Raw genomic sequence first — 144179 nt, 5'->3', positions numbered from 1 at the left:
GGGACGTAATGAAGGAAACGTGAGTCATACTGTAAAAGAAAACACATTCACTAAGAAAAATGACGAGTTTGACTATAAGCATTTTCTCACAGTTAGGAAATTTAAAATTTTTCGGAATGCTAGTCAGGAAATCCACCCTCGAGAGTGGTTACAACAATTTGACAATTCTTTACCACCAACATGGCCAATTGGCCACAAACTGGAATTCATTTGCAGTTATCTTGAAGGAGAGCCTGCAACAAGAATGCGCTCAATAGTACGTGAATGTCACACATATGGTGATTTTTATCACGCATTCTTATCTGCTTACTGGTCAGGGACTACACAAGACCGTGTAAAACATTACACCCTTATGATGCAAAGTTATGTGCAGTCGAAATTTTCAACTCCAGTGCAATGTTTTGAAAACATGATGCGCATGAACAGATATTAACGAATCCGTGCAGTCAGTCGGAATTAATTCGCATCTGTTTGACAAAACTGCCGATCAGATAACGCCACATAATTTTGGCAGGTAGGTGCAAAGATGACTTGGAGGCATTCCAAGCTCTTTTGCAAGAATTAGAATTTGACAACTATGAAAACACACAAAGAGATAATAGTAATCAATATTGGGAAAATAATAATCCGCGGTGTGACCGTAAACGCGTATGGAACTCGGACGAACCTCACGCGTACAGGGCGGAAGAAGATAGGCGCAATATGCGGCATCAACCGTATAACACAGATCATAGACGCCAGAGAAATTATTTTTGTGATCAGAGGAACTCTCAGTACAGTAATAGAGATCGCGGACCGCGAGAGCAAAGGCGTTATGGAAAATGAAAATTTTTTAGAAGGAATGGTCGCGGTAGGGCCAACCGAAATTGGCGCAGACACGCAAATTACAATTCGGAACGCGGTGCTCATGCAGAATACAGAGCATCGAGCCCACGTGATAATTATGTTCATAACAATTATGAGAACCAAAACAGTTATGATGAGGGAGGGGACAAATCAAAATTGGCAGGATCGCAGAAATTCCAATTTAGAGCGTGGGGACAATGTAGAAATCAAACCACCCAACCCAAGCAATAATTCGCGGCAATACGAGCCGGCACAACAATGACTAGCAACAAGGACTACAAACGAACCGTTTGTAGCGGCGGAAAGCCGACACACAAATTATGTTAACTTTGTTGCACTGGAGGACATTAGAGACACATTATTACAAGATAATGATAACAGCGAAATTATGTATGCTCATCCAGTTATAAAAATCTCGGTAGGAAATATTCTACTTTCAGCTGTACTTGATTCTGGCAGCCCTGTGAATGTAATTAGCGAGACAATGTTTAAGAAGTGTGAACAGGCATCTGTTTGTCCAACCTTGCCACTTATTAAAGACCAAATTAAAGGGAGTCATTCAAGGAAAGGGTGTAGATGTACGCAATCAGACTTCTTTAGTTTTCAGGTGTCAAGGACACGAGTTTTCTGCAAATTTCTTAGTAGTCCCTCTTTTATCAACAAAAATGATTTTGGGTGTGGAATTCCTACGTTAATATAAAGCAATGTTAAACTTTTGCAATGCTGAAGTCATGTTACGAGTAAATCAAATGCTAGTCACGCTTAAATTTCAAGGATGGCTAACAAAGGAGAATGAGGAAATGAATTATCTGCGTTTTCTCTTTCCGCTTGAGGCACAACAATCACTGAATTTGTCTAATAGTTGCACAGATAACATCACTACGTTTTACTGTAAAACAGAACAACCCATTAGTACAGAACAATTAATTAAAAGGAAAGTTTACCGAGACGAAGTAGATTCTAATGCAGGCACTGATGAGTTATTTGATACATTACAAACAAATTGTGAAGTTTTTTCTCAAAAGACAGGAACAATACGTAACTTTCTTTATGAATTCAAGGTCAAGGAACATAATAATTTTTTTTATCACCTTACGTCATCCCATTGACATAGAGAGACAAAGTCAAACAGGAAATACAATCCATGTTAGAGCAGGGAATCATCGAACCTGCTGTGAGTTCATATAACAGAAAAGGGATAATTCCATTAGACTGGTTCTTGATTCCAGACAAATTAACATAGTAATCCAACCTGAAACCGATAGACCACAGACACTAGATGAATTATTGCAAAAATTCCATGGAGTGAAGGTGAAGTCATCTTTGGATTTACTGAGTAGTTTTTGGCAAATAGAATTAAATCCGAGGTGTAGGAAATACATAGCTTTCCTCTATTTTGGAAACTGTTACCAATTTCGAAAATTGCCATTTGGTCTCAACGTTTCGTCAGCTGCATTTATCCGTGGTTTGAATACAATATTACCGACACACTTAAAAGACAGGATCACCACTTATGTTGACGACATTTTGATCGCAGAAAATTCACGGACAAAACACAACCAAGTATTAAGTGAATTATTAAAAACATTTCAGGAACATGGCATTACAGTCAATTTAGAAAAATCGGACTTCCGTAGAACACAAATCAGTTTTCTTGGCCACATTGTTACAACAAAAGGCATTCTACCTGATCCAGAAAAATTAAATGCAATCAAAGAAATGCCCCTACCAACAAACAAGCGACAATTAAGAGGATTTTTGGGACTAATAAATTTTTATCGTCGTTTTATTAGCCTACAAAGCTTGTCAACACCTAGATTATGTCAACTAACAGATAAGAACACAGTCTGGGACTGGGATCATGTTGCTCAAACAGAGTACCACGATTTGAAAATTGCACTACTGAATGCACCTATATTGTCACATCCTGATTTATCCCTTGATTTTTGCCTTTCGACAGATGGCTCAAGATCTGGGCTTGGTGTCCATTTGTTCCAAGAAGTTGTTGAAAATGGAATTCTTACTCAGAAAAGTATAGCTTTTTCCAGTCGAGTATTAACAAAATCAGAGTGCAACTATTCAGTCACAGAGCTGGAAGCATTAGCCATAGTATGGCCGTTTGATATATTTCGTTACTATCTGCAAGGGGAGCACACAAAAGTATACACCGACCATCGGGCGTTACAATTTTTCATGTCAGCCAAATTAAATCACGACCGTTTAAAACGTTGGGCTTTGTTTCTTCAGGAATTTAACTATATATTCCATTCACAAAACATCATTGCTGATGCGCTTTCACGAGCACCTGTTGGTTTAGCTCAAAGTAACGAGGAACATTGCCTAGAAAATAATTACAGCTTACTCTACATGCAGAAGGTTGCTTTTGAAAACTTCATTTCATCCTCATTAAGTGACATTGCTCGTGAACAAGAAAAGGATTAGATTTGGAAGGATATAAAAAGGAAGTGGGAGAGTAAGTCACATCCTGCTATAAGACAGTTTTATATCATACGTGATAACATCTTATTCAGACGCAGACGTCCTGACAGTCCTTCTTGGCTTTTATGCATACCAGACGAACTTGTAAATTAACTCATTTGGTACACACATCTCAGTTGTGCCCATTTTGGTGCGAAGAAATGTTTTCAAAAATTACGAGACATGTTATTTTTACAATATGGAAAAGAGAATCCGTAAATTCCTGGCAATATGCAAGTTATGTCATAAAGAAAAACCACCAACAGTGACACACAGAACACCACTATTTCCAATCATCCCAGTCAAATTAAAAGAGATGGCTGCCGTGGACATCTTCGCACCAGTAATAAGATCTAGACAAGGCCATTCATATGATTTCGTAGCTGTTGAGCTTACTTCGAAATTTGTCTCATTCACACCCTTACGAAAAGCTACAGCAAAATCAGTTTCCACAGCATTCGTCAAGAGTTTCTTGACGGAAGTAGGGCACGTTGACAAGGAGATTTCTGGCAATGGCCCACAATTCCGTTCCCACAGTTGGCTGAAAACCTTGCGACGCAGGAAAATTAAACCAGTATTTATATCACGTTTTATGCCATCATGTAAACCACCATGAAGTGGTAAGTATAGCATTACAGAACATCAAGAAAGCTGCAGACAGAAGAAAGAAGCTGCATAATCCACGAGTCAACGTCATGAATTTACAGGTAGGTCAAAAAGTATTGCTTAGATCACATCGACTATCTCATAAGGGAAAATATTTGAGTAGGACGTTTTTCTTGGTGTATGAAGGACCCTTCCGTATACGACGCATTGCACACACAAACGCTGTGGAACTTGAGACAATACGAACACATAAATCGCGAGGTCTTCATCACTTATTACACATTAAAATTTTCAAGGAATAAGGCCCTAGGGGGTTTACTGATCTTTAGTAAATATATGTTTGGCGAGCATAGGTGCCCCAGCCGTTACAGTATATTCTTCCGATTTTAGTTTTCAGTACTGTTTCATAATCTTTGACTAACCTGTTTATCTATTATTCTTTTACTATCAATCTATCCTGTGTGAAAGACCAAGAATGAATGATTATGAATGATTTGTATTGTTTGAGAGAATAAGAACTTTGCAAAGGACATTTCTGACGATAGGATTATACCAGCTGTTGACATCTTGCGATTGTTCACTGAAACAATGAAATTTTCGTGACTTATTTGAAGGAAAATGCAAGAAATAACTATGTACGTTTTTAAGAGAGAAATTAGATGAAATAACAGAAACTGTTGACATTATCTTCAGGTAAAATATAATGTATAAGTGGCTCTGAATTGAGAAGGTATATTTGATGGGCAGTAGTATAATTAGGAAACCTTCGAATTGACACTTGTTCTGATTTATGAGGTAGTTTGAAGAGTGATGATTTATGTGGATTTTTCGTGTTTATTAGTTAGCCAGGTAAGGCGTATTAGGATTTATGGACCACTCATGATTAGTGTGACACTATGAGGGAGCACTTTGCAGACATTTATAGAACAAGAGAAGGTAAGAAAGATACACTTCTAAACGAAGAAACCCACAACGGTATTCTATGAAGGAAGATACAGCTTATACACATTTGCGTAAAATTTAAGTCACAGTAATGTTAAGGTAGAGTACACATTTACTTAAAATCTAAGTCACAGTAAAGTTAAGACATAGCTATGAGTCACGAAAGGGGTTCTGATACAAATATACACCAAAGTGTTCAATTATGTGATGAATGAGTGCCAAGAATTTTTTTTTTTTTTCTCTGTGAAATTGTGGAATGGTAAGAATGATAGTGTTGTTTCTCTTCTTATTGTTGTTAAGGTTGACTTTATTGCATTTCTTACAGGAAACATGATCGCAACGGAAGTTCTCTCCATTGCAGAAACGAAAGCACTTAACGTGACGTAATTTTGTGTAGTAGACGATATTTTCAGATCGGAGAGTAGCGCGCTTACCGTTAAGGGTCACGAGAAGAAAGACGTTCCAGAAACAGTCGGCTGTGATAAAAACATCGAGCTATGACCTAGATAATAATGTCGTGCATTAAACGATTTCTTTTCTCTTTCCAGAGCGAAATGACTCTTACGCCAAGAGGCGGAGTATCTGCCATATTTTATGAATGTGAAAATAGTAGTGTAACGTAAGTCAATTTAATATTTATCTTGTGTTTTTCTATTTCATGATTGTAATTTAGTGACGCAGTGCCGATTCCAACACGAGGTTAATTGGAAGGTGATTTTCTTGTCACCTTGATGAATAAACCATTTCTTTCAGTGAGACCTTTCAGTTTCTACTGGACAGATGGACGGGTTTTGTGTGTTGTATTTTGTAAATATTTTTTTTATTATGTACTTTGTAGGTTGTTTCTTATCCTTGTTCTTTGTGACCGTCCAAGGTATGGCCACACAGATTCATACAAAGACTAGGGAGGCCTCCAAACAGAGACAATGAGGACTCCATATAAAAACGATTGAGATGCTATACCACAGACATTGACGTTTGACATCAGAAATATTGACAGTCATTACAGACTAACAATAATAAATTTGGTATAACTTAGTAATTAGAGTGTAAAGATTCTGACGCAAAGTCACATAATTATTCACTAAATTTTGTACATATTCATGAACTGATTTGGCGAGCCGTTGGCTAGACTTTTTCTAAATGATTCTGTAACTTTTATTATATATAATAGCATCACTATGGAGTTACTTCTCTATTTGTAGGATTATTTAAATATTTTATAACCAAAATGCACTTAACAATTATTGTAACAAATATTGTAACATTCTTTTTCAGCATCACTACTAATGTTAAAAATAGTAGATAATTAGAGTTCGATGGCACAGTATTTATGCCTTGATATTAAAATGATATTTTTTTTGTGTGTGTCACATTTGTAATGATCCATGGTCACAATTAAAACTTTGCCACTGTTATTGGCCAAACTAATCGTAAGAAAATTAACTTGCCACCGTGTGATGAGCCTCATATTATGACTGAATTGAAAAATACGTGCCACAAATCAGTGATTTCTGTGGCGAGATATTTAAAGAAAATTGACTTTGCCACCGTGTGGTGAGTCTCACATTATTCATGACTTGAGATATATGCCCCAAACCTGTAATTGCTGCGGCAATAGAGTTAAAGAAAACATTTAAATGAGCTCAGAGCTCACATGCCTGTTTATATGATATAATATTATTCCTTGCTTCATTTCTGTAATTAGGTTAGAGATATAGTATTTTAAAGGGAGAATCTATTTTCTAAAAAATATGAAGTTTTCAGTATACAGAAATACTCGACCGAGACTTGTACTACATATGTTTGAGGAGGTACTTATGTAATAACGCAGTGACGTGTGGTTGTCAGTGGACACGAGGTCCCTGAGTCTGCCAACACTGTCAAACTGTGTCATCCTGGGAGAATGGACGTTACGTATGGTTGTAAGTGGACACAAGGTCCCTGAGTCTTCCTACGTTGTCAAACTGTCTCACCAGACGAAAATTTGACTTCAGGTGTGGTTGTCAGTGGATATGAATTCCCTGAGTCGGCCTACCCCTTAAATTAACTGGTCATTGAATATAAATTGTAACATTTTTTCTCATTGCCTAATTTTACGTCGTTTTGTAAAAAAATTTTACTGTTTGTTCCTTGCCGATATGTTAGGCAAGAATTACCCCGCAAAATTTTCAAAAATGAGGTTGGGGGTCATGAGAGTTGGCAATACTGTATTAGGATGTAAAGGTTGGCTACAGCGCGCATACACAAGCTCTGGAATCTAAGATATTGTTGTCGCGCTTCGCAGCGCACGGATTAACGAGTAGCAATTTGGAGGCCAGTGTAGGAACCTGCCTGCTCTGGTGCGCACGTGTGTTGGGCGAGGGGTCGTCGCCGAGTTGCCGTACTGCCATGTCTGTCAGCAGCGACACAGGATTTGGTATTTAGTTGATATTTTTTATAATTTGCAGCACGCTTATTAATTTAAAGAAAAGGGTTTGTGTATATGCGTAGCAGCAGACGGTAATTTTGATAATGATAGGAGTTGAATTCTTAAAGGAAACCGTTGTTAGATTAAGTATTGATTTTTGTCATTGATTTCTTTTGTAATTGTCAGGGAATTGTTTCACTATGTATTCAATTGAGAAGTATTTCAGTCTGTCTCAAGAGTTTGATTAATTTGTAATATTGCTTTAATGCCACTGGAGGCAGATTTACAAACGAAGCGGATGTTCAAAGAGCTTCTAGCGTTTTGTTAATTGAATGAGAAAGAATCGCTTTCAGAATATAGTTTTTTGTTTGGGTTATCATTTATCGAGTTCAGATTTAGCCAAACCCTTTCTCTTGAATTATATGTAGTTGTAGTAAGCAGCAGCAGCCGCAGAAACAGCAGGAGCCGCCATACAGAACATACCAAGTAAGTTATTTGTTACGCACAGGACCAATAAAAAAAATTTGGCGATCTCTGTAATAGTAAAGTTAACAAGAGTTCAAGCATGAGATTTTCAATAGAAAACACGAAATAAGAAGAAAGAGCTCGCAACTTTCAATAACAGTATCTGCCATAAAATATCTGAGAATAACTTTCCAGAGCGACCTGAAGTGAAATGACCACATAAAACAAACTGTGCGAAAAGTAGATGCCCGACACAGGTTCATAGAAAGAATCTCAAGGAAATGTAAGTCATCCACGAAGGAAGTGGCTTATAAGTCGCTTGTTCGACCGATTATTGAGTATTGTTCATCTATCTGGGACCCCTACTAGATAGGACTGATAGGAGAAATAGAAAAGATTCAACGAAGAGCGGCACGTCTCGTCAAGGGAAGTATAGTCGGCGTTACGGAGATACTCAACAAACTCCACTGGCAGATGTTACAAGAGAGGCGTTGTGCACCATGGAGATTTACTATTGAAATTTCGAGAAAGCACTTCTGAGGAGGGTCGGACAATATATTACTTCCCCTCCATATACGTCCCGCGTAGTGACCATGAGGAGAAAATTCGAGAAATTAGAGCCAATACAGGTGCTTACCGACAATCATTCTCCCCACGCACTGTTCGTGAGTGAAACAGGGTTGAAGTGCTCAGTTACTAGTACAAAAAGTATCCTCTGCCAAACAACGTTAGGTGGCTTTTGAAGTATGATATGGTTTGTAACAACTATTCATAAATTACGTGATCCTACAATAGCAGAACAAATATTTACAAGTTATTTTAACGAATTTACGTTACGGATATACATATTTTAATTAACAAATTTCTGTAAAATAATTATAAATAATTATAATCTACCTATTGTAGGTATGTTAAAGACATCGACCTTATATATAAGACTTTGCAACAATTGCTCAAAAATAACATGCACCTAAAATAACGAACAACACTTTCTAGTTAAGATTGTGACAGTTACATGCAGTCGCAGGAACAAGGACGTACCGTACATGGCATAACAACGTACGTGGCATAACACACAATTAAACAACCGTGGCCGAGCGGTTCTAGGAGCTACAGTGTGGAACCGCACGACCGCTACGGTCGCAGGTTCGAATCCAGCCTCGGGTATGGATATGTGTGATGTCCTTAGGTTAGTTAGGTTTAAGTAGTTCTAAGTTCTAGGGGACTGATGACCTCAGAAGCTAAGTCCCATAGTGCTCAGAGCCATTTGAACCATTTTTATAGTTTGAAGCACGCATTGCACAACGCGTTGCTAGTAGTCTGAAGTTTAATTTTTTTACTACCATAGCAGCAGCACCAGCCGCAGTAGTCTGGAAATGGCAATAGCACAGCATTTATTCATTGAGCAAACTGGTAGGCCATTTGTAATTTCCGTGTGATACAATTAACATTTCAACAGTGACATACTTTTCAGACAGGGTAGTTTTTAAAGTTCTTTATATTTCTCTCAGTCAGATTGCTTGTATTATTCCCAACAGGGCAGTTTTCTTAAATTTAACAGAACAGATTGTACACTCGCCACGAGCGTTTCAGTACACAGTTTAACATTGCATTTCTGATTAACTTCCGCATTGCTGATCCTTGTCAAGAATTACGAGATTCCTTTCAAACTTAAATACGAGCTTAACTGTTTCTCTAATCACGAATTCAACTTCGCATTACCACACAGACAAAGTACCAGTAAATATAATTAGACGTTACCATACAACGAAAACAAATTAATCACTTTCACTTGGCAACAGCTCTGTAGTAGGAACTCTGAGTAATTTTCTGAGATTTTCTCGGTAGACAGTTTTCTCCAGTATTGTAGTTTCTTTTTGTTTATTGCGATTGCATCTGCGCATTTCATTTACTATCCATTTGTGTATATTTCTTTCAGCATTTCATTTGCTATTCACTATGATTTATTTTCTCTTTGAAAATTTTTTGTCTTTGCTACAATAATAATCAGAACCCGTTCTGCCACCAATAGTAAGTCACGAAGCTTTAGTGCTACAAGAACTATTTCTGAACAAAAATCGGTTACCGACAATAATCTCATTTCCGAAATTTCTACTTGCAATTTAGCCACGAACACTGACTCAACGGTGCAGCAACCACCTGCATCAGTTCCTAACAGTCAGATAATTTCCAGTACAGTCATGCAACCGATTACAGATTCCAAACATTTTTACCTATGACGATACAACTTTGCCTCAGAATACCAAAGTTGATTTCCAGAATTCCGCACAGCCTAACGATTTACAAAATTGGCCTCAGTCTACTAATAATGCCACGAACAGTACGTAGATTTTACCAGACAACACAGCATGTAATGCAGACACGATAAACCGTCAGTTTCGTAACCAGAAATTCATTGTGCAAATATTAAAATCGTGTTTCAACCAATTATGCAGCAAAATATCCGACAAACCCTACAACACAGACAGAACAACCAACAAAATACGAAACGACACAAACGCAAGTGCAGCAAATCGAACAAAATGTAAAGCAACTCGAACAGAATTTAGACAAAAAAATGCACGAAAAAAGTGACAAACGACTGGACCACACTTTTATCACAGGATTACACGCCGTTAATTTGTAAATCGAAGAGATAGCGAATGGACAGTCAGATCAACAATTTACAGAACGACAGACGGTAGTTGACAAAAAATTACTAAATATTACAGACGTTGACGAACAGAACAAAGTTTTATTGATTACCATGATGAAAAGAAGATTCCAAAAATGGTTCAAATGGCTCTGAGCACTATGGGACTTAACATCTATGGTCATCAGTCCCCTAGAACTTAGAACTACTTAACCCTAAATAACCTAAGGACATCACACAACACCCAGTCATCACGAGGCAGAGGAAGATTCCAAACGTTTCGGTCACTAATATCACAAACAGACTCAGTTGCAGTTCCGGCAGATCAAACACATTCAAGCCGACGTGAATAATCTTAAAGAGCAATTGCTCACGGCACAATCAGAAATTCAGGATCTTGTCGATAATGTTGCACAAATTTAGCAACATACTGACGACAATTCCGACTCAACACAACCGGCAAATTTTACGGAATCGAAAGAATTTCAATCTGTCCAACGAGCTATCGAAAAACAATCAATTGTGAACGACAGACGTAAGTAGGACATATGCAGCATAAATTCTGAAATTGCAAACATTAACAGGAAGCTTGCTTTGTCTAATTTTATGTACAACCAGCCTCCAAATTTTTTCGAACAATGAACACGCCTCACCGCAACATCAACGATTAGGCCCACTTAGACATGAGAGGGACTTTTCTTTTGACAACGGCTTCTCTCGTTACGATTTTAATAGACCAAACTTCGGTAATCCCGAAGATACGACGGCTTTGATTTGAAACACTTCCTCTCAATTCACAATTTCGAAGTTTATCGAAATAGTGCAGATGATTTACATCCATACTATTGGCCCGACCAATTTACTTATTCTTTACCACCTCAGTGTGATCGCACAAGACTCCATATTTTCTCAGGATATGACTGAAAGTTTTATTTCGTTTCAAGACGTTAGGGACTTTCTGTCACAGTAAAAGGACGAACTTCAAAGTCCTATTTTTCATCCAGTTGTTAGCATCCAGATAGGCAACAATATGTTAAACACAATTCTTGATTCCGGCTTTCCTGTGTCAGTGATCAGCTATTCCGCCTTCAATAAACGTAATTCTGATGACAATTTTCCAACACTGCCGTTACATAAAACAAAGATTAGAGGTGCTGTTTCTGACAAAGGTGTGGATGTCAAACTGCAAACTCACTTGGAATTTTCTGTTCAGGGACATTCATTTTTCGCCAGCTTTTTAATTGTTCCCCTTCTTAATACCGAAATAATCCTAGGCATAGATTTCTTAAACAGCCATAAAGCAATCCTAGACTGCAACAATTCCTGCAATTCCCTTGAGAAGGATGACATTCCAATCACTTTGCATTTTGAACATAAAGTGTCTATGGAAGAATAGGATATCGATCGAATTCACATCCTACTTTACTTCAGCAGATCCCTCTTTTTATTCATCAGACGACCAGTAGCAGACTGACATCTTACAAATAATACAAGCCAAAGTTAGCACCAGTGAGGAAACATCCGATGAAGACAAAACCCAATTACAGTAAATTTTAACTAAACACTCTCACGCTTTTGACAACATTCCTTGTATCATTCGTGGATTCCTACACGCATGTCAACCCCATGATCATATGCCAGTCTTGATGTATTAGCGGTAAGTTTATAACACAATATATCATTTTTAAGTAAGTTTTCAACAATAAGAGCAACTATGTTTCTTTTATACTACTTCTTGCACTCACTTGATGCGACTTTAATGTTTCAGATTACCATACGTTTTTAATAACCCACTGAATTTAGTTCTTCCTTTGCAGCACTACAATACAGAATTAACAGATAACAATCATATACAAGGATATAAGAAAATGAATAATTTGCTCCAACTGTGTGCACCATAAAGAAGAAAGGATTGGCTGCATGCTGGTTTTTAACTACGCTGACGATGAGTTACAGTGGAATTTAGGCCATTTTGTATTGATGTATAATGAAATTTATGTAAAAGTGTCTTTATTTTCTGGTAATTAATTGAACTGGGTTGATGACATTACATGATTATTTGCAGATGGTCGCAAGATATTTTTCTTCTTCAGATATTAGTACACAAGAGATAAGTAAATGATTATAGAGGTCAGATCAGTGCATTGGGAAAACACATCAGACAAATTAAAAATCAAACCTACCTTTATTTCTAAATACAAACCAAGTGGGAATCCTGCTGACCATACCATGAAAGATTTGGAAACACTTTGTAGACTATTTTGTAGAAAGAACCCTTGTACTTGGGACCTATATCTATGAGACTTTCAAGATGTAATTAATGAGACACCATGTAGTACCACAACTTATCCACCAATTACAGTATTAAAAATATAGATCCACCAGAAAAAATAAAAGAAATCATTAAATTTCCAATGATTCCCCAAAAGCAACACAGACAAATCGTCGCTTCTGCCTTACGCAACATTCTCTCAGCAGCAAGGAGATGTAAGATCACTCAAGACAAGTCTGCCACAAAGAACCACTTCGCTTTGGGACAGATTTTTTTTTGTTTTTGTAAAGACTCATTACCTTTCACACAAGAGCCAAAATAAATGCCATAAATTTTTTTCAGTCTATAAAGGGTCAATGATAATTTCCAGAATCGCTCACAAAAATGCCATAGAGCTAACAAACTCAAAAACAGGTAAGTGTATTGGCACCTATCACATGAGTAATTTGAAAGCATGCGAATGAAAAGAACAGTAAAAGAAAAGAAAAGAAAAGACACAAAGGGGCAGAAGAAATATCATATCTTATACTAATCACTAAATAAAAGATGATTAAATAATCATCAAATTAACATTAATTAAAAGAAAGAAAGAGAGATACAAAACAGATTAACAACTTTTTTGTATCATTGAGTACGCTGCAACATGCACACAAACAATAAATGATACACGACTAATAAAAGAATGAAGGAGTGGTAGGCTATAAAAAAATACGTATATATATATATACTTTAATTAGATTATCTTTTTGCAACTGTCAAAAAAATTTTGCATTGTGTAGAGTCATAATTTGTTGCAAACATCAATAATAAACGTCTGTAAAACAAGAAAAAAAATCTATGCATCAGAGGGACATTGCCACCAACATCAATCTCCAGCTCCCTCAACACCAGATGCTTTGAGATAGCGATGGGGATGGTACAGAATGTTGAGAAAGCACTTAGGGCAATGATAACAATGTGAAGACCAATGCGATACTGGAAATACAGGGCAACCAGGTTGGGCTTCAGGAGGACAATGTGCAGCCCAGACATTTCATATGTCACGACACTGCTACTCAATGGACGAGCGTGAGGAGAATCATAATATGACAAGACTACAATGAAGGTACAAGAAATGCTAAGCTCTACAAACTCACCAAATAATATTTGGGTAAGGCAGTCAGATCCTACAAAATCCTATACCTCTCCTACATTAAAATTGACATATTCCTAGCCCAAGAAGAACAGAATAATGCAAGAGAGAACAGAAGACCAGAAGATTCAAGACGAAGAAGGGCAGAAGAGAGCAAGATACCTTTCTCTCCTATCCTAAAAATTATTACAAACGTCTTTCCATGAACTTCGAGGCATGGTAACCATTACAGCCATCTCTCAAAACATAAATCTTGCATAGCCAAAAGAACGCGAATGAATGTCAGACAGCATATTAATCTTGTACCAACAAACATTACCAAGAAATGGATTAAGCTAAATGAATATCATTCTCCAAACCACATCACCGAACTGCCATACTGAACCAGGTGTGGAGTACCAAAACATCACTGCACATATAATGGTTGACAGTCGTCAGCAATCATCAACTTACTACAATCATCAAACTGCCATACCACACCAGGTCTGACAGTAAAGGAGTACAAGGACATCACTGTATATTCAGTAAACCACACTCATCAACAACCATCGGTTAGAAGTACCACTTCATGATGACAACATCAATCAATAAGACCTGGCATCGCATGCTATAGTGCTTCTCACATGATTTGTGACACCCATATAAATAAGTCGACACATTCCCGTACTTCAATGGGGATCGTTGAGCACAAAAATTGACAAAGCACCACAAAATAGTAAATTAATTAATATTAATCAATATAATAAAAAATATTTTAACCATATTTCGAAAATAAATAAATTCTCTCTATAGTAAAACAAGTATTGATTTATGAAAATTGTATACATTTGGAATATGATTTTTTTTTTCTCTTTCTTTGTAAAAGTAATTATTTGTATTATATATGTAAAGTCCATAATTTATAGATACCTTAAAATCCTCAGTAAGGAAGCTTAGAATAGTTATATAATCTCACAAACACATGGAAAGTTTATTCATTTCTTTTATATGTAAAATTAGAAAAGGATTTATGCAGGATTTTTCTTCTTTACATAACATTCAAAAACACCTTCCTGGGGTAATAATATTAATACTAAGGATAGAATTAAGAGGAAACGCTTCTTCATTCTTACATTAAAAAACAGTGACGCATAAAAGAAAAGATAATGCCTAAATAAATAAGACAAAGTAACACAACAGAGCTTTTGCGAACATTTACGCAAAGTCTAACTAAAGAAAAGAGATAACCACACCAATACATATACACTGTACACTAATGAGTTTAAATAAAGAAAGGATTGTAAAACAACTTTTGAAAATGAAGAAGAAAAACAGAGACACGTAATGGCAACAGCAAAGAAAACTAATTTTTGTATAGTCCATTTCTGCCTATCAACAAAACACAAATTGCATAATTAGAAAATAGAAACAATAGCTATAAAGAAATAACTACAAAAATTGTTAAGAATAGCTGAAAAAGTTAATTGGAAAATCCAAAAAAACAATTTTTGCCTGACTTTGTCAATGTTTTCCTCGGCATTGACAAACCCCAGACAAAAATTTTGTCAGAAGGGGGGGGGGGGGGGGATATGTAAGATAGCGTGGTCTCCTGACCTTCAATTCTTACATATTCCGACCTCACCATCATATTCTGCATATCAATACGTTTCATTAGAGCCCAAACTCGATAGGTTAGAGTCAATTTTACATGTTTCCATTTAACCAATATGTAAATCTAATAAATAAATTGCAAGTGTGCACTGAGATTAAGCCGGCCGGTGTGGCCGAGCGGTTCTGGGTGCCTCACTCTGGAACCGCGCGTCTGTTACGGTCGCAGGTTCAAATCCTGCCTCGGGCATGGATGTGTGTGATGCCCTTAGGTTAGTTAGGTTTAAGTGGTTCTAAGTTCTAGGGGACTGATGATCTCACATGTTAAGTCCCATAGCGCTCAGAGCCATTTGAACCGAGATTAAAAAGTCGAAGCTGGCATACACAAACATTCAAGACACGGCGGCCACAGGAGTTTTCGTTCGGTGGAAGCAACCAGCCCGCTGGAAAGTCCGTAGGAGGGTGGGTTAGCACGCAGCTGCGCTGGCCGGCTGACTGCCCATGGAACAAAACAGTTTTTGTCAGAGAAAAGGGATAAAGCCCTGCGTGTTCACCTTAAAATCAAAACCCACTGTATTGTTGGGAGAGCCGCAGCATATGCATTTTTTTGACGGACATAGTGCACAGTTTCAGAGTTCTCACAAGTGGGCAGTAAACGCTTAATAAAGATGCTACATATTTCCAGATTGATTGGCTTAGCCATTCTCCAGTTTGCAAGAGTATCGCTGATTGGTGGACTATTTCTGATGCAATGAGCCGGAGGAGTGAGGAGAAGACAGCGGATGATATACCCTTTCACATTTTGTGTGGAGGGAAGACGTTCTGGTGACTTCTTGTAGCGGGAACACGTAGTGGGAGTGAGTGCACTTGTGTGTGTATGCAGAGCACGAGGAACAAAGTCTCTACTCAGTACTACACTGAGACAGCACCTCTGTCACTGTGAATCGAAGTGATACTCTATATTGAGTCGCTTGCAATTAAGCGATGGTTCATTGTGTTGGCCGTGACACTTAATCTGCAATGTGAACACAGAGTATTAGTTAGTGTCTGCAAGCGAACATTGAGTGGCATCACGGTGGACTGGTTATCTGACCAGTGTACCACGCCAATAGTTAGACTAGGTGCAGACAGGAGTACTTGACTTCATCAAGGTATAGTGAGAGTTCGATAGAAAGAGATAGTTTTGTTATTTTTCAGTGGCAAACGACACAGGCATCAGTCATCCCAGCTCACGGTATTGTGCACTATAGCGTAGGTGAACCCCATCTTTCCTCCATTAGAAATAACATATTCCATTCACGTCACTCCATTACATTTCTCACGCGAAAGCCTTGACCATACTTAAAAAAATTCTATTGGATAATTATTCAAGTTGAGTAGGTGCGGCTCTCAGCCATTCTGCCGAGTAAATAACATTCTTAAAGAAAAGGGATAAAAAAGCTTTCCCACACTTTGTATAAAAATGTCATTAACAGGATTCCTATCCATAAGACGTAACCTATTCCGAAAAGAGCCCGGATATTTGTGTATCAGTTTATAAATAAAAGTTTCATTTGATTTTTCTTAAATTTTGCAATAAATAATATTTTCCGTTCGTTTAATGTTTTTCTTACACTAACTAGCAACACTCCAGTACCCAAGTATCCCAAGTTACGTAAGAAAATAGAATATTTCGTGTCTTTTCCTTACAATGGACGACTCCAGAAGATATTTATTGCTAAAAGTTTTTCAGGCATTTCTTTTTGCTACATTAGGACCGTCTGTCTGACTTCTGTAGTAGTGTGGGGTGGAAATTGCTTCTTGCAGGAGCCAAAGGGTATTTGTCAGATCAATCCATTGCGCAACTCGTCAACATAACACCCAAACACTGCACACACTGACAATTGCTAAATTCATAGCGTCATTTTATATTTTGTTGTTGTGAATACATAATTTTATCTATGAATTGACACATTTTCATAATACTTGAGTATGATGCAGGACCTGAAGTAAATACAGACCTCTTTGAAGTAAAAAGTCGATAATATTAAACTATTTCGTGTTAAAATAGGCACAACCGTCTTACAGACACTTAATGCCTTATTAAGATAGACTGCCGTCGTGATGTTTCTGTAGCAAGTTGAATTTTATTTGTACTAGTACAGTGGATATTTTAATTACGTTTTCCATTAATTTATCGAACACAACAGCAACCATCAAAGAGAAATTAATTATCAGCAGTATATTCCTTCACAATATCTAAAACAATCTGACAATGCTCAAGTAGTTTACAAATTCTACGCCTATAGAAACCTACTGGTTCTAACGATGTCACGAAACCAGTGTAGTATGAAGAGCATTTTCGCCTAGAAATGAATTGCCTTGATGGTTGATGGATCTAGAGTGGGAAAGGTAAAGTCTTACGAGTATAAGATCAGAGGGATAAGTGCCTGAGAGATACCTTCCCTATCAATACAAGTGCCTCAGAGATGGCTTCCCTACAAATCTCCTGGATAGTTTTGTTTCTCAAATCATCAGAGTGCGTTATCATTCAGTAGCACACGTGATGAAGTTTTGTCAGTCGATTTTCTTACACTACGACCGAAAGGTGTCTCAGTTGTTGGCATGAAATTCCAGCTGTGATGGACACATCCTTGGGAAAGAATTCGTAGTGCAAAACACACTTTTGAAGTTATCATATGGAAAATATTATGTGCACTACTCTTTGCTTGAGTTTACGTCTTTTGGTGTGGCTCATCCATTCATTTCTTGTTAGGAAGTTAACGATAAAGGCATCATAACTCGTCACCAGTAACAGTACTGTATAGGAATGCTCAATGAGCGACCTGATGACGTTCAAGCAAAACTGCAACAATAGTCACTCTTTTGATTTTTGTGTTTCGAATTGGAGCATGCAGTTCTCCTACACCAGACTTCTGAACCTTGCCTGTTGAATGCAAATGATGGTTAAATGGTAATCCATCAATTATATCAGTAGTCGACAATTTCCTAACGCGGAAAATCTTTCATGCCAGAACGATCTTTGTTGAAACGAGATTGTATTTTTCTGGCGTGTTTTCCCAAAAACACTAACTGTACAGACAGTTCAAATCTTTCGAGCTGCCTCCTCGGCATACACCCCTTTATTATACCAAAAGTAAATTTTGTGATGCAGATATTATACCTTTTACCACTTGCAACCCAATTTTACAGTTCTTAACCACAGCTCGTGTTTTTCAAGTATGCAAGATCCAATGCTTAACTGCAAGATGAGAACTAGAACTTCAAATTCGAAAATGACAGCTGATACACACACTGACAGCGTCGTGCGGCTTTCACCTGGGCGGCGCCCGATTTCAGGCGGCGGGTGGCGTCTGGCCGGTGGCCGGTAGCCGCTGCAGCGCGAGGAAACGCTCGAGCGTAAGCTGTTATGATCGCGACGCAGCCACAAGCTGTCCTGCGGAATTATTTCTCGAAGTACTTGTTATTACTCGTGGGTAGAATGTGAAGCGAATTATCTTCGATGTTCAATCACACTCATAACTTTAGACGAGGGCTGAAATGTGGTATTTATAAAAAAATTAAAAAGAGAGATGCAGCTGGACGAGAACACGCGACTATACGTTTGGAATGCACGACGATTACCATTTTTTTTAATCTCATTTTGTTCGATATTGTTCGTTGCATTTGTTCGGTATGGATGCCCCATGACACACGTTCAAGTTCAGTGTTCAGCCATTGACTCAGTTTTTTTTTAAATTTTTTATTACGGTGGGCAGCTAACCCTGTGACCGAAAACGCTGAGCTACCAGTCGACGCACTAGACCACGGGCTCACACAACACAACATCTCGGAAGTAGCTATCATCTCCTCTGATACTTCCGCATTTACAGTGTTAGGAGATTGTGCAGATGGCCGGATTAGCGTTGTCATGGGTGGTCTGTTTTATTGGCCACCTTAAGTGAACGACTCGGACTTAGTCTCTGTGCCGGCCGGGCAGCGGTCAGTTTTTATGTCTAAGACTGTATGTGGTACAAACCCGAAATTATAATTTTATGGTTTTCCTTTAATATTAAGTGTGATTACTTTTTTGGGTGTGTTTTTCCTTTCTTATGAGTAGTGTGGAAGTTTGCAGTCAAATTTATGTAACCTACAGAAATCCTTCTGCAAATTTTTGCCAGAGAAGTCGAGAGATAACGTAAGGGTTTTGTTTTATACAGAAAATTGTAATTTTGGCGATTTTTGGAAATCATAGGGGCATGTGAAGCTTCAATAGCATCTGAGTAATAGCGGGCAACATCTCTGCCAAAGAGGTTGCACTGTGAGAGACTGTTAGTAGAACCTTTGCTTCTGAGTGGAGTGCATTCTTGGGGAGAGAGGAGCCAACTTCCACCGTGTTACAAGTAAGATGTGTTGAGCCCATGCTGTATGCGAGCAATAATTTTCATATATTATTTTTCATTTATGGAGAGATATTTTGTAAATTCATTCAAAAGTCTTCAAAAGGTACTGTAGTAGAGAATTTTCCGAGACATCCAAGCACAGTCATTAATTTGGACAGGGATTTAGAATTGGAGATTTTTATGATAACATATCAATGTGTGAATTACTGATTTTTCTTCAAAAATGGATAGCATACATGTTTGTAAGGAAGTAAAGAGAATTTGTTCAGGTTCTTCCACTCTTAATGTAAAGTTAAATGCCGGCCGGTGTGGCCGAGCGGTTCTAAGCGCTTCAGTCTGGAACCGTGCGACCGCTACGGTCGCAGGTTCGAATCCTGCCTCGGGCATGGATGTGTGTGGTGTCCTTATGTTAGTTACGTTTAAGTAGTTCTAAGTTCTAGGGGGCTGATGACCTCAGAAGTTAAGTCCCATAGTGCTCAGAGCCATTTGAACCATTTGTAAAGTGAATTTTTAAGTGTTAAAATATTTTGTGTCAGTAATGCAAATTTTTTAACACAGTTCTTTTATTATTTTTCCATCAATCAGCCTTTGTCTCTTTATTTCATGTTTCGCATATATAATTTTGCTTTCCCAAGTTTCTCAGTAACAGTTCTTTAATTGACGGGCTTCTCAGAGAAACATCATCAGTCCAAAATCGCGTAAATTGAGTTAGTGCTGCCACCATATAGTGTGTATATGAATGCATCTGATGATAATATTGTGTTGGCTAAAAGTGCATTAGTCCCACAGAAAACGATGGTTATAATATAGGAGGTCCTGGAAAAACACCATATGTCCAACGTGATTCCGGGTAAAACAGCCCTAGTCATGGACAACTGCTGCTTTTGCATGAAAGAGCGGCGCAAGGTGCTGCATTACAGTGGCAGGCCCTGAAACTAATATTGTCAACAGAGACGTTGTGTTTTCGAGAAAGATATGCTGCCCTTCGAAGTTGCATTGCTTGTGAGAAGGTGTGTAATCATAAATGCAGATGGAGAAGCTGAAGGTTTTGACTAGTCTTTGCGTGAGGGGGGAAGTATACATACTAGAGAGCTGTTACATCAGAAGAAAGTGACTGGGACAGAACATACAAAGTACAAACCACGTGGGCCACATTGTACCAAACCGAGTAATAGGAGCTGACTGCAGGTAAGATCGATTTCGCAGACGTTTATTGTGAATTTGCATCCTATTGTCTGTGTTTACATACTGACTGTTTTGGAAAACGTTTATGGTTCAAATGGCTCTAAGCACTATGGGACTTAACATCTGAGATCATCAGTCCCCTAGACTTAGAGCTACTTAAACCTAACTAACCTAAGGACATCACACACATCCATGCCCGAGGCAGGATTCGAATCGTCGACCGTAGCAGCAGTGCGGTTCCGGACAAACGTTTATCGTGTGTTGCACTTTGCAGTGATATTAGTATCACATGACCTGACACTGAATGTGGTTTCATTTTCAGGTGTGTGTGCTTTCACTGCTTTCAGAAGATATTACATGAAGGAAGTGAGCACATCCTTCAAACGTTTCATGCACTGGAAAACATAGGTGATCAAGATTCTCAATTTGTTGGCCTGATTAATGTGCATCAAGTATTTCGAAGACGTCCCCATGCTGCTGAATCCAGTGGCATAGATCATTGTGCTGCTTATATAAACGAAGTAAGGTTGGATGGTAAGGATATGCCAATTTGCCTGAAAGCATTTATAAGGCTTCATGGCATAACTCATGCGCATGTATGCAGAATTCAGATGTCTTTGGTAGTTCATGGCACATCCCCCCAAAAGATATGCATGGCAAGGATGACAACCGGCCTAATGTATACCCGTCAGTAGAGTCAGATCTTATCTTCTCCCACATCAAATCATTTCCTCTCCGGCAGTCTCATTATTTGCTCTGACACAACCCCAACGTGAAATGTCTACCGGAAGATATGTCAGTGAAAAGGTCGCAGGGAATGTTTCTAGCACAATATCAACTGGATATTCCTTAACAACTATCGGCCCATCTTCTCCAATTACAACATCAAGTTCGGCTTTGCACGGTAGGGCACATGCACGTTTTGTGGTTCGCTGATGTTGAACAATGCAGAGCCCGGAAGACAAAGGGAAGTTGAGAACAGAGAACGAGCTTCACTTTCGCAGAGCAGAAGCATTCATACAACAAAACAGAATGTTCAAGGAAAAGCGCAAACCAATGAGGTGACATGCATTAGCACTGATTATACATAAAATCTTCCGCTGCCACACATTACATCCAGGCAGCTTTGGTATCATGTTTTTGGTGTGCACTCCCTAGCTAAAGACCGAGTTACTATATTTACTTATCATGAAGTCGACGGGAAAAAGGGAGCCAATGATGTTACATCAGTGCTATTTACCTACCTAAAACCATCAAATTACGATGCTGAACATTTAGTTCTAATAAGTGATGGTGCACCTAGACAGTACAAAAACCATGTAATGGTGTATTTCTTCTATTTTCTAGTGCATGACGAAAATGTTTCGTACCATGACGTACTTATTTCCAATTTGGGGACACAGCTATCTTCCAAATCATGAATACCTTGCCCTCATCGAAAAACAGAAAAGAAAGCTCAGTGCAGCAGAATCTCCTAGTGACTGGATGTAATATCAAGATCACAAAAAATCCGTCACCATTTAATGTGCAGGGAATGCAATATAGCGATTTTATTCAGTTCAGAGCAACTTTGGCCCCATATTTTCTGAATCGTCACAAATATCCATTACAAATTAAAACGGTGAAAATGCTCAAGACAGAGCAGGGACATCCAGCTATAAAACTTAGGGATACATATTCAGGCCCGTGGAGGACCAACGTCAATTGCTATAGCGAGTGTGCGGTCTCTTTGTGTCACAGAAGCTTACATACACTCCTGGAAATTGAAATAAGAACACCGTGAATTCATTGTCCCAGGAAGGGGAAACTTTATTGACACATTCCTGGGGTCAGATACATCACATGATCACACTGACAGAACCACAGGCACATAGACACAGGCAACAGAGCATGCACAATGTCGGCACTAGTACAGTGTATATCCACCTTTCGCAGCAATGCAGCCTGCTATTCTCCCATGGAGACGATCGTAGAGATGCTGGATGTAGTCCTGTGGAACGGCTTGCCATGCCATTTCCACCTGGCGCCTCAGTTGGACCAGCGTTCGTGCTGGACGTGCAGACCGCGTGAGACGACGCTTCATCCAGTCCCAAACATGCTCAATGGGGGACAGATCCGGAGATCTTGCTGGCCAGGGTAGTTGACTTACACCTTCTAGAGCACGTTGGGTGGCACGGGATACATGCTGACATGCATTGTCCTGTTGGAACAGCAAGTTCCCTTGCCGGTCTAGGAATGGTAGAACGATGGGTTCGATGACGGTTTGGATGTACCGTGCACTATTCAGTGTCCCCTCGACGATCACCAGTGGTGTACGGCCAGTGTAGGAGATCGCTCCCCACACCATGATGCCGGGTGTTGGCCCTGTGTGCCTCGGTCGTATGCAGTCCTGATTGTGGCGCTCACCTGCACGGCGCCAAACACGCATACGACCATCATTGGCACCAAGGCAGAAGCGACTCTCATCGCTGAAGACGACACGTCTCCATTCGTCCCTCCATTCACGCCTGTCGCGACACCACTGGAGGCGGGCTGCACGATGTTGGGTCGTGAGCGGAATACGGCCTAACGGTGTGCGGGACCGTAGCCCAGCTTCATGGAGACGGTTGCGAATGGTCCTCGCCGATACCCCAGGACCAACAGTGTCCCTAATTTGCTGGGAAATGGCGGTGCGGTCCCCTACGGCACTGCGCAGGATCCTACGGTCTTGGCGTGCATCCGTGCGTCGCTGCGGTCCGGTCCCAGGTCGACGGGCACGTGCACCTTCCGCCGACCACTGGCGACAACATCGATGTACTGTGGAGACCTCACGCCCCACGTGTTGAGCAATTCGGCGGTACGTCCACCCGGCCTCCCGCATGCCCACTATACGCCCTCGCTCAAAGTCCGTCAACTGCACATACGGTTCACGTCCACGCTGTCGCGGCATGCTACCAGTGTTAAAGACTGCGATGGAGCTCCGTATGCCACGGCAAACTGGCTGACACTGACGGCGGCGGTGCACAAATGCTGCGCAGCTAGCGCCATTCGACGGCCAACACCGCGGTTCCTGGTGTGTCCGCTGTGCCGTGCGTGTGATCATTGCTTGTACAGCCCTCTCGCAGTGTCCGGAGCAAGTATGGTGGGTCTGACACACCGGTGTCAATGTGTTCTTTTTTCCATTTCCAGGAGTGTATAATAAGCACTCGAAATGAAACATCATTTTTGTGTGTTTGTGGTACATTTTTATACTTTTAATGCATTGTAGCAGAAAAAATGTATTTATGATATCTAAATTTTTTTTGTTTGGTGCGAAATATAACATTTTATGTATTTGCAAATGCATACTATTTTCTTATTGTGTAGACATATCCGTAAGCAACACCAAATTTTATATATATCGCTGCATTATAATGGGGGACAGTTTCGTCTCGTTTCCCAAAAACTTGATTTTTGGAGTAATGCTGTTTTCTCCAGAAGCTCTTTAATTGAGAATGATCATTGCAGTAATAAGATTTATTAGCACTGAAGTTTTGTCTATGTCTCTATAGTTTAAAGCAGACATTGCACATTGCGCTACTAGTTGTTTGAATTTTTATTTTTTAACTAGCATAGCAACAGCAACAGCAGTAGTTTTTAGACAGCAATAGCCGAGCATTAATTCATTGCTCGAACAAGTAGTCCATTTATAAATAATATGTGATACAATTAACATTTCAACGCCGACGTACTTTTCAGACAGTGCATTTTTGGTAGTTCTTTATATTCCATATTTTTCTAGCAGTCAGATTGCTTGTTTTATTGCTAACAGAACAGTTTTCTTAAATTTAACAGACCAGACCGTACTTTCGCCAGGAGCGTTGTATACACAGTTTAACGTTGAATTTCTGATTAACTTTTTCATTGGTCATCACTTTTCAAGCATTACGTGATTACTTACGACCTTATATACGAACTTAACTGTTTCTCTAATCACGAGGTCAACTACACATTACCACACAGACAAAATACCAATCAATATTACTATACACTGCCATACAACAGAAACAAATTAGCCACTTTCAACGTGAAAGTGAGTGAGACAGGGTTGCAACGTAACCCCGCTGTTACCAGATCTGTAAAATGACGCAGAAGTAGAGAGGACATACAATACAGACAAACAAAAGCAAGAAAAACATTTCTAAAGAAGAGATATTTGTTAACAATGAACCAGAAAATGCTGATGATTATTTGGGTAGATCGATTAACCAATGTAGAGATACTGAATCGAATTGCGGAAAAGATAAATTTTTGGTACAACCTGACTAGAAGAAAGGATTTGTTGCTAGGACACATCATGAGGCTCCAAAGAATGATCAGTTTAATATTGTAAGGAACTGCTCAGAGGCGGAGATAGAAGAGGACGGGGGTGGAGGGACAAGGGGTCCAAAAACCCCGTGTCCCCTCCCCCTCCCATCAGAACCATGAATTTTTCTTTAGTCGGTTTAAAGCCGTCCATGCTAAAAGATGGCAATTATAAATGTAATGAATACGAGATTAAATTTTGCTGGTCGAACACTTACAGTGACCGTTACATCGCAAAGTTTTACACCAGTGAGAAGTATCACGCCGTCTATAAGTTGTCCAGGCTATTGATTATCATACAGGTCCAATCACTTTGCCATGAACGCAATACTTTAGCCATGGTAGTACACGAAGCAGCTCACAGGCTTAACCGTTTCGGAAATGCTTCCACCCTTGGCTCGAAAATCAATGATCATGCCCTTCTGATCGTCAGATACATCGCTTCCTATCCGCGTTACGACAACCGCTGCACTGTTTCTGTGTCTCCCGACACACTTTATATACCCTCCACTGCTAGTGCTGCCACATAGGCGGTTGTCACATTAATCTGACTGGGCCATATATATAGTACCGCACTTTTACTATTTTACTTTGAAAAAAAATAATTCATTAGTGCTTTCAAAGGTCTTTTTTGATCTGCTGACTATAAACAGTTCCTCAAACGAGACAATATAAAGGTGAAATGTTCAGAGTTGAAATATTGTGACGTTGTAGGGCCAAAATAATTATAAATACCGTGTATTAAATAGTCTAGCCAACGAAGGAAAGTTAGGAGAAAAAATTCGCATAATAGCAGATTTTTGTAGAGTGGTAGGGGGAGTGTCATGAACAACATACTAAAACATCCTGACTGGTGGGCTGTGAGGGTTCAGGTGAGGGGATGGGAATACATCACTACGGAAATAAATAATCCAATCTGGAAAGGAACCCACATCGCGCAGCAGTACTCAAAAAGAGGTCGGACAAGCGTAGTGTTGGCAGTATCGTTAATAGATCTGTTACATTTTCTAAGTGTTCTGCCAATAAAACGCAGTCTTTGGTTTGCCGCGTCCACAACATTTTCTATATGTTTTTTTCCAATTTAAATTGTTCGTACTTGTAATTCCTATGTATTTAGTTGAATTTATGGCACTTAAATTAAACTCATCTATCATATAAACGAAGTTTAATGGATTCCTTTTAGCGCTCGTGACGATGACAGCACACTTTTCATTATTTAGGGCCAACTGCCAATTTTTACACGGTTTAGATATCGTTTCTAAATCGTTTTGCAATTTGTTTTGATCTTCTGATGAATATACTAGACGATAAACGACAGCATCATCTGCAAACGTCCCAAGATGGCTGTTCATATTGTCTCCTAAATCGCTTATATCGATGCGGAACAGCAGAGGAGCTGTAACACTACCTTAGGGAATGCCAGGAATCACTTCTGTTTTACCACATTGTATGAAGGAAAATATCGTAAAACTAGGGATGGATAGAACGAAGGCAAGTAGACTTTCGGTAGAAACAAAAAACTTTTATCAGGTTTAAAAGTGCTCTATATTTGATACATCTTTAATTTTGTAAGGATGAAAGTATTCTCAAATTGGTAATATTTTTGTTAGTATTTTGACTGACGGCATTCTTGATTCTCAAATATTTGAATTAACACTGAACGAAGCTACTAAGTGGAGATTTTAAAACAAATGTTATTGTTACATTTGCCATACATTTAGGACTATTTTCTCGCTGATACCCATATTGACATAAGTTGAATCTAACTAACTGGCCCCATAAAATTATTTAATGCAAAAACATTGACGTAAATGAAAACCTATATTTTCACTCTGATATATTGTCAACATTTATATGACACAGATGAATTATCACAATGTCTTTGTTTTACAACATTTTACCACTCCTAAATCGCACAGTACCATTCACTGAACTTTATTGAGTATGGCTACAGTCGTTTGAATATCTGGTTTAGAGAAAAGTTCAGGCGTTTTAACAGGTGTTGATATGGCTCCACACTTTTCCGCTGTTTGCTCCGCAGTGAACTACATTCGACGTTCCATATACTCATCCTTTAACGTAAATGAGGTAGTCTGAATTATAACTTAGATAACAGGTAAGCCTGATCAATCCGTATTCAAAAGATAAATAGATTATTTGTGTTGACTGATCCATCGGTGTTGATAACAAAAGATATCTGTGTGCTCACGTCTGGAATTGCAACACAACCTACTTATTGCTGCATTTTAGAAAACATTTGTTAGGTGAGGGGGTCTTGTGCCGGTCTCGCCATGCAGCAGCTGCTGCTGTGGGTGCTACTCGTCTCAGCAGCGGTCGCTCAGGTGGGTTGACCCAACCAGAAGCAAACACTATCTCTAGCTGCTTCACTTCTTTATTGTGCTTACGAAGCGAAAGTTGGAAGAGAAGTAATAATCGTAACCATATCTAAGTATAGTAGTCTACATTAGTTATATAATGATAACAGTAGCGAAACATGGAACTTATAACTGTTTTGACTCTGTGAGAAGCTACTGTCATGATTTGGGTTTCTCTAGTTATAATCATCGTCGCTATATGCTTAGCGTACACAGAAGGATATTAGGATATTACAACTGCGACTTCAGACAACTCAACATAGCAATTAGGTGTTCTGAAAACAGATACAGCAATGCAAGGAATAGTAATAGCTTTCTGTGATCTGGCAAACGCACTTGCATATCTTCAGTTACAGACGTTCTGCTTATATGAAACTTCAACCCCACAAATGTCGGCCACAGTTTTATCACTTCTTGGTACAATTCTAATCACTGACATCTTCCACATAAAAAGCAATTTTTCCCTTGGGCACTGATGCGAACTTCGTGGTACCAAGCATTACATTTTTGGCAGCCAATCCAGTCACCTTTTGCCAACTATTCCGCACTATAATAATTCAAGAAACAAACTCCACTATATTCTCGTTGTTTGCTGGCCATTTGAAGTTTTTAATATTTCTTTCATCATTACTCATAAACCTAAATTCTGTTTATTGTTCTTGCTGCATTTGTTTATTTCTTTCTTTGTTCTCTGTTGAAAAAGATTTCTCTTGCTGCGGAAATTCTCCAGGTTTTCATAAGAAGTGAGTCAAACAGGTGGATGTGTTTTCCTTTTCCGAGACGATAATACTCTGGAGTTGGCAAAATATAGGCCTACTTGACAGCATCACGCTGAGAAATGGTACAGGATACTGGTGTTACAGATTTGCTGTGCTCTTCCGTTACATCTTTTAAAGATATGCAAGTAGTAGCTTTATTGGTGGAGGTTGAAGGAACAGGAGCCTCAAATAATGTTGAAGGTGCAAATTTCTCCTCAGGAACAATGTTTTGTAGAAGGGCATCATTCCTGTGCAGTGGAAGGCCTAGAGTGCAGTTTTGCTCTAGGTATCACATAAAATAATACAGAATCTTTGTTTTGTAACGTTTTCATTGGGGTTACAATGAATCCACTCAGTTGCATTTCTGTGATATTGAACCTGTAGAAACCTGAAGAAAGTTCTATCTAAGATCAGAAGCTCATTTGTATTGTGTGGAGGCTATCCCTCTCACATTTTCCCGACAGTACTCTACTGCATCCAAGCTGCCATGGCTGCCATGGTTGTCAATAATAAGAACTGAAATACTATCCACTGTTTTCTATTTCTTGAAGTGTCGAAGCCAGATCATAAACAGTTCTTCATTCATGTACCCCTATTCATTCATATCAATAATGGAACCAGGAGGTAAACAGTCTTGAAATTCAGGGCGTTCCCTGACTCCTCTGAAAATTACATTGCTGATAAATACGTTAACAGCTGCATATTTTGTCCTCTTTCCATGTTCGTTAAAGAAACAACTTGTCACTTACCTTTACAAGTAACTATTTTTGGGGGTCTATTGTTAAGAGGAAATCTGGACTCATCCATATTATAAATACACTCTGGTTTATCAATCAAATCATATTCGTTTAAGATTTCTTCCAAATTCTGGAAATATTTACTTGCTTCCGATTTATTTAAGCATTCAGCTCTGGCTCGTGAAAGACCCTGGGTTTTCATGGGCTAAGGCTAGTATGTGTCTTAATAAATTCCGTAAACCAATCGATTCCAGCAAGCTTGCTTTTTAAGTTTCATGGATGTTTCAAATTATTTTCCTCTGCCAGCCGAAATACAGTTTTTCTTAACTGGAGTGGTGACAGACCCAATCCTCGCTGTTCTAGAAATAAAGCTTTCTGGACCAAAGCATCTTCCATTTCAGAACTGAGTGCCATTGGATGATCAATTCTATTTTCTATAGTTGGAGGTAATCCAGCTTGCATTACCTTTTTAATTTATACTTTATCGTGCAAAGTGCTGAAAGGAATGTCGTATAATCCTGATGCAGCTCGAAGGTTCAAATGTCCATCTGCCACACTTTTTACTGCCTCATGCAATGCAGTTGGACTCCATTTATTGCAGATTTTCTTTCCCGGTCATTTTCGGGGCATCTAAGAGAAAAAAAATAAGGGTCTGCTTTAAAAAATTGTGAGAAAAATAATATACAGTGAAACGTCCCCTTAGAAAAATTATACATGACTGTGCTTAAACTGACACACAATATTTTTTAGCGCAACGCAATCTGACTTTCAATAATCCCTACAAAAGAATGGCCCTGACTAACATTAACCTATACCTTTCACAAATCACGTACCTCACAAAAATCTTCGTTACTCGAACTACTGCAATACAGCGAGCGCCACTACTGCCAGCTAAATAAAACATTCAAACTACTGAAGGCACTAACTACTGATAGGCATAGTTAGCAAATGAAAGATTTTGATAGAGAACAAACAACGTATTTACCTTAATAGAGTTCAAAAGCCATAATATATATAGTAGTTCATGACATCCATTCTTACAAATGTACTGTTCCTGATGGACACACGTCCAGATCATCCGCTCTCAAAAATCCGCCATCTACCTTCCCCAGATCCACCACTTCTGCGCGGCTCACCTCCAACTGCGCAACGCTATGGGCTGTTAACATCCAGCTGCCCAACACTACAATAACGAACAACAATGCAAACCAGCCACAGACTGCACACAGCATAGCCAGTGATTTTCATACAGAGCGCTATGTGGCGTTACCAATAAAAAAACCTACACAGCCTACTTACATAGCCCCCATGCTCCCCACAAAAAATTTTACAAATTGTTTTGGGCAGTGGCCAATAACGATTTGATAAAAATTTTCATAATTACAATAACAAAGATATCAAATGCACACACTTATTGATACAATGTTGGTCAAAAGCTAAAATTTTCTCACAGTCCATAAAGACAGTCCTGATCATTCATCACAGTAAAATTGCAGTGTTTTTCTTCTTTTTTTCTCTCAAAGTGTGAGCAGTAAAAGAGAATGCACATGGAAGTAGTGGATTTCCATGCAGTCTTGAAGAAGTAGTGTTGTCCTTCCAACGGAAAGACAGTGCTGACTCTTGACATGCAGACAGGTAATGGGCCACAACAGAGCAAACCCACAGCAGAGTAAGTCGAAGTTTTGAAGAATATTGATAGGTAGGTCATCACAGAGCCGACCCACTGTAGCCCTGGTACAGAGTATGGTATTGGTGGGCCACCAGAGGTGCAGACCCACTGCAGTCCTTGCAGAAATAAGGGTATTGGTGGGTCATCAAAGGTGCAGACCCAATGCAGTCCTTGTAGAAATAATGGTATTGGTGCATCATCAAAGGTGCAGACCCACTGTAGTCCTTGTAGAAACGGCCAGCAGCCATCTGTTGCGACTGTGCAGGTGCACAATCACCATCGAAGAGTCTTGCGGAGAATATAGCAAGTCGATAAACCACCACTTGTCCACTCACAAAAAATTTGTTTGAAATGTCCTTAGAATCAGCAATGCTGTTACCCAGTCCCTTGCTGAATTATTAACACATGTGCAAACACTTCTCACATATTGTCAATAGACTATGACCAACAGAAACGTGTGCAGTGAAATGTAACTTACAAGTTACTTAATTTGATGAACTGGTGTCAATTACAATTTTATAACATAAGAATACAATAACAAAGGTACAAAATACATCATTAAAGAACATAACAATACAGATAACATTTGTAGTAATAGGGGCTTTACAAAACAATAGAAATAAACATATACATTAGTGTTACAGGAATTATGACATAAGTAAATACATAAAAGATCAGAATAACTTTTGAAACATCAACTTCACACATGAGCATTAAAACAAAACAGAATAAATAATGTCTAAACATCTTTACAAAGTAAATAACGTATTATCAGAAAAATTCTACAACGTAACTCTCATCAGATATACACATAAAGACAGGAAGAACACAAATACCCAAGGGTACACAAACACATAGTGGGATAACACAAGGAAAGGACAGGGTTTGTTTTACTGCAGTATTTTGCAAACAAAACTTTCTTTACTTCTCGGAGAACTCCCTTCGTTCTTCATTATTTCCAAAAAGACCTATCCATACCTGTTTGCTGTACTTTTTTCGTATAACTTCTCAATGCATTTCTTCCAATTCATCGCAACTCATTCTCTTATATAGTATACCCCCTCTTAAGCTAACTTAAATCTACTGAGCTCAGAGATATATATATATATATATATATATATATATATATATATATATATATATATATATATTAAGGGATGAGACAATGCAGCAGCACATAAATTAACACAAACAGCAATGATAAAAAAATGCAAATTGGCAAAGCAAGCAGCAAATAATATAAATTAGCAAAACAAACGCAACATTACAACTAACATAAGGCAATGTGCAGCAAACAAGAAAAATAAATCAGTAGTAAAACTGGCTGAACAGAGTAATACAAAGTGAAATTCAGTAGCACTATGCCTGGCAAACAGCAGCAGGAAATGCAATAACTTATATCTAAACATGACAAACCCACAAGCAGAAAAAAATAGTACACTAAAGACAACAATGCAGATAAGGGAAATGTCTACTCACATTTTAATCTCTATGTCATTAAAGTGGTGCACCACAACTTATTCTACCAAAAAATTACCAAGTAGTTGAAAAGAAAATTATGTATGCAGTTACTGTTATTAGTCCCTTCTTATTGTTCTTTCCAAGTGCTCCTTTCTCAAAGAATGTGGATCATAAGATTATTATTTAGCAGATCTGTTGACAGAAAGTTTTCACATTAGCAAATGCATTTAATTTTATTTTATAAAACCAATGCTGCAACACAACTGGAAACCAGATATCAAATGAAATAAGCAATTACGCAAACCAAAGCATAAAAACATCATTCAATAGCTATGTGGCATTTCGTAAGTCAGTAGCTCTCAACTCTCGTAGAAAGACACTTGTCATAATCAGGTTTTCAGATGTAAGAATATTTCCCATCAATTCATAAGCATTTCAGTAAGTAGCACAAAGTACGATGTGTTTCCAAGTAATGAGCGTGTCGTATTTGCGATGCTTTCTACAATGGAATGTCAATATTGAGGTTAATGGTCTTTTTTTTCAGATGACTCTCTCTCAGCTGGGCGCCCAAAACGCATTACTTCAAGGTCACTAACTTTTCTTAACGAAATATTTACGACAGCAGTTTCCGCTACAGTGACAGTCTCATATAAAAATTTCACAGGTCGTGAATTTGCGTTACAAATGTGTAGAAACAATATCCTGTAAATATAAGTGTCCAAAAAATTTTCGCTGGCATTGTGATACATCCACGCATTTACACACATTTCATAGCTCTTAAAGTACGATTCTTGGTTTCCAACATCCTTTTTCACAAATCAGAGTCCCTAACCACTACTCATTATGCCTTACCTTATTACACATATACATATTCGTCGACATTCTTCAATATTTAATCATCATAAATATGTAGCATAATCAAATTCCTCATATAGCATCAGCTTATTGATCAGAAACATACCTCAACATCCTCGTCATAAAAATAACATCATAACACCACAGTCAAATCTCAAAAACGTCGTAAGTTTCTGCAATAATTTCAAAACATAAAAAAAATTCTCTGCTCATTTCAATAGTGTCATCTACCTCAAACGTACTTTAAAATCATGATCCCATACCAAATACATCATTCAGAGCTCTCATAGTATCACAATGGTTCCGAAAAGTACAGATGAAATACAGTTTCCTAAGTGTGAAGTTATCCAACTGTGTAATTGCGTAAACATCTGTCACTGACGTAGTAAAAAAGATGTTTGTTTCTCTGTTAAATAATCAGATAGCTTTGTAATTCTGTGTTAGAGGAATATGGTACCGATGTGTAAAGTTGTATAAACAAATACCATATTAGCTAGGGCTCCTTGTGCTTGCCAAACACATGGTACACAAAGTAAGTGTGTACCCCCATGAAGATTAATGTAATTATACCCTCAGGTTTCTGAAGAAGAGAAATTTGTTAACATCGAGTATAGATTTAAGTGTCAGGAAGTTATTTCTGAAAGTATTTGTATGGAGTGTAGCCATGTATGGAAGTGAAACATGGACGGTAAATAGTTTGGACAAGAAGAGAATAGAAGCTTTTGAAATGTGGTGCTACAGAAGAATGCTGAAGATTAGATGGGTAGATCACATAACTAATGAGGAAGTATTGAATAGGATTGGGGAGAAGAGAAGTTTGTGGCACAACTTGACCAGAAGAGGGGATCGGTTGGTAGGACATGTTCTGAGGCATCAAGGGATCACCAATTTAGTATTGGAGGGCAGCGTGGAGGGTAAAAATCATAGGGGGAGACCAAGAGATGAATACACTAAGCAGATTCAGAAGGATGTAGGTTGCAGTAGGTACTGGGAGATAAAGAAGCTTGCACAGGATAGAGTAGCATGGAGAGCTGCATCAAACCAGTCTCAGGACTGAAGACCACAACAACAACAACACCCTCAGGTGTTACAGATTACAGCAATAGAATGGAATGTATCATGTAAAACTTCCTTTGTAATTCAAAAATCTTTAAAAATAAATGTTTTAAGTACAAAATTAATCACTCAAATGCGTGTTCTGTAGCCCTAAATGTGCGTCTTGCTGTAAGATAATTCTGTGGAAGTGTTGTAGTTATCATCCTCTGTAAGCAAAGTTCTGCTGAAGTCAATGTACTCACCTCATCATAAACAAAAGAGAAATGCTTTGCGTATAGATATCGTAGTTATTATGCTTATTGCCATGATGAAGAAAGTACTGCACTGTAACGTATTGTTGTGCTATGGAAAAGGCTGTCTCATTGTATCTATACCACAAAAGTTACTACTAAAACATGTTTTACTTTCCAGAATAATACATAAAAACTGTGCAGATATGAAACAAATACACCGCAAAAGCAACAATGTAAATTGTGTCACACATTAGTAGCGTCGTGATATAATCATGTAGCTGTCAAAGAAACCAAATACTAAGTCATCTTTAATCTCGCAGAAAGAACTTCAAGTAAAGAATGTCTTTTCAACTAAACCAAAATGTTGCATTAAAATCTCATTAACAGTATATGTTCTAAGTATGTAAGCCTTATATTTGTTACGTAATCGTGCAATTAACAAGCAAGAATGAACACACACAATAATACAGTGTCCTCTGTTCACTACAACAATGCATTCGTAATTTCTGTTTAAATAAGTTCTCTTGGCTCTTGACTGGATGTTTAACTTCAAACATTGTTGCATGTTAACAGTTTCTAAGTCTGACAAAGCATACTAGTAACGTGAAGTGATAAGGTGTATGGCAAAGACAAAGTTAAAAAGCAGATTATCTCTCAATAAACGGTTTTACATGCGAAATGTGGTGCAATCCTTTACTCTTCCTAGTACGCAGAGTTTCAACTTCAATGCAATTATCATGTGGTATACGTCGGATTCTGTAAGGTCCATTGTAAATCAGAAAGAATTTGTGACTGAAGTGTTTCTTCTTATGTGACAATGAATGAGCTTTAATGAGAACTTTCTGACCAATATATAATTTCTTTGCATTTGCTTTACCGTGTAGTTTTCTCCTTTTGTCTGCTGCAGAATTTATATTTTTAATAACCAAATCAATTATGTCTTTGTGTCGAAGTTTACGTGTATTCGGAAAAGGTACAAGTTCTCTGATTCTGTTCGGTGGTTCTTCATTCTTCAGTACAAGAATAGGTGGCAAAGCAGTGGAGTCATGAGGCATTTCATACAGCACGTTTTGAAAGAAGTGTAAATATCTGTCCCAATGCTGGTGCTTACTGTGACAGTAAAGTCTGCAAAGCTTATTGATTTCTTTCATAATCCGTTCAGACGAGTTACAATATGGTGAGTACAATGAAATAAAAACAGGTTTGATTTTAGGGTTCCGAAGCATGTGTGACCAAACAGCAGATCTGAATTGCGGTCCGTTATCTGAAATTACTTTACTAACGTGTCCAACTTCACGCAAGAAATTTTTAACAAAGGCGTTGGATAAAGACCGTCCAGTGGCTTTACGTAATGGAGTGAAAGAAACAAATTTTGAATTAAGTTCAACAGCGACTAGAACGTACGAAAATCCATTCGATGTTCTGACAAGGGGTCCCAAGAGATCAACAGCAGCAAATTCTTTTAATTTAAAGGGAATGATAAGAAGCAACGGAGCACGATGTGAGATAGTAGATGGTTTCGCCTTTTGACAAAGTTTCCAAATAGACAAGACTCTTCGAATTCTCTTTTACATATTGTTAAAATAACAAGTCTTTCGAAGAATATGATAACATTTTCGTGGACCAAAGTGTGCGTAGCTGAAAGGAATGTACCAAATGAGCTTATTAACAAAATCGTCTGGAATGCAAAGTACCCATAGCTTGTCATAAACAGTGCAGCGTTTGAAGAGTATGTTGTTTCTAACCAGATAATAATGCCGAATCTGAGTGTGCGTCTTTTCATGCCATTTACTTGTGATGTTTTTCCAAATCGGATCTTTATCTCGTTCATGAGCAATATCCTTTAAAGATGTGGTGATAAAGTTTTCAAAGGCGACTTTCTGAATGTAAAGAATACTGAAATTTTTCTCGAGGTTGCCTTCTGTGTTACTTTTCTCAAGCCCAGCCGGTGCGCGTGACAGTGCGTCCGCAACAATGTTCTCCTTGCCGGGAATGTAGACTATTGTGAAGTGGAGTTCTTGCAGAAACAATGCCCAACGTTTTAACCTGTCATGATTTAATTTTGAAGACATAAGAAATTGTAATGCACGATGATCATTGTATACTTTTACGTGCTTGCCAGAAAGAAAGAAACGGAATTTGTTAAATGCCCAAACGATAGCTAAAGCTTCTAATTCAGTAACGGAATAATTTTTTTCAGATTTTGTTAGCACTCGGCTAGCAAATGAATGGTTTTCTGAACAGTAGTGTCATTTTCTATGGCTTCTTTAAATAAATGGGCACCAAGACCGACTTTAGAAGAATCCGTGCTAAGGTAGAAATCTTATGACACATCTGGATGAGCTAGTATTGGCGCGTTAAGTAGCGATTTTTTCAAAGAATTGAATTCCAACTGTGCTTGTTCGTCCCAGTTCCAAATAGTATTTTTTACAGTGAGAGAACAAAGTTTTGGTGTAACTAGAATTTGCATATTCAGAAAACTACGGTAAAAATTTACGAGACCTAGAAAACTGCGGACTTGTTTTTTTGTGGATGGAACTGGAATGGCTCTGATTGCTTCTAACTTTTCAGGATCTGGCTGAATGCCTTCAGAAGAAATAATATCTCCCAAAAATTTCACCTTTGACCTACCGAATTCAGACTTTTCCAAGTTAACCATAATTCCAGATTCTGCAAAAATACGTAACAAACTGTTGAAGATGTGATTATGTTGTTCCCATGAGGCTTCTGCTATTAGGATATCATCCACATATAAGGTGATGTGACGTTTTAAGAAATCAGGTAATATGGAATTTAGTCCGCGAATGAACGCTGCCGAAGAAATGTTCAAACCAAAAGGAAGTTTCCGAAATTGATAACAAACGCCGAAACAAAGAAAAGCTGCGTATTTTCAACATTCTGGATGAAGTTCGATCTGATAAAAGCTGGATCTGAGATTAATAGAAGGCAACACTTTTACACCATTAAAATTTTGAAGAAGTTCTTCCATCGTTTGCGGCCTGTCTGTTTCAGGAATAATGATAGTATTGATTTGTCTCGAATCTAAGACAAGTCTGATCGATCCATTTTTCTTCTCAACAACATGTAATGGATTGTTGTATGAGCTTACTGCAGGCTCAATAATGCCCTCATCAAGCATAGATTGTATTTCTGTTCTAACACAGTCCCTATAATGTGCTGGAATTACGTATGGTCTAACACAAAATTTAGTATGCTCACGAACACGAAATTGGTATTGAAATCCCTTGATTGTTCCTGTTTTGCGAGTAAAAACTGTGGAATGTACTTGTAAAATCCCAAAAAGGTCCTGCCTGTCAGTGTCATTACAAGTCTCAATTGTTTGGATTTTATTCTGAATTAACTCATTAGTTTCAAATATATCGTCGATATCATCCCAGTCAGTACTTGCAGAGTGATTGTTAGTGTCTAGTTCCATAGAAAATTCCGAACTGTTGTCTAACAGAAGGTAAAGCCGATTAATTTCCTCGTCATGGTTTGAGAGCCAATCTTGAAATTTCAAAGCTATTGACTTACCTTCTTTCTCTAAACTTATTTCAGCATCGTGGAGGTTTAAGATTGCTTTGTGTTCATTCAAAAAGTCTACTCCCAATATAATTTCCGTCGACGATAATGGAACAATAAGAAAGTTCACAGAGAAGCTGTGGCTTTGAAAAAAGAATTCTAAGTTGGTTTGTTGGCGTACATCTAAACTTTTTCCAATGATTGCACCTTGTAATTTAATCTTACGTAACAGAAGTGTGGGGCAATCGTTCAATTTGTTGCATTTGCTAAAGGCTGGTTCACTAATTACTGAAATGTGACTGCCACTGTCAAGTACTGCCGTAAATTTTACGTCATTTACTGTAATGTGAATCACAGGATATGCAATGTTGTTATGTTTTACGTCGTGTTCCTGGAGTAAGATGTCCCTAATGTCTTCCATTTTTATGTAATTACTAGCGACGGCAGCTGCGTCGTCAGTTTCATAACTACGTTTTGTGGCTGCCAGCGGTATGAGTCATTGCCTATTGTCTCTTTGTTGGCGCGCGTCGTTATTGGGATTTGGAGACCTAACTTCTACAAATTCACCTTGTCGAGAGAGCCCTGCCCTGTTTGAATCCCGCCAGTTCTGATGCAATTCAGGTGTGTCGTTACGATCATATCGTCTGTCGTCATGTCGGTAGATTCCATAGTTTCTTTGTCGGTCACGTGGTGGAGAATTTCTCCCTGAATTGTAACTGCGCGCTGGACCGTTGCATCTGGAGTTATTCTGTCTCCCTTGATAATAATTGTTTTGGTTCCCATATTGTCTGTTTCTCTGATTGTCTCTGTGATAGTCATTACCGCAGAGAGGTGATGTTTTCCTGTAATTATTACTACTCTGCCAACCGTTGTCATACGGGTGGTGTCTGTTTTGGTCACGATTTATGTTGTAAGAATAGCCTTATCGTGTCCATTTACTATTTCTGTCATCGCGGAATTGTGACGGATGTGACCTGTAATTGTTGTGCTCCTGTTTTCGCGTTCTGCGATTGTCAGTGTCAATTTCCAATTCTTGTAACAATCCCTGAAAAGCTTCAATGTCGTCTTTACAACGTCCTGCCAAAATAATGTGTCGTAAATGTTCAGGCAATTTGATTAAGCAAATGCGGATGAGTTCTGAGGGGCTGTATGGGTTTGACAGGTACTGATTCTTGTGCAACATGTCTTCAAAATATTTCACAAGACTGGAAAATTATGATTGTTCCAAATGTTTCATCATTATGATGCTATGTATTACTCGGTCTTGTGTAACTTGAGACCAATATGCTGAGAGGAAGGCTTGATAAAATTCTCCTTCACTGTGGCAATTGTGAATGACCGATCGCATTCTTACAGCTGGTTCATTCTCTAAATAGCCACACATAAATTCTAATCTGTGCTCTAATGACCAGTTGGGAGGAAAACAATGAGAGAATTGATGAAGCCATGCTTGTGGATGAATGTCGTTGCCAGAATTCTTAAATGTATTGAATTTACGTGTAGTAATGAACAGCTTATAGTCAAAATCATCGTGTCGGCGAGTCGCATGTCGGTCATTGTTACGTCTTTTCGGCGGTTCCATTTCAAAATTCGGTGCACCTTGCCAATTTCTTTCATAATTTCCGAAATGCGCTGTGTTATTATTTTGTGGCTGTTCATATTTCTATGTCCCTCTTCCAGTATTGGAGAGCGAGTGTCCTCTGAAATATGTAATTCTTGTATTACTTGTGCCAACTGATCTTGTACTTCCCGGATTTCTCTTTTGTGTTGCGTATTAATTTGATTCTGATTTTGTTTGAATTTCATAATTTGTTCATTCTCTTCTGTGTCAGTGAAGGCTACAGGTCTTGTGTCACTCAGACCATCATCCACCTTTGTAGATAAGTTAGTGAACTGATCCGAAAGTTCGGCTACTTTCTCCGATAGTGAACTTATTTCCTCAGTGTGTTTTTCTGAACCAAGTTTCAGAGTGTCCATTTTTGTTGAAATCGTATCTACTGTGTCCTTTAAGTTTTCCTGAGTTTTTGCAAGCTGCATAACGGAATCGGTAGATGCAGCTGAGTCAATTTTAGCTTGCAAGATGTCGTGATTTTCATGAACAATAGTTTGCAGTTCCTTTATGGCTGCTTCGTGATTCTGTAATGCACTTTCATGACGCGAAAAAATAGGTTGGAAATGCTCACAAATTTGTGTTTTTACGTCATTACAGACTTTTTGACATTTCGATTCGATTTTATGTAACTCAGTAGTTAAATCTTCAAGTGTTTGTTCAAGCGCGGTGTCTAACTTTTGAAGATATTCTTCTATTGCGTCTAACTGTTGCTGTGTTTGTCTCTGGTGTTGTTCCATTGTGTCCAACTTTTGAAGATTTTGTTCCATTGTGTCTAACTTTTGAAGATTTCGTTCCATTGTGTCTAACTGTTGCTGTGTTTGTCTCTGATTTTGTTTCATTTGTTGCATTAATTGCAATAATAATGTATTAGTGTCTGGAATCTGTTCCTCTATGCTTTTTGGCAGTGCATTTGCACCGGCAACATTCACATTTTGACGAGCATATAATGTGTCTTGACTTATTTGAGAAAACGGTGAAGACGCAAAACCTGAATCTACAGTATTTGCAAGATTGTGTCCTATCATTTCGGTTTCCTGAGGCGAACTGTTGCCGACCGATCGATCGATAATGCTTCCCTGTTCACTAATTGTTTCACTGTCTACACCATTATTTGCAGCCCGCTCCATTTCCCTATGCACAATTACCAAATTAATAGTTTGAACATTAGTTAATTCATTACACGGTGGCGCTAACACAGTGCTTTCGTCTTCACTGTCTTTTCTCAGTTTACTTTGGAGCCTAGTATTACGTTTTTCACACGCCATTATTGTCACAATATTTCACACAACACAGGAAAGCATAATTTGAAGAGCAAAATAAGAAAACACATTAACATAGCATTGAACATAATATCTCCTTAATTGCAAGCGCAGCTGCGAAATACTTGGTGCAAATCTACATGCTTGCCACAACTGTTTTACTGTACAACAATGAAAAACTACAACTACAAAGGAAATTCACTCTATAATTACGGGCTAGCAATAAACAATAGCTACACTAATTACACAAACTACAAGAAAAAATCAGAAGATTCCGGTGGGGTATCCTCGGCGAAGGGTCGACATATGAAACGTCCCCTTAGAAAAATTATACATGACTGTGCTTAAATTGACACACAATATTTTTTCGCGCAACGCAATCCGACTTCCAATAATCCCTACAAAAGAATGGCCCTGACTAACACTAACCTATACCTTTCACAAATCACTTACCTCACAAAAATCTTCGTTACTCGAACTACCGAGCGAGGTGGCGCAGTGGTTAGCACACTGGACTCGCATTCGTGAGGATGACGGTTCAATCCTGTCTCCAGCCATCCTGATTTAGGTTTTCTGTGATTTCCCTAAATCGTTTCAGGCAAATGCCGGGATGGTTCCTTTTAAAGGGCACGGCCGATTTCCTTCCCAATCCTTCCCTAACCCGAGCTTGCGCTCCGTCTCCAATGACCTCGTTGTCGACGGGACGTTAAACACTACCCACCACCCACTCGAACTACTGCAATACAGCGAGCGCCACTACTGCCAGCTAAATAAAACTACTGAAGGCACTAACTACTGATAGGCATAGTTAGCAAATGAAAGATTTTGATAGAGAACAAACAATGTATTTACCTTAATAGTGTTCAAAAGTCATAATATATATAGCAGTTCATGACATCCATTCTTAAAAATGTACTGTTTCTGATGGACACACGTCCAGATCATCCGCTCTCAAAAATCCGCCATCTCACTTCCCCACATCCGCCACTGCTGGCGGCTCACCTCCAACTGCGCAACGCTACGGGCTGTTAACATACAGCTGCCCAACACTACAATAGCCAACAACAATGCAAACCAGCCACAGACTGCACACAGCACAGCCAGTGATTTTCATACAGAGCGCTACGTGGCGTTACCAATAAAAAAACCTACACAGCCTACTTACAACAGAACTTATTTATAATAATTGTGTGTTAACATATCTGCAATAACCAATCGTCACACGCTAAACAGAAAAAAAAGAACCGCATTCATCGAAATTGTACTAGGGTATCGAATTTCTAGGTTTTTTATGATCGGAAATGTACTACTGGCGAAAGTGAAATCGTGAGTAAATAGTACTGAATTGTGCCTATAGTTGGCTGCACATGTCACACGGTCTTACTCTTTAGATGCCTCAAAAACACGTCAGAACAGAAAACATGTCTCTAACCTCACTAACATAGAATTTACAAGCACGTGGAAACCAGTTTATAAGAGTACATAAAATTAATTAACATCACTTATCTCTCAACAAGAAAAAATTTATATCTCTGCAGCAGAAGTTTATGTATTCAGGGAAAAGAGAGGAGCTGTAGAAACCGTCCGCACTGCAACGCCACACAAAGACAGCTGCTACCAACACTGCGAAACTAAAAATGGAGCGAAACCTTATGTTGACTGGAAATGTACCAGCTTACCCTACCTCAAAAAGACTTTTTTTCCTCGCTTTCATCCTAAAGTAGTCCTCTGTCACATCCTGGCAGTCCAGAAAACTAGTCATCTCATGCACAATTCATAAAAAGGCACAGATTATCTCTCAACAAGAAAAAATTTATATCTCTGCAGCAGAAGTTTATGTATTCAGGGAAAAGAGAGGAGCTGTAGAAACCGTCCGCACTGCAATGCCACACAAAGACAGCTGCTACCAACACTGCGAAACTAAAAATGGAGCGAAACCTTATGTTGACTGGAAATGTACCAGCTTACCCTACCTCAAAAAGACTTTTTTTTCCTCGCTTTCATCCTAAAGTAGTCCTCTGTCACATCCTGGCAGTCCAGAAAACTAGTCATCTCATGCACAATTCATAAAAAGGCGACAGCAGAAATGCGTTCTTGTTCAAATGAGTGTGAATTCCGAAGGGACCAAACTGCTGAGGTCATCGGTCCCTAGACTTACACACTACTTAAACTAACTTATGCTAAGAACAACAAACACACCCATGCCCGAAGAACTCGAACCTCCAGCGGAGGAGGCCGCGCAGTCCGTGACATGCGCCTTAAACCGCGCGGCCACTCCGAGTGGCAAAGCGTTCTTCTTGCATTGTAGCATGTGATTTGTTTTTTTGTAAGTGATAGTTTGAAGAACCCTCTCTAAGCTTCAGACTTTCCAGTTGATATTCAGAGGAAAGTTCGGTAACGAATCATCATATTTCAAAAAATATCACCAAGATCATATTCAACCATTACTTCATATAATTAGACTGGCGAAATGTTTAGCAGCTTCTTCTTTGAGGGAACACTTCAGATATTCGCTAAAATGATAAAATTTCACAGCCAAAACTTTTTCATCGAGATCACTTCGGTTTTTGGAAAAATGTTTTTACGTTTCTTTTAAGAGTTCTTAGCTTCTTGCGCTATTATATTGTGCGTTAAATGTAGGAAAAGATCGAACACATCGTATTTTTTTCTTCTAGCTTTCCAGTTCTGCTCGTTGTTTATTAACAGTTGCAATAAGTGTCACACGAAATTAATCACGTGAACTCAATTAATCCGATTTTCTTCCAACAGGGAATCTTCTTATTTTACGTTCCCTTTCGTCGCTATATTCTTAATACACATGACAGCCTATGCTCCTAGCTTGGTTTTCATATTCATCATACGTTTCCCTAGCTCTGCTGAAAACTGGAGACAATTATCATAACGCTTGACCCCTTGATTAATTCCAGTCCAAGCTTTTGCAAATATTTGTTAGTTTTGTCCATTCGAGACAACGCGTCATCCCACAAAACAACCAATATTGCGGTCTCCAGGTTTTTTTTAAGTTTTTGCGAAAGCGATTCTGCCTCATTTCTTGTCACTTGTTCTCGACAATTTCTTTAAGTGACTCCTAAATGCATCGAAATTCTGTCTAACAGCTGATATGGCTTCCTCATAGGACGACCGCTAATATCGAACAATGTCTTCAGTCGCTCATTATTCTCCACAAGACTGTGCCAACGATGAGCAGAAGTTGCAAAAAAAAGTCATATAACTGTTTCAAAACTTTAAAAAACCAACTGACTCTAATGATTACTCTGTAATGTTTTGAACCACGAAGCTTAACAAGTGCGTAAACTAGGGCATATAAAAAGATAATTAATTCAATTCTTTTATCTTACCTAAATTTTTCCTCAACTTTTTCCCTCTCATGTCACTGGCATTGTCATACCCTATGATGATGACTGTATCTTGAATGATTCTTATTAGACAACCAGTTGAGCAGTCGATCAGAGTGGAGGTCCCCCGTCCACGTGGAGGCCTGGGTCTACAGTCCGATGAGCCCCCCTCTTCCCCCGCCCTCCCTGCCCACCCATAATACGGCCCTGCAAACCTTCAATGACTGTCATTCAACACACTATGAAAGTCAAATACAATGTTAATAACAAGTTCCTCTGAACACATAAATCACTCAGACGTTCATAACGGGTGGCAGGGACAAAGAATCCAGTGAAATTTTTTTAAGTGCTTTATCTGAAACCTACCTTGAGCAGTTAAACAGAGAACCGACTCGTGGCGATAACATATTAGACCTTCTGGTGACAAACAGACCCGAACTATTTGAAAAAGTTAATGCAGAACAGGGAATCAGCGATCATAAAGCGGTTACGGCATCGATGATTTCAGCCGTAAATAGGAATATTAAAAAGGGTAGGAAGATTTTTCTGTTTAGAAAAAGTGACAAAAAGCAGATTTCAGAGTACCTGTTGGCTCAACACAAAAGTTTTGTCTCAAGTACAGATAGTGTTGAGGATCAGTGGACAAAGTTCAAAACCGTCGTACATAATGCGTTAGATGAGTATGTGCCAAGCAAGATCGTAAGAGATGGAAAAGAGCCACCGTGGTACAACAACCGAGTTAGAAAACTGCTGCGGAAGCAAAGGGAACTTCACAGCAAACATAAACATAGCCAAAGCCTTGCAAACAAACAAAAATTAAACGAAGCGAAATGTAGTGTGAGGAGGGCTATGCGAGAGGCGTTCAATGAATTCGAAAGTAAAGTTCTATGTACTGACTTGGCAGAAAATCCTAAGAAATTTTGGTCTTATGTCAAAGCGGTAGGTGGATCAAAACAAAATGTCCAGACACTCTGTGACCAAAATGGTACTGAAACAGAGGATGACAGACTAAAGGCCGAAATACTAAATGTCTTTTTCCAAAGTTGTTTCACAGAGGAAGATTGCACTGTAGTTCCTTCTCTAGATTGTCGCACAGATGACAAAATGGTAGATATCGAAATAGACGACAGAGGGACAGAGAAACAATTAAAATCGCTCAAAAGAGGAAAGGCCTCGGGACCTGATGTGATACCAGTTCAATTTTACACAGAGTACGCGAAGGAACTTGCCCCCCTTCTTGCAGCGGTGTACCGTAGGTCTCTAGAAGAGCGTAGCGTTCCAAAGGATTGGAAAAGGGCACAGGTCATCCCCGTTTTCAAGAAGGGACGTCGAGAAGATGTGCAGAACTATAGACCTATATCTCTAACGTCGATCAGTTGTAGAATTTTGGAACACGTATTGTGTTCGAGTATAATGACTTTTCTGGAGACTAGAAATCTACTCTGGAGGAATCAGCATGGGTTTCGAAAAAGACGGTCATGTGAAGCCCAGCTCGCGCTATTCGTCCACGAGACTCAGAGGGCCATAGATACGGGTTCACAGGTAGATGCCGTGTTTCTTGACTTCCGCAAGGCGTTCGATACAGTTCCCCACAGTCGTTTAATGAACAAAGTAAGAGCATATGGACTATCAGACCAATTGTGTGATTGGATTGACGAGTTCCTAGATAACAGGACGCAGCATGTCATTCTCAATGGAGAGAAGTCTTCCGAAGTAAGAGTGATTTCAGGTGTGCCGCAGGGGAGTGTCATAGGACCGTTGCTATTCACAATATACATAAATGACCTTGTGGATGACACCGGAAGTTCACTGAGGCTTTTTGCGGATGATGCTGTGGTGTATCGAGAGGTTGTAACAATGGAAAATTGTACTGAAATGCAGGAGGATCTGCAGCGAATTGACGCTTGGTGCAGGGAATGGCAATTGAATCTCAATGTAGACAAGTGTAATGTGCTGCGAATACACAGAAAGATAGATCCTTTATCATTTAGCTACAAAATAGCAGGTCAGCAACTGGAAGCAGTTAATACCATAAATTATCTGGGAGTACGCATTAGGAGTGATTTAAAATGGAATGATCATATAATGTTGATCGTCGGTAAAGCAGATGCCAGACTGAGATTCATTGGAAGAATCCTAAGGAAATGCAATCCGAAAACAAAGGAAGTAGGTTACAGTACGCTTGTTCGCCCACTGCTTGAATACTGCTCAGCAGTGTGGGATCCGTACCAGATAGGGTTGATAGAAGATATAGAGAAGATCCAACGGAGAGCAGCGCGCTTCGTTACTGGATCATTTGGTAATCGCGAAAGCGTTACGGAGATGATAGATAAACAGCAGTGGAAGACTCTGCAGGAGAGACGCTCAGTAGCTCGGTACGGGCTTTTGTTGAAGTATCGAGAACATACCTTCACCGAGGAGTCAAGCAGTATATTGCTCTCTCCTACGTATATCTCGCGAAGAGACCATGAGGATAAAATCAGAGAGATTAGAGCCCACACAGAGGCATACCGACAATCCTTCTTTGCACGAACAATACGAGAATGGAATAGAAGGGAGAACCGATAGAGGTACTCAAGGTACCCTCCGCCACACACCGTCAGGTGGCTTGCGGAGTATGGATGTAGATGTAGATGTAGATACCAGATTTGCAAACTACTTCATGTAACAGAATCTTCACTCTACTGACATAATAACACCAGTAAGCAGCAACGATAATAACTTGTAGGCAGCTAACGGCCGCCTACCACAGCCCAAAAGGATTCACTACAGTAACTTTAAGCAAATTTTGAGCCATCCTTTTCACTTGAACAAATTGTTTTTCGAAGTTATAATTTGCACGAACTATAACCCTAGTTTGATACTTTTCATCTTCACGATGCCATAAAATCCTTTGACTAAACTTATCACTATTTCACTTTCCAAATTTCGCATCGTGTCGGCAGGTAAGAGCAAGAAAACAAACTGATTTGAACTTCACCGATTGTCGTCCGAAGTATTTACGTTTGGCCGATTGAGATTGGCTTTTGTGTGACCGCGCGCATAGCAGAATCACACGTCTTCGGCCGATGTTGGCCGTCGGCGGACTTCACCGGTATCGGTGCCGCTGTGATTGCAGCCTGCAGCGGTCTGATGACGTCACGAATCGATTTGCGTGGAGACGTATAAACAGTTCGACTTTCTGAGCTTGTTTGAGACTGTAACTGCTTTCTTTGTCATTAAGGGCTCTGATTATGTCTCCAGCATCGGAAGACGAAGGGTTAGGCCGGGAATTATGCCTTGAACCACTGCCTAATGCCAATAAAACATATATTATCAAGATTAAAACTGCCTACCGCACCAATAGCCGGACCAGGAGCTTTGCAGTTTACTTTCTTATTCAGCCACTTTCCATTTCGGTACGTCTTCTCAGTTTTCGCAAATTTCACAGAATCTCTCCTGCATGAACGTTTTGCTGCGTTGACGCTCATAAAAGGAATGCTGTGCATAAAATGCCTTAGCTACGGTACCCCTGTTGCATCCGCCACGACCGCGTTACCTACCGCCATCTCAAACACTGACCTCCCTCCTTCCTCGCAGTCCTTGCCGCCCTCTACACCGTAATCCTTGCCACAGGCTTCTACCCTGACCTGTGAAAAACCTCCTGTATCCTGATGTTCTCCAAACCCAACAAGCCTCCATCTGATGCCTCTTCCTATCGCCCTACATGCCTCACCTCAGTGCTGAGCAAGCTCTTGGAATCCATCCTTAACAGGTGCATTCATCACCTCCTCCACCGACACCACCTCCACCCCAACACCAAATGTGGCTTTCCACCTTCCTTCTCTGCCGATGACCAACTCCTATGCATCACTCATCTCCTCTCCCTCCAGCTAAACTCACATCGCTCCGCCATTTTTGTCTCCCTAGACTTCGAAGAGGCCTACGGCAGTGTATGGAATCCCAGTCTCCTGTTTAAACTCCAGACCTACTCCCTTCCTATCAACTATTTCCATCTGATTGCCTCCTTCCTCTCCCACCGCCCCTCCTACGTTACCATCCATAACGCCGATTCCCAGCCGTCTACCCCCCGGCGGGTGTGCCCCAGGGCTCTATCCTCTCCCCTTTCCTCTACCTCCTGTACACAGCAGGTATGCCCTAACCCCCCCCCCCCCCCTTACCCCTCTGGTCCACGCCCTGCAGTATACCAATGACACTGCCTTCCTTGCCCTCAGTCCTACCCTTCAATGGTCCTAACACCTTCTCCATAATCACCTTAACCTTTTTGCCACAAGGTGTAACCAGTGGCTCCTTAAAATCAATCCTTCCAAGACCCAGGCATAGGTCATACCACTCGCTCCTTCTGGCTCCTTGATTTTTCCCTTACCATCTGCACCCATCCCGTCCACCTCTTCCCCACCCTCACCTACCTTGGACTCGCCATTGACTGTCACCTCACCTGGATCTCTCATTATCCAATCCAAAGCCCACAACCACCTCTGACTCCTTAAACTCCTCTCTGGCCAGACATGAGGGTTGAACCCCTCTACCATCCTCCACAGCTACAAATCCTTAGTCCATTCCATCCTCTGTTGTGCTAGTCCCACCTGCATATCCACCCCCCACCAGATTCTAAATGTCCCTCCAGATCCTTGAGCACTATGCACTCTGACTCACCTTCTGTATACGCCTCCCGTCCCCCATGCGGATCCTCTATGACCTGATTCCTTTCCCCCATCTGCTCCTTTTCCTCAAACATATCCATGTCCTCTACACCTCCTGCCGACTTGATCCCCCTCATCCCCTGGCTGCTTCTCTCCTCTTGAATCCCTGCCCTCTGCTGCACCTTCACTGTTGTGTCCCCTCTACCTTCCACCTCTATGTATTTCATCTTTCCCAAGGTGGCTTCAATCAACTCGCCCTCCCAGATGATGCCTTCTCTCCCTCCATTTATCCCTCCTATCAACTCTGATCCCCACCTCCCCCTCCCTCCCTCTGTCCTTCTCCTGGGCTCCCTCTCTCCCCCCCCCCCCCTTCATCCTGTCTTTTCCTCATGTACCCTCTCTCTGACTCCCTTCTCTCCCCCAAATTCTTTTGCTTTCCCCTCCACTAACATCCCCACTCCTTCTCTCGTCGGTCTGCAGCTCGTGGTCGTGCAGTAGCGTTCTCACTTCTCCCACCCGGGTTCCCGGGTTCGATTCCCGGCGGGGTTAGAGATTTTCTCTGCCTCGTGATGACTGGGTGTTGTGTGCTGTCCTTAGGTTAGTTAGGTTTAAGTAGTTCTAAGTTCTAGGGGACTGATGACCACAGATGTTAAGTCCCATAGTGCTCAGAGCCATTTGAACCATTTGAACCTTCTCGCGTCCACCATGCCCGCCTTTTTTCTATGTCCTCTCCCTCCATCGGCTCCCCCCTTTTTTTCCTTTCCCTCGCCTCCCCCCCTTTCCTCCCTCATCGGTCTGGGTCCTCCCCCCACCCCCATCTGCCGCCGTATCACCTCTAAAGTACTGTTTTAGGTGAATGTTCTGTCTACAGCTTGTGATATTCTTTTTTAAGCTGTGGTGTTTTTACGTTTTTGGTGTCGAGAAAACACGCTAATTTCATTCGTTTTTGCCGTTACACATACATTTAGTACGATTTCTTTCCAAGCAAAAAGTTTTCGGCACCATCACGTAATGACATAGTGGCGGCGAAAATTCTGTGCTCGGCAATAAATCGTACTAAATGAATGTGTAACAACGAAAACGCAAGAAATAAGATTGTTATTTCGACAAAAAAAGTAAAAACAATACAGCATCAACGAAAAATAAAGTATGACAAGCTGTAGATTGCTTAGTAGACCTAAAGCTACTAGCATAAAAATCCAATAGCTCCATGTGAGAAGGAAAATAATCAACTCAGTGAAGATAGATGGGTGAAAGCAAAGGTACAAAGATGTCATGCATAAGGCGGAATTCCTCTCCAATTTTCTCAGCAAGCACGGAAACAAGAAGAACTCAAATATTCACAAGATGATTATGTAAACGGAGTCCTCAAAATCATGATTCCCTGACGTGTTCCACATTTTGAGTATCTGAAAAATTCGTCCATTGTCAGTCTTAATGAAAATATTTCTTTTACAGGGGAAAACACCAAAGCGTGAAACATATCAACCTAATCAACATCCATGGACAAAACTCCAGTCTCGTAAGTAATAGCCTAATGTCTTTTATTTTATGGTCTGTAGGATGTGAAATATATTAACACACGTTTTCGTTTGCGTAATGGTTTTTACACACTGGCAAGTAATTTAATGGCAGAAGCACTTGCCATGATAAAGATAAAGCATTTTTTTTTAATTCTGGAAAATGGAATATTCCCTCTCGCAAAGTATCCTTGTCATTGACCTGAATTCATGTATTATGTATACGAGACTCGATATCCCTGTGTACTCGCTCTCAGTGGGATCGGGACCATGTTGGGGAACCGTCTATGAACTCTCACAGACACTGTGAGCTTGTTACGCATAGCATTTCAAAGGATCATTATATCTCTGCCTCATTTGTTATGCTTAGTTGAGTGACATTCAGCTACTGTGACTCTTCACGTTAAATCTGAAATACACTTTTTGACAGCTGCTAAGAACAGAGGCAGTGCTGGACACCAAAAGTCACACGATATGATGGGCGACGTGAAACACATTACATACATAATAGAGGTGCAGTGATATATTTATAACCAGAAATGGTACAGATTTCACCACTTGGGAAAGCAGGATAACAGACATAAATAGCGCCCATGATTAACACAGGCCAGAGTCGTGATATATCGGCCTTTCAGTAGCGAATATGCCTTCCACTGGAACTAACGCACATTTTGCTCCTGTTATTCAGGCTGGCTAACGAATTGTTGAAGAGTCTTTGGGGAATACTGTCCCACTCAGTGGTGTCTCGTGAGTATACTTTCTGATTGTTCACAATTTTTATATTCAGACAAATTTGAGAGTGTAAAGTTAATAGCATCTGCTCTATTACAGTTATGCTTAATTGCTGTTAATAGCAATAAGAACAGTAATAATAATAATAAGCTGCATACCTTATCTGATAAAAGAAAGAATTGTTTTTGTGTATTTTTCTTGTTTTCTACATAATTAAGTACAGTTTAGGGTAATAACGAATTAATGTGTAAGCTTTCGCAACTCTCCATCTCGCATATTTGTATGAGTGGAAGTTTTAGTTCTTTTCATCTTTTCCGACGAATGTACAAGTTCTCCAATAGATGTAATAGTTCACGAGTTTACTTCCAGGTTGAAAATCAGCTATTCTTACGCTGCACCCACACAATAGCTTGTGCTAACTGTACACTTCCTTGCTAATGATCGCTGGTAGTCACGCTTATTTGATTTCGTCACTCTCTCAATTAAAGGATCTGTTCTCGATGGTCCTAGTTCCCTCGCGGCTCACTTTTCCTGGTAATTTACTTTTCTGTTCCCAGAATGAGATTTCCACACTGCAGCGGAGTGTGCGCTGACATGAAACTTCCTGGCAGATTAAAGCTGCATGCCAGACCGAGACTCGAACTCGGTACCTTCGCCTTTCATAGGCAAGTGCTGTACCGACTGAGCTAACCAAGCGCGACTCACAACGCGTCCTCACAGCTTTACTTTTCTATTGGCATTTAAAACAGATAAAACATAGTTCATGTTTATACTAAACACGAAAGTCGGTTCCCGCACAGTAAATTCAAGTAGTAATGTCTACCAACATGGTCACTTGATTAGAATACAAATGAGGCGCTGAGATCCATAAGGGCCTAAAGCATAGAGCCGTCGGTCCCACATTTAAGTGAACATCAGAGAAAGGAGTGATACAGCTTTTCGTGAATTTTCATGAATGCATTGTGGACCTGCAGGACAGATAAACCTGACTCACCATAAGATCAACAGATTTAGGAAGCATGAATAAATGCTACAGTCTCACAATCGACGGTGATTACGATTCTCAGCGCCTCAAAAAGATTACTGCACGATAAGATTCATAACTTAAGATACTACACCTCATTCAGAAAACCACAAAATAGGTTTATTGCAGTACAACTTAAACATATACTGACATCCGATCTAATTTTACTATATAATGAGTGAATTAGCATATCCGAGGCGTGTGCTATCGGCTAGCAGGCTTTATGGCTAGCGAACGGGGGCAACAGTCTGCCGCAGTGTGTTACTATCTGGTGGCACTGACGTAAACTTCTAGTTGAGCGGCAAGGGCCTAGCTATGCACATCGTGATCCGTGCATGTCAAACCCGCATGTATTTGGCCCGTAAGGCAATTACGTCACGCGAGTTGCCCATGCGCAAAAGCTCCTTAAATCTAAGGTGTGCTCGTGACCCTAATGCCAAGTTTCACGGAGTTTAGAGGAGCAGTAGCGCGGTAGACTTAAGTGCCTTATCTTTAAGATTGCAGCATCTATGTTGCGTTTAACAGCATTCAAAGACAAATAACCAATAAATTCGCAAGATGTCGAGAGTTAAAATGTTCACGTGCTCTTGTGCTTTTACATGGCACCCGCCACTGGTCCCACTCCTCTCTCAATGTGGTTTTCAGTGCTTGCATGGTTCGGGGAGGAGGTGTTTGTTGGGAAACACGTCTGCCAAGAGCATCACAGCCATGCTCTGAAGGGTTTAGGTGCGGGGAATAAGTAAACCATTCCTCACATCCCATATCTTATTTTCCAGTGTCTCCGACAGCTCAGCAGCACTGTGTGGGCGGGCATGTTCTTCCTTAAGCAGAAAATCTGGATCTACTGCACCCCTAAACAGACGGACATGATCCAAAATAATCTCCCTGCAGTACCGCTGTTGTGTAACGGTACCTTACGCGAAGAAATACAGCGGTGTTCGACCAATGTGCATAATGAATGCCTACACCGTAACGCTTAGGACATGTTGATGACGTACATGTGCATTTTGTGTTGCGTAACGTGTTCCCTCCTCTCTCCACACTAACAGTGAAGCGGAATTCATCAAAGAACATCACTGTGGACCATTGTTGCTGACACGAACCAGTTTGCTCCCTACACCAACGAACTCTTTCTCGACGATGCTGTGCTTGAAGTGGGATGCATTTAACATGCTTATGAGAATACAAACCAGCCTGATTGAATCCGTGCGAAGTGGTTCTGACTGAGACGCGTGTACCGGCAGCCACCTGCCTAGGAGTGGGATGTCTGTGCCTTTCCGTCACTAGGGCTACGTATCGATCCTCTTGTGGTGTGGTGGGCCGTCTGCGACTACCGGCATGCTTTCGCATAGCATTTGCACATTCAGTGACGTTTTCAAATCGCGAGATGACACCTTATTACACACCCATTACTGTGACCACGATAGTGACTCTTTGACCGGGTGCTTGACCACCATCGCAAACACTCAAATGTAGTTTTTCCGTCATTTTGCCGTACCAAACCGAAGTCACACTAAGTAGTTCCACAACAACCTTCGTCGAACACTGTACTGCACGAACTTCGAATGCATACAGAGCGTTCGTGCACTGGTTTCGCTGTAGTTAACACGTCCTGTCCTCTGCACTTTCTTTTCCTATTATTGGTCGGGTGTTCCGTAGCAATTGTCGATTTTTCCGTACTAATTTGCATTTGTTCCTTAACAAGTGTCGGTTGATCCTTAGCAGCTGTCAATGTGTACAGAGATGAGAAAAAAATGATAGTCGTTGCCTCAAGTATTTGATGTTCCATTTCCAGACTTTTGCACACTTCGAATGTTCCTTGATATTTGGGTTCACAATCGCATCGAGAGTGATGCATCCAATTTAATTACACAGTGTGACTGGAAAGTTGGATGTACCTAGTTTAAAAGAGTATATTGCGTGTGAGAGTTCTGAAATATAAAAAATATGTCTCCAGCAGATTAGTATACAAAAAATGGTTCAAATGGCTCTGAGCACTATGGGACTTAACTGCTGAGGTCATCAGTCCCCTAGAATTTAAAACTACTTAAACCTAACTAACCTAAGGACAACACACACATCTATGCCCGATGCAGGATTCGAACCTGCAACTGTAGCGGTCTTGCGGTTTCAGACTGTAGCGCCTAGAACCGTTCGGCCACTCCGGCCGGCGATTAGTATACATTCTACAGTGCAATACACATACATATCTATGCATCTCAGTGTCGTCATTGCTGTCTTGCGGAGCATCTCAGGATTTGTCATCCAAAAAGTTTCCTCAACAGTTTCGCGTAATTCTCCATTAATCTTGTACCGACGTTGAGCCACGTGGGATTTCATTACTCCCCATAATGAGCTGTATTGTATGACATAATCCCGACTTCATGATGGACACTTCAGTGGGGCTGGAGTGTTGCTGAATCACGCTCAACCCAGCTGCCCCGAAAGTCTCCATAAAGGAACTTAATCACCTGCATTGCACAGCGAGATCACTTGAATTGCACAGCGTGCTGAAACTCTTTCTTTCTGTAACCACACATGATCCATAATTCCTTTGTCTTCGAGGTGAGATATTAAATACGTTTGCATCACATTGAAATAAGAATTCCCATTCACGCACCATTCAAAAAACATATCATCTGAACTGGTGTCGTGATGATATGAGGCCCATATCATCACTAGCCTCGGCCGACCCCTGGGCCGCTAGCAGCGGAGTGTTGTATGAAAGCATTATTTAATTAAGAGTGTACAGTGTTCAGCAAGCAGTCTGGCCTCCACTTCGACACTGAAGATCTCATCCCACAACTTCCCACACATGTGTGATGGCAGTCAGAAGTGACCACTGTACCGTCTCCTGGAAAGCCGCCTAGAAACCATAGTAAAATGTTACGAGAAACACAAGTAACTGTGTCAGCAACGAACAAAACTTAGCTATCTGTGATGGAATTATTTTTAAACGAGAAACTCTCGACCTTTACGTGTTTTGAACAAAAAACGTTAATAATAAATATATTTCTGTGTATAAAATATTAAGAATAACAAAGACTATGAGTACATCATGTCATGGAATTTCTATATAATTGTGTGATAAAGACTTGGATGAATAAAATGATGACTCTGGTGTCAGCTCTCGAACTTCCTAGATGCTTTTGTGCGAGGATGCTTCTGGACGCACGATTTTATTAATTGTACGTAAGTTTTTTCGGATTATATGTACAAAAAGTATTTGACCTTGTAATATCATTTCCTACCTCTCCCTCCATGTGAATGTAAGTAAGTGGAAATTATCAATTATCTCTAGAATTCAAGTTTTATCATTGGCCATCTGCCGTTCTTTTGTTGCAATGGAGTATCGGTAGCCATTACGTGAAATATCATTAATCACATGATTTTGGGATTCACCCACAAGTTGACGGGAAGAAATACTTTAAATTTTTTGCTATCAGCAGAAGAAAACAATTTTTGCAGAGAAGTTTTGCTATATATACAGGGTGGTCGGAAATTTCCGTTACAAACTTCTAGGATTTGTAGTGGGGAGTGAGTACGTAATATTTTGAACAGGAACCCACGTTCAGAAACATACCATTTCCGTGCTACAACCTTTTGAAAACGTGTTGCTAATGCGACCATTTTTACAAGTGGACGTGATCCAGTAAATCACTTGTTTTACGGTTCCACTCATTAATAGACAATGAGACTGCTCTTGGACTTGTTGACGGGTTCTCATCAACGTGAACGCCTCTTCCAGTTCGGGCGTGTGGGGCCTCCCTGGAGCGCCACAGTCACGCCTGCTGGTGGTGAAGCTATCCTTTCTCGAAACCGCTGCGTGACTGTGGCGAAAAGGGTACACGATTTAGTCTGAAGTTGTGGAGAACTATCTTGATAAAGGCGACGTGCAGCTCTTCCATTGCCGTGAGTTTCGCCATTCAGGAAGATCATGTCGGCGTTTTCTGCCAACTTGTACTCAACCATGTTGCTCCAACACTGACAGATGCGTGAATGAGGCCCAACCAGGTCAGTGAGGTAGGACAGGATGTCAAATGACATCAGCCGATCTGACGTAAGCACCCATCACTATGGCTATCCTGTTGCAAACCTACCCAGCAAACGTGTTTTCAAACGTCTGTAGCATGAAAACGGTACTTTTCCGGACATGTGTTCCTATTGAAAATGTTACGTACTCTCTTCCCCTCTACAAGTCCTAGAAGTTTGTAACGGGAATTTCCGACTACCCTGTATACGACGAACGCAAAGATAATAAATAATAATACGAGGCTCAGGCTTGCTTATGAGGAAAATCTCTGACTGGTAAAAAGTCTTATTTTCACTGCCGTAAATATTATTCAAATCATAATTAACTGTATAACAGATCAGTGTTTAACAAAGTATTTATGTAACATTCAAAATAACAGTGCAGTTACGTAGGTGATTATATCGTGTCTCTCTCAGCAACAATATTTATTTATCGGGCATTAACTGCTACAGTTTTAAATAAACTACGTGTATTTTTGAGCCAGCCGTGTGTGTTGACAAGATAAGTAAATTGTTACAACCCAACCTAGTACCTTTAGTCAGAATTATTTGCCTACGTAGCGACACTGATGATTGTTAGCGTATATTCTAGCTATACGTGACATTACGACTCATAAATATTTTCATCCATGGTTCCAAACGTAGCAAACCGATACCTTTCGTAAGAGAGAGGGAGGGAGAGAGAGAGTGGGTGGGGGAGAGAGAAAGAGAGAGACAGAGAGAGAGACTATATACTACCTGGCAACAAAAGTAACAGATGGCCACAACAAATATTTAGCCAGTACCCCTGATGTGTTCACTTTAATATAGATGTGAGTCCACTGGCTACTAGGACACTGACTTCATGGACTATGGTTACTGACTAGTGGTGGTGGTGATTAGTGTTTAACGTCCCGTCGACAACGAGGTCATTAGAGACGGAGCGCAAGCTCGGGTTAGGGAAGGATTGGGATGGAAATCGGCCGTGCCCTTTCAAAGGAACCATCCCGACATTTGCCTGAAAAGATTTACGGAAATCACGGAAAACCTAAATCATGATGGCCGGAGACGGGATTGAACCGTCGTCCTCCCGAATGCGAGTCCAGTGTACCGACTAGTCCCACATATGATTACATCCGAAATCAGACAAGTTTTCATAGCTCTAGCGATAAGTTTACTCTGTGACAAAATCTTTCATCTACAAAAAACATAAATATTCCAAAGCCTTCTCAGAAATTTTGTATCATAATGCGGACCACTGTTCTCCTTCCAGAGACCTACTCAGTCTGAGCTTTGCAATTTCAGTGCAAAGTGTTGTTTTATCCAAGAACTGAATTTAATTAGCAGTGTCTTACCCCAGTTTCAGCTGGTTTCATGTTGGGTATCATATTTTCCTATCTTGTGCTAATCGTTTTAAGTCGTCGCAACTTTTATACCTAAAACATATTCTATAATCTTTGTTAGTGAAGAACGCAACCTATCACAAAAATTTTAAAACATTTCACTTTAATACAGACTACCCTGAAGCGCTAAAGAAACTGGTATAGGCATGCGTATTCAAACACAGAGAGACGTAAAATGGCAGAATACGGCGCTGTGGTTGGCAGCGACTATATAAGACAACAAGAGTCTGGCGCAGTCGTTAGATCGGTTACTGCTGCTGCAATGGCAGGTTATCAAGATTTAAGTGAATTTGAACGTGGTATTATAGTCGGCGCACCAGCAATGGGACACAGCATCTCTGTGGTAGTGACGAAGTGGGGATTTTCCCATACGACCATTTCACGAGTATACTGTGAATATCAGGAATCCGGTAAAACATCAAATCTCCGACGTCGCTGTGGCCGAAAACAGATCCTGCAAGAACGGGACCAACGATGACTGAAAAGAATCGTTGAACGTGACATATGTGCAACACTTGCGCAAATTGCAGCAGATTTCAATGCTGGACCATCAACAAGTGTCAGCGTGCGAAGCATTCAATGAAACATCATCGATATGGACTTTCAGAGCCGAAGGCCCAGTCGTGTACCGTTGATGAGTGCACTACACAGGGCATTACGTTTCGCTTGGGCCCGTCAACACCGTCATTGGACTGTTGATGGCTAGAAACATGTTGCCTGCTCGGACGAGTCTCGTTTCAAATTGTGTTGAGCCGATGGACGTGTACGGGTATGGAGATAACGTCATGAATCCACGAATACTGCGTGTCAGCAGATGACTGTTCAAGCTGGTGGAGGCTCTGTAATAGTGTAGGGCGTGTGCAGTTGGAGTGATACGGGACACCTGTTTCGTTTAGATACGACTGACAGGTGACACGTACGTAAGCATACTATCTGATCGCCTGCATCCATTCATGTCCATTGTGCATTCCGACGGACTTGGGCAATTCAAGCAGGACAATGTGACACCCCACACATCCAGGATTGCTACAGAGTGGTTCCAGGGGCACTCTTCTGAGTTTAAACACTTCCGCTGGCCACCAAATTCCCCAGATATGAACATTACTGAGCATACCTGGAATGCCTTGTAACGTGCTGTTCAGAAGAGATCTCCAATCCTTCGTACTCTTGCGAATTTGTGGACAGCCCTGCAGGATTCATGGTGTCAGTTCCCTTCAGCACTACTTCAGGCATTAATCGAGTCCATGCCACGGCGTGTTGCAGGGGCCCTGCACGATATTAGGCAGGTGTACCAATCTTTCGCTTTTAAGTGTATTATCTCCATCCTCATATGGATAACTTTTCCATTACAATAACACAAGTGTCAGTAGCATGCCATCGGCACCTAAAGTTTGTTGTAGTGGAAAGTATTTCGTTCTATTTTGGCCCTTATTCCTTTTCAAGACGCTGCCCGAAAGCGGTAATGGGATTAATATTATGTTTCGAAACGCGTCTGCAAAATGTGGGCCGATACATTTCATGTCTCTCATTGCGCCGATGTTTAGAGAAGTATATGATGCTGTTATGGGTAATGATAATAACTGTGGAGATCGAGCAGCTAACATCCACTCCATTTTATGACCTAGCTATTTAGTTGGATATGCTTTTTTGATGATTTGCGCGTCGTCGCAGAGGCAGCGAAAGAGTCCTCTTCCAGGGGTGATGGAAGTCATTTGCGGGACACCGGTCGCGTCCCGAGGTATGGTACGACTTCTAAATGGATACCTCCCGGGAGAGATGGCAATGGTCTGAGTTCTGACCGCCAGACAGATTCTGTGGCGACGCCACTTCGTGCATAGCAGCAATAGCAGGGCGCGGACATCTGCAGGTCTTTAGATCTGCAAACTGCAACCTGCTCAGGTTGGGGTCTCTTTTACAAAGAACTGAGTTTGGGAAAAATGTAGTTCATCGGGCCAATGCAAAATAATGTTTAAAAGCTCACGTAGTTTGGTGCGTTTTTCGCTGGAAGGCCTTTGAAAATCACTGGAGGGAGTCGTGCTGGATAAAGAAGGCGAGCTGGTGGTTCTCATATGGAAAAGCTATGTGGCAGTTACTCTTAATGTTTTCTCATTTTGTGGGGCAGGAATAGCGACGTCCAGACACACAACCATGCTAACAACAAAATTTCTTCTTACTCGACGCGGGAAAGCACTCATTGGATAGCTTAACGAATATCGACTACGCTATAGTCGACATAATCATCTTGAGAGAATCAGTAACTATTAAGATAATTAAGGAAATTCTCATTTATTTTTCTGTCTTAATCGCACATTTTTAATTAGATTACGTGTTTATATTACTCTGGATCATCTACAAATCCAAGTAGTTGCGTCAGGAACCAGTCATGTCTACTCACAACCACATATCAGAGTACTGTACTTGTGAGCCGACAAGTACTATACTCTGATATATGGTTTTGAGTAGACAAGACGGTTTGCTGATGCAACTGCGTATATCTGAAGATAATCCAGAGAGATCGAAACATATAATCTGATGAAAAACGTGCGACTGAGTCGGAGCAAAAAATGAAAATTATCTTAAATATCGACTCGGTGTGATTTTGGAGCTCTGTTTCTTAAAATTTTATTGGGTAATCAGGCTTTACCATTGGTGAAGGGTAGTTTGCTTTTATAGGGAAATCGCAACAGAGGGTGATCACACAGGGCATTCTCCTGGATTCAGAGCTCGAGGACAGGCGAAGACGGAAACACTAGGACGAGAGGCGCGGATTTACATTCGAGAGCCAGCTCATCACTTTACGACTGACTAGACGCTGCTGCCAGTAGGTCTCAGCGCATGCATGTCGCTCTGACAAGGAATCGCTTGAGCGCGAGGTCACAAAAGGCCAATGATGTTTACGCCATTCGACGCCCCACATACTGTCTATCATGCAACCACAATATTGGCTGATAATGGCAAAGGGGAAGGTGATCACAGCTTGAGCCTATGGAGCATAGTTGAACTGCTTAGTCGACGAGTAACTCACAGCAGTGTTGAAACAAAGCAGGGTAATGGCAACGATAAACGAAGCAAACGTTGCATTACATCTACAATATCAGTTGCCGAAGTTGACATTTCGTCAGAAACGAACCCAAGCAATTTCGAAGAGAGAGAAAGATGTCCCTGATAAAATGTTAGAGTTTCTGCAAGATGAGTCAGTGGAATGTGTGGTGTCATATACGCTCGACCATGCCGACAATGTACATGGGGAGCATTGTGATGACGACACGTGCTTAACAAGTGAAAGTGATACTGAAACGGATGTTGAACCATGTGTTCATCTCCCTTGGCGGCCAGGGAGACACAAATCTCGTCTCCAGTGAAACGCAGTAAAGGACAATCGCTGTCCAAGGAGGGGGTACAAAACATAATTACGTACATGGGAGATCGTCTGCAGCATAGTAAAAAAACAATTACGAACAGATTCCGAATAAGCCCGAAGCAATATTACCGTGTACTGTATAAGACAAGCTACTGATATTCAAGGGTGCACTTGTTACAAAATCTGATGTTTGCACGTTCCAAGGATGCTCGATACAATTTACAGGATGTGCAAGATACTGACCTACTACGTTATGCATATCAAATTACTCGCGTTATAGATTATAGCAAGTTCAAGGGAAGCAGTAAATGCTTGTATAATTTCAAACAGTGCTAATTAGAAGACGTAAGATAACGAAATTTCAAAGAAAGCGATACCTGACGATGCACAACAAACTGCAGGATGTGCCCGATAATTTTTAGATGAGATAATCAAACATGTCCCATCGTTCAGTTAGGAATTTGTTTTAAACTCCGGTCGATCAGGATTTCGGGAGAAAATGCATATGAAAGAAATGCTAGAATTAGATTATCGAGAGAGTTGTATCAATATCAACTAACATTAATGCCTTAAAGCATTCATATACAATTATGCCGACAGCTAATATATATGGTAAATTGACTGGAAACTTATTTATTGTGCTGCGAGAAGCTTGACGTGCTCTGCCTCCTGTGATTCTTTCTCGTGAGCATGATCTTGCAAGGGCAGTAGGGAATATTTACTTCACAGCAAGCAAGCGTGGGAAAATTAGCGTAAGAGAACAATTACTATGGTATGAGAACTGTTTTTGGACAACAGCTGATCAAAATAACTTGCTTTTGCTTGATTCCTCGTCTACGCATAAAAATCATACTCCTTTAGAGCAAACTATCCCTCTTGAAAAGTGTGTGGCATTGCAATTCTCACCATGTTTAGCTACTGGACAAACTCTGCTTCTTGATGTCCGTTTTTTTCCGTGCCTATAAAACATATTGCCGAGCTATCTGCAGCTACATCTTAAAAGATAGCCAGTTTAACGATTTTCCACGATAGGCTGTGCCGCATTCGGTAGCATGCCAACATATTCCACCAGTCTCATTAACTCGTTACACCCTCTATGTGCATGAGCTGAACGTCCCGCACGGTTTGTAACTCCTACAGAAGTTGTCTTCGATCTTGCGGGCGCGAACCTTTTGTGATCACTGTGGCGCGCCATATTTCATACAGTGTTCATGATGCAAGTCAGTGGTTTGTTTCGTACATTCCTTGAATGTCGACGATGTCCAGTTTGTGAATTGTAATACATACAACACGTAGAAGATTGGTCTCTGTACCATCCGGACACTCATTTACTGCCGCCCTCCTAACTTACACGGTGAGTCATTAGCAGCTAATGGATTTCCTACCATAGTTGTTAACACATTACTTTCAAATGAGCTTCACTAAAGATTGAACTTGCGACCTCCTACTCATGGAGACACTTGCGAGTCTTTCTCTGGTAGGAATAGCTTGCTGCGAGTGGTACAATGGGAGGAGAATGACTACATTTTAGATTAATTTCTTTTTATTGTCTTTAGGTAACACAACTTGACATTATGTCTTACAGAAGAAGGCTCATTCTTGACTAAGCGGGTTTAGAGATTAGGATGAGAAATGAATACCTTGTTTCCTGGTACGATCGGAGCAATTATTACGTGCCCAACAGCGATTATGCGTATGAGGAAAGGATTTGAAAAGATCATCACTCTCACCTTATCCATTCATTGTGGGCCTGCTTAATAGATTTAGGATTCACTTAAAGTGTCCTATGTTCACTGTTTACATTTCCGTTTCTTGTTTTATATTTGTAATTCATGTCAATGTATGCTTCCTGTTGGTGTGTGTGCTCACAATGGGTAAATAACACTAGTGTTTATCTGTACCAATATTATCAACCCATTAGATAAATAATGTTCCCCAGCCACTAATTCTTATTGATTTTGTAAGAACCGATACCCAGTATTCATTTCTTAGCACCCATGCGATCCGTTACACCACATATGTGATTAAATATCTGAATTTATGGGGAGCAATCTGATTCCCTATTTGTCCAGCCGAATCTGATACCACAAACGACTGAAAGATGTATTAGTTCTAGTTGGTGTCTTGCGTATTTTTAAAGGTACTTGTGGCTGTTTGCGTTCTTCATCAGTAATCCTTAATTGCCATGGAATTCACCAAGATACAGTGCGCCTCTAATAACATTTTCTATAATCTATTTTGCATATTCAAGTCTTTGCCTGCCTCCGCTATTTTTTTCCACTACGGCTTCCTGGATGCCTGTCCCGTTAAGTACTTCCATCTTATCTTAATGGTCTCCCCTAGACATCTTACCTCGCTCATTCCTTTCACTTCTGTTAACACGGTGAGAGTATACACTGTAGACAAAAACAAAAGAAAAGAAAACCACGCACTAAGAAGGAACAGGACGGATATCGGTAGATATGATATACATAAAGACAAACAAATGAAAACAATTTAAGAAAAACTGGATGATTTATTCAAGAGAAAGAGGTTCACAAATTGAGAGAGTCAGTAACGTGTTGATCCACCTCTGGCCCTCATGAAAGCAGCTACTCGGCTTGGCTTTGATTGATAGAGTTGTTAGATGTCCTTCTGCGGGATATCATCGCAGATTTCGTCCAAATCCCGAGCTGGTAGTAGGTCCCTTCCTATAATGCTCCAAACGTTCTCTATTGGGAAGAGATCCCGCGTCTTGTTGGCCAACGTAGCTTTTGGCAAGAACGAAGACAATCAGTAGAAACTCCTGTCGAGTGCGTGTAACCGTTATCTTGCTGAAATATAAATCCAAGATGAGTTACCAAAAAAGGCAACAAAACGGAGCATAGAATATCGACGTACTGCTCTGCTGCAAAGGTGCCGCGGATGACAACCAAAGACGTCCTGCTATGAAAAGAAATGGCATCCCAGAGCATCATTCCCGGTTGTCCGGCCATAAGGCACACGACAGTCAAGCTGGTATCCCCCTGCTGTCGGGGGGCTCACCAGAGACGTCTTACTCCTGGAATCTCATTAACTGGAGTAGAATTGTCTCGAGTGGGGAGTTCTGGTTCGAACTGAGCCTCGATAACCAGCGAAGACATTTCTGGAAACGGGCCGTATTTTGGTGGGATACCAACCCGACTGTCGCCCTCCATATGGCCTGACAGCCAGGACTGATGATCTAGGGTGCAAGTTCTTTTCATAGCATAACGTTATCTGTTATCATCTGCGCCACCCTCACAGCACAGCGGTACGTGGACGATATTCTACACCCCATTTTGTTGCCTACCTTGACCAACAATGTCACTGAATCTCTCCCCAGTTGAGAACGTTTGGAGCATTATATGCAAGTCCCTCCAACTAGATCGGGATTTTGACAATCTAACGCGCTAATTGGGCAGGATTTGGCCACAAGAGGACATCCAACAACACTGTTACTTAATCCAAGCCGAATAACTACTTCCCAAAGGACCAGAGGTAGACCAGCGAGTTACTGATTTGTTCAATTTGTGAAGTTCTTTTTGCTAAATAAATCATTCAAGTTTTCTCAAATTGTAATCGTTTGTTTGTCTGTAAACAGGGTGGTTGGAAATTCCCGTTACAAACTTCTAGGACATGTAGAGGGTATAGGAACCCATGTCCGGAAACGTATCGTTTTCGTTCTATGACAGTTTCAAAGCAGATGATTACCTCATCCACGCCCACGTAAGGAATGTACTTAGGCGTGACCCAGTACAATTGTTGCAATTCATTTGAAAAGAATACTGACTCGTTCCTTACACTTTATGGTTTACATTAGTCGACAACAGCAAGAACCCAGCATCTACGGCACCAGCCGCAACGTACCGATGCATTACAACAGCGGCTCGATGTGGCGACCACCAATGTTGTTACACACATCGTACCTGTGAAGCATGTTCTGGTACACTCTCTCCATCCCACCTGGTGTCTCTTCAATGTCTTGTGCAGCGGCCAGAACTAATGCCAGCAGATCTTCCTCTGTCTCTACAGGTGTGTCATAAATTAGGCCTTTCATACGACCCCACAAGAAGTAGTCCATAGGGGTTAAGCCCGGCGATCGTGGCGGCCACACGGTTGGGCCACCACCATACCGTCTGTTGAGATGTCTCCGGACAGACAGTGAAAAGTGAGGAGGTGCTCCATCATGTTGAAACCACATTTCCTGACGGACATTCAATGGCACAGCTTCCAAGAACGGGTCCATTACGTGTCGTAGGAAGACTAAGTATGCAGGACCCGTGAGCTTGGATGGAAGGAGGTAGGGTCCAATCAAATGACCGTCCAGAATACCTGCCCACACGTTAATTCCAAACCTGTCTTGAAACCCCTGAACATGCGTGGCATGATGGTTTTCGTCCTCCCAGACATGGCTATTTCGAGCATTCAGAAGACAATTCTTGTGAACCTACATTCATCTGTGAAGAGAACTCGACGTGGAAACAGGGGCGCGTCGATGCAACGGTGCAGGAACCATGTGCAGAAGGCGATGCGTTGTGGAAAGTCTGCTGGACCCATAGCGTGTACCCTTGGTAAGTGGTACGGATATAATTGTTGCTCATGCAGGACGTCCAAGACGGTACTGTGACTAACAGCCATTGCAAGCGCAATTGTTCGCGAACTCGTTGACGGGCTATCTTCAATGCGACGCAGTACACCTTCTTCAAATAAAGGGAGTGCGGCGTCGCCGTGGAGCACCACAGTCCTGCCTCCTCACGGTGAAGGTATCCGTTTCTCGTAGCCGTTGTGTAACTTGGACAAACAGCTTGTGCGATGGAGTGTGACGGTGGGGAAAACGTTCGTGATACAGCCGACTAGCAGCTCTTCCGTTACCTCCAGCTTCGCCAAGCACAAAGAGCATGTCTGTGTATTCCGCAAACGTGTACTGCACCATGTTTCCTCTATCGGTGATGCACAGGTATTGACTCGGTCTCACAACAAAGCAAACAATAAGTGACATCTGGGGATCGTTTGAAGTAGTACACGCCATCGTGTCTACCCTGTTGCAGACCAGGACAGGGAACTCTGAGACGTTTCTCTTGCCCTAAGCAGACGTTGGCGGGGTCCACATCTGAATTGAAACTGTCGTAGAACGGAAATGATACGATTCCGGGCGTGGGTTCCTATTCAAAATGTTCTGTACACACTACCCTCTACATGTCCTAGAAGTCTGTAACGGGAATTTCCGACCACCCTGTATATCCAACACGTCTACCGATTTCCGGCCCATTCGTATAATTGCTTCGTGGTGCGTCATTATTTATTGTTTTCTTAGAGTATACTAAAGAGTAGAGTATTCTAAAGGTGGCAGGGGTAAAATACAGTGAGAGAAAGGCTATTTACAATTTGTACAGAAACCAGGTGGCAGTTATAAGAGTCGAGGGGCACAAAAGGGGCAGTGGTTGGGAAGGGAGTGAGATAGGGTTATAGCCTCTCCCCGATGCTATTCAATCTGTTTATTGAGCAAGCAGTCAAGGAAACAAAAGAAAAGTTCGGAGTAGGCATTAAAATCCATGGAGAAGAAATAAAATCGTTGAGGTTCGCCGATGACATTGTAATTCTGTCAGAGACAGCAAAGGACTTGGAAGAGCAGTTGAACGGAATGGATAGTGTCTTGAAAGGAGGATATAAGATGAACATCAACAAAAGCAAAACGAGGATAATGGAATGTAGTCGAATCAAGTCTGGTGATGCTGAGGGAATTAGATTAGGAAATGAGACACTTAAAGTAGTAAAGGAGTTTTGCTATTTGAGGAGCAAAATAACTGATGATGGTCGAAGTAGAGAGGATATAAAATGTAGACTGGCAATGGCAAGGAAAGCGTTTCTGAAGAATAGAAATTTGTTAACATCGAGTATAGATTTAAGTGACAGGAAGTCATTTCTGAAAGTATTTGTATGGAGTGTAATCAAATATGTAAGTGAAGCATGGACGATAAATAGTTTGGACAAGAAGAGAATAGAAGCTTTCGAAATGTGGTGCTACAGAAGAATGCTGAAGATTAGATGGGTAGATAACTAATGAGGAGGTATTGAATAGAATTGGGGAGAAGAGGAGTTTGTGGCACAACTTGACTAGAAGAAGGGATCGGTTGGTAGGACATGTTCTGAGGCATCAGGGGATCACAAATTTAGCATTGGAGGGCAGCGTGGAGGGTAAAAATCGTAGAGGGAGACCAAGAGATGAATACACTAATCAGATTCAGAAGGATGTAGGTTGCGGTAAGTACTGGGAGATGAAGAAGCTTGCCCAGGATAGAGTAGGATGGAGAGCTGCATCAAACCAGTCTCAGGACTGAAGACCACAACAACAACATACTTTGCTGTCGCCTATGTGTTGCAGCAGGCGAGGGGCGGCTGATCGGCGGCGGGCAGGCGGTGCGCGGGCAGTTCCCTCACGCGGCCTACCTCAACATCGACGATGGGGCAGCCACTTGCGGCGCCACGCTGCTCACCGAGACGTGGCTGCTCACCTCCGCACAGTGCCTCTCCGGGTAAGTGCGCTGCCTCAGACCACACACGCTCCTTGTCATTGGATGAATGGTAACTACAAGGAACGCTTTTTTCACTGGACGAATCGTGGAAGTCTACTTACTGAAACCACAAGCATGCCTTCAGAGAATACAAGAATCACCCGTTACCATTAGGCGAGCAGTCTAAGAGTGATGCCTGAAAGCAAAACCATATCTCCTCAACTTCCATAAATACTTGCTTTCATTAGGCAAATCGTGTGAGTGCCCTGACCGATACTGCAGTTGTGCCTCCACAAACTGTAAACTGAAAGCACAAACTGTAAGTTGAAACCAAAATCCTCCAGAAACTACCAGAAAGTAATGTTTTCACTGAACGAATCGGATAAGGACGCTGTCTGAAACTATTGGGGTGCCTCCAAGACTACCTCCAAAACTACAAGAAAATATGATGTTTTCACTGAATGAATCGGGTGAGTATGTAACCACAAACATACCCCTGCAAAATGCCAGAAAAAACTTTTGTAAGTGAACTGATTGAAATCATAGGTATGTCTCCACAAGCTGCCAGAAACATTTACTTTCCCTGAATGAATCTGGCTAAGTGGCTTCAATCCAACTGGCTTTTAAAAAATAAATACTGATCTCCGGCATTAACTGAGCTAAACTAAGCGAGCGCAACATTAGGCCATTGCACACAAAACAACTTGGCCAACCCGGTTTTAATGCTGTCTTTCCTCTTCTTGTCTAGAAGGTGAGAAAAAATATCCACTTTCGTCGCCTGCATCGTCCAAGCGAAGGATGACTGCCAAGCATTTAGGCGCGGTCGCTAAAGGAAATATTTAATTGACGGAACTGTATGAATACTCTTTAACTCTTGTATTCAAAAACTGTTTTGATGAGGACTGCCATCGTCGTTTTGTCTTGAAAGATAAGTTTACTAAGTCATCAGTCCAACACGACTGCCGGCCAGAGTGGCCGAGCGGTTCTAGGCGTTACAGTCTGGAACCGCGCGACCGCTACGGTCGCAGGTTCGAATCCTGCCTCGGGCATGGATGTGTGTGATGTCCTTAGGCTAGTTAGGTGTAAGTAGTTCTAAGTTCTAGGGGACTGATGACCTCAGATGTTGAGTCCCATAGTACTCAGAGCCATTTGAACCATCCAACACAACTAATTTCAACCCTGTCTCAGAGAGCAGTCAGAGGTCGTCTCAGATACCAGTCAGAGATATTCCAGATCCTAACTTGGACCAGAGATAACATACTTTTACAGTCCCTGAACAAAGTGGTGCATTGCTAAGGCAGTGGCGTCGTTGGAGGAGCAGTACAGTGCGAAACCCTACGCACCCGTTCAAGTTTAGGTCTTCTGTTTTTCCCTCTAAAACACTTAGACCGCGTGCTGAGATAGTACTTTGAAAAGCACGCGTACTGTTTCCTTCCCCACCCTTGTCCTCTCTGACCTAGTGCGCCGTGTTTTATAACCTCTTTTTCGACGGCAAACTACAAACCAATATTTCTTCTTTTTTTATACTGTTAAATCTCCATTCGTCTTCCTGCTGAGTCTCATGAAAGAAAAGTTCTCGAAATAATGGATGAGAAGTACCAGAGTACGGAGGTTTCTAACATAGCACTTTTGCGCCTATCTTTCACTCCCTATTCTCATCACATGTCCATATCACATTAAAGGCCATTTTTCCAACTCTTCAATGATATGCGCGAGAATCTTCTTACGCTTTCTGTTTTCTTTATTTTGAATCCTCTCTCGCCTTGAAACTTCACAAATTTTCTCTCAGAAAAACCGTACAAGAGAAAAAAAGAGGAAGACGCTGCGCAGTAAGGAAGAATAATGTGGAAGAAAATACGCAGCGAAGACATTTGATTTAAAAGAAAATTTGTGGAATGGTCGAGAGGACTGTACGCAGAGTTACGAGAAACGGTCTAAGGAATTCTAAAGAACTCCAAAAATAAAAGGAAAACCATCAGAGTTAAAGAAAATTATCTGGAAATCTCTTAGAGAGGATATAGGAAAGTAAACGAAAATTTGGTAGGAGAAGTAACTGAAGGCAATAACAGTGTTAAGTAAAGAAAACAGAAACGTAAGATGCGTAATGCCGCACATCAGCAAGATGGCGCAGTAACTAAAAACGACAGAACGTTATACAAGAACGCCAAAGCTTTTTAAATGGCATTCTTCAGAAGCTGAATCAAAAACACAGACTGCTAATACTGAGATAATGACGTTCCACAAGTAAAAGGAAAAAGGAAGGAAGATTAGATTTTAACGTCCCGTCAACAATGAGGTCATTAGTGACCGAGCGCAAGCTCGGACTGAGTAGTAAAATCGGCCGTGTCCTTTCAAAGGAACCATCCCACATTTGTCTTCAGCGATTTCGAGAAACCACGGAAAACCTAAATATGGATGGCCGTCCACCCAAATGCGTCCAGTGTGCTAACCACAGCGACACCTCGCTCGGTCCACAAGTAAAGCAACGAGAGATGTATAAAGTAGTCCGAAACATGAAGAACGAGAAGGACCTGATGATGATAACTTCAACAACAAAATTTAGACCGACAGCACTTGAGAAAAATGACATTCATTCATTATATACTAATAAACCGAACAATATATACACCACTGCTACATCTGGCATTGGATGTCATGAGGGTAGCGAGGAACGCAGAATTGATAGATCAGTCAGACAACGTGACTTCAAATCTTAGAACTGGCTTTCAGTTCCTTTAACTAGGAAAAAGGATATGTCAGAAGTTTTAGCGGAAGGTATCACAACCACCGACGTTTCGCTGATGGCATCCTTTGCCTCGAGTACCGGTAATGTTCAACGACAAGTGCAGATTTGAAACCTCTCCTGAACCTCCATCATAATATGATTACACAAGTTAACAATGAGACCATAGAACCAGTTGATTTTTTATACTTAATGCACTTGGAAAAAGAGATTGGATAGATAGCAAAAGAAATAAGTATGAGTATCAAAGTGGACTGGAGTGCTATTCCTTGTGTACTTTGGGTAAACTACGAGGAGTTTTCAAAACTAAATTTCCGATGGGTCTCATAGGGAAAGTTTACAGTATGTGAGGGTTACCGGTGTTACGGCAGTGAGACAGAATTCCAGTGCAAGACCCATTCACAAAGTGGAGGTTGCTCAGCAAGCGACGAAAGGCTACACAATGCGAATTACAAAGAGAGACAAGAGAATAAATTGGAGTGGAAAAGTCATCGAGTAAAACAGAAGTGATATCCGGCGTTCCCCAAGGAATCTGCTGTTCCTAGTCTGTATATATGATTTAGGAGGCAATCTGAGCACCCATCTTATAATTTTTGCAGATGATGCTATCATTTACCGTTTAGTAAAGTCATCGGCTGATTAAAGCCATTTGCAAAATGACACAGGCACGATATCCGTATGGTGCTTAAAATGGCAACTGTCCCTTATTAAGGAAAATTGTCAGGTAATTCACATGAGTAAGAAAAGAAACCCATTACATTTCGATCATGCAATAAATCGCACGAGTTTAAAGGCTGTCATTCGCGTAACTAGCTAGGAATTATAGCAACTAACAACTTAAATTGGAACGATCACATAGATTATGTTGTGGGGAAGGAAAGCCAAACACAGCGTTTTATTGGCAGAATACATGCAACATGTCTACGAAAGAGACTGCCTGCGCTGCGTTTTTCCGTCCTCTGCTAGAGTACTGCTGTGCTGTATGATATCCTTACCAGATGGGATTAACGGAGAACATCGAAAACGTTGAAGGAAGGGCAGCTCGTTTTGTATTACACGAAACAGGGGAGAGACTGTAACGGATATGATAAGTGATTTGGGGAGGCAATCATTACAATAAAGGCGGTTTTCGTTGTGGCGAGATCTTTTCACGAAATCACCTTCTCTCTCCCGTGAATGTGAAAATAATTCATTGACGTCGATGTACATAGGAAGAAATGATCATCGCAATAAATTAAGAGATATCAGAGTTCGTGCAGAAGAAGTAAGTGTTCATTTATCTACGCACTGTTACAGACTGCGTTGGTATAGATGCAGTCTGAATGTGGTTCGAAGAATCCTTCGCTACGCGCTTAAGTATGAATTGCAGAGTAGTCATATAGATGTAGATGTAGACGTAGATGTAGAAGACGTAAATACGACTGCAAGAGAAATTCAGCCAGAAACAGATAGAGAGGAGAGCTGATAAGAGAGCTAGACGACGCACAGGGGCATCACGGGTGTATGTTAAAGAATCTCAACATGCATGGAGAAGTATGGAGGTGTCCTTTATCCAGCAGCGGATTACAAAGGACAGATAATGGTATTAATGTAATCTCAAGCGAGTTCTATTTCTACACCCTATCACACCTAACAAGCTTTCCCCCCGCCCCCACCACAACATCACCCTGAAATTTCTTTTGGCTATGGAAATTTAAAATATGAATATAAATTAAATGAATATAAATGAAATCTGCTGACCAGATTCGACACAAAATTATCATCTAGAAACTGTGTAATATAAACAGAAAAAAGTGATTTTAAAGTCTGACCACGCTACTTGACCACGGTTACTGGCACTAGTTTGCCCAGTTCACGAAGTAGATTGAGTGGCAGCACGATACATTGTTATTTCTACAACTGAAACTACACTGAAGAGCCAAAGAAACTGGTACACCTGCCTAATATCGTGTAGGAACCCAGTGAACACACAGAAGTGCCGCAACACGACGTGACATGAACTCTATTAATGTCTGAAATAGTGCTTGACGGAACTGACATCATGAATCCTGCGGGCCTGTCCATAAATCCGTAAGAGTGCGAGGGATTGGAGTTCTCCTCTCAACATTATGTTGCAATGTATCCCTGATATGCTAATAATGTTCACATCTGGGGAATTTTCTGGCCAGCGGAAGTGTTTAAACTCAGAAGAGTATTCCTGAAGCCACTCTGCAGCAATTCTGGAAGTGTGGCGTGTCGCCTTGTCCTCCTGGAATTGCCCAAGTCCGACCGGAATGCACAGTGGACACGAATGGATGCAGATGATCACACAGGATGCTTACATGCGTGTCACCTCGAGACTGCTGCTGGACTCGCTGCAGATAAATTCTTCGCTGTCGCTGCCGCTGTTGTACGTCGCAGACATGGCTGGACATGGCAAGGGAGGCGAAGCCAAGGGGAAGTCAAGATTTCGCCTTCTCGCCGTCCTACTGGAGCACCAGGCCGATGAAGTACGAAGCGGAAAGAAGATCGAGAAGAATATGAAGACGCAGCAATGCTACAAATCCCAACAGCTTGGCCATGTAGCAAACTCCGGCAGCAATACGCATGACGTGTGCGAAGGCACATGATACACGCGCCTGTAATAAGCCGCGAGATGCTGCTCCGAAGTGCGTGAACTGCGGCGGCACACACGCTGCAAACCATCGTCGTTGCAGCTACATAAAGAATTGGAGCAAGCAGAAGCGGAATAAGAAGATTGAGACCGCTAAACCTGGAGAAGTGGCCCAACAAGACAAGGCGGCCGCCACGCCTCCCTATACAAGAAAGGGAAGCGGGCCGCGCCGCTGCGAAGAAGACGACTACGATAGTTTCCGCGAATCGTTACAGAAAGCCATGGACGAAACCGTTGCCGCTCTCAAATCCGCCATGGCGGAGGAGAGGGAGTCGCTGAGGGCGGAATTGGAAGAGGCGCGCCGTCAGGTGTGGAAGGGGGTAGATGCAGAAACTCTCTGGCCGACGCGGAAACGCAGGTTGCTGAAGAGGTTGTCGAGGACATGGAGGAGGTGGTACAGCAGCCGGAAGAAGAGGACGTCGAAGAGGCAGCACAAGTCGCTACTGTCAGTGCTATGGCTCGAGAGGAGGCTGCCAAACATGGAGAACATGACCACCTGCCGCTGCCGGACAACCCGCGAGCGCCTAAGCTGGTGATGGACATGCTAGCGGAGTCGCTGCAGACATATCTGTACCTCTATCATCCATACCCTTTTACCCCTCCCGATGTTCCCAAACCCCCTCTTCCCTACCAACCATATGACTTTGGTTGGGCAGCTGCAAACCTGCACAACGTCGTCTCTAAAAAAGACCTAGCTCTGATTAATTCCCATCCGATCTTCACGCTCTGGGATTGGCAATGCATCATAGAGTCAGGACCAAGAAGAAACATCGCTAGATCTACTAGCTAATAGAAGTTATTTTATCCTGCCTTCCTCGGACAATTCCAGTTTTTCCCTTGTCCCATTTATAACTTCCAACCCATTATCTTGGAGTAAATGCCATAGGACAAAGACTCCTCTTTTTAGGCAATCTCTGGGAGGTTGTCATTCACAGTGAGCAAGGAGAGAGATGTGTCGCCTCTCAGAGTTTTATCTAGACGTGTCAGGAGTCCCGTAACACTCCAACTGCATATGCCCCACACCATTACAGAGCTTCAGTAGTAGGATAGTGGGATTACGACTCCAATTTTTATATCAAATTGATATGCAAATTATTTAAATTGATCAATTAATCACCCCTGCCCCCACCCACCCAGACCTCCGACCAAGCCCATCCCCACCCCCAGATGACATCACATGTTTTCTCAGCTGCATGTGCACCCCAGCGCCTCCTCCCCCTCCCCCCTCACCACCCCTCCCCCGACCTACCCTATTGGCGGGAATTTCTTTGTTCCAGTGCTGTGCTGATGTGCCTCCCCCACCCACCACCAGGGAATTGACTGGAAATTAAAATTGGCAGTACACTTTTCGAGACTCGAACCCTGGCCATCCTGGGAGGAAAGCCCAAGTGTACCTGACTAACACAATTAAACCACCAGTGGCGCTTGGAATTGATGGGAAATTAAAAATGGCTGTGCCCTTTCTGGGACTCGAACCCTGATTCTACTGGATGGAAAGCCCAAGTGTACTTTATTTATTTTGGCTGGGAAACTGACGTAAATATCGATCCTAATTACATAATTAACTACAAAGATTTGGCCTAATTACACAACCTTATGCATAGTGCTACACAAGGATGGTATAAAATCGTAATACAACTCAAAAACTAAACCATACAACTGATGTTATCCTGCTGGGAAAAAATTTCGCAGTACCTCTCGAAACTAGCGGCAGACACACTCAAACTCTACCCTACAACTACAAGCTGGCGGGAAAAAGGCTAGGAAGTAAGGTACTATCTTTATTCTTTTTGGCAGGGAATACGTTCAACTGACGAGATGCTGGTGTTGGACAGAGAGGAGTTTAAAAAGTGTATTACCTGTAAGCATACAGTGTCTATTGTTGTTTGACATCAGAGTTCGCTACAGATGTCTCCTCAAAAACCATCGTGCAGCCCAGGTAATTGAAGCCAATACACACTACCACAAACGATGGATAAATAAAATGCATCAAACTTTTAATTACACTTCGAAATTAACGTGAAAAAACCAGCACTCATAATGAACGATCATGTACTGGGGAAAATCATCTTCCTAAAAGACTGCAGAGTGCAGAGGGGGTGGTAGTTGAACATGTGTTCTTCTCGATGTACAATCACAAACTGCCGAAAACCAATGCCTTCTCACTTCCCCTCACGCCTGCCCCTCCCCCCCTCTATGATGATCCACTGAGTATCTCATGCCCCACTGCCAATCTCCAAGGCTGCTGCCCGCACTCGGGTTTCAACCATCTGGCCACCGCCTTAAGGCGATCCTCCTACGCCTGCACCTAGTCAACTAAACAATAGGAGATAAAAGGATGGCCGCCTCAAGTGCAACTTGTTCATCTAAAATATAGCTACAGAGCCCCCACACACTGCACCCCTGGACAGAAAGTGGCTGTGTCCGGCGACCACCACAGCACACACACACCCTCTCCCTCACCCACAGCAACCTGCCGTTCGGTGATTGAGAACAATTGGGAAAGTGAGAACGCCTTGGTATTCTGCAGTTTGTGAATGTACATCGAGAAGAACATACGTTCAACTACCACCTGCTCTGCACCCTGCAGTCTTTTAAGACGATGATTTTCCCCGGTACATGTGCTGCATTATGACCCATGGGCTGCAGGATGGTTTTGAGCAGACATCTGTAGCGAACTTTGATGTCAAACTGTCGCATCCCAGCACAGTTTTGTAGTGCGATTCGAACGTTGACGACAATCTGAGAGTTGTTTGAGTGTCCACCTTTATTGTCGGAGATGAGAGGGAGAAAGCTCTCCCAGGTAGGACCGGTTGGTTATTGGTTACAGTGGTAATCTTTTAGGAGTAATGGCAGGCTGTGTATGCTGAAGAATTCAGTATTTATTTTAGTAATATCTTTATTCTCTTTGATAACTTATAAAAGAGGTGCCAGTTCCTGACCCCTTTCTGTATTACTTGTCAGACTCAATTTACTCTTATCAGCAGGCCACTCGCCTAGGCTTACAAGAGACAATTACTATTCCGTAAACTGTTCTTGTTAATTATGAAGCTTGAGACAAAGACAGATTGTCTCTGTTCAGAGCTATTCCCCAGAATAGATAATGATTACTTATCTTGCAGTTGCTTTGTGTGTCTCCAGATCTGATCACCGACTTCTCGCTGTGAATATTGCTTCTGCATACTCAGGTGGCGGCGGACTGGGGTACTACTGCTCTCGGACTCCGTCAGACTACTCCATCAGAATTCTCCATCAGACTTCTCTGTCTGACTGACTCTTCTCATTTTACCTCTTGCTTATACACCGTCTAAATTGCAAAATGGTTCAAATGGCTCTGAGCACTATGGGAATTAACATCTGAGGTCATCAGTCGCCTAGAACTTAGAACTACTTAAACCTAACTAACCTAAGGACATCACACACATCCATGCCCGAGGCAGCATTCGAACCTGGGACAGTAGCAGTCGTGCGGTTCCGGACTGAAGCGCCTAGAACCGCTCGGCCACCGCGGCCGGCGTCTAAGTTGCAGCTGAGCCTCGATAATAGCCTTTCGGGATTTTCCATTAGCTGGCTCTCTTGACACGTGAATACTTTAATGTCGGATTTCTCCTACAGGTTTCTGCTCGATGTTACCACTTACATATACTGGAAAACTTCCGTAGACGTCAGGGCCTGTATCCCTCGGCGCAGTCTCAAATAGTTCCATCACGTGTTTAGTCCGTGATCTGATGGGCTACTGGAGGTCCCTACTTTACATAACGTATGGAAAACTTTTGTTGTCGTCCAACTGCGGTTCAAATAATGTCTTAATGTGAGTGTTTTGATCGTATGCGTCTTATCCCTCTCCCCTTCACAAATGTGAGCTCGAACAGAAAGGTTTAGGTATCCGTTTTTCCCGCGCGCTGTTCGGGAGTGGAATGGTAGGGAGATAGTATGATTGTGGTTCGATGAACCCTCTGCCAAGCACTTAAATGTGAATTGCAGAGTAATCATGCAGATGTAGACGTCCTCCACTAGGGTTTCTCAATGCTTAAACTCTGAGGCCTCTAACTTCTTGAAGTGACAATTGTTCTCTGCTCATTTCATCTGACAAGTATCGCTTAATAAAATCATTATTAATTTTTTATTTATTTATTTATTTATTTTTTTTTTTTTGGGGACTGGACAAAACAACGATAGATACTGTATCCTTACAGGTAATACACTTTTTAAACTTCACTCTGCCCGACACCAGCATCTCATCAGTTGCATATATTTCCAGCCAAAAAAATAAAGATAGTACCTTACACCCCAGCCTTTCTCCCCTCCAGCTTGAGTGTGTCTGTCGCTAGTTTCGAGTCGTACTGCGAAATTTTTTCCCAGCAGGATAACGCTAATTGTGTGATATCATCAGTTTTTGAGTTGTATTGCGATTTTATACCACCCTTGTGTGGTTTTATGCATTTGGTTGTGTAATTAGGCCCAATCATTGTAATTAATTATGTAATTAGGATCGATATTTGTGTCATTTTCCCAAGCAAAGTATTTAAAGTACATTAACGTTACCTTCCTCTCTCGCATCTGAACAGTTTCCATGTTTTAGGGGGTACACTTGGGCTTTCCATCCAGTAGAATCAGGGTTCGAGTCCCAGAAAGAGCACAGCCATTTTTAATTTCCTATCAATTCCAAGCACCTCTGGTGGATTGATTGTGTTATGGCGTATACTTGAGCTTTCCACCCAGGAGCACCAGGGCTCATGTCCAAGAAAGGATACCACCAGTTTTTATTTCCTGCCAAAATTCGGAATTCCTGCCAACTGGGTAGGTTGGTGTGGGGAGGGGGAGAGGGAGGAGGGGGCTGGGGCCCACATGCAACTGAGGAAACACATGACATGGGCGTTGTCAGGGGCGGGGGTGGGCGGGGGCTAGGGTGATTAATTAATCAATTTAATTAATTTGCATATCAATTTGATATCAAAAGTGTGCTGACACCGCCACTACGCTACTACTAGCCTCCACCAGCTCGAACAGTCGCCTGCTGACATATAGGGTCCATGGATTCTTGGGTTTTTCTCCATACCCGTACACGCCCATCCACTCGATACAACTTGAAACAAGGCTCGTCCGATCAGGCAACATGTTTCCAGTCATCAACAGTCCGATGTCGGTATTGACGGACCCAGGCAAGGCACAAAGTTCTCCATCATGCAGTCATCAAGGGTACACGAGTGGGCCTCCGGCCCCGAAAGCCCATATCGATGATGTTTCGTTGAATGGTTCACACGCTGTGACACTTGTTGATTGCCCTGCATTGAATTTGCGGAAGGGTTGTATTTCTGTCACATTGAGCGTTTCTCTTCAGTCGTCGTTGGTCCTGTAGTTTCAGATTCTTTTTCCGGCCGCAGCGATGACGGAGATTTGATGTTTTACCAGATTTCTGATGTTCACGGTACACTCATGTAATGGTCGTAGGGGAAAATCCGCACTTCATCGCTATCTCGGAGATGTTGTTCCCCATAGCTCGTGCGCCGACTATAACATCACGTTCAAACTCACCTAATTCTTGATAACCTGCTATTGTAGCAGCAGTAACAGATCTAACAACTGCGCCAGACTCTTGTTGTCTTATATAGGCGTTGTCAACCGCAGTGCCGTGTTCTTCCTGTTAACAAATCTCGGCATTTGAATACGCATGCTTATAATAGTTTCTTTGGCGCTTCAGTGTGAAAAGTATGCCATTAATATAATTCAGCAACAATTAACTAGTTTTGTTATTTTTTTATTTTTTTAATGTTGGTGTAAAGATACCCTTGATTATGAGCATTATGGAAAATGCGTCGGTATTACCAGAGAAGGGACATGAGGGCTGAATAGTCAGGCCCAAGCTCTACGCTGATACACGTCTACAGAGCTGCAAGTTAGTGTTTATTTTTTCCTGTGTTTTCCTTGTAGTATGGTTCTTAATTTTCGTGCGTGTTTTTCTGTTTAATAGGTTTAATCTCTTGTTTTTATAAGTGCACCTTCATTCAGTCCATGGCGCAATATTTGCTCATTTGTTTTGTTTTGAGGACAAGCGTCCATTCGCTTAGTAAGCTAGTCAGGCCATAGTTATCAACTGATACACATCTACAGAGCGTTAAGTTAAGTGTTTTATCTATTCCTGTGTTTTCCACGTAGTATATTTCTTAAATTTCGTGCGTGTTTTTCTGTCTAAGAGGTGTATGTTCGCATTTTCTAAATCTAAATTTAGGTAATCTGTAGCGCAATTTTCATTTCTTCTGAACAGCCAGCTACATATCTCATGAGGCATCAGCGTCCGTTGACGACACATCAGAAGGGTAGTAGGTTGCATGTATAGGGTTCTGTCTGCTTTTATGCTTTACTTCTTCAGTTAGTCTTGCTACAATGGGTAGGACGTCTGCATGCTGTGTACGGATGCAGGAGGAGCTAGCTGCAGTTCGTGAACAGCTGAGTGCACTTTTGGCTACGGTCACTCACCTTCAGTCTGCTGCCTTGGGGTATAGCGGTGGTGGAAAATCTGGCGCGTCGCTTGGGACACTTCAGGTGTCGCTTGTTTCGCCCACGGGCTCTGCTGCTGAGGCACTCCTAGTGTATCTGACGCGGTGGATCTGCCCCCATAGCAGAGTGAGTGGTGGGTGGTAACGCCTCCGTGTCGCTTGAGGCAGAGAGCCAATGTAGAAACCCTATGTTGATCCATCATAAATACGGCACAGGGGCTGGTCAAATATTTACCAAGGAAAAATCACCAAACAGCCGTATGTTTTGAAACGTTGTTTTATTTAGACAACCAGTTTCGTCATCTCAATAATGCCATCTACAGGTTCCATATGCACTTCATCTATATACAGATATATCGATACTTTCATACTGTAGCCAACTGATCAATCGTTGTCAAGTCTTTGAAGGAAATACTCCAAAAACGAATTCACAGTATCCAGATACTGATGGCACAGTATGCAAGAGTCGATAGATCTGACTATCCATACATGAAATGCTTATGGGCTCTGAAGATGGCGTTGTTGAGATGCCGAAACTGGCTGTCTAATTAAAATAACTTTTCAAAACATACAGCTGTTTGGTAATTTTCTTTGATAAAAAATGTGGGGGTGTGGCCGTCTGGTTTCACCCATTCACCATGTGAGTGAACAGGCAGACTCCCTCAGCAGGGGCGGGGGCGTGGGGGACGGGGGGGTGGGTGGGTTGGGGGAGTTTATTTGCTATCGGAAACTCCAACCTTAGGCACATTATGGAGCTCCTCAGTCAGATAGCGTTCAGGCTGGAAAAAAAGCCATTATGCAGTTGGTATGCCAGAGGACCCCATCCATGATCTAGAGGTGGCTTTGCCTGCGACTATCGAGCCTGCAGGGTACAGTCGTCTGCAAGTTGTGGCCGACGTCGGCATCAACGACACCTGTCTCATGGGTTCTGAAGCTATACTCAGTTCATACAGGCGGTTGGTGGAAGTGGTGGAGGCTGCTCGTCTCACGCGTGGGGTGCATGCAGAGCTCACAATTTGCAGTATCTTTCCCAAAGGTGACTCTAGAATGAATCAACGTCCTCCAACGCACATTGTACATAATGACCACGAAGATAAGATACTTTAAATTAGGTTTCATACGGTGGCATATAGACAGTCGTTTTTCTCTCACTCTATTTGCGAGTGGAACAGGAAAGGAAATGACCAGTAGTGCTATGGGGTACCCTCCGCAACGGCCCGTACTGTGGTTTGTGGAGTATTTATGTCGATGTATGTAGATGTAGAATAGTCAATCAAGTATGTATCGTGTGCTACAACTGTTTCCCGCCGACTCTTCGATGTTTTTGTCATATATCCTTGCATTATATAGTATCTTTTCGTCTGTGCTAAATACAAGTACAAAATTTTTCATAACAGTATGTTCTATGACCAAGAGTGACCGTATACCCTCAGGAAATGCAAAATTTTTTCTTGTAGGTTCACATTAAGTAGTCACATTCACTTCTATTTTGGCCTTTGTTTACGTTACATCTATAATGGGAATTATATTACTGTACACTTATTATTACATACAGTAATACATTACTTTCCTGCACTTTATCCTATGAGTATCATTTTTGTCATGAAGTTATGCTTCCCATTTCAGCATCTATGGCCATATTTTTTAAATGTGTACCTTAGATATCTTTACTGGATGATATAACACATCTTTTCTAACTTTCTATTGTTTGAAGAGAGTTAATTTTTTCAGCAACGCCAGTCTACAAGTGTAGCACAGGTATCAATATTGGATCTATTTTGCTTTGTTTGTGTGTAAGTGCTCTTCCATTACGTATCCAAGAAGCAGAAATTACTGATTATGCAAATATGGACTAGTTTCAATATTTGGAAACGTAAACAATGTTTTCTTGAAAATAAACAATGGGTTCGCAGCAAATTTATTGTTACTGAATTTAGACAAAACACTACACAATAAATTTAGTACCGCATAATGACTGACCACACCGTTAGAAATAACTCATCGAGTAAATCAATAAATCGAACAGAGTATTCTAAATGCTTAGGTGTTTTTATTGATAAGAACTTGAACCGGAAATAACATGTTTCATGTCTTCTTAAGCGTGTAAGCTGTGGAAGACCTGTGTTACGGATAAGATCACATATGTGATTAAAATGTCAGAACGTTGGCTCACTTTTTCCATTTCCGTTTGCTAGCTTGTTTTGGCATTGAGGAGAAATTGTCTGTTGCACACAAGTGCGTAATAGCGACAATACTTGGGGTCTGTTATAGAACCTGGTATAGAGAACATTTTAAACAGTTGTACATAGTGACAACAACATTACATTACATTACTCCCTTACGCAATTTGTTGTCAACAATCCATCACTGATTGAAAACAACAGTACCATTCACAAATATAATAGTACGAGAGAAATGATTTATGCTATGCATCGGTCAGTCATAGTACGTTACAGAAAGGACTGAGATATTCAGGCACCAGTATTCTGACCACATACGCAATGACGTAATGAGTTAAACAGCCGACAAAATTAACTTCAAACGACAACTGAAAACATATCTGCTTTACCTCCGACAGAGAGAGAGAGCGAGCGTGTGTGATAAAGAGAGAGAAGGGGGGCGAGAGCGGGGGGAATTGGACATTCTTAATTGCAAAAACTAAAGAAATTAAGAGAGGGAGAAAGAGAGAATTAATGCAGTTAGGCATAAATCATTGTATGCAAGCGAGAAAAATATATATAAAAATGCTCAGCATCTTACCCTATGTTTCGCTGAAAAAGTGCACTACGACTGTAAAACTGACTCGTTTCACATTACAGCAGTAAGTCGTAACATGTCAAAATTAACTCTTAGGTTGGCTCCTCTGTAGTTTATACTGTTTTGTTACTTTGATTACGCCTAGGCGCAACGCATGTGTCAGTTGCCTATGCGTAATGGAAGGCCAGCATTGCGTTTAGTTATTGTTCTATATTTGACATGGATTACGTATTATGCAGGTTCTCGAAGTGGTGGGTGTACCTCGGTGTGGAGGACTTGAGCACCTCTGACGACTACGCAGCTATCTTCGACTGCTACACGATACAGGTTCACCCTGGATACGACAGCACCACCAAGGTCCACGATATAGGCCTCATATACTCGGCCAGCTTGATCCCTTTCAACCGTACGTATTACCTTTTAGTTCTGTCATTTCGGCAAAACACTGCTTGGTTTCTACCTATAATACAATATAAAACGCCTTTTTGAAAGTTATTTGACAGCTTCATCAACAAAGACCTATAATACTAATTACATTCTTTTTCACCGAGACGTTCGGGAGTTTATGCTACTATTATCAGGAAAAACACATAGAAGAATCTTAGAAACATACACAAGATGAATAAAAACAGATAAAATCACTCCTGTCAAATCATGTAACGTCACACTAATAGTCTACGTCTCACTTGGTATCAAGAATAATCGTCAGCTGTGTAGTAATAGATTACATCCTTCGGCTCAGCGTCTTACATCGGTAGTTACTTACTGCAGAAAGTATGTGTTGTCGATCAACAAACCTTTGACCCTTACTGATGAGCGTACTGTAACATATACGTAAATGGTTTATTGTTATTATTTGGTGTATGGTAGACTATGAGCTACAAATGCCACATTAAATGTAAAAAAAGCAAAAACAAATACAGAAATGTTGCAAATTACAAATTAAACCTAAAATTGATACAGATAACAAATTCTATGGAAAAAATTGCTTGAACATGTCATTTCTCAATCAAAGACTGACTTCAATACTTGATATCCAATTAACTGTTTCAGCTATAGCTTCCAAGACATCACTCCATTCTCACAGTATCTTCTCTTGTAGCACTGTTGAACGATTTGCTTCACAGTATGCTCACCTGCTGCTTCGTGGTCATATTCAAGGCTACGGACAATGCACAGGCATTTTGCATTCAATTTTGGCCGCACCACAGTTTCCTGAGTAGTTTGGACCCTGACAATGGGCGTATTAACACACGCTACTGTAATCTCAAACTCAGAAACAACTGAATTGATAGCCGCTGAGACAGAGATATAGCAGAGGCGAATTTAATAGTTCAGCTTTTCAACTTAATGGTAAGGTTTCAACATTCTCAAGTGGTTAACAGCTAAACATCCAGGAGCATCGCTGCGGTATGGCATCCAGAACAAAACTGCGCAAACGTGCACCTATTGTCAGCACACAACATCCAGGAGCATCGCTGCGGTATGGCGTCCAGAACCAAACGGCGCAAACATGCATCTCTTGTCAGCACACATCAGAGAGTGCCCATGTTACCGCAGGCACACAAACAAAGCCACTGGATGCTCGCAGGTGCAAAAATGTCGGTGCACGCCCAATACACTGTTCTAGCACGTTAATAACTATATGCTACGATGCGTTCCACTTGCCAGCTAGTAAATGTTGAGAGAGGTGATAGTGATATTCCGATGTGGAAAGATGTTAACATGGAAATAACAGGAGCACCTGCTATGACAGTCACCGTTACTAGCCGGTAAATGACACAGAAACTTTCTGCCCCATTGTGTACGTATGACTACTGCGCCAGAAGGCAGGGCTGAGGGCTTCCTCTCATGCTGTTCACAAAGCAATGTTGCATGGAGGCTTAATTATTTTATATAATGCAAATACTTTGAATTTTTTGTCGCTGTCTGTCCGGTTACGCAGTCTCGTAACCGGTTGGCCCTGTCTGGTATAGTACGCAATCTGACTGCATAGAATAACAACAAAGAACGAAAGAAAACTTCCGTTAACACAATTAATTAATTAAGTCCCCAGCAACTATGAAAGCTACGAAACAACAAGGCACAAGTGTCGCTGTTCTGTGTGTGGAAGTGTGATTCAACGTACACATCTGGCACGGTTCTTCCTCAATACGACAAGATATTTTAAATACCATTTATACTGAAGTAATTAAAAAAAATAAACAGAAATACTGTGATTGCAAATAGAAACCAGAAATACAGTCTAATACAAGAACACGAGCCAGATGCTTTGTTGACTGAACCTGTGACCAAGAGGCATTATTGTTTAATACATTGAAATAATGAAAAAAAAGGAATTTTTTACCTTCATATATATTGACGAAAAGCACACTCTGATCATTACAGCATCCCCAATCCAACAACATCTGGTGTCTAGCCCATCAAAACAGTACTACAACTTCTGAACAGGCACTCACTACCACATCTTCTCAACAACGACTCACCACTGCTACACCTCAACAAGCACTGCCTACTGCTACTTCTCAATAAGCACTGCCAGTGGAGGCGGCTGAATAATACTCTTTGGCGCAATCTCTGGCGCTGTGACTCAGTGTAGCCACCTTTCATATGCCCCTCCTCCACGGGCTAGAATTTGATGGTATTTTTGCCAGCATTGGTGCTGAAAATACCACCAAATTCGTCCAAAGAAGAAAAAAAAATTACAGACAAAAAAATAAAAGATAATATTAATAAGTAAATGTCACATAACTAGATAAATTTTGGCTTTGCACTGACCCTTCAATAACCTAATACGTAAAATACAGTAAGGAATACAAATGCTTTCATACATATGATTTTACATAATAGTTTACATAAGTATTATTCAGTCAATGGCACCCAGTAATGTTGGGCAGGTGCAGACACCAACAAGTGACATTATTTCAGTAGAAGCAGTTCCATTAGTGGCACCTAGCAATGTTGAGCAGGTGCAGACACTAACAAGTGACATCATTTCAGTAGAATCAGTCCATCAGTGGCATCCAGCAATGTTGAACAGGTGCAGAGACCAACAAGTGACATCATTTCAGTAGAAGCAGTTCCATCAGTGGCACCCAGCAATGTTGAACAGGTGCAGACACCAACAAGTGACATCATTTCAGTAGAAGCAGTCCATCAGTGGCACCCAGTAATGTTGAGCAGGTGCAGACACCAACAAGTGACATTTCAGTAGAAGCAGTTCCATCAGTGGCACCCAGCAATGTTGAACAGGTGCAGAGACCAACAAGTGACATTTCAGTAGAAGCAGTTCCATCAGTGGCACCCAGCAATGTTGAGCATGTGCAGACACCAACAAGTGGCATTTACATCTACATCTACATTTATACTCCGCAAGCCACCCAACGGTGTGTGGCGGAGGGCACTTTACATGTCACTGTCATTACCTCCCTTTCCTGTTCCAGTCGCGTATGGTTCGCGGGAAGAACGACTGTCTGAAAGCCTCCATGCTAATCTCTCTAATTTTACATTCGTGATCTCCTCGGGAGGTATAAGTAGGGGGAAGCAATATATTCGATACCTTATCCAGAAACGCACCCTCTCGAAACCTGGCGAGCAATCTACACCGCGATGCAGAGCGCCTCTCTTGCAGAGTCTGCCACTTGAGTTTATTAAACATCTCCGTAACGCTATCACGGTTACCAAATAACCCTGTGACGAAACGCGCCGCTCTTCTTTGGATCTTCTCTATCTCCTCCGTCAAACCGATCTGGTACGGATCCCACACTGATGAGCAATACTCAAGTATAGGTCGAACGAGTGTTTTGTAAGCCACCTGCTTTGTTGATGGACTACATTTTCTAAGCACTCTCCCAATGAATCTCAACCTGGTACCCGCCTTACCAACAATTAATTTTATATGATCATTCCACTTCAAATCGTTCCGTACGCATACTCCCAGATATTTTACAGAAGTAACTGCTACCAGTGTTTGTTCCGCTATCATATAATCATACAATAAAGGATCTTTCTTTCTATGTATTCGCAATACATTACATTTGTCTATGTTAAGGGACAGTTGCCACTCCCTGCACCAAGTGCCTATCTGTTGCAGATCTTCCTGCATTTCGCTACAATTTTCTAATGCTGCAACTTCTCTGTATACTACAGCATCATCCGCGAAAAGCCGCATGGAACTTCCGACACTATCTACTACGTCATTTATATATATTGTGAAAAGCAATGGTCCCATAACACTCCCCTGTGGCACGCCAGAGGTTACTTTAACGTCTGTAGACGTCTCTCCGTTGATAACAACATGCTGTGTTCTGTTTGCTAAAAACTCTTCAATCTAGCCACACAGCTGGTCTGATATTCCGTAGGCTCTTACTTTGTTTATCAGGCGACAGTGCAGAACTGTATCGAACGCCTTCCGGAAGTCAAGAAAAATAGCATCTACCTGGGAGCCTGTATCTAATATTTTCTGGGTCTCATGAACAAATAAAGCGAGTTGGGTCTCACACGATCACTGTTTCCGGAATCCATGTTGATTCCTACATAGTAGATTCTGGGTTTCCAAAAACGACATGATACTCGAGCAAAAAACATGTTCTAAAATTCTACAACAGATCGACGTCAGAGATATAGGTCTATAGTTTTGCGAATTTGCTCGACGACCCTTCTTGAAGACTGGGACTACCTGTGCTCTTTTCCAATCATTTGGAACCTTCCGTTCCTCTAGAGACTTGCGGTACACGGCTGTTAGAAGGGGGGCAAGTTCTTTCGCGTACTCTGTGTAGAATCGAATTCGTATCCCGTCAGGTCCAGTGGACTTTCCTCTGTTGAGTGATTCCAGTTGCTTTTCTATTCCTTGGACACTTATTTCGATGTCAGCCATTTTTTCGTTTGTGCGAGGATTTAGAGAAGGAACTGCAGTGCGGTCTTCCTCTGTGAAACAGCTTTGGAAAAAGGTGTTTAGTATTTCAGCTTTACGCGTGTCATCCTCTGTTTCAATGCCATCATCATCCCGGAGTGTCTGGATATGCTGTTTCGAGCCACTTACTGATTTAACGTAAGACCAGAACTTCCTAGGATTTTCTGTCAAGTCGGTATATAGAATTTTACTTTCGAATTCACTGAACGCTTCACGCATAGCCCTCCTTACGCTAACTTTGACATCGTTTAGCTTCTGTTTGTCCGAGAGGTTTTGGCTGCGTTTAAACTTGGAGTGAAGCTCTCTTTGCTTTCGCAGTAGTTTCCTAACTTTGTTGTTGTACCGCGGTGGGTTTTTCCCGTCCCTCACAGTTTTACTCGGCACGTACCTGTCTAAAACGCATTTTACGATTGCCTTGAACTTTTTCCATAAACACTCAACATTGTCAGTGTCGGAACAGAAATTTTCGTTTTGATCTGTAGTCTGAAATCTGCCTTCTGTTACTCTTGCTAAACAGATAAACCTTCCTCCCATTTTTTATATTCCTACTAACTTCCATATTCAGGGATGCTGCAACGGCCTTATGATCACTGATTCCCTGTTCTCTACATACAGAGTCGAAAAGTTCGGGTCTGTTTGTTATCAGTAGGTCCAAGATGTTATCTCCACAAGTCGATTCTCTGTTTAATTGCTCGAGGTAATTTTCGGATAGTGCACTCAGTATAATGTCACTCGATGCTCTGTCCCTACCACCCGTCCTAAACATCTGATTGTCCCAGTCTATATCTGGTAAATTGAAATCTCCATCTAAGACTATAACTATATTCCATTTCAGTAGAAGCAGTCCCATCAGTGGCACCCAGTAATGTTGAGCAGGTGCAGACACCAACAAGTGACATCATTTCAGTAGAAGCAGTCCATCAGTGGCACCCAGCAATGTTGAATAGGTGCAGAGACCAACAATTGACAATATCTCAGTAGAAGCAGTCCATCAGTGGCACCCACTAATGTTGAGCAGGTGCAGGTAACAGTCCATAATATTCACTATCACTAATTAGACCATCAAAGTTCATTAGCACAAATTAAACACTCCTAGTGGCACCCTTCATGTTGAACAAGTGTACGAAACAGTCCATAATATTCACTATCACTAATTAGACAGTTCATCAGAGTTTATCAGCAGAAATTAAACATTTCCAGTGGCACCCAGCAATGTTGAATAGGTGCAAGCACGAACAACAGTTTGAATGCACACACAATTGCTTTTACAAAATTATTATCAATGCTCTTACACTAAACATACAAATTATAATAAACACACAATTGCTATCAGATAATTTTCATATTGAATATTACAAATACACAAATATCAGTAAACCTATAATATTTATGGGTGTCAGTGCAGGCCACAACAAACAAGTAAAATAATATTTAGGAGATAGGTCGGTACCAATTATTTGGGATTAGGAAAGGAAAACACACAAAACACACTCACTCATCTTTCATCCACATTAAGTACTACTGTGTAATTGAACAGTGTTAACTGTGTAAATGCAATTCTGTCAAAATTTGATGTTCAACATGTGTATCAAGTAGTACTGGCAGCAGTGTATAACAGTCAATAATAGTTAGTCAACGTCGTAGTCATCATGTCAAGACCAATGTTTGCCAAGCCAAATCAAAATGTCCTTTTGCTGAACAACTGTCAGTGTGCCAAGATATGCAAATGCTTCCTCTCTCCAAAAAAAAGTATGTACTGGTTACTGATTTAACGAAGTGTGTGTAGTCAATCTTCCTTCTACTTGAGTGTTCTAGTCTGCCATCTTCATCCTCCTTGTTCCATATAAACCAACAAAAAAATATGCTCCTCACTTACTTTACCTCTTATCCACCAAAACTCCAATAATCATTATCATCACATAATCTTAATACTTCAATAATACCTCTTTTGTCGATACATATAAACCTTATCATCAATATCATTTACCTTACCTCTTGTCCACCAAAACTCCAATAATCATCAACTTCACACAATCTCAATACCTCAATAATACCTCTTCAATACGTCGACACATATAAACCTTAGCGCCAATATCATTTCACTTCCATAACAACTCTTTCCTCTAGTCAGTCTCCTCGAACAAGTACAGATAAAATCCTAGTGCAAACTTCAATTCATTATCCCATACAATCCGAAGACACAATGTCCTCACACAACCTCTGTGTAATCCATCTGACCCAAATCTTCTACTCACTATGAATTATAAAATACATTTTGGTTACCTTCTCCATCATTAAATAAAAGAAATGCATACATGACCTCTAACAGCCTTTAGTTCGAATAACTTTCAGTAAGTAAGTACGAGTACGGAGTGTGTATCATAATAATTTTTTTACAGTGTGTACACCACTTCAAGAATCATGGCAAAACAGAAGCAAACATGTGGAGTATTTCTTGTGTCAAGTGTCACTTACTATTTCAATTGCTCACGAAGAATGGTCTAAACCTAGTGTTGGTGTGTCATGTCGTTAGCTTCCTTCCTAGTAACATAAATTTATACAGCTTCCATAAAACCTCCAGCTCATGTGACTTCAATGAAGTTTCTTGTACTAATGTCGTTCATAGCATTATTGTAGTTCATTTTCTTATCTTAAAAATATAAGGCACTGAGCGTAAGCAAAACATGCAATAGCGTGTAAATATACCAGTGGAGAACAGAATGTCAACAAGTGTGGATGCAGCACAATTCCTACAACGAGGCTCTGCCAAGCGAACAATCTATAATTAACACCATACTGTGGCCTAAACTCTATGTTCACAGACAGTATATCAGCATTTATATATACCAAATTAAAGAGTAGTTACGACAACAAACAGAAATGTATAAATATGCAATCCATACGAAAAGCAGCAAATATGTATCTTACATAATAAACAGGTCATTAGCATCATATCAGCATAAGCAAATAAATGTTCATATGCAATCTTAATAAGTAAACATGAAGGCGCAAGCAGATAAATCACAAAGTATAACCTACATACATAACCATATCAGCACAATTAATCAGGTGACAATTATAATTTAAATAAATCAGCACAGCAGGCACATAATAAAAAAATATGACATCAGTGAAAAAGCAGTGCAGCCAAGCGATGCATAATACACACAAGTAACAACCCTGTTCATTAATCAATCATTGTCAATATCAGTTAACACGAAGTATGAATCACGTAATCGCGAGCAGCAATTTACGTCTAAAGTATGTACCAAGTGGAAATATGTTACCTGAAAAATAAACTCAATTAATAGTTACCTTTTTAGTTTATTAGTTTCTTCTTCGAAATTACATTCTTCCTGAAAATATCTCGATAACAAGTCCTCTTAACGTGGGACACACACAGAATTTACCTAAAGGTCTTAAATATTTTATACAACCGTATCCTGAAAAATACTGAACGTTAATAACATAATTTATCAAGTCACTATAGCTTTATACTGAATTTAATCGGAGAAATTAGACTGTGTATTTGTTTACGGCTGTCAGTGCATTCGCACTGAGCGCTCGATCATCTGTAGGTACGCGTGACGTGGGAAGTAATTGTTTGCGGTCAACGACTGCCTTGTGCGCCGCGCAGACTTGACTGTTGCTTTGAGTATGTGCCGCCGCCGGAATACGGCGCGGTATCCTTGTACTCTCCGTGTGTTTACGTATAACTGTTTCTTTCTCAAAAGTATGTCATTCCACAAAAATTTTAACGTTAGATATACGAGGGCCGTTCAGAAAGTAACCTCTGGTTGATTTAAAAAAATACACCAAGTTAAATAAAAATATTTTAACATATACATCTTACAACTACATCTTTGCACTATTTTTCTACATAGTCTCCATAGCGATTGAGGCACTTATCGTATCTCTTCACAAGCTTTGAAATTACTTCTGCATAAAAATCACCTGCTTGTGCCTGGAGCCAGCCTGTGACCACATCTTTGAGCTCTTCGTCGTCATCAAACCACTGTGACCCGAGCCATTTCTTCAAATGCTTGAAGAGGTGATAATCACTTGGCGCCAGGTCTGGGCTGTAAGGTGGATGGTTGATAACGTCCCACTTGAAGGACTCAAGAAGGGCCGTTGTTCTGTGAGCAGAGTGAGGACGGTCGTTATCGTGCAAAAAAACGATACCGGAAGTCAGCATACCACGGCGTTTGTTCTGTATAGCCCTTCGTAACTTTTTTATTGTTTCACAGTACACGTCTTGATTCACGTTCCATGAATTCAACCAACAGCACCCCTTTGGCATCCCAAAACACCGTTGCCATCAGTTTTCTGGCAGAAAAATCTTGCGAGGCTTTTCTTGGTTTGGTAGGCGAATTTGAATGTGCCCACATCTTTGATTGTTCTTTTGTCTCAGGGTTCACGTACTTAATCCAGGTTTCGTCACCGGTCATGATTCTGTTTAACAATGGTTCTCCTTTGTCCTCATAACGTGACAGAAAGTCTAATGCAGAGGCCATTCTTTGAGTTTTGTGGTGGTCGGTAAGAATTTTGGGCACCCATCGTGCACAGAACTTACGGTAACCCAATCTTGCTGTCACTATCTTGTACAAGAGAGTCTTAGAAATCTGTGGAAAACCAGTAGACAACTCCGACATTGAGAAACGTCGATTTTCACGAACTTTTGCATCAACTGTCTGAACAAGTTCGTCAGTCACCAATGATGGTCTACCACTCCTCTCTTCATCATGAACGTTTTCTCGTCCACTTTTAAATAAACGTACCCATTCACGGACAACTCCTTCACTCATAACTCTTGGTCCGTACACGGCACAAAGCTCACGATGAATAGCTGCTGCAGAATATCCTTTGGCTGTAAAAAACCTTATGACAGCACGCACTTCACATTTGGCGGGGTTTTCTATTGCAGCACACATTTCAAACTGCCACAAAAACTAAACTAGCGCAGGTACGACGTTCACTCGACCACGGCTTGATGCCGACTGACCTGTTGAGTGCGTGAACGCACAGATGGCGTCGCTACTCCCCCCACAACCCGCACTGTGACCAATATGAGGTTACTTTCTGAACTGCCCTCGTATGATGTATTCCCTTAGAGCGCCGAGATTTAAGAGTTTCTACTTCGACAGTGTTATCATGAATAATTTTGCGAACTCTATATGGACCGTTATAAAGCAGAAAAAATTGCGAGACAAGCCCTTTCCCTTGTGAGACAAACGGTGAGACTTAATTAACACCTTTTGACCAACTGACAAGGTTTTTAAACGACCAGGACGTTTAGCTGATTTCTCTCTTCTAGCAACCACAGATGCAATATTTTTAGAGCCAGGTTGACAACTTCAGAATGCCACAGTTTCCGTGAAGGCGGAAAAGGAACGATTTCAGAAATGCGATTTGTCAGTGCTTTGTTTTTTAATATCAATATAGGCGGTAAAGAAGCTGAATCATTAGGGAGTTCATTCAGAATGTTTTGAAAAATATGAAGATACTGATCCCAAGTTCTGTGATTCTGATGACAATAAAGACGACACAATTTATTGATTTCCTTCATCCATCTCTCTGAAGCGTTAGATTGAGGGTGAAAAAGTGAAATGAAAATTGGTTTAATCTTACGACGCCATAGAGTATGAAGCCAAATTTTAGAGCGAAACTGTGATCCATTATCTGATATAACCTTATCAACATGACCCACTTCTTTAAGAAAATGTTTGATGAAAGCATTAGATGCTGATCGAGCCGTTGCTTTGCGTAAAGGTGTAAAACACATATTTTGATGTCAATTCCACTGCTACCAAAATGTACGCAAAACCATTAGTAGAACGAACCACTGGACCGAACAAATCGACTGCAGCTATCTCCTTTAATTTCGCTGGAATGATAGGAAACAACGGTGCTCTGTGAGAAATAGTTGGCGGCTTAGCCTTTTGACATAATTTGCATTTGGCAAGAACAGATCGAATACGTTTTTCCATATTACTGAAGTAACAATTTTCTCGTAATTTATGAAAGCATTTTCTGGGACCAAAGTGTGCATAACTGAAATGTGTATACCAAATCAATTTATTAACCCACTCATCAGGAATACAAACTAACCAAACAGAGTTTTCGACCGATTTTCGTTTAAAAAGAATATCATTGCGAACTAAATAATACTGTCTAATCGCTACGCTTTCCTTTCTCCTCTACTTCTCCTTAATGTCCTTCCAGATTGGATCTTTATTTTGCTCCTTAGCGATGTCCTGGAGCGAAGACGAAATAAAATTCTCAAACGCAACACCTTGAATATACATCAAACAATAATTGTTTTCTTTGCAGTCCTCTTCAGCACTTTGTTTCAAACCCATAGGTGCACGTGATAAAGCATCAGCGATAATATTTGAAGAACCCTGTATGTAAACAATACTAAAATCAAATTCCTGTAGATACAGCGCCCATCGTGACAATCTTCCATATGTTAATTTTGTTGACATAAGAAATTCCAGAGCTCGATGATCGGTGTAAACCTTAGTACCTTAGTATATCTCCCATACAAAAATGTCCGAAATTTTGTGAAAGCCAAACAACAGCCAAGGCTTCAAGTTCCGTAATAGAATAATTCTTTTCTGATTTAGAGAGAACACGACTTCCAAATGCAATAGTTTTCTGTACTACAACGTCGTTTTCTTCTATCTCTTGAAATAAGTGTGCACCTAGGCCTTTGTATGATGAGTCCGTCGCCAAACAAAAATCTTTAGATAAATCCGGATGTGAAAGAAGTGGAGCAGCAACTAAAGAATCACGAAGTTGTTCAAATTCTGATTGAGCTTCCTCATCCCAACACCAATTAGAATTCTTTCCAGATAGTTCACACAAACGATGAGTCGCCAAATTATCCAATCTAACAAAGCGTCTAAGAAAATTACAGACACCAAGGAAATTACGAACATCACGTTTTGTGGTGGGAACAGCATAATTACGAACAGCGTCTAGGTTCTCTGGATCAGGAAGAATACCTTCTGTAGAAATAATATGACCAAGAAATTTCACATGAGAACGACCAAATTCAGATTTTTTCAAGTTCACTGTAATGCCAACTCTTGCAAAAATACGTAATAATGAACCCAAAATTTTGTTATGCTCACTCCAAGAACGTAAGCAATAAGAATATCGTCAACATATGAAGTAATATTGTCACGAAGATAAACAGGTAAAATTTCGTTTAAACTACGAATGAATGCTACAGAAAATATAGTAAGTCCAAACGGTAATTTCCGAAATCACTTTTGGGTAAAATAGTCATATCCGGTTATTGTTTACTGACTCTCTAGATAGATTGATAGTCGAAGAGTAGTTTTGATAGATACAAAGAATAGTAAAAGAGGAGGCAGCGGTGCAGAAAATTAAAAGGGAAATAGCACCACTACAACTCGGGGCCCTGTGCACGCTACAGCACATATTCACTTAGCGTAGTGAATCCCCTGAGGACTCTAATTATTCGCGTCATTTTGCGGATCAATTTCTACGATTTGCACTTGTCTCTCTGAAGTTCTGTCACGTGGAGGATGCCAATTAGGTCCTTCCTGCCTGTTGGATGCAAATTCCTGGTTGTATCTGTTATTAAAATTTCTATTTTCCTGTCTGCCTGCATAACCACTTCTTGTGTAATTTCGACTGTCACTTCTGAAATTATTGTTGTATCTACTACCCTGGTTATTTCTGTAGTAAGAATTTCTATTATTCTATGAATAATTTCTGTCTTGATGATACCAATTACTATTTCTGTATGATTGATCATTTCGGTAGGAGTTTCCGTTATTATAACTGTCTGTGTAATTTCTGTTAGACCGTCTGTTATTGTCATAAGGCTGTTATCTATTGTCCTGTCTGTTTCGTCTGTCACTCTCAAAATTACCCATATAACGTCCGTTCCGATCACTATCCCTTTTCTCTGAAAATCTATTGTAATTACTGTTACTGAAAAAATTACAAGAAGTCCCGTCGTCGTTGTCATACTCAAGTTCTTGTAGCAACGTCTTAAAAGTCTCAATGTCGTCTTTACATCTTCCGGCTAAAGCAATTTGTCTTATCGATTGTGGCAGCTTAGTTAAACTAATGCGAATTAATTCAGTCGGGCTATAAGGGTTGGACAGGAATTGATTCTTTCGAATCATGTCTTCGAAGTATTCTGCTGGAGTGCGGAACTCAGACTGTTTAAAATTACGCTGCATAATAAGACTGTGTTTGACTCTGTCTTGCATGTTTTCGGACCAATATGCCGATAGATATGCATGATAAAAATCATTTAAATTATTACAATCTCTAATAAGTGCGCGCATCCGCGTCACCGGTTCGTTTTCTAAATATCCGCACATAAATTCCAGTTTGTGACTTAGTGGCCAATTTGGTGGAAGTGCGTACATAAATTGATGTAACCATGAACATGGATGTATGTCGTTCTTAGAATTGCGAAAGACCTTAAATATCCGAACAGTTAAGAAGTGTTTATAGTCAAAATTTTCTCCTCGTGGCGACAAAGACCTACCGCGTCTGTCCCAGTCCGAATGTCGATTATTATCAAGTTCGCGCACCTGGCGCTCTCTTGTTGCATCCCGTAAATGAAACAAATTATTTTCTTCAAACCCCTCTGCTGTCTGTGATTCTAAATTTCTTCTGCTGTCTTTTCCTACGATTTCGCCTTCAATTTGTTTGACTTGCTTTTGTAATGCCTCAAATTCCTTTTTAACGCGTTCATTAAATTTTCCTTGATTTTCAACATGTTTATTAATGTTCTGGTACTCTTCGGTTTCTGCAAATGGCAATGGAGCTATACCATCTGAATCTCTGTCCCCATTTACACTAAGACTTGTCAATTTATCTGAAATCTCCTCCACTCTTTCCGATAAGTCATCTATTTTTTCTTTCTGTTTATTTACGTCTTCCATAAGTGTCGCGACTTGGGTTTCAGTATTAACACATTTAGTAGTTAACTGTTCATACTGTTGTGTTAGGTTATTTAATCTGTCATTTGGTACGGATTCCTTGATTCTTTCAAATATTTCTTCCTCATCTTGTGCACGTTGTAAATTTAACTCTGAAAATTTTTGTACTATCACGCGATCTCTTTCTTCCTGTTCTCTATCCTGTTCCTTTTGTCTGATTCTATTGAAATTAATCTATTATTGTGAACATTCAAAATCGGTTGTACTTGTTCTCTAATTTCTTTCTTTAATTCATCTTTCATGTTTCTGAAACATGTCCCTATTCGTGAATCTAACCGTGTTTCCATTGTTTCCATCTCTGTTTCTAAACGTGTTGCCACTGTTTTTAATTCAGATCCTAACCGTGTTTCCGTTGTTCCCATATCAGTTTTAATTGTTCCTATCTCTGTTTTAATTGTTCCTATTTGTGATCCTACTGTTTTTAATTCAGATCCCAACTGTGATCCCAGATTTAATATTGCACCCATCAACTGCTCCACATTGACTGGTTCGAAATTCCTTTCGCCCCTAACATTTCCCGCAAAACCAGCTTCTTTCGTCATAGCTGTAAAGCTATCGTTGTTCAATACTATTCCAAAATCTTCTGTCGTTAATATCGTATTCTGAAAATTTTTTGATTGTGAAAAATTTTGAACTGTTTCCGGATTATTTTCCCGACTTATTAAATTGTTTTCCACTTCATTATTCATCAATCTGTTATCCTGTGTTGGCGAGTTCGCCATATCAACAATTTCGTTATTCTGACTATCCATCATTTTTGCCTTTTCATCGATCGCGTAATCATTTACAAAACATACAAAACTCGTCACTATAAGAAAATTATACACAATGAGACTTTATCTCCAACAATACCATTCACATGAAATGTTTCCCGACAAACACGCCTAACGAACAATTAAAACCTTCACAATTGCACAAAATTGTCAGACCTGTATACAAGACATCAAAAATTAAATTCTGCCAATATACCATTAAAAGAATGTCAAGACAACTATAAATGTTCAGTTACCAAATCTACACATGCAATATAGACTACAATTACTAAACTACAAATTACTTCAACAGTACTACTGTCTGCTATTTTTACAATCAGAAGAATTCCAAGGGACGATCCTGGCAGGGTCGCCACGTGAATGGGGGCTTAATTATTTTATATAATGCAAATACTTTGAATTTTTGTCGCTGTCTGTCTGGTTATGCAGTCTCATAACTGGTTGGTCCTGTCTGGTGTAGTACGCAATCTGACTGCATAGAATAACAACAAAGAACGAAAGAAAACTTCCGTTAGCACAATTAATTAATTAAGTCCCCAGCAACTATGAAAGCTACGAAACAACAAGGCACAAGTGTCGCTGTTCTGTGTGTGGAAGTGTGATTCAACGTACACATCTGGCACGGTTCTTCCTCAATACGACAAGATATTTTAAATACCATTTATACTGAAGTAATTAAAAAAAATAAACAGAAATAGTATAATTGCACATAGAAACCAGAAATACAGTCTAATACAAGAACACGAGCCAGATGCTTTGTTGACTGAACCTGTGACCAAGAGGCATTATTGTTTAAGACATTGAAATAATAAAAAAAAGGAATTTTTTTTACCTTCATATATATTGACGAAAAGCACGCTCTGATCATTACAGCATCCCCAATCCAACAACATCTGGTGTCTAGCCCATCAAAACAATACTACAACATCTGAACAGGCACTCACTACCACATCTTCTCAACAACGACTCACCACTGCTACATCTCAACAAGCACTGCCTACTGCTACTTCTCAATAAGCACTGCCAGTGGAGGCGGCTGAATAATACTCCTTGGCGCAATCTCTGGCGCTGTGACTCAGTGTAGCCACCTTTCAATGCCAGAAATAAAATAAAAGTTCGACTGTGAGACTAAAGTTCACGGTGAAAGGACATCAATGATAGGATTCTTTGATGACATTACTGTCCTCTGCGAAAGTGAGGAACAATTGCAGGACCTGGTGAATGGAGTGAAGAGCACCCACTCCTGATGGTAAACTGAAGAAAGACTGAAAAAATGGCTCTGAGCACTATTGGACTCAACTACCGAGGTCATTAGTCCCCTAGAACTTAGAACTAGTTAAACCTAACTAACATAAGGACACCACAAACATCCATGCCCGAGGCAGGATTCGAACCTGCGACCGTAGCGGTCTAGCGGTTCCAGACTGCAGCGCCTTTAACCGCACGGCCACTTCGGCCGAAGAAAGACTGAAGGTATCAGGAGTAGCAGAAATGGGATTAGCGATGAACTTAACATCAGAACGGGGAATCATGAAGTGAGTTAATTCCTCTACCTTAGAATCAAAATAACGTATGATGGATGAAGCAAGGCGGATGTAGGAAGCAGACTAGCAAGGCGAAGAATGCAGTCTTTTCTGCGTGTAGTCTGGAGCACGGCACTGTATGGAATGAGAGAAAACCAGAAAAGAAGAAGATCTAAGTGTCTGATTGAATTTTCTCATTTTGAGAATACTGAAGAAGCAAGCTGTTTTACTTGTTAAAAAGGGTTGAATAGCCTAGATCACATAAAATATTTCTTTATTTAAGAAAACAGGTTTTGACAGACTTTGCTGTCATCTTAATATCTTAAAAATCTTTTTGTTGTGAAATGTGTCCATTTTACGTTGAAACTCATGCCAAATTGTTGTGTGGATAAAAGCCAGTACATTAAATATTTTAGTTATGATGAACCTTTTATAATGTGCTGATTTTTATCCATATTATAATTTGGTGTTAAAAAAGTAAAATGAACACGTTTCACAATAAAAAGATTTTTAAGAGAAGTTGATAGCAAATTCTGTCAAAACCGGTTGTCTTAAATAAAGAAATGTTTTATGCGATCTAGGCTGTTGAATGTTTTTTACTGAGTGTCTGAGATGTGTTACAGAAAGCTGTTAAAATTACGTTGACTGAGAAGATAAGGATGGGTGAGGAAAGAAAACACTGCAAAAACAATGACTAGAAGACAGGACAGGATGACAAGACCTGTATTCTGACATGAGGGAATAATCTCCATGGCAGTAGAAGGTCTTGCAGAGGGAAACAGTATAGAGGAAGACAGGTATTGGAAAATAACCAGCACAGGAACTGAGGAGAGTAGTTGTTACTTTGAGCTGAAGAGGTTATCATAGGAGAGAAGGCGCAGTGGACTGAATCGAATTAATTAGAAGACGGATGAACCCAGAAAAAAAGATTATTAGGTGTCCTGTACTTTCGCCAAGACCTCATCATTTCCAGATTGAGACAGTGATTTGGGGATTTTTCTGTGCGCCACTCCCACCTCCCAAGGTCACAGACGTTCACTTTATTGAGTGTGCCTGGGACGCCATCTACTTTCTTGCTCCCACTTTACACACAACTGGCACGGGTCACCGTGTGTTGTGGACTATGGTTCAGCGATCAGGAATCAGCACGGCTCCTTTAAGCTTTCGGAGTTTCGTGGGGTTCCTGCTACAATGTGTCAACCCCGTCATTAGGTCATCAAGGCAGAATAATGTACTACACGTTACTAGATAGGTGTCTCTAATTCTGCCAGTTATGACTCTATAAAATACTTTAGCGTTAAAGAGGCTTCATGATCTCTCGTGCAAAGTTTATTGCTGGTAGACAACTATATTTATTACAGTAGCCAACCACACTCGTTCAGATCTTGCGCCCAGCCAGTTACACGCTGTCGCTTTCTAATCTTTAACATTTACATGGCTTGCTCTGTTCCGGATGTTTTGTGAATTTTATATAATTTGCGAACTTATGTCGTCGCATTCAAATAATACAGTTTGATTACAACCATCGTTTACGTCTTTGTCCTTCATTGTATATTCACATATGACTTGCTAGACTCAATAAAATCGCTCTTTCGCCGGCTCTGTTTCTTCAAGCATCATGATGTGAATTAGTTACTTGATCCATAGGTTACTTTGTAGGATATATCGTAATAACGAGTACTGACTCAGTTTACAGAATTGCAATTGGATAACTGCATGCTAAACATTTGCATATAAGTTCACAGAACGGAAAACAAGTTCTGATTTAACAACACATGTATTGTGTAACATTTTTGGACAAAATAAGGTATAAGTTTACCAATGAAAATTGTTATATGAAACAGCTATTGCCCACAAGGAAATACTTGCCTACTTTCCAATTTAGCTTTATTAGACGTTTAATGTCATATGGTAAGTGATAAAAGCTTTTGGCAGCAGCATTATTGACCACTTTCCGAGCTAGCATCAATTCTAATGAAGATTAATGAATGCGTTATTCTTTTCCAATATTCTAGTTATGAATGTCATTATTCCTTCTAAATTATGGTTGATTATCTACGAGGAAAAATTACCCCTAGAAACAATTGCATATGTCGTTACCGATAGAAAATAAGCAAAATATGGTAACTTTTTTTATTACGATAACATGAAGCGCCAATGTGGCTAAACTGATTTTTTACGAAGCCTTAAAATGTGTTTTTTCCTATCTAAATTCTCGTGGCAACGTACACTTGGAGTTTTAGAACTGCCTTGCTACTAATTCCTGTTTGAGCTTTAAATTTATAACTTTGACACGCAGAATTGAATATGCTACATTTTCTTAAAATGTAAAAGATGTCGTTTGCAGAAACATATTGTTTACAATTTGCTCTTATGCTCCATGTCAGTCGGAATTAATTATAATGCTTGTGTCATATATCAAAGGTACTAATTCTGCTTTATGTGTATTAAGTGGAAGATCATTAACACTCTCTATATGAGAAATGAGGGAGGACACAGTACTGAAGCTTGTAGAATACCATTAATGACTTTCACCAAGTCAGAAAAAAATTCTCATTCTACAGAAAATGGATTACCATATACAAATTTCTGCGTTCTTTTTTTAAAAATGACTTAAGTCATCTGCTAACAATACCGTTAAATCCAATAAATCTCAGTTTTTATAACGAAATGTTGTGATTTGCACAGTCAACTGCTTAGATAGGTGACACATAATGTCAGCTGATATTGTTTTGTTATTTACTTTTGAGTGAAATCAGGTATAGAGTACACACAAATACAACTTACAAAAATGTCGCTCTTGTTTCTGAATTTTGTTGCAGAATACATCAAGCCAGCCGTTCTGCCCCGCTACTCGGACGTGGATAGTAGTCTCGAAGGATCAGAAAACACCGTTTGTGGATGGGGATCGCAAACAACAGGTCAGCCTTAAAACACACTAGGAACCACGGTATATTTTCAAGGTATTAAATGCATGTCCCCTTCAGTGTGGTGGTAACAAAGATGTTCTTCACACATCTGACGGAGCGAGGTGGCGAAGTGGGGAACACACTGATCTCGCACTCGAAAGGATAATGTTTCAAGTCCACGTAAGACCAGTAATATTTAGATTTTCTCTGCTTTCCTAAATCGCTTAATATAAATGCCGGCATGCTTCCTTTGAAAGAATACGACTGATTTCCTTCCCCAGCCTCACATAATCTGAGCTATTGCTCCTTCTCTTATGACGTCACTGTTGAAGGGACATTAAACCCTCTTCCTTCCTTTTTTAAGACACTGGATACGTTGTCATAGTTAACGCTTTTCATGTGTAGTAAGGTACTACACAATACTTTCAATTGTATATTTCCACTAGCCTTTTCCCTGCAGCTTGACCCATTTGACACATGTGTTAAAATCACCTCCTCCTCCCCTTTTCTGCGTCCATCACTTCCTCACTCTCTCTGTCCACCTCATCCTGACACTTCTATCCATTTATCTCCGTGTCCCTACTCTCCCTGTCTCTTCATCTGCTCTTCCGCTTCTCTTTGTCCGTTTCCTCAACCCTTCTCTCTGTCCACCCTTCCCCTACCCATCCCAACCTGTCTCCAGCTATGCTCATCCGTGCATGTAGCCCCTACAATATAGTTCAATAAAGCAGGCTATACTACTCTGATAACATGCCTGCCATGCAGGGCAGTTTACATGTCAGGGGACTAAAAATCATTTACTTGTGCTTGATGTACAGGTCGCCATGCAATGAAGGTCGATAGAGCAGGCTGATAATACTCCAACACAACATGTCTGTCATGCAGCGCAACATACATGTTGGGGACTGGAAGACATTTCTTGTCTCTGGGATGTAGGCTGCCCTGCAAAGCATGTTGACTTGGAGGACTGATGATGTTCTCAGACAACATGCTTGTTGTGCAGAGCAATCAATACGCCAGGGGCTGGAAAAAACATAAGCTAGGATGTTATAAACTCCACAGTGCTGATACTTGTGAAGTCTATTGTTCTGTGTGAAGTCTGGTTGAAAGCAATCTAGTAGTACTGCTTTATACGTAATATTCATAAAAGGTTCTAGAAATGAAGATTTTGGGCACTAATTATTGTTCATTCTTCGTAGTTAACTCAATATGTTATGTCATTTAAGGTATTACTAATCAATAGAGGTTTATGACTTGTGAAGTACTCCAACCATGTCGTAAACCTTGGGATGTACACTCTATCGCACAATTTTGTGGGCACTGTAGCTACTGTCACATTTTGTTGTGGTCTTTAGTCCATACACATTAGTCTTCCACGAGCGAGCCTCTTCATTTATGCGCAGCTACTGCAACCTACATCCATTTGAACCTGCTTACTGTATTCATGCCAAGGTCTCCCTCTGCAATTTGGCTATTTCTTGATGCCTCAGGATGTGTTTATCGAACGACCCTTTAATTTAGCTGTGATACAAATTTCTTTTTCCCAGTTTGATTCAGTACTTCCTCATTAGTTATTCGATCCACCCATCTAAAATGTCAACATTGTTCTGTAATACCGACACTTCAAAAGTTTCTGCTCTCTTCTTGCCTAAACTATCGTCAACACTCCAGAAAGAAACCTTCAGAAAAACATCTTAACACCTGTACTCTTATTGTATGTTAATTCATACCTCTGTTATGGAAATCCTCTACTTACTATTCACAGTCTTCAGTTTCTGTCCTCTCTACTTCGTCTGTCTTCAGTTACTTTGCTGCACAGATAGCAAATTTCGTTTACTACTTTCAGTGTCTCTTATTAATGTAATCCCTCCGCATTGCCAGATTTAATTGTACTACATTCTATTACCCTTGTTTCACTTCTGTCGATGTTCATCTTATAATCTCTTTTCAAGGTGCTATCCACTCTGTTTTGTTGCTTCCAGGTCATTTGCTACCTCTGACAGAATTACAATGCCACTGACACACCTGAAAGCTTCGATTTCTTCTACCTGAGTTATAATGCCCTCAATCAACAGCATAACAAAACTAATGATCATATTTCTTCATACCCCAGCATATAACCAGTACCAGCCAATACCTTCTTTATCACCTCATCCATCGCTATATTAAAAAGAAGCTGGCTCAAAGAGTCACATTGTCTAATACTGCCAGGAACTGGTATACAGCTAGTTAACCTGGAATTAATTTTCGCCTGGACTTAGTTGATAGAATAAATGTCTTCAGTTGTTTTTATTAAATTAGGAGAAACACTTCGATTATAGAGCAGGTTTGCCACATATTAAAAGCCTTCTGTAAATCAAAAAATCAAAAGATAGCTTTGTCTGTTGTAGTCAGTGGACTTCTGTACAATATTGTATCTGTGTATGACTTGGCGTATGTAGAACCTTATTGCTCCTCTACAAGGGTTGTAATTTTTTATTTCATTTAGTGAAATTTTAGTTAAGGGTTTAAGAGACCCTGTAGATGGGCAGGTCTTTCTTATATACCTGATTAAACAAGCCTTCAATCTCTTCATTATTTGTGGAGCTAGGTGGCATATAAACAAGTATTACTCAGGTGGTGTTGGCTTCATGTCTATCTTGGCTATGATAATGCTTTCGCTACTCTGTTCATAGTAGCTTAAATGCATTCCTGTTTTCTTAGTCATCATCAGACCTACTTTTACACTGCCTCTATTTGATTTTGTGTTTGCAGCCCTGTATTCAAATAACTGGAGGTCACTTTCTTCTTGCTACCACTCTTCACTAATTCCCACAATATCTAATTCCAACCTACTCATTTCCCTTTATGATTTCACTAATCTCCCCACCCAATTAAAGGGTTCAGCAAACCACATCCTCCTGAATTGGCCCCATCTGGATATAAGGGGGGGGACTATTTCACCTCTGGAAAATTTTACCCAAGAGAAAGCCAACATCATGAAGCTGTATGAAACCATGCAGCAGAGATGTATGCCCTCAGACAAAATAATGACTGTTACTTCCCCTTGCTTTCAGCCATTTGCACCATCAGCACAGCAAGACTATATTAGCTAATGTTACACTGCCAGATCAGTCAATCATCTAGACAATCATCCATTCAGTGATGAATCTCTTCAGGAACCATGTTAGTCTGTCCTCTCCCCATGCAACCCTCGTTGCTGTTGTTGCTCCTACAGTACAGCTACAGTGCAGCTATTTGTATCATCGAGGCTCACAAGCCACCCCACGTCGACAAGCTCCATGGTTCATCTGGGTGTACTGAACCATACATTAAATACACTCGTACATATGGTTCAAATGGCTCTGAGCACTATGGGACTTAACATCTATGGCCATCAGTCCCCTAGAACTTAGAACTACTTAAACCTAACTAACCTAAGGACATCACACAACACCCAGTCATCACGAGGCAGAGAAAATCCCTGACCCCGCCGGGAATCGAACCTGGGAACCCGGGCGCGGGAAACGATAATGCTACCACACGACCACGGGCTGCGGACCGTACATATGTGAAACTGTTTTTTCCTCCAAGCAGCAACGCAAATTCCATAAACGTGTTTCAGAAATCTTTTCAATTTTATCCAAATTTTACAATTATCACTCAACTCTTAACCTCCCAGTAACCATTATGATGTGGAATGTTCAAGTGCATAAGAAATGCACACATGAATGAAGGCTTTTTTTTAAGATTCAAAATTTTGTTACCTTGCCCTTAAATGACACAAAATACATATATTATACCTATACATTTATTTATTCCTATTCAGAAATTCATCTATGGTATAAAAGGAGTTGTCATGGAGATATAATGTAAATTTATTTTTGTAACTGTTACTGCCATCTGTCAGACATTTTGTTTCATCTGGTAATTTATCGAAAGTTTTACAGCAGCATCTTTTATCCCTTTCTGAGCCAAAGATAGGTTAAGTAGAGGATAGTGTAAGTCTTTCTTTCTTCTGGTATTATAATCATGAATGTCACTGTTGTTTTTAAACTTTTCCACATTGTTGTGAACAAATTTCATTATTGAGTAAATGTATTGTGAGGCTGTTGTAAGAATTCCTAACCATTTAAAGAGATGCCTACAAGATGTGCGACTATGAACCCCACACATTATTCTAACCACTTTCTTTTGGGCAGTGATTACATTTTGTCCAAGTGTTGAGTTACTTCAAAATATTATTCCATATGAGATCAGAGATTAAAAGTATGCAATGTATGTTAGCTTGCTAATTTATATATCCTCAAAATTAACAGTTATTCTGATTGCAAAAGTTGCTCATTCTAGTCACTTTAAGAGATCCAAAATATGAATTTTCGAATGAAGATTCTCATCTATATGTACACCCAAAAACTTAATATGCTCTACCCTGGCTATGACTTCCATTGATGTGTTATACTTATTGAAGGAACTTCACTCTCTGCAGAAGAAAATTGGATGCACCATGTTTTTTCAAAGCTCAGAGCAAGCCCATTCGCAGGAAACCAATAAGCAACTTTTTCAAAGACATTATTTGTAGTATTTTCTAATGGAGTTTCTTTCACTGGAATAATAATGATACTTATATCATCAGCAAAGTGTCAGTTTGGCTTTTTGTTTCAGATAAGAAGGGACCTCATTCACGATTATCAAGAAGAGAAGGGGACCCATGGTCAAATCCTGTGGAATACCTAATATAACTTTACCTCAATTAGATGAAATGGGAAACTTCCTTAAATCACTTAAACCATATAAAGAAACTTTTTGCTTCCTATTCTGTAGATATGACTTAAACCACTCATATGCCTACCATTTATACCACAGAATTGTTATATCTGTACATAATGTCATGGTTCACACAATCAAACACTTTGGATAAGTCACAGAAAATTCCTATTGGTGACATTTTACTATTTAAAGACTCTATTATGTGGGCAGTGAAACTGTATATTGCTGTCTCAGTGGAACAGCATTTTTGAAATCCAAACAGTGATTCATTAAGTATCCCATTACTGCTGAGATCGCTAAGCACTCTTGAGTACATTACTTTCTCGACAATATATGAAAATTCTGTGAGCAATGATGTTGGCCAGTAATTATTGACATCTATGGTGTCCCCTTTTTTGTAGATAGTCTTGACAATGGCATATTTTAACCTCTCTGGGAAAATACGTTGCGTTAGTGATGCATTACAGATGTGACTCAGAACATCGGCTGCAACTGCTCCACCTTGTTTTCATATCTTGTTAGAGATGTCATCTACTCCAATAGGAAATTTATTTTTCAAAGATTTAATGATTTTCCTTATTTCACAAGAGGTTGTTAGATGAAAATTAATCTGACTAGGATTTCTCAAAACTGACTCTGCCATGTACTGCACGGCTTTTTCTTTTTTCACCTACACTTAAGAAATGATTGTTAAATACATTAGCTACTTGTGTATTCTTCGTTAAGATCGTCTCATTCTCTATAATAGTAATACTATCTACCCCAGTGATTACTTTTCCTGTCTCTCTTTTTACAACATTCCATAGTGACTTGATTTTATTGCCCGAATTGTTAATTTTTTTTGATTTTCTGACTACTTTTCTCAGTATATTACAATAATTTTTATAGTGTAAAATTTCTTTAGGGTCTTTTCTAATTCTTGCTGCCTCATACAATTTTCTTTTCCTTTCTGGAGACACTTCAATACATGTAGTGGTCCAAGGTTTCTTTGAAAACTGTTTGGTGCTACATTTAGTAATTTCTTTGGGGCAACAGTGCTCAAAACGGGATCTAAATTTATCACTTAATATGTTGCATTTATCACTGGCATTTGGTTCATTATATACATCTCCCCAGTTAACATTTCTTAAACTTTCTCTGAAGTGTCCAGCCTTACTTTTAATCAATGGTTTCTGAACAGTGATGACCAGCTTGTAATATTGGCTCTATAATTCTGCCTGTATGTAAATTTTTCTATTGAAATAGAATATGATGTCTCACCATATGTTCCCAAGATGCGAAATGTGCTGTTTGATAAGCTAAATCCTACACAATAATTCTGTGAACTGTTTCCAAAACTTTCGTATTCCGTGAAACACAACATCTGTATATGTCATTCAACTGACAAATTTTTTTCATACACAGCTACAGTAAACTTCAAGCAATATTCAGTGATTCCTGAAGTTCCTCTTCAATAGATGTAGTTTCATTACCTTGCCAATTATTGCTTACCACTTTCTAAGCTAGCCAGGAAACTAATCAGTCTACTAATTCATTCTGGTCATTCTGGTTATATGTTGATGCTTCAATGGACAGCATCTTTCAACTGAGAACGTCAAGTTCATTTTATTTCTCTCCATGCCAATATATTACCAAGCCAATACGTATGTCATCATCTCTCAACAAATAGAGGTCACTTTCAACTACTGCAACTCTCACATACAGTATTTACAGCTTTGTTGGAACTTACTGGTCGGAGGAGAGATAGTTTTGCTTGTGGGGATTGTTACCTCTAAAAGTTTTAACATAATTTTGAAGAACTCGTGTAACTCTTTTTGCCGGGTTTAATTTTAAACAATATATTACATATATTACATGATACACTCATTCCCGGGTATCTTACATTGTGAATTATGGAATCGTCCCCATCAATATGTATCAACAGTCATCCACACTTTTGATGCCTGATCCAATCTGCTGCTGTATTCAATATAGCACATTTTAACTGTTGGTTTACTGAATAATGATGCTGACAGCCTAATTCTTACCTATGCTATGGTTTTCTTTCACAACTCTACTTCACTTTCCTCAATATTATCACCATCATCATCCAAGGTCTCTGCCATCTGTCATAAATATCTGGTTTTCTTTGATCTTAACATCTTCATCTTGGCCTTTCTTCTTCTTTCTGCCGTCCTTAAATCAATTTCTGTAGCGGTTGAGAAATGGATTCGACGAGAAATTGAAGTGCATGCTTCTTGAATCGCATATTCAAACACATTATAGCTTCAGGTGTTTTAGCATGACCAGTAAGAGCTAATTCGTGTGCAGGAGGACAGTCAAATTTCCTTCCTAAGCTTTGGTCTAATTCCCTTCCACTCTTTAATCTGGTTTATAGTGTCCTAGAAGAAATTTTCAGCAGCCTTTCTAACTGATAAACCTTCGCCAACAGCTTGTTTTGCTTTTTTCAAACCCTTTGTAGTCCATTTTGCTTTTTTATGTCTTCTAATACATTGTCTAACCTTCGTAATACTGTTTTATGTGAGAGTAGTGATCAATTTACAGGATGACTGCCATTATCCCCTGGATCCCATTGGATGGGGATATGATGGTCGGTTTACAGAACTCGTGTAACTCTTTTTGCCGGGTTTAATTTTAAACAATATATTACATATATTACATGATACACTCATTCCCGGGTATCTTACATTGTGAATTATGGAATCGTCCCCATCAATATGTATCAACAGTCATCCACACTTTTGATGCCTGATCCAATCTGCTGCTGTATTCAATATAGCACATTTTAACTGTTGGTTTACTGAATAATGATGCTGACAGCCTAATTCTTACCTATGCTATGGTTTTCTTTCACAACTCTACTTCACTTACTTTTCACATTACTTTTCAGTCATGGTAACTACCATTACTCTGAACACATGATTTTGCTCAACAATTAAAAAATAATGTTGTTAAAATCCTTAAAAAACAACTGATCATACAAAGTGTGGTCTTAATTGATGGTGTGTGATCATTAGTATACCACCTGAAGCAGTGATCCGTACTGTGATATTGTTTACAACGAACAAAAAAGTGGTTCAAATGGCTCTGAGAACTATGGGACTTAACTGCTGTGGCCATCAGGCCCCTAGAACTTAGAACTACTTAAACCTAACTAACCTAAGGACATCACACACATCGAACCTGCGATCGTAGCGGTCACGCGGTTCCAGACTGTAGCGCCTAGAACCGCTCGGCCACTCCGGCCGGCTACAACGAAAGCTCTGCCTTGCTCAAATCCAAACAAAAACTGACAAAATGACTGGTACCATGCCTTTTAAGTTAAGAAGGCTGCTGAGCTGCACTCACCATTCTGAATGATGATCAGATGACAGGGTGAACACCATACCCCAGATAGAGCTGGGTGTGGCTATGACTGTTTAGAGATGTTACTAAACCCGCCCAAAGATGTAAACAACCATGCATGAGCAGCGCCTATTAGACGGAGAGGGTCTGACAGCCGATTAGTTCCAGTCATTCCACCAGGGAGGAGGTACACTGCTCGTGTTGTCTGTAGTTCAACCATGCCTAGACAGTCAACACCGCGGTTCGATCGCGTCCGCATTGTTACTGTGTGCCAGGAAGTGCTCTCAACAAGAGAAGTGTCCAGGCGTCTCGGAGTGAACCAAAGCGATGTTGTTCGGACATGGAGGAGATACAGAGAGACAGGAACTGTCGATGACATGCCTCACTCAGGCCGCCCAAGGGCTACTACTGCAGTGGATGACCGCTACCTACGGATTATGGCGCGGAGGAACCCTGACAGCAACCCCACCATGTTGAATAATGCGTTTCGTGCAACCGTTACGACTCAAACTGTGCGCAATAGGCTGCATAATGCGCAACTTCACTCCCGACGTCCATGGCGAGGTCCATCTTTGCAACCAAGACACCGTGCAGCGCGGTACAGATGGGCGCAACAACATACCGCTCTGGACTGGTATCACGTTCTCTTCACCCACGAGCGCTTCATATGCCTTCAACCACATAATCGTTGGAGACGTGTTTGGAGGCAACCTGGTCAGGCTGCTCATAAGCCACAGATCACGCCAATAATGCCAAACGACGCCTCTCTTGATGTAAGGAGCGTAAACATTGGACGATTTAACAGTGGGAAAAACGTTGTGTGGAGTGACGAATCACGGTACACAATATGGCGATCCGATGGCAGGGTGTGGGTATGGCGAATGCCTGGTGACTGTCATTTGGCAGCGTGTGTAGTGCCAACAGTAAACTTCGGAGGTGGTAGTGTTATGGTGTGGTCGTGTTTGTCATTGAGGGGGCTTGCACCCCTTGTTGTTTTGTGTGGCACTATCACAACACAGGCCTACATGTTTTAAGCACTTTCCTGTTTCCCACTGTTAAGAGCAATTCGGGGATGGCGGCTGCATCTTTCAGCACATCACATGTTCATAATACACGGCCTGTGGCGGAGCGGTTACACGACAATAACGTCCCTGTAATGGACTGGCCTGCACAGAGTTCTGACTTGAATCCTATAGAACACCTTTGGTATGTCTTGGAACGCCGACTGCGTGCGAGGCCTCACCGACCGACATCGATACCTCTCCTCAGTGTAGCACTCCGTGAAGAATGGCCTGCCGTTCCCCAAGAAATGTTTTAGCACCTGACGGAACGTATGGCTGCGAGAGTGGAAGCTGTCATCAAGGCTAAGGGTGGGCCAATGTCATATTGAATTCCAGGATTACCGATGGAGGGCGACACGAACTTCTAAGTCATTGTCAGCCAGGTGTCCGGATACTTTTGATCACTTAGTTTAATCAATTGGAAACCTTCCAGTTTCTCCAGGTCTCCTCCACATGTACAGCCTCTTCTCACGATTCTTAAAACCAATCATCTTTCATGATTCTTAAACCAGTTACTTCTCATGAGTCAAGAGAACAATGAATTACATGATACTCTCATTCCTGGGCATCTTACATTGTGAATTATGGAATTGTTCCCATCAATATCAATCACCGGCCATCTACACTTTTGATGTCGGATCCCATCTGACGCCGTATTCGGTATCACACATTTTAACTAACGGTTTAGTGAAAAATGATGCTGCCAGTCTACCTCTTGTCTCTACTATAGTTTTCTTTCACAATTACACGTCATCTTCCTCAGTATCATCATCATCAGACAGGTGGGAAGTTATACCACCTGTGTGTGTGTGTGTGTGTGTGTGTGTGTGTGTGTGTGTGTGTGTCTGTGTCTGTGTGTGTGTGTGTCTGTGTGTGTGTGTGTGTGTGTGTGTGTGTGTGTGTGTGAACATGTGAGAAATTTTTAAATTACCCACAACATTTCACCCGCATCTAGGCTACTTGCAAGTGTGACTTCATTCCCCTTAGTACTTTCCGAGGTCGTTTAAGTGCGGATTGAGCCAAAACATACATAGCTATACTCCTTTTTAAAAATTCGAAGATTTGTGAAGATGATACGTGGTTTTCCCAGGTGGTGCAGGCTCGCAGACGCTGTGGTATGCATACTTCGATTCCGTGACGCTTTGCAGCCCTGCATGGTCGTACTGTGGTGTCGGCCGCTACGGAGAGGCACTCTGTTCAGTAAGTAACGAAAAGCTTATGGCGTGCCAAATAATTTCTGTGATGCACCTTTATGGAAATTACAAATAGCACACCTACACATTAAAGAAAATAACATAAGAAAAAATTGAATACTACGAGTCAGATACTACTCTCATTTCAGTTACTGTAATTTCCAGCAGAAACCAAATAAGTCATGATTTCATATCTCAAGAATGTGGATATGGAAGAGACACCACTGTGGTGTCACCGCAACATGAGAAGCCAAGTCATAAACGGTGTGTCCATAGTTAAATCTGCTACATTTATCATGTCATGGGTGTTTTCAGTTCAAGAATTACCTTGGTCTACTTTAATGTGTTATGTATGCTGGCACAAGGACAAAACCCGGAAATGGATTGCGTGTTTTTCATTCCGCGTATGATCTCCACATGTGTTATACTTGTGCCTTTTCCAAGCAAGACTCTGATGAATACTTATAGGTACCCAATCAAACGTTACTGCCCAAATATACATGCTGTAAGAGTAATTAATTGTTGGTGTTATGCTGCCTGATAATGTCTAATCGAAAGGAATTAGCCAAACGTTAAAGAGTTTATTTTAAATATTTAAAGAAATCTGTGCTGGAAATTTATTTTTTTAATTCTTTTAAGAAAATTATAGCGATTGTGATCCCATGCAGAGGAGCGGATGTAGAACTGCCTGCATCAGCAATTGGGCACTGTCTACTGGTGGTGCTAATTCTATAGTACAGATTCCCATCAGTCATAAACCTCAAAAGCCTCACATTGTAAAGGGCACATCGTACACTTCTGCCAGTACCTCGTCTCCTACCTTCCAAACTTTACAGAAGCTCTCCTGCGAACCTTTCAAAGCTAGCACTCCTGAAAGAAAGGATATTGCAGACACATGGCTTAGCCACAGCCTTGGGAATGTTTCCAGAATGAGATTTTCACTCAGCAGCGGAGTGTGCGCTGATATGAAACTTCCTGGCACATTAAAACTGTGTGCTGGACCGAGACTCGAACTCGGGACCTTTGCCTCTCGCGGGCAAGTTCTCTACCATCTGAGCTACCCAGGCACGACTTCAGGCCCCGCCCTCACAGCTTTACTTCTGCCAGTACCTCGTCTCCTACCTTCCAAACTTTACAGAAGCTCTCCTGCGAACCTTGCAGAACTAACACTCCTGAATGAAAGGATATTGCGGAGAAATGGCTTAGCCACAGCCTTGGGAATGTTTCCAGAATGAGATTTTCACTCTGCAGCGGAGTGTCCGCTGATATGAAACTTCCTGGCAGACTAAAACTTTGTGCCAGACCGAGACTCGAACTCGGGACCTTTACCTTTCGCGGGCAAGTGTTCTACCATCTGAGCTACCCAAGCACGACTCACGCCCCGTCCTCACAGCTTTACTTCTGCCAGTACCTCGTCTCCTGCTTTCCAAGCCATGTCTCCGCAATATCCTTTCTTTCAGGACTGCCAGTTCTGCAAGGTTCGCAGGAGAGATTCTGTAAAGTTTGGAAGGTAGGAGACGAGGTACTGGCAGAAGTAAAGCTGTGAGGACGGGGCCTGAGTCGTGATTGGGTAGCTCAGATGGTAGAACACTTGCCCGCGAGAGGCAAAGGTCCCGAGTTCGACTCTCGGTCCGGAACACAGTTTTAATCTGCCAGGAAGTTTCGTAAACAGTATCTATCACATCAAGGAACCACTGTCCTTACTCCAAACACTCAGTTGTCAGTTTAATTTTCAGCAACTTTTGGGGGTGCAGTGTTTCAAATTTTTCTCGTCTCTTCACTTTCAAAGATAGGTCTTTGATTGTTGATCGGATGTTAAGTTCTTCAAGACGAAGCACAAATTCAGACTAAACTAAAACGCAGCAGGAAATTGTCCACTGTGTCAAAGTCTGTGCAACCTTTTATGATCTGACGGGACCTCTGAGCCTCACGAATTTTTTTAAAGACGAGCATAAACTATTCTTTTTCGTTAGGAACCTGTCAGTACTGTTGCGCCTCGTTTATTCTGAGTTTGATACGTTATTGACATATCGCAGAACTTTTACGCATGATTATCTGTGTATCCGGAGCAATGTGAAACTCCTCACTTGCAATGTTTGCACCATTCTGTTGCGTGTTGTTGGATTTGGGTCATTCTCTGCTTCGTTTTGAGCGTTTTCTGTCATAATCTGTCCCTCATATTTTTTCCATAATTCCGCGAAAAATTTATTTATGATAATAACTGTTTATAAGCGCAATATATTGATAATTTTTAGAAAATTATCGTATAAAATATTTCGTATTTGCAAGTCCTGTCAAATCTATAGCTTCATGTATTTGCATGACAAAAAATTGAAAGAAAATTGGAAAATAAGGAAACAATGGAGTTACTCTAGGAGATTTTCATGTCTGGTATTGATAAACCAATTTTGGTAAGCAGGTATCCTGAATGAAAACGTGTTCTTGAATACTTAATGAAACTATATGGTTTCAGAGACCTTTTAAGTCTCAAATATTTATTATGTATGTATGCAGTCTGAAGTGACGAATGAAAATTTGTACCAAGGTTGGGATTCGAAATTGTGTCTTCTGCTCACTAGGCAGATGCACCAACCTCTACGCCACCGTGGCACAGTGGGTTTAGACAACTGTACAGACTACTCTAGCACACCTCCCTCCTCAGTCCAAACTCCCCTTCATGCCTCAGCCCACTTGATTTTTCCCCCTAAACCCGAACAGCATTGCAGAGGCTCTCCAGTGTATTGGAACAGTACCTCCGCATTCATTTGATTGGGGCACCTCTGCCTGCAGGATCCCCATTTCGTTCGATGCTGAGATGATATTCCAATACAGTGGAGAGCCTTTGGAATGCTGTTCGAGTTTAGGGGGGGGGGGGGAGATATCAAGTGATCTGAGGCGTGAATTAGAATTTGGATTGAGGAGAGAGATGTGCTAGGCTAGTCCATGCAGTTGTGCAAAGGCACTGTGCCGGGGTGTCGTTGTGGTTAGTGCATCTACCTAGTGGGCAGAAGACCTGGGTTCGAATTCCGGCCTTGGTATTTAACGAGTCTTAGAACATACATCGGATAGAGAGATTAGAGACCTTAGGAGGAGGAGCAGGAGGAGGAGTGTTCATTGCAGTAGATAAAATATTGTCACTATTGAGGTGCGACAGTGAATTTACCTGGTCGCGTGTAACAGGTGTAGGTGAAACCAAGTCAATGGCTGGATATGTTTAGCGGCCACCCCATTTCGCTGCGACAGTTCTAAAGTTACTCAAAGAAAGTCTGCGATGAATAGCGCGTAAATTCCCAGATCACGCAGCACCAGTTGGAGGCGGCTGTAACCTACCCCAGCCATGTATAGGCTGGGGTACAGACAGACAGTCGTTCGAAATACTTTTGAGCACGTTTTCTGTTAACTGTCTTGAGCGCCTAGCTCGGCAGTCCACACGCAATGGAAATACCTTAGACCTTGTAGCTACAAATAGGCCGGACCTTATAGACAAAGACAGCACAGAAACGGGGATTAGCGATCATGATGTGAACTTAGTAACTACTGTTATGAAAGTTAATAAATCAGTCAAGAAGGCTAAGAAAGTGTTTCTGCTAGAGAGAGCATACAATCAGTTGTTAGTAGCTCTCTTTCAGAGTGAATTGACGTCACTTAGTTCCATTAAGATGGAGTTAGAGAGATTATGGGCCAAGTTCAAGCAGATTGTAAATCGTTGTGAGAAGGGTTATGTGCCGAGTAAGTGGATAAAGGATGGAAAGGATCCACCATGGTTTAATAACGAAATTCGGAAGATGCTGAGGAAGAAGAAGCTTTTGGACTCTCGGTTCAAAATAGAACAAGAATGACGATAAGCAATAGTTAGTAGAGATTCCTACGCCTGTGAAAAGATCTATGCGTGAAGCGTGCAGCAACTACCACCATCGTACCTCAGCAAAAGATCTGACAGAGAACCCTAGAAAATTCTGGTTCAATGTAAAATCGCTGAACAGGCGTAAGGCTTCCATTCAGCTCCTTGTTGACCAACCAGATGTAGCAGTTGAAGACAGCAAAACGAAAGCCGAAGTTTTAAATTTCGCGTTCAGGAAACCGTTCTCGCAGGAGAATCGCAAAAACATACCATCATTTGAGCATCGGGCAGACTCCAGTATGGACGATGTTCTAATAAGCATCCCTGGCGTAGAGTAACAACTGAAAGATTTGAAAGAAAATAAGTCACCATGTCCAGATGGGGTTTTACAAGGAGTATTCTACGGCATTGGCCCGTTACCTAGCTCGCATTTATCGCGAATCTCTCGACCACCATAAGGTCCCATGCGACTGAAAAAAGCGCACGTGACTCCTGTATATAAAAAGAGTAAAAGAACGGACCCAGAACTTCAGTTTGGGCAAATTTAGAGACCCGGTATTTGATGCTGACTGCCGAAACATTCTCCTGTCACCAACGTACATTGCGCGTGAGAAACACAAGGATAAGATTGCAGAAAATTTCTAGTTATTTTCCAGAAGCTGAACAAACGCAGTTAGAAGATGGCATTGATAACAAGAAATATCTCCCATTTATTTTGAGAACAAAAGAAGAGAGTTGTTTTCACTTTCAAATGAAATTCGAACCCAAAATCTTGGAACTCATTGCCAGATTTTATTACTAATAATGGAAAATGTAAAAACTATGCTGTTTGCAATAAAGAATAAAGAACTCATTAACAGTGTTCCCGATGTAAGATATTTTTACGTGTCAATGAGAGAGAAAATTGTTTTCATCAAAGCCAGTTCCCACAAAGTAATGTTTGTCGATAGCTGAATCATTATGTCCTGACTGGGCTCAGAAGTCACTCTTTGAAAAGAATGAAGTATAATAGCAATTTTCCTTCTGCTAAGGCAATTTCCAGCCTACCACAATGACATAGAAAAAGAGAATTGTCAACGCCAAAGAACATAAATTCAGGCCGTACTGAGTTAGAAAACCATCGAAAAAGGAAAACCAGGATGTCTGGACGTGGATTTGAAATCTGCTTTTCCCAAATATTTTCTCTTTTAGTTTTCCCAGTTTCCGCAGTACACTTCCGTAACTTAAGAACTTCAGGCGTACAGTTTTAGGATCATCTTTCTCAATTCTCCGTTAATATTTGAGACTAGAGAATTGTTGCTTTCTTTTCTGATTATCATCATTGTCTATCTACTTGGTTTCCTTCGTTTTGTGTATCTTTAAAGTTAACTCGGTGTTAACTAGGGTGTCTTCTCAGCTTCCCAGTGCTTGTATCTCACATTGCCTTCCATTCAGTTGGAAAGGCATATCATTTGCGATCATTGGAGTTGGTTGTATTTCGACTCTTGTGATGTGTTTCACAGTCCTCGAACACAAATGTTAAACAGTAGTGTGTTAAATACAGCCATTTTTTACATCTGACTTGAAACCAATTTGTCTTCACTAATTTTCTTCTTGTATTTTCCTTGTTCCCGTATGTTTTTTGTATGTAAGTATACTACAATATTTATGGTAGAAGTTGTACTTTATACCCCAGTTCTCCTTAGAATTATGAATATCTTCCGCCTCTTTTCATTACCGAAGGACCCATTAAAGTCACGAAAACCACAACGTTTTTTCTAAACTTATCATTATTTCGCTAAATATGAAGTCGCAAATTTCGGATTCTAAACGACCGTTCATCGAACACCACTTTAGTTTTTATTTCTAATACTAGTCAACAGTTTCGAAGTATGACGCTCTATATTGAATGCGTACATGTTTTCAAATTTATCTGGTGGTGATTTCGTTGCCTAATAATGCTTGCCCAGAAAACTGATTGTTTCATATATCGTAGACCTTGAATCTACATGCAGTTGCCTATATCTTCATCGGCTTTTAAGAGATAGACTATCGGAATTCGAGAATCTCATATTCGGAGAACAAGACAGCTGGAGCAGCGTGAGAATACCACATTATTTTGTTAGATTTCCCAACTTGCTGTTTTGCGTGACAGTGTGAGAGTCCCAGTATGCGTGCGGAATTCATTTTCTAATCTGCATTTTGTTTCATGCATCTAATAACTCACAACCACACTTGCACTCTTTTAGTTGTGCACCGGCGCTGATGAATCCGCTGTTGAGCGCCCTATACATGCCAACACCATACCAGATTGCGCAGCCCCTGTTTGAGTCACATACACGGGCGGAAAATGATAATTGTAAAGTAGCAAGTTTTCGGTATTGTAGAAACGTAAAACTTAGTTCATTTCTTCTTCAGACAATTAAAGACGAGGTAATTTTTTTTTGTTTTTTCGTTTTTTGGGACTGTATTACTTAGCAATTTTACGTAAACTAATAGCGGAAAGGGGATTAGTATAAAGAGATAGAGAGCGCCGGGTCATGTGAATCGAAATATGAAGCTGATTGGCTTCTGTGTTACTCGGACATTCACAGAAAAGGTCTCTCACGCGCTTTGTTACTGGGAGAAGAATTTCGCGCGGGAGTAGAGAGCAATCCGTGGTCTGTTCTTTTGACAGGAGGTCGTGTAGCACAGAGTTCCAGGCATTTTCGTTAAGATTGAGCTGTAGCAATTTTCCGGAAAAATTTGAGTAACCATTAAGTGTTCATGATCATTTGGCGATCTTGCTTTTTATATAGAAAGGTTTGAGACTTCCTTTCGAAGGATACATATTGCGCGTGGCTTGCCGAGAAGTGATGATCCGTGCAATTTTTAAGCGAGCGTTCAAAACTGCGAAACACGGTGTGTTTTACAAAATGACGAAAAGTGAGGTTATTTCAATATCAGGTTAGAGTTAATACCTTAAATTGGCTACTAGAGATAGTGTGTGTTCTGTTTGTGTGAAAGGATTAGTAAAAATGGAGCTTATTTTCATTCATCCATGTCTGTAACTGTATGCTAGGACGGACTTGGTGGAAAATCTGTGCACACAAATTAACAATACAGAACAGATTCTTCTTAAGCTATTTATAACCAGAAGAAGAGAAATTTGTTAACATCGAGTATAGATTTAAGTGTCAGGAAGTCGTTTCTGAAAGTATTTGTATGAAGTGTAGCCATGTATGGAAGTGAAACGTGGTCGATAAATAGTATAGACAAGAAGAGAATAAAAGATTTCGAGATGTGGTGCTACAGAAGAACGCTGAAGATTAGATGGGTAGATCACATAACTAATGAGGAGGTGTTGAATAGAATTGGAGAGAAGAGAAATTTGTGGCACAACTTGACCAGAAGAAGGGAACGGTTGCAGTAGGTACTGGGAGATGAAGAAGCTTGCACAGGATAGAGTAGCATGGAGAGCTGCATCAAACCAGTCTCTGGACTGAAGACCACAACAACAACAACAACATAGTAACATCAACGCATTTCAACAGTGTAATACAGTTGAAAGATTACCGTCAAACCTCCTTGCCTAGAGACGCCAGATGAAAGTTGATGTCGTCAAGCCCTGAATGAAAATTGCGCAACGGATAAGTGGGGAGGGGAGCTTGAGAGCGCTACCTAGAGAGCGTGCCCTTTCTGTATGATGCTGGGCTGGAGAGCTCACACGCTGATGTGTGGGTCCCTGCCTTCTATCTCTTTTATTTTAAATGAATTCCTTTAACTTGATTCCTACGTGATTTTTAGGGTATGTTAAAGATTGATGACAATTGATTACCTATTTATTTTAAACATTATCACTCGACTTTATAGCGATTGCAGCAATTGTTCCAATTTACAGATATTACAATTTTACAAGTTATAGCTCGGGTATATTACATACTAATTTGCACGCACATTTCTATGGGCAAGACGGAATTACGTTGGCCAAATGTATACCACCAAAGTCTCCCAATATTTTACATGGGACATCCACTGTGTGATGAGGATAACGGGCAAACTGGGGACCAGATACACTAACAGAGGGGGTCAAATTTCCGAAATTAAACGAGAAAATTCATTTCCTTACACAATCCGAAGCTGGAAATAAAATAATTAGTGCAAATATCCAAATACCTCTCTTCCACGCGTGAACATTGAGACAGACGCACTGAGGGCATGTCTGCTCACTTACCCGTCTTCTGTAACACTCCCAGAATATGGCGGACACCCAGAGGCCTTCCTGGGCCCCGGTGGAGGGGATGGTCGAACCACTTGGTCGTGACCAATCTCTCCACCCCAAATCTTATGACACTGGAACGTCTTTGACTTTTACCTGCCTGTGCTGTCCCTCTGATCCCCGACCCAGGAGTAAGGTTGGCACTACTATACTGCAGAACTACTTCCCAACTAAGATTTGGCCCCGCCTTATGGAAAGATGTGAGGAGGATTAGGAAAGTTCATGTGCAGATTCACATTCACGTACAAGAAATGCGTAATACACGACACATTTCTTTCCACCCGTCCACATGGGTTCTGTTGCACCCGCAGCCGGCCGCCTCGTGCATTAAAATTGGCGGCGGAGCCGCCTCTGTATTTCACGTTGCGAGCGAGCAGCGAAACCTGCTGCTTATGGAGCGGAAACGACTGTACCGTTTCACAGTAAATTAATGATGCGCATGGTTCAGCTATGTTGCACTATGCAGGTTACTGCTACAGGCGACTTGAACATGAATAAACTAGTTTATACTGCATATTTTCCGTCAATAACGAGTTATGGAATCATTTTCTATGGAAATTCGAGCCACAGGGATAGTATTTTCAGAATGAAGAAGCGTGTTATAAGAATTACGTCCTCCAGAGGCCTCTTAAAAAAAAATTGGTGATTTTGACAACTACTTCACAGCACATACATTCACGAATGATATCTGTCATTACAATATATCTCTCTTAGGAAAAAAAAAAAGAAAAGAAAACTACATAAAAACAAAAACAACCTCTGTAAAGCCATTAAGAGGTTAATATTAGTACAAAAAAGAGTCAGCCACGTGGGTGTTCAAATGTATTCAGCACATTAAATGTCAAGTAGATAACGTAGTGAAGTTTGTATTCAATTGAGTATCTTCACAGAAATCCTTAAATTCAATTTTTTTACGACCATCCTTGTGATAAGAGACTGGGGGACTTCGGCTGCTCACTTATGTAAGAAAATGAGACACTTACAGCCGTCATTATGATGTCATTTATTGTATGGCTACCAGTTTCGGTGTTTCAGTGCACCGTCTTCAGACTTTAGTTGGTGCTAAAGGGATTAACACCATCCGTATATTTGATGCATCAGTAGGCAACGTAACTGGTTTAGGCAGACCACCTGTAACTGTGATGTTGTCTATCCAACAATCAACTATCGAGTTCAGCTGATAGTTGATGTGCACTATCACAGAAGACAGAAGACAGAAGAAAAGCGCGTCGTCGCACTGTGGCTGCTACCACCACCTTGATTTTTCTACAGCAACTACTACTAATAAAACTTGTGTTATTAACACTAATGCTTCTAATACTATTAATTGTGATAGCGATAGGGTTGCTGATCTTCAGAGGGCAAGTACGTAGTATATTGTCTTGTATAGCTTCGGTATTTCTCTTTCCTGTGGTCTGAGATGGACACACATGCAGTTTACGATTACCGGAATGTATCCAGTGTCTCTGTACTTTCCGTATTATATCGGCCCTGCAACCAGCTCCACCAGTATCTTGCTACCTCCAGACCGCAAGGCATCACACACAGTGCAACATTTGACTCTCACTGATTCTGGTCGTTCTTCTCAGGCGCCGCGCGGGGTAGCCGTGCGGTCGGGGCGCCTTGTCACAGTTCGCGCTGCTCCCCGCGTCGGAGATTCGAGTCCTCCCTCGGGCAAGGGTATATGTGTTGCCCTTATCGTAAGTTAGTTTAATTAGTATGTAAGGCTAGAGACCGATGACCTCAGCAGTTTGGTTCCATAGAACCTCACCACAGATTTCCAAATTTTTCTTCTCAGGCGCGCTTCTGGCCACTTCCCTTCACTCTTCCGTTACTGGCCCATGCGATCATTTTCGTTCTTGTTCCCTACGCTCATCTCTAGGCCTTTATTGTCTCTGCTGAGGTGTCTGTTGTCTATTGTTAGACCTTACTTTTTTTCTGACACAGCGTCAGCTACAAGATTTAAGGTGTCAAAGCACTTTTTTACCAAAACTATGTCGTAAGGGGTGTCCTTGCGGTGTCTTCAACTAGGGGACATCCTCATAGGACATAATCTGGAGTCTCGATTTCACCACAGTCACCGCTGGTTTTGCCCTCCTACCAGTTCTGTTCTGACGTGTAGGATATAGCTCTTAGTCCAGTTCCCAACTTGGCTAAAAATGTGTTACCTGAATCCTTTCATTTTCAACGGGAAGGAACTGAAATGTTCTCCTCCCCGTGTCTGATGAATTCCATATCTGCTGCAATTCTGTAAATATTAAATTCTTTATTACAAACGAATTTGCTGCTGGTTCCCGAAGAACATCGTGTAGTTTTCCGTGCTGTTTTTTTCTTCAGCCAATAGACTGCAATCTCTTTTCTAAGGCCGGCCGGAGTGGCCGAGCTGTTCTAGGCGCAGCAGTCTGGAACCGCGCGACCGCTAGGGTCGCAGGTTCGAATCCTGCCTCGGGCATGGATGTGTGATGTCCTTAGGTTAGTTAGGTTTAAGTAGTTCTAAGTCCTAGGGGACTGATGACCTCCGCTGTTAAGTCCCACAGTTCTCAGAGCAATTTTCTCTTTTCTAATTTGTAGGTACAGGTGACATACGCCCACTAAAATAGGTCGGACGTCAGTAGATGTGGTGCTGAAGATTCCACAGCATCGTAGCAGAATTCCTCGCTGTACTTTTGTCACTACACCTAAACAATGACACCGCAGCCCATAACTGCATTTCATAGAGACTCGTGGTACAGTTTAATTACATTCAGGGACAAACTAAACCTCCTTTGTCGCATATTAATAATTTTGTTCATTATACAACTTAACCTTCCAGGATAGCCATGCGTGTTAGATGAGAAATGCTGCAATAACATCCCATATTTCAGAGACGCTATGTTTATACCCTAGTCCACCATCCAGCCTTAGGTCTTCTATGGAACCCCTGAACCATTTCGGGTTAATAAGGGACGGTTCCTTTAAATACATCACTGATCTCCATCGCATTCTTCTGAACTAAGCTACTGCTGTCCCCAGCGATCTTCTATTGAAAATATACAGGTTCAACCGTTCTGGTTGACACACAAGTGAACTGAGAAACCTCTGGTAAACTAAAACTAGTTTTTCGATCCACTTTCCGCAGAGGAACACTCTCAATTGGACATGACACGCCGTCCACAAGTAATATTATCAGTCTACGGGACACAATACTTGAAAGGAAGCACCATCTACAAGTGTCCATTTTTTATACCATTCGTGTCGGTGTAGAGATGTAATTTTTATATAGAATTGTAAGGTTTCGTAACCATTTCCTCTTCTTTTTCTTCAACTGATGTTGCGCTACCCGAAGAAGTCGTAAAGAGCATTCCACAGGTAAGGTTGAAACGATGAGCTTCAGGAGACGTTGAAGAGGAAAATGATGCACCTTAACAAATTAAATTGTATTTTTACCTGATTTTTGGGTCGGATACTTTTTAGGTAGTAGTCTGAATAAGCTAGATGAAGGCTCAAAGTTCTTTGTGTCATGTTCGAAGTTTATTGGAGCGCAATACCCGCGTCAGGCTGTCTGCGGTAGGAACGATAGGGCCAAAGAGAGATTGAGCATCAACCGTGTTGTGAACTTTCTCTTAATTTTTAGCAGAACACACTAAGTTAGATTTATTAAACATCTATTGGAAAAACTCTCAAGCGATCAGGAGTTATTTAACACAACATGAGAATGTTTAATCTGCCTTCACATAAATGGCTGGTATACCATAGGATCTAACGTTGCTGATAATGTACCTTATGCACAATGTACCTATAGCTATTATAAAGTGCCGGCTGTGATTTTAAGTTTGGTAGTGTGGAGTGATCTGATAGTAATCCAGTGATTTTAACCCCTATTTTTGGTTGAAAATAGGCAAAAATGTGACAGTAATAAAGTTAATCACTAATTCCTACTCTCTTTCTAACATGTCTACTGATTATGGTGTCGTACACCATAAGCGCAATGGCCACACTGTGGTTAATCAAAGTAGGACTAATTTCTGCCCTGAAAACAAGTAAAACAATTTATTCAACTTAACACAACTGATGCAAACAGCACAGCACGGCATTATGGAAACAAACACAGCATTTAGTTGTACCTCCTTTATTCCTTCGCCTATTGCCTGACGAATCTGAAATTTACCTGAGATGCTTGAAGTAAAAGACTGAATTCCACTTTTGGCGATATTACAGGAAGGACATTTGAGCTGCGTATCAAACAATGCTCTTAAATACTGCTGCCTCTTACGAAATGAAGGCTGTACAATAATTTAGCACACAAAATGGTGAGGTGCCACTATGGAAACAACGGAAAGGATTTTATAAGCTTGTGCGTGATGCAAAATGTTACAACAGAGATAAGCCTTCCTGAGGGCAAAGAACAAGAGAGAAAGTTCTTATTACTCATTCACAGAGATTCGCAGTGCTGATAATCTTGAAATTTCGTTAACCGATATGCACGGGACAAGAGCAGAGGGAGAGAGAAATTAATATTAGTTAAAGTTACTGAAAAAAGAGAGCGAAACACACTGATCAGCCTCAAACAGGGCCGTTTAAAGAATTTAGCTTACGGCACACTGGGCAAAGATTTCAGCAATTTGGAAGGAGTTTGGTACACAGAACTGTGACTACTAACAAGCTCTTATTGCGACCTAACAGTACGCCAGCAAGCAGTTGCATTGTGACTGACCGTCATTACCTCGTGGTGCAGCTGGTCAGCGTGTCCCCACCAACCAACAGCATCTCCAACCCGTCCAGACTGCAACTCGTCCCGCTTCAGCTGCCCACTGTTTGCTCCTCACCACCCCCAAGACGACGCTTTATTTGGCGCACATTCCGGCAAACCACAGGCCTAGCTTCTGGGCGCAACACAACTGTCCAAGCGCACCGTACGGAGTCCTTGTTCTCCAGTTTTAAGTAATAGTTTTTCTAGCAAGATCTCGAAGTTTCTATCGTGAACTTCCAGCAACCAATGCAATCATTCACCTACAAACTCGGAGGGAAATATCGTTCCGTCTACGTGCTCCAAACCACGTACGCCAAGTGAGAGGACTGGGGTCCTCTAACGCCATTCCTCTCCTTAGCGCTTGAATAAAGCAAATTGAAACCAACAGCTGTATCGTAATTATTCAAGACATGCTACCAGTTTCGACCCAAAAAAGCATCATCTTTAGGCCCCAATGATAATCTACCGTCAACGTACGAACCACAATGACAAAGACCAACGGAGTCTTCAAATGGAAAGAGTGCAGCCAAATAAGCATGTTACGCAGTATGTGCAACCAACAAAGTCGAGTGCAGCAGAGTCAAAACCAAACGAGTAACAAGCCCACCAATGGTCAGACTGCCGTCTCCGCTGTACTCGGCTTCGTTGCTGCACTTGCTGGCGTAACATGCTTAAATAAGTTGCACTGTTTCTATCTGAAGACTCCTTTGGTGTTTGTCATTGTGGTTCGTACACTGATCGCAGATTACGCTTGTGCCTGAACATACACTTTTTCGTGTCGAAACTGGTAGCATGTTTTGAATAAATGGCGTTTGAATTACAATACAGCTGTAGTTTCAATTTGCATTATCAAACTACTTCGTATCTAGCTGCTGCCCCACCGTGCACCATGGATTACCAGAGATTTCTCTTCTTGTTCTTCAACCCTGACCTCTGTTATTGTCTCCGTTTCTAAGCTCTGAGAGAGTGGAAAATTCGCCTTAGCTCACAGCCAAACTAACAGAATGGATTTTATGCAAGAGAAGAAGTGTTCGTGAAATAGAGGCTGCTGATCATAAACGGGAAGTTTGGGTAAAATAAAACACATACCCCACAGATCACTTCCTGTAGGCACTGGTCCAAGTAGAATATGATAAAGATGGTATATACCAATGATAAAATACCGTACCTATTTGATAAGATACTCTTAGTTCAACGTATGTCTTTGACTATGAAAACAGATATACTTAGGAGCGTAACAATAACTGCTTAATAGCGTGTTCGCTCACCATTATCACTCAATACAGAAGCGATCCTGCGTGGCGTTGATTCGGCGAGTCCTTGGTATGTTTCCAGAGATACGTGGTGTCAAATGTCTACCCATACGTCGCCGCGCGGGATTAGCCGAGCGGTCTAAGGCGACGCAGCCATGGACTGTGCGGCTGGTCCGGGCGGACGTTCGAGTCCTCCCTCGGGCATGGGTGTGTGTGTGTTTGTCCTTAGAATAATTTATGTTAAGTAGTGTGTAAGCTTAGGGACTGATGATGGTTCAAATGGCTCTGAGCACTATGGGACTTAACATCTATTGTCATCAGTCCCCTAGACCTTAGAACTACTTAAACCTAACTAACCTAAGGACGCCACACAACACCCAGTCATCACGAGACAGAGAAAATCCCTGACCCCGCCGGGAATCGAACCCGGGAACCCGGGCGTGGGAAGCGAGAACGCTACCGCACGATCAGGGACTGATGACCATAGCAGTTAAGTCCCATAAGATTTCACACGCATTTGTTTTTTTACCCATATGTCACGCAGTTCCCGTAAATTATAGGCCTGTGGTTTGTGGGCGCGGAACTGACGCATTAATGCGTCTACGATCTATTACATCGAATGCATTACTGGCGAAATTGGTGGACAAGACGTCAATATGAGTTCACTCTCAAGCTTTTCAAACCACTACAGCACGATTCTGGCATTATTTCGCTGTCTGTCATCCTACTGGAGATATGATCTTCCGATCCGACTATGTAACACAGACCAGAGGTGGTTTGAATTCAAAGAAATTATATCGATGCCAATTGAGAGATAAATTAATAAACGATGGTGCTGATCCCCCTTGGTACACTAAACGGGTGTGAACACTCTTGCAGAAGCAACGAAAAAAGCATTCCAAATTTAAAAGAATACAAAATTCACAAGATTGGCGAAATTTCACAGAAACTCGAAATTTAGCGCGAACTCCAATGCAGGATGCTTTTAATAGCTTCCACACCGAAGCTCTGTCTCGAAATCTGGCAGAAAACCCAAAGAGATTCTGGTCGTATGCAAAGTACATTAGCGGCAAGACGCAATCAAACCTTCACTGCGCGATAACAATAGTCAATGATGACAGTGCCTCTAAAGCAGAGTTACTAAACAAGGTTTTGCAAAAATCACTAACCCAAGAGAAATAAACATTTCAGTATTCTAATCTAGAACAACTGCCAAATGACTAACTTAGAAGTAGATATACTCGGTGAAGAAAGACAAGGCTTCCGGTCCAGACTGCATACCAGCTGGGTTCCTTTCAAAGTATGCTGATATAATAGCTCCATGTCTAACAATGATATACAACCGCCTGCTCATCGAAAGATCTGTACCTAAAGACTGGAAACTTGCACAAATCACACCACTACCCAAGACAGGAAACAGGAGTAATGTACTGAATTACAGACCCGTGTCCCTAACGTCGATTTGCAGTAGGGTTTTGGAACCTTCTATGTTCGAACATAATGAATTATCACGAAGAGAACGATTTATCGACTAATAATCAGCACGGATTCAGGAAAAATCGGTCGTGTGAAACACAACTAGCTCTCTATTCTCACGGAGTAGTGAGTGCTATCTACTGTTGATTCCGTATTTTTAGGTTTCCGGAAGGCTTTCGATACTATTCCTCACAAGCGTCTTCTAAACAAATTGCATGCCTATGGATTATTGTCTCAGTTGTACAACTGGATTGGTCAGTTCCTGTCACGTGGGTCGCAGTTGGTAGTAACCGACGGAAAGTCATAGAGTAAAACAGAAGTAACATCTGGAGTTTCCCAAGGAGGTGTTATAGGCCCTCTTCTGTTACTGATCTACATAAACGACACAGGAGACAATCTGAGCAGCCCTCTTAAATTGTGTGCAGATGATGCTGTCATTTTCCGTCTTGTAAAGTCATCAGATGATCAAAACCAAGTGCAAAATGATTTAGACAAGATATCTATATGGTGCAAAAAGTGGCAGTTGACTCTAAATAATGTAAAGTGCGAAATTATTCACACGAATAGTAAAAGATATCAGCTAAATTTCGGTTACGCGAGAAATCGCAAAAATGTAAAGTCTGTAAATTCAACTAAATATTTAGAGATTACAATTACGAGTAACTTCAATTGAAACGATCACATAGAAAATATTGCGGGTAAAGCAAACAAAAGACTGCGATTTATTGGTAGAAAACGCAACAGATCGACTAAAAAGACTACGTACACCACGCTTGTCCGCCCTCTTCTGGAGTATTGCTGTGTGGTGTGGGATCCACATCAGACGGAACTGATGCAGGACATAATAAAAGTTCAAAGGAGGGCTGTTTGTTTTGTATTACCGCGAAATAGGTGAGAGAGTGCAACGGACATGATCCGTGAATTAGGGTGGCAGTCGTTAAAACAAGGCGTTTCTCGTTACGCTAGAATCTTCTCGTGAAATTTCAATCACCAACTTCCTCCTCCGAATGCGAAAATATTCTGTGGGCTCCCACCTATATAGCGAGAAATGATCATCATGATAATATAAGAGAAATCAGAGCTCGCTCAGAAAGATTTAAGTGCTCGTTTTTCCCGCGCGCTGTTAGATAGTGGAAACGTAGAGAATTAGCTCTAAAGTGGTTCGATGAATCCTCTGCCACGCACTTAACTGTGAATTGCAGAGTAACCATGTAGATGTAGTTGTAGACGATCGCCGTCAGGGAATACATCAGGCATTACGGGATGCATGGTATCCGCAATGATGTTCACGTATTACGCAGCGCTTCCGGTTCCTCCACACGTGCCATGTAATCTCAGCTGAATGTTACTCACAGCATAATACTACCCCCACAAGCGTGCGCCGTGGCGCAGCGCATGTCTCGAGCAGTCGTTCACCCGGGTGACGGCGTATCCAGACACGACCATCGACCTGGTGCAACAAGGAACGTAATTCATCCGACGGGGCAAAACTTTTTCATTGACTCACTTCCTACTCTCTATCATTCCATGCCGACTGCAACCATAATTGACGATTTCGTTGGGTCAACATGGAAACGCTTGGGGACATCTGCTGCGGAGCCTTATGCTCGACGATGTGCACCAAACGGCGTGCTCCAAAACACTAGCAGTACCTGTACCTGTATTGTGTCCTGTTGTCATATCTGCCATATTTCGCTGCCTATCCTTCTTTACAGAGCGAACAAGCCAATGTACTCTACATTCTGTGATGAAGCATGGACCTACACGACTGTCGTCTGCTCGTGGATTCACCGTCCTTCAACCACCTTCTGTAGACAATAAGCGCACGAACAACCGACTAGTTTCGTCGTCTCTGCTATGCCCGATCCCGGACGCCGGGCCATAACAATCTGCCCTTTCTCAGTGTCGCTTACGCTAGTAGTTTACCCATTCGAGGCCCGTATCGATACTTGAGTGGTTCCCCATTCGTATCGGTTCCAGTTACAGATATTCCTTAGCGCGCAGGTGTCCAAATTCATTCAGTCTCGCAGTGTGCTGTGTTCATGATGTTTTGCTTCAATCAGTGTACTTAGATGTGGAAACACAATATCGTAAAGGATGTGCAATCTATTTAACCTAACAGCAGAGCAATCGTGATTATGATCTACGAACGCTGTAACTATGCGTCCCTTCGGAAGCTCGGTACATAATTGAACCTTGCTGCTATGTACTTTGTACGGTCAGTGTCCTTGTTTATATAAGAGTACTAGCGAACCTGACCATGTTCCGCAATTGATAAGTATGTATTGCAATTGGATGCATGTCCTAATTTCCTTCTCCCTACTCTCTATGTCTGTCTCCTCCTCCGCCCTCTCTTCGTCCATCTCCTCCTCTCCCGTACTTGATTTTCCTAAATCGCTCCAGGCAAATGCGGGGATGGTTCCTTTGAAAGGACACGGCCGAATTCCTTCCTCATCCTTTCCCAAACCGATGGGACCGATGACCTCGCTGTTTGGTCCTCTCCCCCATATCAACGAACCAACCAAAGCCCCCCTCCTCCTCTGCTCTCTGTCCATTCCCCCCCCCCCCTCTTCCTCTCTGCCCATTTCCTCCTCCCTCTCGCTCTGAACCTGATCTTTATTGTTACAGCAAAAAAACGTTCACTGGGGATTGAAGTTTCTGAAAAGGTGTGTGTAAATCGGTTGGGATCATTGGTTCACGGGGTATGAGAGAGAGAGAGAGAGAGAGAGAGAACTACAGCTGCTGGATCTGAAAGGATAGCGGTTTCAGTGTCAGTATTTCGGATTGTTTTAATCTGCGAACGGGCAGGATTAAAAAGTTTCGGACGATTCAGATTCTGTCGTAGTATTCTAATCATAAGACCATAAGCCATAAAAAATTTTCCAGATTTATGTTAAGAACTACTGCGAGGAAGGAAAAAAAGCAGCGCATTGTTGTGTGCAAAATTTTTGTTTAAAATTATATATAAGGAAAAGTCAAATAATCGAAACTCCAGGTCGGAATATCAGCAGTATAAGGAAAAGGAGATTGCTACTTACGGTGAAGAAGACGTATTAAGTTGCAGACAGCCACAATGAAGACACTTACACGTCAGCTTTCGACCAAAGACTTCGTCGGAAAAGGAAACACACACACGCACATTTCTGTAGTGGTTTAAATACCCTGTTATTATAGTTAAAACTGCGTTAAAGAAAACCAAACCGCACATTTTCACAGCACAGAGTTTTCTTTCTTGCAGTCAGCTTTAACAGAATACGTGTATTTTGTTGTTTAAAAAAATTAGTCTATGTCCGTCTGAATGCTTATTAGAGTATCATGTGAAAATTTTCGATATTTTTGTTAACAACGTTTAACATCGTCTTTGCGTGGTGGCATGGATATACGTACGCTGTCATTTTGCAGGGTGACTTCGGAACCTCGATGCAGCGCAAGGAGGCGGACGGGAACTTCACGGTGGTGGGCGTGGCCAGCTTCATACAGGGCACCACCACCTGCGAGGGCGCCACCTCCGGCTTCACCATGGTGGCCGCCTACCTCGACTGGTTGGCTCGACATACGCGGCTTCCAGTCTACCCTTGATCAAACGAGCGGTTTCATCTCCACGTGCTCGTTTAATTAACATGCTATACCGTATTTGTATCTCTCAGACAATTTATCTCGATGAAATTGTCGTAATACTACCATAGTTTCCTTTCTTCAGACAGGAACAGTACCCAAAATTTGTATCAGTTGTGGACAGTTTATAATCAGGAGCCCTACTTGGATACATAAAGCAAGTAATATGTTTACTATAAGAACAAAAAGTGTAAGAATAAAGCTAAAAATGAAGAAGAATGAAATATACGATAAATATTTCTCTCTTTCAGATCTGTTTGAATTCTTCTTATAAAGCTTTCTACAGAAAAAAGTAACATTGAAATTATTTACAATCTTGAAAAACACCATGATATGGCAAAAAATTACCATTTATTCTCATCGATGTCTGCTGATTAGAATAACACTACCTACAAAATTGTTCTTCCATACCTGGATAAGAATAACAAAGTGTGACAGTAAAGCACAGTTAAGCGTCGTAGGGGGCGATGTTGTCGGTTTGCCGGAGCGTGCGCGCACTTTACGGCTGTAGCAGCAATAGCTGTGCGATTCTTTACTGGACTACCCTGTCACGCCGCCTTTTAAGGAGCGGTATTGAGTTCGCCTTATATCTTTGTGCCTTACCAAAAGCACTCCTGTGTATAAAATGCGTTCCTATTATTTGTATATCTCAACAAAAGCAACACGAAGAGCAGTGTTTTCACAATAATCAGAATGAATCTCGTTCAGTTGTCGTATTCGATAGGTAAGAGGCGTTAAATTGGATCTGAATCGTTCATGTAAAAACAATAACTAACAACATTAAAATAATGTAAACTGCATGAGTACTTACAGGGTGTCCAGAAAGGGGCTCCCTGATTTCAAAATTAAATATCTCGAAAACAAAGATCGATTAAGGAATGCAGTAACCGGTATGTTTATTGTGAAAGCTGTAAGAAGTTTATATAGCAGTTTGAAATAATAGTTACAAAAACTGCTAACAGATGGCGCTGTACGCTGGACAGCTCATATCAGCATACATAAGTGAAATAATCGTATGAAAACAATCTTTGCAAACAATCACATCACAATCTTTTCAAAATGTTCACCATTGGCACTACAGAGGTGGCGCAAACGAAGAATGAAATTCGCCATCACATTTCGTAGTGTCTCTACCGAAATGGATTCACATGCCACAGAGATCGCCGATTCAAGCTCGTCCAGCGTGGCGGGATGCTTCGGGTAGACCATGTCTTTCACTGTGCCCCACAAAAAAAGTCGCAGGGAGTCAAATCCGGCGAATATGGAGGCCAGTTCATGCCTGCACCAGTAAATTTGGGATATTCCGAAGCAATGACTGGATTCCCGAAGTATTCCTCAAGAAAGCGAAACACTTGTTCGGCCCGATGTGGTCGGGCTCCATCCTGCATAAACCATTCAGTACCTGGTCGATCCTCTAACGCTTGCTGTGTGGCGACAAATTGTTCCAAAAATGCAACATAACGTGCACCACTGACCGTTTCTCGAATGAAAAAAGGGCCAATAATGCCTCTGCTGCATACTGCAGCCCACACAGTAACTTTAGGAGAATGCAGGGGTTTCGCTTCAGACCAACATGGCTTTTCGGAACCCCAAAATCTCCAGTTCTGCTTATTCACGTATCCATTCAGGTTGAAGTGTGCTTCATCTGTAAACCAGATGCAGCCAACAACCAATCCTTCACTATCTACATCTACATCTACATTGATACTCCGCAAGCCACCCAACGGTGTGTGGCAGAGGGCACTTTACGTGCCACTGTCATTACCTCCCTTTCCTGTTCCAGTCGCGTATGGTTCGCGGGAAGAACGACTGTCTGAAAGCCTCCGTGCGCGCTCTAATCTCTCTAATTTTACAATCGTGATCTCCTCGGGAGGTATAAGTAGGGGGAAGCAATATATTCGATACCTCATCCAGAAACGCACCCTCTCGAAACCTGGCGAGCAAGCTACACCGCGATGCAGAGCGCCTCTCTTGCAGAGTCTGCCACTTGAGTTTATTAAACATCTCCGTAACGCTATCACGGTTACCAAATAACCCTGTGACGAAAAGCGCCGCTCTTCTTTGGATCTTCTCTATCTCCTCCGTCAGACCGATCTGGTACGGATCCCACACTGATGAGCAATACTCAAGTATAGGTCGAACGAGTGTTTTGTAAGCCACCTCCTTTGTTTATGGACTACATGTTCTAAGCACTCTCCCAATGAATCTCAACCTGGTACCCGCCTTACCAACAATTAATTTTATATGATCATTCCACTTCAAATCGTTCCGCACGCATACTCCCAGATATTTTACAGAAGTAACTGCTACCAGTGTTTGTTCCGCTATCATATAATCATACAATAAAGGATCCTTCTTTCTATGTATTCGCAATACATTACATTTGTCTATGTTAAGGGACAGTTGCCACTCCCTGCACCAAGTGCCTATCCGCTGCAGATCTTCCTGCATTTCGCTACAATTTTCTAATGCTGCAACTTCTCTGTATACTACAGCATCATCCGCGAAAAGCCGCATGGAACTTCCGACACTATCTACTAGGTCATTTATATATATTGTGAAAAGCAATGGTCCCATAACACTCCCCTGTGGCACGCCAGAGGTTACTTTAACGTCTGTAGACGTCTCTCCATTGATAACAACATGCTGTGTTCTGTTTGCTAAAAACTCTTCAATCCAGCCACACAGCTGGTCTGATATTCCGTAGGCTCTTACTTTGTTTATCAGGCGACAGTGCGGAACTGTATCGAACGCCTTCCGGAAGTCAAGAAAAATAGCATCTACCTGGGAGCCTGTATCTAATATTTTCTGGGTCTCATGAACAAATAAAGCGAGTTGGGTCTCACATGATCGCTGTTTCCGGAATCCATGTTGATTCCTACATAGTAGATTCTGGGTTTCCAGAAATGACACGATACGCTAGCAAAAAACATGTTCTAAAATTCTACAAGAGATCGACGTCAGAGATATAGGTCTATAGTTTTGCGCATCTGCTCGACGACCCTTCTTGAAGACTGGGACTACCTGTGCTCTTTTCCAATCATTTGGAACCCTCCGTTCCTCTAGAGACTTGCGGTACACGGCTGTTAGAAGGGGGGCAAGTTCTTTCGCGTACTCTGTGTAGAATCGAATTGGTATCCCATCAGGTCCAGTGGACTTTCCTCTATTGAGTGATTCCAGTTGCTTTTCTATTCCTTGGGCACTTATTTCGATGTCAGCCATTTTTTCGTTTGTGTTAGGATTTAGAGAAGGAACTGCAGTGCGGTCTTCCTCTGTGAAACAGCTTTGGAAAAAGGTGTTTAGTATTTCAGCTTTACGCGTGTCATTCTCTGTTTCAATGCCATCATCATCCCGTAGTGTCTGGATATGCTGTTTCGAGCCACTTACTGATTTAACGTAAGACCAGAACTTCCTAGGATTTTCTGTCAAGTCGGTACATAGAATTTTACTTTCGAATTCACTGAACGCTTCACGCATAGCCCTCCTTACGCTAACTTTGACATTGTTTAGCTTCTGTTTGTCTGAGAGGTTTTGGCTGCGTTTAAACTTGGAGTGGAGCTCTCTTTGCTTTCGCAGTAGTTTCCTAACTTTGTTGTTGTACCACGGTGGGTTTTTCCCGTCCCTCACAGTTTTACTCGGCACGTACCTGTCTAAAACGCATTTTACGATTGCCTTGAACTTTTTCCATAAACACTCAACATTGTCAGTGTCGGAACAGAAATTTTCGTTTTGATCTGTTAGGTAGTCTGAAATCTGCCTTCTATTACTCTTGCTAAACAGATAAACCTTCCTCCCTTTTTTTATATTCCTATTAACTTCCATATTCAGGGATGCTGCAACGGCCTTATGATAACTGATTCCCTGTTCTGTACATACAGAGTCGAAAAGTTCGGGTCTGTTTGTTATCAGTAGGTCCAAGATGTTATCTCCACGAGTCGGTTCTCTGTTTAATTGCTCGAGGTAATTTTCGGATAGTGCACTCAGTATAATGTCACTCGATGCTCTGTCCCTACCACCCGTCCTAAACATCTGAGTGTCCCAGTCTATATCTGGTAAATTGAAATCTCCACCTAAGACTATAACATGCTGAGAAAATTTATGTGAAATGTATTCCAAATTTTCTCTCAGTTGTTCTGCCACTAATGCTGCTGAGTCGGGAGGTCGGTAAAAGGAGCCAATTATTAACCTAGTTCGGTTGTTTAGTGTAACCTCCACCCATAATAATTCACAGGAACTATCCACTTCTACTTCACTACAGGATAAACTACTACTAACAGCGACGAACACTCCACCACCGGTTGCATGCAATCTATCCTTTCTAAACACCGTCTGTACCTTTGTAAAAATTTCGGCAGAATTTATCTCTGGCTTAAGCCAGCTTTCTGTACCTATAACGATTTCAGCTTCGGTGCTTTCTATCAGCGCTTGAAGTTCCGGTACTTTACCAACGCAGCTTCGACAGTTGACAATTACAATACCGATTGCTGCTTGGTCCCCGCATGTCCTGACTTTGCCCCGCACCCGTTGAGGCTGTTGCCCTTTCTGTACTTGCCCAAGGCCATCTAACCTAAAAAACCGCCCAGCCCACGCCACACAACCCCTGCTACCCGTGTAGCCGCTTGTTGCGTGTAGTGGACTCCTGACCTATCCAGCGGAACCCGAAACCCCACCACCCTATGGCGCAAGTCGAGGAATCTGCAGCCCACACGGTCGCAGAACCGTCTCAGCCTCTGATTCAGACCCTCCACTCGGCTCTGTACCAAAGGTCCGCAGTCAGTCCTGTCGACGATGCTGCAGATGGTGAGCTCTGCTTTCATCCCACTAGCGAGACTGGCAGTCTTCACTAAATCAGATAGCCGCCGGAAGCCAAAGAGGATTTCCTCCTATCCATAGCGACACACATCATTGGTGCCGACATGAGCGACCACCTGCAGATGGGTGCACCCTGTACCCTTCATGGCATCCGGAAGGACCCTTTCCACATCTGGAATGAATCCCCCCGGTATGCACACGGAGTGCACATTGGTTTTCTTCCCCTCTCTTGCTGCCATTTCCCTAAGGGGCCCCATTACGCGCCTGACGTTGGAGCTCTCAACTACCATTAAGCCCACCCTCTGCAACTGCCCGGATCTTGCAGACTGAGGGGCAACCTCTGGAACAGGACAAGCAGCCATGTCAGGCCGAAGATCAGTATCAGCCTGAGACAGAGCCTGAAACCGGTTCGTCAGACAAACTGGAGAGGCTTTCCGTTCAGCCCTCCGGAATGTCTTTCGCCCCCTGCCACACCTTGAAACGACCTCCCACTCTACCACAGGTGAGGGATCCGCCTCAATGCGGGCAGTATCCCGGGCAACCACAGTCGTAGTCCGATCAGGGGATGCGTGGGACGAGCTGGCCGTCCCCGACAAACCCCCATCCGGACCCCCACAGTGATGCCCATTGCCAACAGCCTCAAGCTGTGTGACCGAAGCCAACACTGCCTGAAGCTGGGAGCGAAGGGATGCCAACTCAGCCTGCATCCGAACACAGCAGTATCAGTCCCTATCCATGCTAAAAACTGTTTTGCAAAAAACGTCTGAACTAATCTACAGAGAGCGCAAACAAATCGACAAAATTTAAACGGTTATTAAAATAGAAGATTGCCTAGTAAATGCAGTAATGCTGCTACTTGCGCACTGCTGACACTGCTCGGGGGCGGAAGGAGACTAAGCGAAATTACACTATTCAGGTACTAAAACGCGATGCTACACTCTCAAATACTATAAAACGCCCGAAATTTATGAATTAAACAATGCAAGTACCAAAAACACGCAAAGAAATTAAGAATTAAACTATGTAACAAACGAGTGAGCTAGGAGTATACGACTTGCTGCTCAGCTGCTTATCCAACGGCGGCAGGGAGCACACTGACTGTGACCAACCGACACTGGCCGTTCAAAACAAAAACAGTAGACAAACGACTACGCGAATTTACACTATTCAGGTACTAAAACGCGATGCTACAACTCTCAAATACTATAATACGCCCGAAATTTATGAATTAAACAATGCAAGTACCAAAAACACGCAAAGAAATTAAGAATTAAATTATGTAACAAACGAGTGAGCTAGGAGTATACGACTTGCTGCTCAGCTGCTTATCCAACGGCGGCAGGGAGCACACTGACTGTGACGAACCGACACTGGCCGTTCAAAAACAAAAACAGTAGACAAACGACTACGCGAATTTACACTATTCAGGTACTATAACGCGATGCTACAACTCTCAAATACTATAATACGCCCGAAATTTATGAATTAAACAATGCAAGTACCAAAAACACGCAAAGAAATTAAGAATTAAACTATGTAACAAATGAGTGAGCTAGGAGTATACGACTTGCTGCTCAGCTGCTTATCCAACGGCGGCAGGGAGCACACTATCAATCATTGTGAACATCTGATTAGCAAAGGCAACCCTTTGTTGCACGGCTCGTACGGGTATGGCCTGGTGCGTTTGAATTTTGAATGGAAACATGTGTAGGCTCTTTCTCAGTATTTTCTGCGTGTTGGAACGCTCCAAACCAGTCTCAGATGCAATTCTACGGACGGATGACATTGGATTTCGCTGAATAATTCCAGAAACTGTGGTTGTATTTTCAGGCGTAACTGCGGTTTGCTTGCGGGCAACATGCCCCACTAGATCATCAGTTACGCTGTCTGTTCGTTGAAATTTTGCGAAGAGCGTACGAATGGTTTTCGCATCGGGTCCTTTTGGAACATTAAATCGTGCTTGAAAACTTCGCCTTGTTGCCGTAGGACTCTCTTCTAACCTGTGGTACTCTAGCACCAGAAAAACGCGTTGTTCAATGGAGTACATGGTTTTAATCTCTTCCTTCGGTACGCTAACCCCCTTTCAAGTTTCAATAGTGGAACTGATCGCTCTGGGCTTCGGATAACTATTTATAAGAGGCATTACGTATGGCGATTACAGCGCCATCTGTTAGCAGCTTTTGTAACTATTATTTCAAACTGCTGTATAAACTTCTTACAGCTTTCACAATAAACATACCGTTTACTGCATTCCTCTATCGATCTTTGTTTTCGAGATATTTAATTTTGAAATCAGGGAGTCCTTTTCTGGACACCCTGTATCAGTCACTCTAGTGTGCATGCAGAGTGTCATACTTGTGCAGAGATGTATTCCTTAACAATGAGATGAGTTTTATTGTGCAATTGCAGTACACACCATTCAGCCAAAAATACGAAATACAAACAAATATAAAGGGGAATTAAGGCAAAGGATAAATGCCATTTAGTTCAGAAAAACTTTCTTCCTTGGCCTTTGAGCTATGGTCTGTAGACGAGCCACTAGAATTGCCCAAGGATATAATTATATTTCTATATTACTCTCGACACTCACTTCACTTTTCCGCGTTTCCTTAACAACCGTCTCTGTGTGGCATACATTTCACCACTTCTCTGGCGTTATTTGTGCCACTGCTTCCTTTAGCAGTCTGAATTTCTGCCACAGTGAAGCTTTTGTTATTTGTTGCCACGTAATTTTCAATTTGTCCTGAAATTATTTCGATGGCATTAGTGGCTGTGGTATGGTGGAGGCCTAACACCCTGTGGCCACGGTCGTCCACAACCTACTGTTGAAATTGTGGCTTATTTTTCATTACTCTTTCCATGGGCTCTGCATCACACAAATTGTCCTGAATTTTCACGTTGTGGCGGTTCAACCATGTCGGCTTTTTTCGATGCCATCGTTGGAGCTTTACCTTTAATAACTGCATGGCATTGGGTATTATGACAGACGGCCGATTCGTTTTCCAATAGTTGTCCCTTGAACCACTCCAGAAAACTATCGTGGTTCATCTCCTCGTGGTTTTCGTTTGTCTTCTTTGACCTGTAAAGGAAGAGACAGACAGGTACGAAACCAGATGCAGTCCCAGCATGCAAGACAACAATTCTTGCTCCATTTCCCACCGAAACAGCAGAACTTCCATCTGACCAGTCTTTTCTGACGGAATGACCGGCGTTTATCCAGGTTTCGTCGATCCACACAATGTCTTCAAACGGCACTTTAACGATAGTTCTTGAAAATCGACAATGCCACGGTACGATGTCGCCTCTTTCCATTATAATTTTCCATCCATTCATTTTTTATACCGAAAACCGAGGGCTCTGACAACCGTTAACAAATACGTTTTGCTGTCACTGAAACTCTGTCTCGCGAAGAGTAACGCACAGTTTTTCTAATAGCAGAATGTTCTTTTCTCTCGTAATATCCATTATGTGGTGACGAACAGCATCTTGTTGAAAAGCGTCCAAGTTTGTTACAGGTGGTTCTGTCCACAGTTTGGATGGACCAGGCTCTACCCCTTCTGCACAGTATTTCTCAGTACAAATTTTGACGGTAATATTTTTGTGTATCTTCAAGACATCTGCACTTCTTTCGACTACCTTCGTTAGGCCGGTATAACACTATCATATTTCTTTGTCAAAGCTGATCTGTCAAATATTTATGTCAAAGAAATTCAATGGTGTAATAGGGAACTTTGTCAAATCTCGCCTGTCGTCAAATAAATATGATCAAATCTAGGGCCTACCCATAGATTTGCTCATAAAGGCCGTTCGTCTTCTGTTAACTGCAAAGTGAAATGCAACTGCTTGGAGCTCTGGCGTCGGTATAGCTATTCGACGTCTCTGTAGTGTGTTTGAAAACATGGCTTCAAAGTCTCTGTGTTCCTTCGACTCCTTTTTTTTAATAAACTTGCTTCGACTAGGGTTGGGGGGGGGGGGGGGGGGGGGTGAGCAGGGGACAAAGTGCATGCCATTAATTCAAGCAGGAATAGTGGGTGTGGTAACACTCTAAAATAAAAAAAGTTATTTCTTTGCTTTCCATTCTACTTTGTCTTTTTTTTACTCTGGATGCCATAAGTGAGAAAGCCATTCATCTGTTTCGTACTTTTTATTGATTTTGTAGTTGTTGGAACACTAATTCCATTAATTAAATTATTCAAAAATAAAAATGGTTCTTATTGTCCATATAGAGTACTAAACATCTATTTATCTTCCCATATTCCTCCTTCAGTGTTTTTATAAACCGCTTCACGCGTGTCTGGATTATTTTGGTTAATGTGCTAAGTGATATTCGAGTGCTGTGTTGTAAAGTCGAGGACGGTAGCTCTCTCCTATATCTAGAAATCGCACTGTCACAGTTTGCCTGCCATCTGCACATACAGCATTTCTCAAGAGAGACTTATGTTTTGTAATATTAGAGGCCAGTTTATTGAGCATATACTGAAATACTCTCTAATCCATTTAAGTAATTTATATATTAAGACTTGACTTCCTCCACTAGCAGCTCTCGTGATAAAGTTTGCTGAATGCGTTTATTATCTCGACGTAATACCTATGGCTTCATCCGAGTATGTTTCCTTTGTTTCCGCCGCTTTTCTTCCAAATACTCACTCAATACAATTGTGGTACCAGCAACTGCAGTGCATTATAACAAGCTGTTGTCTACCATCTTGAAATGTGAGGAAAATATGACAGCAATGTAAATCCCCTTCTTAGCACCACGTCAAACATCTTTGTCAAAGAAATTTGACGAATATTTGATCATATTTCTTTGCCAAAGAAATATGATAGTGTAATACTGGCCTTAGAGACAATAGAGTTGTACCATTGTTTCCCTCTTTCTCGAAATGTTCTCGCTCCCAGCACACAAACTCACGTGTCTGACCACGCAAAACGTGAGCAGATCGCTCAACTTTCCGTTTAGAAGCCAAACTTTTTTGCATCCTTCCACTACAAGCTTCAGACATTCTGTGGCGCAAAAGAAACTCGCTGCTCAGAGAAACAAAGCGCACAACGGAACGGACTACAACTGTTCACCGAAACGTCTGCGGGCATCGTCTACATCTGGCTACCGTAGCTGCGACCTGCAGCAGCAGAGAGATTTGAAAACGGTGAATGGACCAGGAGGCGCGGCCAAGCGCGTTCTCTGGTTGGCTCTTGCTGTGGTAGCAGCCCTGTGAATACCTACACGTCAATCACTTTGTTATTCTGATCCGGGTATAATCATAATTTCGCCAATCTCGCCATCTACACAAAACGAAAGAAAACTTGTGAGCCCTGAGTACTATTGAAACGTGGGACTTACGGAAAGCAGAAAAAGGTATGAAAGGGACCTAATCAGTTACCGTTGGTTGCATGGTAAACACATACACTTTATTTAAGAAAACAATTTTTAAAAAATCATTATTAAAAAAAATTGACTGTAACACATGCTACACTGACGACCGAAGGCCTCATTAAGAAGAATTCGAATTATTTGTCGGCTGAAGGCCACAAGTAATAGGAATAATTAAAACAAAATATTATTTTTAAGCAATTGACACAATCAGACCAAATAAGAAGGGTGTGATCCACAGAAGGTGTTCCAAGGATCGACCCGAGAAAAGTCCCTACAGCTGCGTAAGTGGTGAGACAGGCAGCTAAGAGTTATGCTCACTTAACGGGATGGCAACTCGAAATAGGGACGGCTTAAACGTCGACCAACACACTCACAAAATCCACCTAATATGCGATAACCAAATCCACGATAGAATAACAGTTAGCATCGTCAAATGACAAGCATTTAATTACAGAAGTTGGCTCCACCAAATCCTAGTTCGCAGACAGGGTTAAGACCAAACTGCTAATCCGAAATCTGACTAGATGCAATGGAACCGCAAAAGACAAATCGACAAACAACTCAAACAATGCAAAAACAGTCACTGAACAGCAACAAGACAAATTGCACGTAGACATGAACGCTAAGAGCACAGAAACGGTCGAAAGACCAGATACACGTCGTCCACTGAGACGACCGACCGAACGACCAATCAAGTCAGGCAAGAAACGTCGGAGTATAAAATCGCCAACTGAAAACTTGATGGCATGAGGTCACTTCGATGGACGGTCACACACACAAGTGAAAGTTGCACTACTCGAATAAAACGATCCATTCAACGTAAACTCGCTGAATCCGGACCTCGATGTGGTCGTGCACTCTCGCAATCATATCCTGCCATCGGGCAGTGCGTATATCGCCAGCTCTATCGGCGAGTGCTGGCGCTGTCGGACCTCACTGCTGCTCCGACCCAACTGAACAACTCCGACACACGACGACCCGGAAATACTAGAGGTCGCTCCAAAGATAGTACCACAGTACTCGCTATCGATAAAAGCCGCTGCTGCCACTCACGGACAGACAAAGCGAGCAAACGTAGTGGCGCCAGTGAACGTACTAAGAAAACGTGAGGTCACAGTCCGAATACATGACGCCAACCTGTCAACGGCACAAACCCAAGCCGGAGCGCAGCTCAACTATAAAAACTATAACTATAAAATTTATTTCTGTCTGTGCTCACATCAGTTGTTTATCCACTATTGATAACGAATAGTCAGTCTGAACCGGTATGCCCATTAAACAGCTCATAAGAGCATCGATTGAAATAAAATTTATAGTTAAAAATAATTGCTCGCAGATGCTCCTTGTCAATAACGCGGCAAACATGAACAAATAAAATAAACAGCAGGACATACTACGAAACACGGTACACTAAAACAAGTGTAATGCCACACAATTAAATGATTTCGTTGCTCTAGGTAGCGAACTGCACAATATGAAAATATAAAATCAGCCGATTTTCAGGAACCTGTCGACTCATGCCATCTCGAAAGTGTCCAGCAATATTATCATGGTGTAAAGCAGCACACAACTTCAATACGGATGCAATTTAACTGAAACACCTTCTAGCGGCTGTTGTAATTGACAGAATGATAATGATAATACTTCCTGCAGGTTCCCACACAACGATCTGAGAAAATGCACGAACAAGGACGCCCATCAAACCGTAATTCTAGTGTCGCAGTCAAACCGTTCGTTTTCCTAATCAGCACGTATTTTACTGGATGAAACTAAGGTTAATTACAGCCATCATTTCGATTCTAGAACGACAGCACGAGATCTCTGTGTATAAGATGGAAATCAACATTTTAAGTGTCGTATCCAAAGCTTATGAGGACATTCTTACCTCCATTTAGCATTGTCAACATGTTTGTCGTCCCTGGTGACTGTCAATTAGACTCAAGAAAGCCAGAGCACGGTCGTCACGTTTTACTGGCAATCGCAAATGCGAAATACACGCACGTAAAGCGACCATACTGAGCTGGTCAGAGAGGCTGTGTTATCCACTTCAACAAGCTGCCTGTGCAAAGTTCTCGAAAAGGTCTTTGAAAATATTTATTTGGCATTTAGTAAACAAACTACTCATCTACGATAGATCTGCAATTGTTAAAATTTATGGCATCAAATAAAATGGGATAGCTAGTAATAACGCTGCTAAACGCGTGCTGTGAAGAGACACTCTGTTTCCAAACTATGAAGCCAAATATATCATAGATATAGGTTCGACTGTTACGTCCGTGAGGCATTCATATTTGCAACAAGAGTCGATCAAGACGCTTTATACTTCTGCAATAACGTAGCTCCGGGGAACATATAAACTTTGTTCCTGCACATGGCAGAAGACATGATGAATTGCAGAAAGACTTGGTATATCTAACAATGCCCGTCACATTTTGTAACGTCAGGCGCTCCGAACATAGAAAGTGGCTGGATAAGAACAGATACTAGAAAATCATATTTTTTGGGATCGAAATAACTTTCTTGGTCATAAATGACACTCGGAGCATACTCAGCGAAAAAGGGTATTAAAGTAGTTCATACACATTTCCACAACCTCTATGAAGAGAGCGTAATAGTAGTTTGAAATAGGAACTAGAAACAAAGTCCGGTCAAACAAGGTTTTTTTGCTTATTCTTAAGGCCGTTGCCGAACAGAACTTTTAAAAATAAACACAAAGATTTCTAGTTCGCACTTCATACTACTGCTACTTTCTTACCATAGAGGCTGGACGTTGCTTCTAGATTCCTTCAAACGGTTAGAACAGACTGTCCTACGTATCTGCCATATTCACGTCCGCCCGCCAAGAGCGCAGACACACTGACTGAAAAAATGAAAAAGAAAGAATGATGATTCAGAATTAACCAGTAGATGAAAATAGTTATCCTATGCCTCATGACCCTATTTTCCGTATATGAGAAGAAGCATTTTCCTCGGCCCGCGACTGTAAACGCACACAGTTGTCACAGTGTCATTTCTACAGTGTCGTTTCGTCCAAATAGCTTCATAAAGAAACAAATAATACCCACCAGACACATATAGCTAAGATGGTTCATCTGACAATAGTACTCACGGTCCGACACAGCTGCCGCCTACACAGCTCCCACATGTTCAACAACACTGCTGTTGTATCGCTACGATGTTGTATGATCTCAGTTTCTGCTGAAGCAAATATACTACTCGACCGAATGCTTCCGATTCTTGGCGGTTTCTGCTGACCGAGGACTGTGGCGAGACCAAGATGGAGTACTTGGAAGTATTTAATAATGAGTAAAATGAAAATAGATCTCACATATATCGCATTTGTGGCAACCCAGC

The 144179-nt window shown here is 41.1% G+C and overlaps 1 protein-coding gene across 1 annotated transcript; it reads left to right on the top strand.

Moving 5' to 3' along the window:
* The first annotated feature begins 73158 nt into the window (after positions 1-73158).
* On the top strand, positions 73159-130603 carry LOC124594208 (chymotrypsin-like). The gene is made up of 5 exons (XM_047132568.1): positions 73159-73511; positions 82270-82436; positions 101054-101152; positions 111386-111495; positions 130427-130603. Exons 1-5 carry the CDS (start codon positions 73159-73161, stop codon positions 130601-130603), a joined length of 906 nt encoding a protein of 301 aa, XP_046988524.1.
* Positions 130604-144179: the final 13576 nt, after the last annotated feature.

Source organism: Schistocerca americana, chromosome 2 (genome assembly GCF_021461395.2).
Source record: "Schistocerca americana isolate TAMUIC-IGC-003095 chromosome 2, iqSchAmer2.1, whole genome shotgun sequence".
NCBI classification, from domain to species: Eukaryota; Metazoa; Arthropoda; class Insecta; order Orthoptera; family Acrididae; genus Schistocerca; species Schistocerca americana.
Note: the sequence above shows the minus strand (reverse complement) of the source record. Positions and strands in the feature narration are given on the sequence as shown.

What these genes read in the sequence shown, in the direction of transcription:
- LOC124594208 (XM_047132568.1), top strand. Translation starts at nt 73,159, where the DNA reads ATGGAGGAGGTGGTACAGCAGCCGGAAGAAGAGGACGTCGAAGAGGCA. An exon ending in ATCTTCACGCTCTGGGATTG is followed by an intron (nt 73,512 to 82,269) that starts GCAATGCATCAT and finishes CGTATTATGCAG; the next exon opens with GTTCTCGAAGTGGTGGGTGT. An exon ending in CAGCTTGATCCCTTTCAACC is followed by an intron (nt 82,437 to 101,053) that starts GTACGTATTACC and finishes ATTTTGTTGCAG; the next exon opens with AATACATCAAGCCAGCCGTT.